The 137,631-nt window shown below is 44.4% G+C and overlaps 1 protein-coding gene across 5 annotated transcripts; it reads right to left on the bottom strand.

Moving 5' to 3' along the window:
* Nucleotides 1-19,106: 19,106 nt before the first annotated feature.
* LOC138681517 (galectin-8-like) lies at nt 19,107-128,362 on the bottom strand. Of its 5 annotated transcripts, none has more exons than XM_069769087.1 (10): nt 128,064-128,192; nt 82,277-82,335; nt 67,900-67,988; nt 63,827-64,037; nt 63,117-63,236; nt 59,406-59,462; nt 59,301-59,324; nt 42,430-42,518; nt 26,430-26,595; nt 19,107-21,890 (listed from the first exon to the last, which is right to left on the bottom strand). In XM_069769087.1, the coding sequence occupies exons 1-10, from the start codon at nt 128,176-128,178 to the stop codon at nt 21,741-21,743; spliced, it is 1,080 nt and encodes a 359-aa protein (XP_069625188.1). In that variant the 5' UTR covers nt 128,179-128,192; the 3' UTR covers nt 19,107-21,740. The 5 variants fall into 5 exon arrangements, with proteins under 5 accessions (XP_069625188.1, XP_069625190.1, XP_069625192.1 ...); XM_069769089.1 differs by lacking the exon at nt 128,064-128,192 and adding an exon at nt 91,094-91,142; XM_069769091.1 differs by lacking the exon at nt 128,064-128,192 and adding an exon at nt 128,355-128,362 and having other exon boundaries at nt 19,108-21,890.
* Between the last annotated feature and the right edge of the window lie 9,269 nt (nt 128,363-137,631).

Genomic DNA, 137,631 nt, shown 5'->3' with positions numbered 1-137,631 from the left:
TGGTTGATCTTGATTCTAGGATTACTTGCATAAAAGAAAGGAAATTACAGGTTGGCAACGCTGTCATATCTGGAATTTGGAATCTCCAATCACGATGTAAAATGTGATTAATTTCAGTGGCCTTATCAATCAAGCGTTATGATAGTTGGGTTTCCAGATGGGGGTCTAGCTCATTATAAAGTGTTCAGGGGCAACACATAGAAATCATCGGTCCTATCTCACTCCCTGCTGAGAACTCAGCCAAATATATTATACAATTATTAACATTAAAGGGGGTATTCCCTTCTTTTACATTTATGGCATAGTCACAGGATACAGCATATATGTATAGTGCGTGAAGGTTCCACCAATGAGACCTGCATCTGTCTCAAGAACGAGGCCCCTTCATTCATTGCTTTCTGTGGAGAGCAGTTTGCAATCTCCATACAAATAAACGGGACCTCCTTCCGCCCCTCCATTGACAGCAGCGGGTAACGGAGCCCCATTCTGAAGACAGAAACAGGTCTCATTGCTAGGATCTGCATCTACTATACATTGATAGGATATCCTGTGAATATGCCATAAATGTACAAGATGACTTCAATAACTTGGGATCTCATCTACAATGTAACACACAATACTGTGCTGGGACACATGTCAATAACTGGAAGATCGAAATTCTAATAATGACATTTTAACTGGTAAATCAGTGCATCTACAACCCCAGGCAAAAATAATGGACTCACCGGCCTTGGAAGATGTTCATTCAGTTGTTTAATTTTGTAGAAAAAAGCAGATCACAGACATGGCACAAAACTAAAGTCATTTCAAATGGCAACTTTCTGGCTATAATAAACACGAAAAGAAATCAAGAACAAAAAAATGTGGTAGTCAGTAATGGTTACTTTTTTTTTAGAACAAGCATAGGGGAAAAATTATGGAATCACTCAATTATGTGGGAAAAAATTATGGAATCATGAAAAACAAAAAAACACTCCATCATATCACTAGTATTTTGTTGCACCACCTCTGGCTTTCATTACAGCTTGCAGTCTCTGAGGCATGGACTTAATGAGTGTCAAACAGTACTCTTCATCAATCTGGCTCCAACTTTCTCTGATTGCTGTTGCCAGATCAGCTTTGCAGGTTGGAGCCTTGTCATGGACCATTTTCTTCAACTTCCACCAAAGATTTTCAAGTGGATTGAAATCCGGACTATTTGAAGGCCATGACATTGACCTTATGTGTCTTTTTTATGTAATTTTGCTCTATGGCAGGATGCATTATCATCTTGAAAAATTATTTCATCATCCCCAAACATCCTTTCAATTGATGGGATAAGAAAAAAATCCAAAATATCAACATAAACTTGTGCATTTATTGAAGATGTAATGAGAGCCATCTCCCCAGTGCCTTTACCTGACATGCAGCCCCATATCATCAATGACTGTGGAAATTTGCATGTTCTCTTCAGGCAGTCATCTTTATAAATCTCATTGGAACAGAACCAAATAAAAGTTCCAGCATCATCACTTTGCCCCATGCAGATTTGCGATTCATCACGGATTATGACTTTCATCCAGTCATCCACAGTCCACGATTGCTTTTCCTTAGCACATTGTAACCTTGTTTTTTTCCTGTTTAGGTGTTAATGATGGCTTTCGTTTAGATTTTCTGTATGTAAATCCCATTTCCTTTAAGCGGTTTCTTACAGTTCGGTCACAGACGGTGACTCCAGTTTCCACCCAGTTCCCACCAGTTTTGGAGACATATTGCTTTAAGTTTCCGGGCTTGACGCTTTGATGTCTTCCTTGGTCTACCAGTATGTTTGCCTTTAACAACCTTCCCATGTTGTTTGTATTTGGTCCGGATTTTAGAAACAGCTGACTGTGAACAACCAACATCTTTTACGATACGATACGATACGATACACTTTATTGATCCCGTGGGAAATTATGGTATCACAGCAGCACAACTTAAATCATAAAAATCATAAAGGAATTACATAGTTGACATGACAGTTTGTTGACAGAAGAACATTATACATTATACATTAGAATAGGACATACACAACGAGTGAACTGAAATGTAGAGAAATAAGTAGACATTCACCTTGGTGGTTTAACCCTAATGTTATTATTATACATTCCCATGGCAGTTGGCACAAACGATTTCCTATATTTTTCCTTCTTACACCTCAGAAGTATTAGCCGGTTACTGAAGGTGCTCTTCTGTCTCATGAATAGCTCATATAATGGATGTGCATTATTGTTCATAATTGCCATACACTTTTTCAGAGTTCTTCTCTCCACTACCTCCCCAAAAGAGTCCAGATTACAGCCCACAGCAGAACTTGCCTTCTTGATAATCTTATTCAGCTTATTAGCATCAGAGGCCCGCACACTACTACCCCAGCACGTTTTGCAACATTGCGTGATGATTTACCCTCTTTTAAGAGTTTGATAATCCTCTTCTTTGTTTCAATTGACATCTCTCATGTTGGAGCCATGATTCATGTCAGTCCACTTGGTGCAACAGCTCTCCAAGGAGTGATCACTCCTTTTTAGATGCAGAATAACGAGCAGATCTAATTTGATGCAGGTGTTAGTTTTGGGAATTGAAATTTAGAGGGTGATTCCATAATTGTTTCCCACATAATTGAGTCCATAATTTTTTCCCTCTGCTTGTTCTAAAAAAGTAATCATTACTGACTACAACATTTTTGTTATTGATTTCTTTTAGTGTTTATTAAAGCCAGAAAGTTGTCATTTGAAATGACTGTAGTTTTGTGCCATGTCTGTGATCTGCTTTGTTTCTACAAAATTAAACAACTGAATGAACATCCTCCAAGGTCATTGATTCCATAATTTTTGCCAGGGGTTGTACTTGTCGAAAAAGTCAAGTAGTGGGTCCTGTATTATAGATCATGCACTAATAATCTTCTCTAGACATACTAAGTCATGTACACTTCACATTTATTGAGAGGGAGGAGGCATGCAAAGGTCCTGGACCTCATGACAGATATCTATTGGCTTTTATTTGTGTCATTAGATAATGCAGGTTCTCCAAGGTCCTTCCACAGTCGTCACAGACTATCTGCAGGATGTATAGTACTGAAGTGCAAAGTCCTATTTCTGGCAATTACTGTATGTGACTTGTACACTGTACTTTTCACCAGTTTTCCCCTCTGCAGACTCGGTCCACAGTCTTTGATCCAGTGAGTAGACACTAGCTGTTATTATGTCTTCCATACAGTGATATAGATTCCTACTCTTCTCTATCACTTGATACAATAGCAACAGCATGGAAGTGGTTATACACGAGTACTGAGCTGTGTGGCTGTGACTGCACAACTGGAGTGAGCTAAAATAGTTTATTGCAGCCTCAGCTTCATCTGCCTAGTCTCTCTGTGTGTGAAGTGCTCCTTTCTACATCCTCCTAATAATGATAAACACATGATTTGTTCACCTAAGTGGTATTTAAAGGGAACCTATTACCCCGAAAATCGCGGGTGAGGTAATCCCACCGGCATCAGGGGCTTATCTGCAGCATTCTGTAATGCTGTAGATAAGCCCCCGATGTTACCTGAAAAAGGAGAAAAAGACGTTAGATTATACTCACCCAGGGGCGGTCCCACTGCTGGTCAGGTCGGATGGGCGTCTCCGGTCTGCTGCGGCGCCTCCTATCTTCTTTCCGTGACGTCCTCTTCTGATCTTCAGCCACGGCTCCGGCGCAGGCGTACTTTGCTCTGCCCTCTTGAGGGCAGAGGATAGTACTGCAGTGCGCAGGCGCCGGAAACGTCAGAGGCCCGGCGCCTGCGCACTGCAGTACTTTGTCTGCCCTCAAGAGGGCAGAGCAAAGTACGCCTGCGCCGAAGCCGTGGCTGAAGATCAGAAGAGGACGTCATGGAAAGAAGATAGGAGGCGCCGCAGCAGACCGGAGACGCCCATCCGACCTGACCAGCAGCGGGACCGACCCTGGGTGAGTATAATATAACGCCTTTTTCTCCTTTTTCAGGTAACATCGGGGGCTTATCTACAGCATTACAGAATGCTGCAGATAAGCCCCTGATGCCGGTGGGATTACCTCACCCGCAATTTTCGGGGTGACAGGTTCCCTTTAAGGAAAAAAAATTGAAGTGACTAATAACTGAATATTAAAACATAAGGTTTATTGATTTACAGAGAAAAAAAACATTTAAAATATAAGTACTGGAGAAATAGAGGCAGAATTAAAGTCCACAATAAATAAATAAATGGCAGTAAATTATGCAGTGACTTCCAAAAATGTTTTTTTTTTACAATTAATTTAAAGCAAATACTACCTAGAATAGTGCTAATGTTTATGTAAAAATGAACCAAAAATTGATTTAACCCCTTTCTGACGTCGGAGGGCTTAGTATGTCCGACGTCAGAAGTCCAGCTTTGAGGTGGGCTCCAGCTGTGAGCCCTCCTCAAACAGCTGACATGTGCCCGCAATAGGCGCAGGCGGAATCGAGATCCAACCGCGCCTATTAACTAGTTAAATACCGCTGACAAACTCTGACAGCGGCATTTAACAAGCGCTTCTGGCCATCAGGCTGGAAATATGCGCACTGCTGACCCCCGTTACGTGATCGGGGGTCAGCAGTGCGTGGGCATGACAACCGGAGGTCTCATTGAGATCTCTATGGTTATTGATGCCAAATTGCTATGAGCGCCACCCTGTGGTCGGCGCTCATATCAATGCTGTAATTCTACTACATAGGGGCGATCTGAGCATCGCCTCTATGTAGCAGAGGCGTTCGAGTTGTGGCAGCTTCTAGCCCCAATAGAAGCTATTGAAGCATGCCAGAAGTGAAAAAAAAAGGGTTTAAAAATATGAAAAAAAAAAAACCATAAAGGTTTAAATCACCCCCCTTTCGCCCCATTCAAAATAAAACAATAAAAGTGAAATTAAACATACACATATTTGGTATTGCCGTGTTCAGAATCGCCCGATCTATCAATAAAAAAATAATTAACCTGATCACTGAACGGCATAGTGAGAAAACATCGAAACGCCAGAATTACATTTTTTTGGTTCGCCGCAACATTGCATTAAAATGCAATAACGGGCGATCAAAAGAACATATCTGCACCAAAATGGTATCAATAAAAACGTCAGCTCGGCACACAAAAAATAAGCCCTCACCCAACCTGAGATCACGAAAAAGGGAGACGCTTCGGGTATGGAGCCATTTGTGTTTTTAACAAACTTTCGATCTTTTTTTCATTACTTAAATAAAAAAGAACTTACACATGTTTGGTGTCTATGAACTCGTAATGACCTGGAGAATCATAACAGCATGTCAGTTTTAGCATTTGGTGAACATGGTAAAAAAAAAATAAAAAAAAAAATGTGGGATTGCACTTTTTTTTGCAATTTCACGGCACTTGGATTTTTTTTTCCGTTTTCCAGTACACGATATGATAAAACCAATGGTGTTTTAACCAACTCATCCTGAAAAAAAACAAGCTCTCATATGGCCATTTTGACAAAAAAATAAAAAAACGTATGGCTCTTGGAAGAAGGGGAGCAAAAAATGAAAATATAAAACCAAAATTCCTCTGGTTATTCCACTGATGGTAGAAACTTCACAGTAGACCTCAAGCTGCTTGGATTGTGCGCCTCCCCACTCTTCCTCCAGACTCTGGGACCTTGATTTCCAAATTAAATGCAAAATTTACATTCCTATGAAAACAACACCATGGACCACTGAGCAACAGTGGTTATTTTTCTCCTTGGCCCAGGTAAGAGGCTTCTGGAGTTGTCTATTGGTCATGAGTGGCTTGACACAAGGAATGCGACACTTGCAGCCCATATCCTTGATATGTCTGTGTGTGGTGACTCTTGAAGCAATGACTCCAGCAAAGGCTGTGGTTATTCCAGTTTCTTGTGCACCTTTATGTACCACACTTTTTCTTCCACTCAACTTTCTATTAATATGCTTGGATACAGCACTCTCTAAACAGACAGTTTCTTTAGCAATGACCTTTTGTGGCTTATTCTCCTTGTGGAGTGTGTCAATGACATCTGTCAAGTCAGCAGTCTTCTACATGGCTGTGGAGCCTACTGAAACAGACTAAGGGACCTTTTTGAAACACTTAGGAAGCCTTTGTAGATATTTTTTGTTAATTATTCTAATTGACTGAGATAATGACTTTTGGATTTTCATTGATTGTAAGTAGTGTCAGCGATTGACAGTGGCATTTAACAGGTTAACAGCCGCAGGTGGATCGCAATTCCACCCGCGGCTGTTAGGGGTACATGTCAGCTGTTCAAAACAGCTGACTTGTCGGTAAAGATGTGGGCTCAGCGCCAGAGCTTACATCAAAAGAAGAGACACGACATGCACAGTACATATATGGCGCATGTCGTGAAGGGGTTCATAAAAATATCTGATAATTTTTATATTAATAGTATATTATGTTGATAAACCTGGGGAATTGTACTGCACAATTTGGGCTCATTTATCGGTTGTTTAGGGTTAACATTAGTTCAGGGGTGCATAAGTTACTTACTTGATATAATTGGGCAAGGTTCATGCCCTTAGGGGGTCAAAATTTAAAGTCAGGTAAATATACCAATTTCGACAATTTTTTGCTTCTCCACAAAGTTATTTGCAGAGGTTGAAATAGGGGTAAATTCAATGTCGTGTCCCTTGTCTCAATTAGTCGACCACAAAAGACCTTCAAACTGCCACGGCTACAGCTATAGGAGATGAATAATAGGTGAAATCGAAATTTTCCCCTGTATATCAGTCAGTAAGGGTCTTATAAGAACTAAGTGGAGCTGCTTCCTGTACCACTGTCGGATTATTAGACTAACTTCCAATTCATCACGCAGAATATTGTCTTTGTGGATAGAATCATAGAATGTTAGAGTTGGAGGGGACCTCCAGGGTCATCGTGTCCAACCCCCTGCTCAATGCAGGATTCACTAATCCATCTCAGACAGGTGTGTGTCCAGCCTCTGTTTGAAGACTTCCATTGAAGGAGAACTCACCACCTCTCGTGGTAGCCTGGTCCACTCATTGATCACCCTCGCTCTCAATACGTTTTTTCTAATATCTAATCTGTATGTTCTCCCTTTCGATTTCATTCCATTGCATCTCGATTTTTCAGGTGCCAATGAAAATAAGGATGATCCCTCTACACTGTGACATCCCTTCAGGTAGTTTTAGACAGCTACTAAGTCTCCTCTTCTTTTTTGCAAGATAAACATTCCCAGATCCTTTAACCGTTCCTTGTAGGTCATACTTTGCAGTTCGCTTGCCATCTTGGTAGCTTTTTATACTGGATCCAGTTTTTCAATGTCTTTTTTTTTAAATGTGATGCCCAGAACTGGACACTGTATTCCATATGAGGAAAAAAACACACAGAAAGGGTGGAAACAAGCCTCACCGTGTAATGTGTAGATGGTTGCTCCCAAATAATATAGCATGCATTATGGGGTGCTCTTCCCCGTTCACCTCTTGAGATAAGGCAGCTCACAGCCTGACATCCGACTGGACCACAAACTCCTTGGAGAAATTGGGTGCTATCAGCATCGGCTGTTAGTACAGAGAAAGCTTCAGTTCCTGGAAGTCCGTCTCAGCTTCTGAAGATCACTTAGCCATAGCTGACTTTGTCCCTTTAAGGAGGTTTGTCATAGAGGCAGCTACCATGGCAAAGTTTGGGATTAACTGGCGGTAATAGCCCACAATGCCCAGGAAAGTCCTCACCTGCTTCTTTGAGAGGGGTTGTGGCCAGCCATGGATCGCCTCAACTTTGTTTATCTGGGGCTTTATTTCGCCTCTGCCTACAAGAAGTATCTTGCTCCTCCATTCCCATGGCACACTTCTTAGGGTTTATGAAAACCCTGGCTTCCATAGACCATCAAAGATCGCCTGGACCTTGCTCAGATGGCCTCCCCAATCCTAGCTGAAGATCATAATATTGTCCAGGTAGGTCACTACGTGCTTTTTGTAGGGAGCTAGGATGCAGTCTATGGCTCTCTGGAATGTTGCTGGTGCTCCTTGTAACCAGAATGGCATCCTTATGTATTGGAAGCATCCATCTGGTGTTGAAAATGCAGTCTTCTTTTTGGCGCTTTAGGACATGGGAATTTGCCAATACCCTTTTGTGAGGTCAAGGGTAGTAATGTATCGAGCTGGCCCTAGCCTCTCAATTAATTCATCAACCCGGGGCATCGGGTAGGCATCGGTCTTAGAAATCACCATTCCCTATCTGATTTTGGCACTAGGACTATTGAACTGGACCAGCCACTCTTGGATTTCTCGATGACTCCCAGGCTCAGCATCCGCTTCACCTCCTTGGAGATCACCTCTCGGCATGCTTCGGGAATCTGGCAGGGCTTCAAGTTGAGCTGGACGTGAGGCTCTTTCAGGGCGTCATGCTCTATGACCTTTGTACAACCTGGAAGTTGAGAACAGGTCTCTGCTACGCTGTAGCAAATCCTGGCACTGCTGCTTCTGCAATTGAGACAAGGTGTCTGCCACCTTAACCTCCTCTGCACCAACATCAGACTTGGTCAGCAAACAAGGAGCTTCCATGGGTTCTCTGTCCTGCCACGGTTTGATCAGGTTCACGTGGTACACCTGGTAGGGCTTCCGCTTCCCTGGTTGGTGGACTTTGTAGTTGACCTTACCAACTTTCTCACCTACCCTGCCACTTGGCCATGAATTTGGACTCCATCGTGGCCACCAGTGATCCTCTCAGTTGCACTGTCCTACCCTGGCAGACCTATTATACACCGTGGACTGGGCTTTCTGAGCCTTGAGGAGGTGCTCCTTTACAATGGGCATCACGTTGGCAATCCTCTCGCATCTGGGTGACATCTCTACCACACTTCTATAGGGGGTGGTTTCAGCCTCCCAGGATTCCTTTGCCACATCCAGGAGCCCTTGAGGGTGTCCATAGAGCAGTTCAAATGGGGAGAAGCCAGTGGAAGATTGGTGAACTTCCCAGATGGAGAACAACAGGTAAGAAAGCAGACAGTCTCAGTCTCGGCCGTCCTTCTCCACTGCTTTCTTTAGCATAGACGTCAAGGTTTGCAGGGTCTTGCACAACTGCGGCATGATCTTTGACATGAAGGGGGTCCCTTGGTCCATCAGTATCTCCTTCGGCAGCCCAGTTGGGGAGACAATATGGATCAGCTCCTTAGAGATACACTTGGCAGAGGCATTTCTTAATGGTACCATTTCTGGGTACCGGGTAGCATAATCCAGGACCACCAATATATATATTGATGTCCTCTTGCAGATTTTACCAGGGGTCCCACCAGGTCCATCGCTATACGCTCGAATGGCACCTCGATGATGGGCAACGGCACCAGAGGACTGTGGAAGTGGGCTACTGGGGAGGTCAGCTGGCACGAGGGGCAGGAACGACAATAGATCACAATTTCTCTGTAACACACAGGCCAAAAAAACTGCAGAATGTGCTCCTGGGTCTTATCTGCCCCCAGGTGACCACCCAATACATGGGAATGAGCCATGTCTAACACCCTGCATCTATAGAGCCCTGGTACCAATAGCTGCTCTATTACCTCACCTTTTGGCTTGGTTACCCTATAAAGCAGATCTCCAATCACAGCAAAATGAGGGAACCAACTGTTGGCCCCTGAGGCACCCCATTTAACAGTTACATTGTCAAATGCCCCTTCATAAGTTAGGTCCCTGAGTTGTGCGGTTCCAAAGCTTCCCCCGGACACCTCCAGCTCAGGGACATTGGCCTCAGTGGATAATGCCTCATCCTCATCAACAAGTACACAAAATGGAAACCTGTCATCCGCAGCCTGCGATGGTTTCTTCTGGAGCAACCTGGCTGTCATCCGGGCAACCAGACGTCCTCCCTTTTCCCCACAAGTCTCAAAATAGCACAAAGTCCCACCCTATTATAATAGGGTGCAATAGGTAATTGACCACGCCGATCTCATGGGACTCGCTGCCATTTGTTTATGACCACTTGGGCCACAGGGTAATCCTTCACGTCATCACGGATACAGTGGACACCTACCCTCTTTCCAGGAATTAGCCAATGGGCAATGGTGGCCCTCACTAGGCTTACCATACTTCCTGAGTCCAGCAGACCATTTACTTGCACCTCGTTTACTGACACGGGGCATTCCTGCGGCCCCTCTCCCCTTTGGGAAATGGCACTGCAGGCCGGATATGCAAAGTACGAGCAGCGCCGTCCTGTGCTGCAGTCCATTGGCTCAGTGGTTATGGGACAAGGGGCGGCTATGTGGCCAGGGGTATGACACCTCCAACAAACTACACTATGGGAAGGGACCTTGAACACTAACTCTGCTGCTCTTGGCTGCCCCCCAGGTGTGGCTCTAGCTACCCTCTTTTGGGTGTCAGCCCTGCTTTGGGAACCCCAGTATGGGGATGATCTACCCCCTTACTTCCCCAAGGACCTCTCGACCCCCTGGTACCTCTACACCAAGCTCACTAGGTCATCGGCATTACGAGGATCTCCTTGGGCAACCCAGGATTGTATTAACATGTCCATGACAACCTTCTCCACCATCTGTGCTGGGGAGGATTCAGGTTGCAACCATTTTTGGACCAGGTGTAGGAGATCAAACATTTGGGACCGGTGAGGTTTGTCACTGCAATACGCCCACTTATGCACCCATTGCGCCCTGACAGTCAAATTTACTCCTAAACATGCCAAGATCTCAGCCTTTAACTTGGCGTATTCTTTTGCGTTTTGCAACGCCAAGTCATAATACACCTTCTGCGATTCACCTGTCAAATATATATATGGCGCCAGAACCTTGGCCCACTTCTCCAGAGGTAATTTCTCCCGCTCCGTCACCCTTTCAAATATCGCCAGGAACGCCTCGACTTCATCCTGTAGGGTCATCTTTTGCAACGCTCTTTTTACCGTCTTACTTATGTAAAACTTATCAGCCGGACTTTGGGTGGGGGCGCTCGTCCTGCCCTGGATGACGTTTGCCAGAAGCTGCATCTGCTGACATTGCTCCTGCTGGCTCTGCAATAACAGCCTTTTGGTCTCTTGCTGTTACTACTGCACCTGGACCATGTGTTTTAGCAGGTCCTCCATGTTGTCAGATTTCCCTCCTGCAGCCGCATTCACCCAGGACATGCGGTATCGGCAGTCACACTGCCTCTTGGGATTCGTGCCCATGCTTCTAGCACCAATTGTAGGGATCTGTACTCACTCGGCTGCAGTTGAGGTAGGCACTGGAAGTGGTATTGCTGAAATGTCCAAGCAAGTTTATTGAAAGTGTATAAATTCCTCTGGATAGCAAAACAAACATACAGCCTTTTCCAGAACAAAGTGAAAACAAACAGAAAATAAACAGTCCATATAGCACTACTGTTCCGCCCGCTCAGGTCATTGCCTTTTAGGAACACACACTGGAGGTCTCCACACCTCCCGCCATAGACACTGAATGAGACATCTGGCCTCCATTTTATTAGCCAAACCACTCCGCTGGGGTTGGGATATGTGAGCGGTCATTCCCACCCATCTCTTATGACTGCTAAAACCCGGCCCTGGAATGGCGAATTATCTATCTCAGCACTATACGCGCTGGAGCATGCTTCCGAGCTCACATCACCGCAGCTAATAACCATGATGACACATATCTCCCCTTAAGGACTCGTCCGGCAGCAATCTTACATACCCTCTCCCTCTGCCCAAAGTCGGGGGGCTTGGCACCTTCTGCCAACAAACAGTGGACTGTCGACAGAGAGTCAGCATTGCCATGCAGTTTCCCTGGCCTATGCTCCACATGAAAGTTAAAATCCTGAAGTCCTAGGAACCACCGGGTCACTCGGGCATTGTTCCCTTTTTTCTCCCTCATCCACTTCAGTGGTGCATGGTCTGACACCATTCTAAACTTCCTGCCCAAGAGGTAGTATCGTAGAGTGTCTAAAGCCCACATGATGGCTAAACATTCCTTCCCCACTAAGGAGTAATTTTTTTCGCAGTATGACAACTTTCGGCTGAGATACAGGTGCATCTCACAAAATTAGAATATCAAAAATGTAATTTATTTCAGTTCTTCAATACAAAAAGTGAAACTCATATTACATAGAGTCATTACAACAGAGTGATCTATTTCAAGTGTTTATTTCTGTTAATGCTGATGATTATATCTACAGCCAGTAAAAGTCATTATCTCCATAAATTAGAATAATTTATAACACCAGCTTGAAAAAATATGGACTGTTTATTTTCTGTTTGTTTTCACTTTGTGACGGAAAAGGCTGTTTGCTTGTTTTGCTATCCAGAGGAGTATATGCAGTTTCAAAAAACTTGCTTGGACATTTCAGCAATACCGCTTCCTATGCCTACCTCAACCGCAACCAAGTACAGATCCCTACAATATGTAATTTTGCACTCTCCTTAAGTGTAAAGAATGACAGTGTATTCTCAAGTGTGAAATTACAACAGTAAAAACCATGCTACAAGTGTTTCTGCATTTTTACCATGGCATGTTTATACGGTTATTGATGGTACAGTGGGTTAATATTGTTTATCTGAAGATAAATGCAAAAAAAATGGAGGGCACCATCAACAATAAGTCCAATGTGAGAGAGGAATCAATCCTAGAGCATGTGAAAAACTAGCACAATTAAGTAGGAAGAAAGAACATGCTGTATCGGAGATCACCAAGAAAATATATAATAAATGCTTTATTCAAATGTACACGAAACCAATTTTTAAAAACAATTAAAACCAAAAGATACCCACAAGAAGTGGGTTCTGCCCCATGGACCCACAAGATGATATAACAGTCATATGTAAAATATTCAAATAAACACTAGTCAAAAACAGATGTATTTTTCAATTGTTTTGGCACCTGGGGAGTGTCAAATATTAAGCATCTATATATATAATTGTCTAAGGGTCACTTCCGTCTGTCTGTCACGGTTATTCATTCACTGATTGGTCTCGGCAGCTGCCTGTCATGGCTGCCGCGACCAATCAGCGACGGGCACAGTCCGATTAGTCCCTCCCCTACTCCCCTGCACTCACTGCCCGGCACCCGCTCCATAATCCCCTCCAGTTACGTCTCACACATGGTTAATGCGACAAGGACCTGCTGTGACGTCACGGTCATGTGACCGCGACGTCATCACAGGTCCTGCTCATACCAGCCCTGGGACCGGAAGCTGCCGCTTGCAATGGAGCGGTCCCGGGAGCGTCGCGAGGAACGGGAAAGGCGGCGGATGGTGAGTATAGCAGGACTTCAACGGGCCTTCAGAAGGTGAGTATGTGTTTGTTTTTTTTAAGTTTCTATACTACGTGGCTCTGTGCTGTATACTCCGTTGCTGGGCAATATACTACGTGGCTGGGCAATATACTACGTGACTGGGCAATATACTTTGTGGCTGGGTAATATACTACGTGGCTGGGCAATATACTACGTGGCTCTGTGCTGTATACTCCGTCGCTGGGCAATATACTACGTGACTGGGCAATATACTACGTGGCTGGGCAATATACTACGTGATTGGGCAATATACTACGTGACTGGGCAATATACTACGTCGCTGCGCAATATACTATGTGGGCTGTGCAATATACTACGTGACTGGGCAATATACTACGTGGCTCTGCTATATACTACGTGGCTGGGCAATATACTACGTGGGCAGTGCAATATACTACGTGGCTCTGCTATATACTATGTGGCTGGGCAATATACTACGTGGCTGGGCAATATACTACGTGGACATGCATATTCTAGAATACCCGATGAGTTAGAATCGGGCCACCATCTAGTCTACTATATAATTGTCTATGGGTCACTTCCATCTGTCTGTCTGTCTGTCACGGATATTCATTGGTCGCGGCCTCTGTCGGTCATGGAAATCCAAGTCGCTGATTGGTCGCGGCAAAACAGCCACGACCAATCAGCGACGGGCACAGTCTGAAACAAAATGGCAGCTCCTTACTCCCCGCAGTCAGTGCCCGGCGCCCGCATACTTACCTCCAGTCACCGCTCACGCAGGGTTAATGCCGCGGGTAACGCACTTCGTAACCGCTGCTATTAACCCTGTGTGTCCCCAACTTTTTACTATTGATGCTGCCTATGCGGCATCAATAGTAAAAAAAAATGTAATGTTAAAAATAATAAAAAACCTGCTATTCTCACCCTCCGTAGTCCGCCGAGCCGCTCGCGCTGGCCGCCATCTCCGGCGATGCATTGCGAAATTACCCAGAAGACTTAGTGGTCTCGCGAGACCGCTAAGTCATCTGGGTAATTTTGCAATGCATCCTGGGAATGGAAGATGGCGGCAGCCGTGCGCGTATTGCCGGAGCTTCGCTGGATCCCAGGAGTGAGTATATAACTATTTTTTATTTTAATTATTTTTTTTAACAGGGATATGGTGCCCACACTGCTGTATACTACGTGGGCTGTGTTAGATACCGCGTGGCTGCTATATAGGCAGTGTTATATACTATGTGGGCTGTGTGATATACTCCGTGGGCTGTGCTATATACTGCGTGGGCTGTGCTATATATTACGTGGCCACTGTTATATACTGCGTGGGCAGTGTTATATACTACGTGGCTGCTATATACTGCGTGGGCAGTGTTATATACTACGTGGCTGCTATATACTGCGTGGGCTGTGCTATATATTACGTGGTCAGTGTTATATACTGCGTAGCCTGTGTTATATACGCCGTCGCCTGTGTTATATACTGCGTGGCTGCTATATACTGTGTGGGCTGTGCTATATAGTACGTGGCTGTGTTATATACTGCGTGGCCACTGTTATATATTGCGTGGCCTGTATTAACGCATCGAGTATTCTACAATATGTATGTATATAGCAGCCACATAGTATATAGCACAGGCCACATAGTATTTGTCTGCTATATACTACATGGCTCCTATATACTACGTGGTCTGTGCTATATACTATGTGGCTGCTATATAAAAACATAAATACATATTCTAGAATACCCAATGCGTTAGAATCGGGCCACCATCTAGTGAAGTTATAAGGCTGTTTATAGAGACAAACCCTCATCCTATTGATATATTTTCAAGTAGGATTACCAGGCACGGCTCAAACAAGGTGCATCAATTTCTAAAAGAGTCCCAAATATAGGGGCTGCATTCCCAATCAAAATATCATGGAATTGGTGCCTATTAGCAAAAGTTTATCATATAACCAAATGTATCACTATATAGCAGTTTATAAATAGCAAATAACCAATAAATAAAGAGGACACACAAATATTATTGCCAAGCCTGCCTTCACAGTGGAAATGGATGCAGGCGATACCTATTGAGCACGACCAATTCAGATGCCAGTAGAAATAGCAAGGGTCCGTACGGCAGCAGAGCCCGCTGTACCTGCCTTCACAGTGAAAGTGAATGCAGGCAAAACCTATTGAGCATGACCAAATCAAATGCCAGTGAAAATAACAAGGGTCCATAGGGCAGCAGAGCCCAACGCGTGTCGCCACACATGGTAGCTTCATCAGGGGCTTGAAAATATATCAATAGGGTGAGGGTTTGTCTCTATAAACAGCCTTAAAACTTCATGCTTAATATCTGACACTCCCCACCAGGTGCCAAAACTGAAAATTGAAAAATTCATCTGTTTTTGACCAGTGTTTATTTGAATATTTTACATATGACTGTCATATCGTCTTGTGGGTCCATGGGGCAGAACACACTTCTTGTGGGTATCTTTTGGTTTTAAAGGATTTAAAAAAAATTTTCTTGTACATTTGAATAAAGCATTTATTATATATTTTCTTGGTGATCTCCGATACAGCATGTTCTTTCTTCCTACTTAATTATTAATAGTGTTTACCTGCAATAACTGTGCAAATAAAAATGACAATTGCTGGCAATGCAGACACAATATTTTGATTATACAGCATGCTGCTACCAGTATCATTCGGCCAATTACTGTGCTACAATAAATGATAATGGAGCGACAAATTTGATACAATATATAAAATATGGATTTGTTCGCTATGGCTTAGACCTAGAATAAACAGGATGTGTAGCCAATAAGCAGAAAAGTGCATTTCCTAATTCTAGATTCTGAGATAATGATGATTATACAGTTATGATTTCACAAATACCAAAATGTGCTTATGAATATTTACATTTGTATCGCCCACACAAAAAAAATGGAAATATGGCAAATAAAAGTACAAATTTTGATCAGATTTTTGTGTAATTGGAATTACGGTATTCCAGCAAACATAAGAGATAACATATAATTAATCATTGGTAAGTACAAAATTATAAAAAGGTTCATACATTAAAATCAAGAAAATACATAAAAAGATAAACTTGTTATACAAGGAATCAAAGAAACATCAGAGCAATTATGTACAATTACAGTGAAACCGCTTCTATGAACTCTTCACTCATGAATGGATTCATGTCAATTTATACAGCACAAGTACAAGAATAGTTGTCATCTGTTAACAATGTAGTAAGTATGTAGATTCTCATTAGCAGGGTCATATTACACTGGGCATATTGGGCAACATACTGTGGGAGTGTTAGAAGTTCCCAGTTCAAATTTGGACTTAGAACATGACAGCACAGATAGGGCAAATATTGAAAATGCGGTCATTGGATGACTTGGGCCAAGTTCCCACTGTGAGTTTTGGCGAGTTTTTGAAGATGTAGACTTTCTGAACCTATTAGGTTACTTGCATTTTTCATTGCGGTTTTGTGTGCATTTCTTTTAAACGTGTTTTTATCTAGTTTTTGACCCTGTGTATTTTGTCTGTTTGGTATGTCATGCTTTACATAAAGCTGCTTTGTTTTTTTTATACTGTTTTTTTGCTTTGACAAAACTTTATTTATATAACTAGGTGCAGATTACATGCGTTTTTTATGAGCTTCCACTGCGAAAACGTTGTAAAAATGCATGTGCATTTTTTTTTTTGCTTCCGCGTGTTATGTCTATGGGGAAACTCGGCACAGAACACTCTGCGTAGGTACCTGCAAGAGAAACGCTGTGGATTTGAATAAACGCACCGCAACTCAGTCGACGCAGCATTAAAAAGAAGCACAGTGGGCATGATATTTCTATAAATCCCATCCACTGTGCTGAAACTGTAAGACGCTGCCTTTTTGATGTGGCAAAAACATGCAATGTCAAAAACCACACCAAAAGCTCATCAGGGGAACATAGCCTTAAAAAGGTTTTTCTTACTTAAATGCATGTAGTTGGGGCTAAAAATTATTTTCGAAACTGTTTCCTTAAAAAATTTGCACTATTGTTCTTCTATAGTCGCTGTACTACTGTCTATTGCTGGCTGCTGAGTGAGTTATCTTTATTTTCACAGATGTGTTGGGGACATGATTTTGTGGCACTATTATACAGGCATGACCGCTTCTCCTCCTGCTCTTACTGCGGTTTTCCTCACCGACTGCACAGCTCTCCAGGCCTTACAATGGCTGATGGTGGAGGAGAAGGTGACCAGACCAGTCCATCAGTCTCCTCCAATTGAAAAAGACCTCACATGAAAAAACGGCTTTTCTCTTGGAGGAGACTTGTGGACAACTAACCAGAGCAGGAGGAGAACCTGTCATACCTATACAATAGTAAGTGCCACAAAATCATGTCGCCAACACATCTGTGATAATAAAGAGAACGTCCGCAGCCAGGAATAGACAGTATAAGGCCGGCGTCACACACAACGTATAAAAATACGGTCCGTTTTTGATGGCCGAGATAAGCAGAAAATTTCCTGAACAGTGATCCGTATTCAATACGAGGATGCGATTTTTTTTCTCCAAAAATTATCCGTGTGTCATCCGTACGCGAGATCCTCTCGCCGCAAAATGGACTTATAAATTTTTATTTACATATATTTATATTTCATACAGCGCTAGATAGCAGAAAAGCCGGTAATTCAATTGCTGGCTTTTGCTATCGCCTTATCAAACCCGACAGGATATGAGACATGGTTTACATAGAGTAAATCATTTCATATCCCTTATTTTTTTACATATTCCTCACTAGTAATGTTAGAAGTGTCTGTGTGCTAAATCTGGGGGCTCTAGCTGTTAAAATAAAGGGTTAAATCATGGAAAAAACAGGCGTGGGCTCCCGCGCAATTTTCTCTGCCAGAGTGGTAAAGCCAGTGACTGAGGGCAGATATTAATAGCCTGGAGAGGGACCATGGTTATTGGCCCCCCCTAAAAACATCTGCCCCCAGCCGCCCCAGAAAAGGCACATCTGTAAGATGCGCCTATTCTGGCACTTGGCCACTCTCTTCCCACTCCCGTGCAGGGGTGGGATATGGGGTAATAAAGGGTTAATTACCCCATTCATTCCCCACTTTTTACAGGCAGGAGCACAGCTGCATTAGCAGAGCTTCTGCTTGTGAAATTATTTAACCCCTTCTGATGGATTTACATCGTGGGACTTGACTAACGCCGGAGAGGTATGGGATATTGTTGTTTTTTATTTTAACTTTGTTTCAGGTAACAAGGGTCTTCAATTAGATTGAGCGTTTAATAAACTATTACAACACCCTGTGTCTTTATTTCATTAAAATACTTTTTTCCTAGTGTGTGTGTGTGTGTGTGTGTGTGTGTGTGTGTGTGTGTGTGTGTGTGTGTGTTTTTAACCCTTTATGAACATAGGATTAATAATGGATAGGTGTCTTATTGACACTTCATTATTAACCTGGCTTAATGTCACCTTACAATAGCAAGGTGATATTAACTCCTTATTACCCCATATCCCACCGCTACAGGGGAATGGGAAGAGAGTGGCCAAGTGCCAGAATAGCCACATCTTACAGATGTGCCTTTTCTGGGGTGGCTGGGGGCAGATGTTTTTAGCCAGGGGAGGGGGCAATAACCATGGTCCCTCTCTAGACTATTAATATCTGCCCTCAGTCACTGACTTTCCCACTCTGCGTGAAAAAATGCGGGGGAGCCCATGCCAGTTTTTTTCCGTGATTTAACCCTTTATTTTACAGCTAGATACCACAAATTTTGCACACAGACACTTCTAACATTAGTAGTGCGGAATATGTATAAATAAATAAAGGATATGAAATGATTTACTGTATGTAAACCATGTCTCATATCCTGTCGGGCTTGGGAAGGAGATAGGAAAAGCCGGCAATTGGATTACCGGCTTTTCTGCGCAATATAAATATAAATAAATATCTAGCGCAATATAAATATTAGCGAAATATATATATATATATATATATATATGTGTGTCTCACTGATATATATAGTATATATATATACCTATACTATGTGGATACATTAATTTTATTTGTTCTATTCTGACCTGTCAGTGTGATTTTACTGTACACCGCATTGAATTGCCGGCCTTTCTATAGGACACCGGTGCGTATTTCTCGCAAGTCGCACTGATGGTCCGTGTGGAATCCAATTTTTTTCTCGCACCCATAGACTTGCATTGGCGATTCCCGGCCGAGATACGCTGACAATCGCAGCATGCTGCGATTTCACTCAGATCCTAAAAACGGCCGAGAAAACAAAGGATAATAGGAGCTGCCCCATAGATTAACATTGGGCCGCGTGCTATGCGATTTTTTATCGCATTGCACTCGTCCGTATTACGGTCTAGTGTGACTCCGGCCTAATACAGCGACTACAGGAGACAAAACCCAATCACAAAGATCAATTTTAGCCCCAACTGCATGAAATTAATCAAGAAAAAAAAATGACCCCAAAGGTGGAGAACCCCTTTTATAGGGAAGCGGCCAGGTCCCAAGTCACCACCAATGCATTATATAGGGTGACTACTGTATGCTATTAAAGAGTAACTAACCTGTTATTGTTTTATAATTTTGTCCATCCTGGTAAGCTATTACATTTTATTAGGGAATATGTCTTCACTCCTATAAATAAAAATGTATGTAGATGACTTCCAAACTCCTGTTTTTCCCCAGTTTATTTTCCTGCCTTTAGCTGCACTGATATCAGAACATACTGGTTTGGAGTACAGCTGATGGCAGTGAACGGGTCATCTCAGCTCCTGAGTCTCATTATCAGAGTAGGACACAATGCCGACTCATCACTGCCATTAGCTGTACTCCAACTGAGTATACTCTGATATCAATGCAGCTAAAGGCAGGAAAATAGATTGGGGAAAAGCAGTGGATTGGAAGCAACTTAAGTGCAATTTTGTACAGGAATGAACACAATTTCGCTAATAAAGTGATTTTTTTTAATGAAAGTTTAGTTACTCTTTAAGGTGCTTTATGGTGCACACAATGATTGGTATCTTTTGAAAATTAGCTTAGCAGACCCAATTAAGACAGGACTAATTCAGCGGACATCTTTTGCCACGCAATGGCCCTACCTCGGATCTTTTAATCACACATCCCTTGCTGTAATTGATATCTTCTATACCATCCCAGTCATGGAAAAATCACCGACATGTTGCGCCTATATGTAAGATTTCCAGTAGTCCTACCATGCCAGGAACTGCACGGAGAATGTCAAAACCCGAGGCAGGACTAGTCTGGGGGAAGCTACGGCCCGCTGGACTAGTCCTGCCTCATTTGCAGGGTAATTTGCATACAGTAGTCATCATTTATAATGAAATAGTGGTGATTGTGATATGATAGGTTACTTATAACCATCAGATGTGCAGTAATTATCTGGTAAAGCCATGACGGTCAGTTTGACTCATATGACTGAAAATTATGCAGCATGTGTAATCAGTGCTACTTCCTTTATGTGGCATTACTGAGCACTATTTTATACAGGTTTTACATTTTATATTATAGGAACGCAAAACAGCAACGATAAAATACTGTGCCCAAGCTGAATACACTTACTGAGGTTAGTACAAACAGATGACTCTTTTGGTTGATCCCCTGAGAAAAGCTTATTTTGGAAGTTTACACTATATCTGTGGATTATGGAAGTGCTCTTTCCAACGCAGTGCAAGGAAAATGAAGTATCGAATGGACCTAATTATAATGAAATGGTTCCTATATTTTTTTGCAGCCAAGATCTGCAGGAACTCCACATGTCAGAACACAGCATAAACGTCCTATAATCTGATGGAACTTTCATCTGATGAAATGCAATCTTTAATTTAAAGCACTTTATATATAATAGTATTATATAATAGCATTTCTCAATACTTGAGATTTTTAAAGAATAGCAGTATAAAGTAATGCATTTCTCCTTGTGGAGAGCGCCAAGTCGGCATAACGAGATTTAAAGGCCATGCAATGCTCCTTTGGGAATATGCAAATATTCATATTAGAGAGGAAGGACTAGCGTCACATATTCGGGCTAGGAATCCTAAAAGTCAATATCGACCCTTTAACGAAGCTTGCCATATAACTTAGTATGAAAAGTCAAACCAGACACTTCATTTTCAGACATATGTTTCGGGGCATTTGCCCCTCATCAGTGCAAAGCCGGAGGTCCAATTTGGTTAGCTGAGAGGCCTCTGATAGGGAGGTCTAAGAGGGAACATTTTTCCTTGTGGAAAGTGCCATGTCAGCGAAAGAAGACTTGCAGGTCATGTTCCCCCGTGAATTTAAATGTGCTAATAGCCTCTATAGAGGACAAGAACTAGAAAGGAAGCTAATACAGTCGTATTAGGGCTAAGGTATGTCCATTGAAAATCATCAGTAGCTATTTCAACAATTTTAATATAATGCCTCTACATAATTCACAGGATCAAACCAAAATCTCTATGTTCTGACAATAGTATTACTCATTGGTCGCCAGATATCATGTCTCTGTCTACCAGACCCTGACATCATGAAGCTCAATGTCTCCATTAATGCAAATCTTGTTAATCTTGGCCAAGTCTTTAAATCGGTGCTTATACTCCAGAATATGCTGTCCATTAATAGCAACCTTATATTGGTGAGCTTCACAGTAGATCAGGAGCTGCAGAGAGAAAAAAATATTAGTGCGATTAAAACATATATGATGTATACGTGTTTATGACAGTACCAATGTATTTGTAGGCATGTACAATGCACATAATGCCTTTTATAGACTACTATACAGAAATTCAGACACTGTTACTGGGCCTGCAGGGAGAAGTGGCCTAGAGCGCAAATGCTGCTCATTAAACAGTTTCCTGCACTCACCACCAGGGGGAGCCAAGTGCATAAGATTTTTTTCTATATTTACAGCCACAAATCTATAAGTAGTTAACTCCCTGCAGTCCTGTTCTCAGCCGAGAGGGGAATACATCTGTATTATGCCTAGGCAATGTTTTGTACACTGAATAGTCTACAAGCCAGGAGGATAGTTGCAGACAATGTTTCAGTTTTGATAAAACGAATCAGCACAGGATATTTAATTCCAAAGCCCCCGTCCCTCTCTAACCTTTGAGGAGGAGGGCTCTAGTGGTTTTCAGTCTTTGGATGTGAAGCAGAATATTGTCCTGTTCGCTGGTAACAGACTTGTGTCATGGATCTGAATCACAAAGCTTAGGGCAACACTCCAGAATTTTGGTTTTAATTGCACCGCTGGAGTTGTGCTTTAAATATACTTCCCATGCTCCCGGTCTCATACTCACCTGCCGCCGCCTTCATACTTTTCCAGCGTCGCTCCCATCAGTCTCCGGAGCAAAGTGACCTGCGACAGCTCCAGTGTTTCATGGAGTGGTGCGGAGGTCACTTTGTAATACAAGTCTAGGAGAGCCTCGCACTGGCCTCGTCCCGGCTCGCATAGACTTGCATTGAGAGGTTGTGGTGTAACTTCTGACTTCCGGCCACAAGATGGCGCCGTGGGACCGAAGCGGCGTCAGTAAAAGGTGAAGCCGCGGGAACGTGAGTATAAGAACGGGGGAAGGGCGCTTACATTTAAAGTGCCACTCCAGCACTGTAAAAAAAAAATCTAGAGTGGTGCTTTAATATCACCAAGTTCTATTTCTGTAAAATCTAACTTCTGGAGTTGTAATCTTCCTGGTTACCATGAATTTACATAACATGGGTTTTGACACCTGTAAGACCATCGATTGGGGAACACAAGACCGTACGTTATAGCTGACTGTCACTAGTAGACACAGGGATAGTGTGACGCTATTGCCGGCGTCCCTGCATGGTTCCCATTCCACCTCCATGCAGGGACGTTGGCATACTCACTGTTCTGGCCCCGCGGTGTGGTCCCCGACTGCTGGCATGTCTTCTGCTTGTGCATGCCGCCCTTCCTGGCGGCGCGCCTAGTGCGCACGCTTGGTTTCCCCTTCTTAAAGGGGCAGTGCGCACATAGTAAAATGCCCACAGCCAATAGCTGTGAGGCTTTCAGTATCTGGGAGGAATCTTGTATAAAAGACTCACTCACCTTTAGGGAGTCGCCAAAGCAACAATATTCATTAGTGTGTATTCTCCTACTAGTGAGATCTGAAGTCACCTGGTCGCAGTGGGGCCAATGTCCTGAACCCACATCCCTGGTCCCAGATAGCCAGTGTCCTTAACCCAAAACCCTGGTCCTTGTGCGGCCAGTGCCTGAAACCTCGTCCTCGGTCGGTGTGTACCCGTCCACTAAAACTAGTCTCTGAATCAGCCCAGTCTGAATGTAGCTCGAATCCACGTCACTAACCATTCTGTAGAGGAGCCAGAACTTATTAGTCTGAACAGAGCCCCAATCCTTAAACAGTGTCAGCGAACCTGCCCCTAAGGTCAGCCTAGGAGTGGTATCTGGTGGCTACCTGCAGCCTGTCTCCACTATCAGGAGCTCCAGTGAACAGCAGGTAGCCACTTCCATATGCCCCCTTCCCCAGCTCTGTGACACAGTAGGTCCACAAATTAAATCTGTCACCAGATTTTTGCTATCCCATTTGAGAAGCATGATGCAGGGGCAGAGACCCTGATTCCAGCGATGTATCACTTCCTGGGCTACTTGCTGATTTTTTTTTTTTTTTTTTTTTTTTATAAAATCACTGTTTAACGTGCTGCAGATCAACCAGTTCTCCCAATGCTAAGCTCTGTTTAACCCTGTCCACACCACTAATTGGCAGCTTTCTATGTACACATTGTATAGGCAGAACGCTGACAATGAGCGATGGGGACAAGGATGAACTACATGGAAGCAGGATTACTAGTCCTCTGGTGACAATCTCCTGCTGATAAAACTGTGATTGTATCAAAACTATAGCAAGTAGCCTAGTAAGTGACACATCACTGGAATCATAGTCTATGCCCCTACATCATACCGCTCTCAGATTGGTTGGCAAAAACATGGTGACAGATTCCCTTTCAGGGACTGGTAGAGACCTGAAATGTGTAAGATTGAAAGAGTTTTTAACTTTCACCTTTTTTCATCATGAAAGATTTAAAGTTATTATTTAATTTTCATTTTTTGTGTGGCTGCAGGATCTTTTTTTGCAGTAATATGGATTACTGATGTTAAAGAAGAACTAACTCCTGACCAACCAGAGAGGATACAATTAATAGCTAACAGGATTCATCTGCATGAAGTACATGTGGATGAGACAAGACAAGCATGAAATCACCAACAGCAGATCCTACCGGGTCAGACACAATAGCAAGATCTACAGAGGCAGTATGTGCTAGAACTGCAGAAAACAGAGAAAGCAGCTGGCACCAGATCTTCTGATGGTTACAGCCTAGTCAGACACCAATGCCATGGACTGATAAGCAAAGCTGGTGTTATGCCAAAGCACATTCACATGGGGAATGTACAAACCAGGGAGACAAATACCTGAACCTGACTGGTCTTGGGACTGTCCCTGCCTGACCGCGGAGGTTGGCACCCTAAGGTAACGCAATGGCGCTCCCTCTCGACAATGACTTATCCTGAGTGTCCTTAGCAGCTCCTAGGATTGCTAAAGTAGCAGTTCCCTAAGGAGAAAATTAATCACACACAAAACTTCTGTAACCAACACAAACTACAGCACAGTGCATGAATCCAACAAAGTCTATCACCAGCAGGAAACACCAGTGGGGGAAGGTATTTAAAGCTGCACCCGAAAGGTGATAGGACAGACCAACAGAGTAAATGAAGAACACCTGTTACTGAAAACTGACAGAAACAAAGATAACAAAACTAAAACATCCCCAGAAAATTTGTATCTGCTTTGGCTCAGCGGAAAGAGATGCCGACCCCGGAACACAGAATGAAGAGTTTGAATCCAGACACATGACAGATGGCCACCAGAGCTGATTTGTGGGTCCTCTGCCACCCAACCACGCCTGTGAACCCGGGGGCTAAATTAGTGTAGCCAAGTGATATGAAGCATCTACATATGGATTATGTCTCACGACTGTTGAATATCTACTCCCATCTTGCGACCTAGACTGGTTTCAAAGCCAGGGCTGCTTGATTTTTACTCAAAAATGGAAAATGATATTTACTTACATAGAAAATTCCACTTGAAGCGGTTTCTAACAGGGTCACCCCTTCAATATTTTGGGGAAAGGTAGGGTGGGGGTGGGGAGTGGGTATTGCAGGGGACAAAATTTAGGAGAGTTAGTTGACCATAAAGCTAAGGGGCAACAGCACAATCAGCCGAGTTGTGCCAGCCTTTCCTCTGGATTAGGGCCATATAACCGTGAGGTTACAATTCACTATTCTACCTCCTTCTGTGGGTTAAAAGGGTTATGATACATAGAAAGGTAGAGTCGGAAGGGACCTCCAGGGTCCTCATGTCCATCCCCGTGCTCAATGCAGGATTCACTAAACCATCTCAGGCAGATGTCTGTCTCCAGCCTCTGTTTGAAGACTTCCATTAAATGAGAACTCACCACCTCTCATGGCAGCCTGTTCCACTCATTGATCACCCTCACTGTCACTTCAGCACTATATTCCCAACCTAAAAGGGAGGACCACGAAAAAAAAGGAAAAAATATGTACCTGCTAGAGGGGTAAAGCTGGTGGAAGGAGCAGACACTTAAGAATGTTGTCACAAGTTCCTATCTTCAGGAGCACACCGCTATCCTGCCTCCCAGCTTTCTGCTTGCTGGCAGCGGGGCACTCTTGAGAATGGACACTTTGAGCTGGCCGCATGGCTGACCACTGGTTAGGGCTGTGCGCTCCCGTATGCTGCAAGCAGAGGCAGCTCTGCCTCTGCACCATGGGAGAAGCACATGAACACAGAGGCTGTCTTGCAAGTGCGCGCTCCATGCCTAGAAGGCTAGCCACCTGTGACATGGCCGATAACCATAGTAGTGAGCAGTAGACTACTTAATCAAAAAGCCCTTTGCTCTTGGCAATGGAATGGATTTTTTTTATAAGAGATAAATTGCAGTCTCTTGTTTTTACAAGGACTTTAAAATTGTACCCATTTATTAAAATGAAACAACCCCTATATTTAGTGTCTGACTCTTAGTGGCAGCTAGCTATAACCCAAGATAGTGTGTCCCCCCCAATGGCATGGATGAGAAGCAACTTTGCATAATATAGGAGGTATATTATTAAAACACCTCATTCCATATTATAAAAACCTCAACCAACCTCAAAATACATTTCTGGAAAGAAGGGGAAATCACTCAGTAACCGTTCTTCTGTTCCCCAACAATCACACAAGTATGTGTTCCTCACAAACACCTTCTCTTTCATGCGTGGATTCAAGTGCAAGGCAATGATCTGGGAGCTGCTGGGCTTAAGATCAATAGAAAATCTGTTGCCAAAAGAAAAAAAGAAACATGAAAAAAGGTAACAAAACAGGTAACATTTCAATACATCAAAAATAAAATGCAAAAAAAAATGCTAGAAAATCACATAGGTTATCAATGAGGACATTGGGAAACAATTACAGTACTAAAACTTTGTGGCATTGCAGAAGAAGGCCATCCTATAAGAATCTGTTGGAGGGCTCCACATTGCAGGAAACAACTAACCCGATTTTAAAGGTAAAGTTCAGTTCACGCATGTGTATAAACTGATGTACCCCATGACTGATACCACTGATGACCAATAATCCCCACTGACCTGAAGGGAAAGAAATAACACGTGTACATTAGCCACAATGGTGGGACCCTGACACTTTTGTTTTGCTGCACTGTCCCATGATCCATCATTGTTTTTCTTTTTCAAGTGTGCAGAAAAACACAGTTGACCACAATTTTGTGCACTTCTGAAAAGATGGACACAGTAAAACAAACGCCAGACGGAGTCCAGAGTAACTCTGCTGCCTCATTATAGTGAATGGATCCCTCTGGGGTTTTATCTGAATCACATCATTTAGAGACTTAGATGTAAATTCCAATGTAAGTGCTCAGGGTAGACAGCAGGATAAATGTGATCCACAATTTTATGTAAAATGTTCCAAATAAAAGCTTCAACTAAATCCACCAAAACAACTCCTCAAGTCCCCACTCAGGTCTGTCATCTCTTAATGGAAATATAGAGGTTTTCCAAGTTATTGGTAACACAAAGGCTCTGCGAAATGACTCCTAACTCCCCAAAAGAAATCAAATTCTGTGCCCCTAAATCCAAATGCCCCCCTCCCTTCTGAGTCCCCAAATGGGCCTAAGTCATACTTAGTGTCCACATATTTGTCAGTACTGTAATAATGAGAGGCTGTTTGGAGTGTGTCTCCAGAAACACGAGCTGGGCACAAAGTACGGGAAGTACAATGTCTGGGCACTACAATGCACTTGGCACTACTATGTACTGGGCAGAATGGCAGATCTGCAAATTTCAAAATCTTCACTACACCTGTAGGGGCTCTGTATATGGAGTCCACAAACTATTCTAGGAAAATCTGTGCTTTGGGAGGCAAATAGCGCTCCTTCCCTTCCGATTCTTACCACTCTTGCCTTCCCAGTGTAATTAAAAATTTGAGGTTTCAGTAATTTTGTGGAAAAAAATCAATTTTTACTTTTCACATCCCAATTTTTTTTTAAATGCTCTGAACCACTTTTGGGTCAATATGCTCACCACGCCCTTTTGTTGAATTACTTGAGGGGTGTAGTTTCCAAAATGGGTCACTTGTGCGGTTGCTACTATTTTCACACATTTGGGGCTCAGCAAATGCGACATGGAGTCCACAATCTATTCCAGCAAAAATTGTGCTCCAAAATTCAATTAACGATCCTTCCTTTCCAAGCCCTGCCATGTGCCCATGTGTCAGTAGTTTCTGACCACATCTGGAGTATCGCCGTGCTCAGGAGAAATTGCACAACAATTTGTAAGGTCCATTTTCTCCTGCTACCCTTGCAAAAAAATTAAAAAATTGGGACAAAAGCAACATACTTGTGGAAAATAACCAATGTTTAATTTGTTTCCACTGTTTAAACTCCCATGAAGCACCTAAAGGGTTAAAAAACCTCTCAAATGTAGTTTTGAATGCCTTGAAGGGTGCAGTCAGTTTTGGGTGTTGCCCCCTAAAAGTCACTTCAAATCTAAAGTAACATAGTAACATAGTTAGTAAGGCCGAAAAAAGACATTTGTCCATCCAGTTCAGCCTATATTCCATCATAATAAATCCCCAGATCTACGTCCTTCTACAGAACCTAATAATTGTATGATACAATATTTTTCTGTTCCAGGAAGACATCCAGGCCTCTCTTGAACCCCTCGACTGAGTTCGCCATCACCACCTCCTCAGGCAAGCAATTCCAGATTCTCACTGCCCTAACAGTGGTCCCTATTAAAATAGGTGTTGTACATTTTGTTGGAAAAAAATGAAAAATTGCTGCTAAACTTTTATTCCTCCTACATTTCTAAAAAAAATGTTTGAAAAATTATGCTTATGTAAAGTAGACATGTGGCAAATGTTATATTCTTAGCGGTATGACTATCTGTTTTAACCCCATTTACCCCCTCACCAAGACTGTTTTCACCTTCATGATCAGGCTAAATCTTACAATTCTCACTAGTGTCACTTTATAAGGTAATAACTTTGGAGTGCTTCAACTGATCCAACTAATTCTGAGACTGTTTTTTCTTGTCATATTGTACTTCATGATAGTGGTACAATTTGTTCGATATGACTTGCGTTTATTTGTGAAGAAAATCGGAAATTTGCAAAATTTTCAAATTTTTACCAATTTTCAAACTATTATTTTCTATGCCCTTAAACTTGAGAAATACAGGTGCTTTTCACAAAACTAGAATATCATCAAAAAGTTAATTTATTTCAGTTCTTCAATACAAAAAGTGAAACTCATATTATATAGTCATTACAGAGTTCTATGATAATGTGTGCAAAACTGTAAAGCGCTGCGGAATATGTTAGCGCTATATAAAAATAAAGATTATTATTATTATTATTATTAAGCGTTTATTTATGTTACTGCTGATTATTATGGCTTACAGCCAATGAAAACCCAAAAGTCATTATCTCAGTAAATTAGAATACTTTATAACATCAACTTGAAAAATGATTTTAAAATCTGAAATGATGGCCTACTGAAATGTATGTTAAGTAAATGCACTCAATACTTGGTCGGGGCTCCTTTTGCATCAATTACTGCATAAAAAAACACCATAAGAGGAAAAACCTCCACTATTCTAGACAAAAAAAACACCAGTACACAGGCAGAGATGCTTACCTGTCCAAGGCCTCCAACAATTGCACTAGCCAAGGTGCAGCGGACCCAAGTTAAGATGGCAATATACTTTGCATTTCTGTGTGAACACGCCACATACAGACTATATGTTTGCACAGGTGCACCAAGTGGCCAATTCCTAATTGTAGGGTGGCTGCCTTATCGGTATTATTGCACCTGTGTATCTGCCATCTTAACTTGGGTCCGCTGCACCTTGGCTAGTGCAGTTGTTGGAGGCCTTGGACAGGTAAGCATCTCTGCCTGTGTACTGGTGTTTTTTTTGTCTAGAATAGTGGAGGTTTTTCCTCTTATGGTGTTTTTTTAGAATAGGACTGCCAATATGTAAGGACCCTTGACACGGGTTGGCAGCTTAAATATTGTGGCCATAATATCGACCAATACCTTGCATACATTGTTATGTTTTTGGTGCACTGTATATTTTTCCAGGGTGCGGCTGGGCCCTAGATGGTTCTGTATACTGTGGCTTCTGTTCACACAGGATGCATTATGGTTAGCCCGCTATATGGCGTCATTAATAGGCTTTGAGCCATATACTTTGCATTTCTGTGTGAACACAACAGATACAGACTATTTGTTTGCACAGGTGCACCAAGTGGTCAATTCCTGATTGTAGGGTGGCTGCCTTATCGGTATTATTGCACCTGTGTATTTGCCATCTTAACTTGGGTCCGATGCACCTTGGCTAGTGCAATTGTTGGAGGTCTTGGACAGGTAAGCATCTCTGCCTGTGTACTGGCGTTTTTTTTTATCAATTACTGCATCAATGCGCCGTGGCATGGAGGCGATCAGCCTGTGGTACTGCTGAGGTGTTATGGAAGCCCAGGTTGCTTTCATAGCAGCCTACAGGTTGTCTGAATTGTTGGGTCTGGTGTCTCATCTTTCTCTTGACAATACCGCATAGCTTGTCTATGGGGTTACAGTCAGGCGAGTTTGCTGGCCAATTAAGCACAGTGATACTGCTGTTTTTAAACCAAGTATTGGTACTTTTGACAGTGTGGACAGGTGCTAAGTCCTGCTGGAGAATGACGTTTCCATCTCCAAAAGGCTTGTCGACAGAGGGAAACAAGAAGTGCTCCACAATTTCCTGGTAGACGGCTGCGCTGACTTTGGTCTTGATAAAACACAGTGGACCTACACCAGCAGATGACATGGCTCCCTAAACCATCACTGATTGTGGTAACTGCACATTAGACCTTGGAAATTAAGGTCCCAGAGTCTGGGGGAAGAGTGAAGAGGCACACAATCCAAGCTGCTTGAGATCTAGTGTGAAGTTTCCACAATCAGTGATGATGTGGAAGAATTTCACTGTGGTGAACTTGCCTCTGCACAAAGCGACTTTCTCACGGTGCTAACAGGGATCTCACCGAGGTCACCGCAGTTCAGCCCGGCTGGGAATGGAGCCTCAGTGAAGTCAACGTTGGTCAATGAGGCTATGCTCACAGGATTTCATTCACCAGGGGTTCTCAGCCTGGAGGGTCGCATCTTGGCACCGTCCAGGTTGAAAACTATTTCTCCCCCAGACATGGATTACGACGTGGGACAGAACGACAGAGAGGTGAGGGATATTGTTGTTTTTTATTTTTGGTTTATTACAGGAGAACAAGGGTTTCGGTGGAATTAGGTGAGATCGTAAGTATGGTTTAATTGAGATTATTAAAGGAGTCGTGTCATTTTTTCAATTAAAGGACTTTATTCTGGGTGTCTGTGTTTTCTTACAATGTAACTATTGGGTTAGTAATGGGGGCATCTTATTGACGCCTCTCCATTACTAACCTCGAGGCTTGATGTCTCCAGACAATACAAAAATAACATCAACCCCCCTACTATCGACCCACTTGCCACTGCTACAGGGCAAGTGGGAAGAGTGAGGATAAGTGCCAAAATTGGCGCATCTTAAAGATGCGCCTTTTCTGGGGAGGCTGAGAGATGATGTTTTTAGCCTGGGGGGGCCAGTATCCATGGCCCCTTGCTAGGCTATTAATATCACCCCAAGTCGTTTTTTTGGGGGGGGGGGTCCCCATTTTAATAGCCAGTAAAGGCTAAGTATACAGTTGTGAGCTGATATTAATGGACTGGGAAGCTCCATGGGTATTACCCCCTTCCCAGGCTATAAACATATGCCCCCAGCCGTTGGCTTTCCCTCTGCTGGTTACGAAAATTGCGCAGGAGCCCACGCCATTTTTTTCCAAAAAATAATGTTTTATTAACCCCTTCCCGACCCATGACGCCACGTAGGCGTCATGAAAGTCGGTGCCAATCCGACCCATGACGCCTATGTGGCGTCATGGAAAGATCGCGTCCCTGCAGATCCGGTGAAAGGGTTAACTCCCATTTCACCCGATCTGCAGGGACAGGGGGAGTGGTAGTTTAGCCCAGGGGGGGTGGCTTCACCCCCTCGTGGCTACGATCGCTCTGATTGGCTGTTGAAAGTGAAACTGCCAATCAGAGCGATTTGTAATATTTCACCTATTATAACGGGTGAAATATTACAATCCAGCCATGGCCGATGCTGAAATATCATCGGCCATGGCTGGAAATACTAATGTGCCCCCACCCCACCCCACCGATCTCCCCCCCAACCCCCCGATCTGGCCGGTACACTGCTCCCGCTCCCCTCCATCCAGTGCTCCGCTCCCCCCCGTGCTCTTGTCTGCCCCCCCCGTGCTCCAATCACCCCCCCGTGCTCCAATCACCCCCCCTGCATTCCGATCCACCCCTCCGTGCTCCGTTCCACCCCCCCCCGTGCTCCGTTCCAGCCCCCCCGTGCTCCGTTCCACGCCCCCCGTGCTCCGTTCCACGCCTGCCGCGCTCCGATTCCCCCCCCGTGCTCCGATCCCCCCCCGTGGTCCCCCCCCCACCCCATCATACTTACCGATCCTGCCGGGGTCCCGTCCGTCTTCTCCCTGGGCGCCGCCATCTTCCAAAATGGCGGGCGCATGCGCAGTGCGCCCGCCGAATCTGCCTGCCGGCAGATTAGTTCCAAAGTGCATTTTGATCACTGAGATATAATCTATAATGATCAAAATAAAAAAAATAATAAATGACCCCCTCCCCTTTGTCACCCCCATAGGTAGGGACAATAAAAAAATAAAGAAATTTTTTTTTCCACTAATGTTAGAATAGGGTTAGGGGTAGGGTTAGGGGTAGGGCTAGGGTTAGGGTTAGGGTTAGGGGTAGGGTTAGGGGTAGGGTTAGGGTTAGGGGTAGGGCTAGGGTTAGGGCTAGGGGTAGGGTTAGGGGTAGGGTTAGGGGTAGGGTTAGGGTTAGGGTTTCGGTATGTGCACACGTATTCTGGTCCTCTGCGGATTTTTCGGCTGCGGATTTGATAAATCCGCAGTGCTAAACCGCTGCAGATTTATGGCGGATTTACCGCGTTTTTTTCTGCGCATTTCACTGCGGTTTTACAATTGCGATTTTCTATTTGAGCAGTTGTAAAACCGCTGCGGAATCCGCACAAAGAAGTGACATGCAGCGGAATGTAAACCGCTGCGTTTCCGTGCAGTTTTTCCGCAGCATGTGTACAGCGATTTTTGTTTCCCATAGGTCTACATTGAACTGTAAACTCATGGGAAACTGCTGCGGATCCGCAGCGTTTTCCACAGTGTGCACATACCTTTAGAATTAGGCCATGTGCACACGGTGCGGATTTGGCTGCGGATTGGCCGCTGCGGATTCGCAGCAGTATTCCATCAGGTTTACAGTACCATGTAAACATATTAAAAACCAAATCCGCTGTGCCCATGGTGCAGAAAATACCGCGCGGAAACGCTGCGTTGTATTTTCCGCAGCATGTCAATTCTTTGTGCGGATTCCGCGGCGTTTTACACCTGTTCCTCAATAGGAATCCGCAGGTGAAATCCGCACAAAAAACACTGGAAATCCGCGGAAAATCCGCAGTTAAAACGCAGTGCCTTTTACCCGCGGATTTTTCAAAAATGGTGCGGAAATATCTCACACGAATCCGCAACGTGGGCACATAGCCTTAGGGTTAGGGTTGGAATTAGGGTTGTGGTTAGGGTTATGGCTACAGTTGGGATTAGGGTTAGGGGTGTGTTGGGGTTAGTGTTGGAGGTAGAATTGAGGGGTTACCACTGTTTAGGCACATCAGGGGTCTCCAAACGCAACATGGCGCCACCTTTGATTCCAGCCAATCTCGTATTCAAAAAGTCAAATGGTGCTCCCTCACTTCCGAGCCCTGACGTGTGCCCAAACAGTGGTTTACCCCCACATATGGGGTATCAGTGTACTCAGGATAAACTGCGCAACAATTACTGGGGTCCAATTTCTCCTGCTACCCTTGTGAATCTAAAAAAATGCTTGCTAAAACATCATTTTTGAGGAAAGAAAAATGATTTTTTATTTTCACGGCTCTGCGTTGTAAACGTTTGTGAAGCACTTGGGGGTTCAAAGTGCTCACCACATATCTAGATAAGTTCCTTGGGGGGTCTAGTTTCTAAAATGTGGTCACTTGTGGGGGGTTTCTACTGTTTAGGCACACCAGGGGCTCTGCAAACGCAGTGTGACGCCCGCAGACCATTCCATCAAAGTCTGCATTTCAAAAGTCACTACTTCCCTTCTGAGCCCCGACGTGTGCCCAAACAGTGGTTTACCTCCACACATGGGGTATCAGCGTAGTCAGGAGAAACTGGACAACAACTATTGGGGTCCAATTTCTCCTGTTACCCTTGGGAAAATAAAAAATTCTGGGCTAAATAATTATTTTTGAGGAAAGAAAACGTATTTATTATTTTCACGGCTCTGCATTATAAACTTCTATGAAGCACTTGGGGGTTCAAAGTGCTCACCACACATCTAGATAATTTCCTTTCGGGGTCTAGTTTCCAAAATGGGGTCACTTGTGGGGGGTTTCTACTGTTTAGGCACATCAGGGGCTCTGCAAACGCAACGTGACGCCCGCAGAGCATTCCATCAAAGTCTGCATTTCAAAAAGTCACTACTTCACTTCCGAGCCCCAACGTGTGCCCAAACAGTGGTTTACCCCCACATATGGGGTATCACCGTACTCCGGAGAAACTGGACAACAAATATTGGGGTCAAATTTCTCCTGATACCATTGGGAAAATTAAAAAATTTTGGGCTAAATAATTATTTTTGAGGAAAGAAAACGTATTTATTATTTTCACGGCTCTGCATTATAAACTTCTATGAAGCACTTGGGGGTTCAAAGTGCTCACCACACATCTAGATAAGTTCCTTTCGGGGTCTAGTTTCCAAAATGGGGTCACTTGTGGGGGGTTTCTACTGTTTAGGCACATCAGGGGCTCTGCAAACGCAACGTGACGCCCGCAGAGCATTCCATCAAAGTCTGCATTTCAAAAAGTCACTACTTCACTTCCGAGCCCCAACGTGTGCCCAAACTTTGGTTTACCCCCATATATGGGGTATCACCGTACTCCGGAGAAACTGGACAACAAATATTGGGGTCAAATTTCTCCTGTTACCATTGGGAAAATTAAAAAATTTTGGGCTAAATAATTATTTTTGAGGAAAGAAAACGTATTTATTATTTTCACGGCTCTGCATTATAAACTTCTATGAAGCACTTGGGGGTTCAAAGTGCTCACCACACATCTAGATAAGTTCCTTTCGGGGTCTAGTTTCCAAAATTGGGTCACTTGTGGGGGGTTTCTTCTGTTAAGCCACATCAGGGGCTCTGCAAACGCAACGTGACGCCCACAGAGCATTCCATCAAAGTCTGCATTTCAAAACGTCACTACTTCACTTCCGAGCTTCGGCATGTGCCCAAACAGTGGTTTACCTTCACATATGGGGTATCAGCGTACTCAGGAGAAACTGGACAACAACTATTGGGGTCCAATTTCTCCTGTAACCCTTGGGAAAATAAAAAATTCTGGGCTAAATAATTATTTTTGAGGAAAGAAAACGTATTTATTATTTTCACGGCTATGCATTATAAACTTCTATGAAGCACTTGGGGGTTCAAAGTGCTCACCACACATCTAGATAAGTTCCTTTGGGGGTCTAGTTTCCAAAATGGGGTCACTTGTGGGGGGTTTCTACTGTTAAGCCACATCAGGGGCTCTGCAAACGCAACGTGACGCCCACAGAGCATTCCATCAAAGTCTGCATTTCAAAACGTCACTACTTCACTTCCGAGCCTCGGCATGTGCCCAAACAGTGATTTACCCCCACATATGGGGTATCAGCGTACTCAGGAGAAACTGGACAACAACTTTTGGGGTCAAATTTCTCCTGTTACCCTTGGGAAAATAAAAAATTGCAGGCTAAAAGATCATTTTTGAGAAAATAATTTTTTTTTTTTATTTTCATGGCTCTGCGTTATAAACTTCTGTGAAGCACTTGGGGGTTCAAAGTCCTCACCACACATCTAGATTAGTTCCTTTGGGGGTCTAGTTTCCAAAATGGGGTCATTTCTGGGGGATCTCCAATGTTTAGGCACACAGGGGCTCTCCAAACGTGACATGGTGTCCGCTAATGATTGGAGCTAATTTTCCATTTAAAAAGCCAAATGGCGTGCCATCCCTTCCGAGCCCTGCCGTGCGCCCAAACAGTGGTTTACCCCCACATATGGGGTATCAGCGTACTCAGGACAAACTGGACAACAATATTTGGGGTCCAATTTCTCCTATTATCCTTGGCAAAATAGGAAATTCCAGGCTAAAAAATCATTTTTGAGGAAAGAAAAATTATTTTTTATTTTCATGGCTCTGCGTTATAAACTTCTGTGAAGCACCTGGGGGTTTAAAGTGCTCAATATGCATCTAGATAAGTTCCTTGGGGGGTCTAGTTTCCAAAATGGGGTCACTTGTGGGGGAGCTCCAATGTTTAGGCACACAGGGGCTCTCCAAACGCGACATGGTGTCCGCTAACAATTGGAGCTAATTTTCCATTCAAAAAGTCAAATGGCGCGCCTTCCCTTCCGAGCCCTGCCGAGTGCCCAAACAGTGGTTTACCCCCACATATGAGGTATCGGCGTACTCGGGAGAAATTGCCCAACAAATTTTATGATCCATTTTATCCTACTGCCCATGTGAAAATGAAAAAATTGAGGCGAAAAGAATTTTTTTGTGAAAAAAAAGTACTTTTTCATTTTTACAGATCAATTTGTGAAGCACCTGAGGGTTTAAAGTGCTCACTAGGCATCTAAATAAGTTCCTTGGGGGGTCTAGTTTCCAAAATGGGGTCACTTGTGGGGGAGCGCCAATGTTTAGGTACACAGGAGTTATCCAAACGCGACATGGTGTCCGCTAACGATGGAAATAATTTTTCATTCAAAAAGTCAAATGGCGCTCCTTCCCTTCCGAGCCTTACCATGTGCCCAAACAGTGGTTTACCCCCACATGTGAGGTATTGGTGTACTCAGGAGAAATTGCCCAACACATTTTAGGATCCATTTTATCCTGTTGCCCATGTGAAAATGAAAAAATTGAGGCTAAAAGAATTTTTTTGTGAAAAAAAAGTACTTTTTCATTTTTACGGATCAATTTGTGAAGCACCTGGGGGTTCAAAGTGCTCACTATGCATCTAGATAAGTTCCTTGGGGCGTCTAGTTTCCAAAATGGGGTCACTTGTGGGGGAGCTCCAATTTTTAGGCACACGGGTGCTCTCCAAACGTGACATGGTGTCCGCTAAAGAGTGGAGCCAATTTTTGATTCAAAAAGTCAAATGGCGCTCCTTCCCTTCCAAGCCCTGCCGTGCGCCCAAACAGTGGTTTACCCCCACATATGAGGTATCAGCGTACTCAGGACAAATTGGACAACAACTTTCATGGTTCAGTTTCTCCTTTTACCATTGGGAAAATAAAAAAATTGTTGCTAAAAGATAATTTTTGTGACTAAAAAGTTAAATGTTCATTTTTTCTTCCATGTTGCTTCTGCTGCTGTGAAGCACCTGAAGGGTTAATAAACTTCTTGAATGTGGTTTTGAGTACCTTGAGGGGTGCCGTTTTTAGAATGGTGTCACTTTTGGGTATTTTCAGCCATATAGACCCCTCAAACTGACTTCAAATGTGAGGTGGTCCCTAAAAAAAATGGTTTTGTAAATTTCGTTGTAAAAATGACAAATCACTGGTCAAATTTTAACCCTTATAACTTCCTAACAAAAAAAAATTTTGTTTCCAAAATTGTGCTGATGTAAAGTAAACATGTGGGAAATGTTATTTATTAACTATTTTGTGTCACATATCTCTCTGGTTTAACAGAATAAAAATTCAAAATGTGAAAATTGCGAAATTTTCAAAATTTTCGCCAAATTTCCGTTTTTATCACAAATAAACGCAGAATTTATTGACCTAAATTTACCACTAACATGAAGCCCAATATGTCACGAAAAACAATCTCAGAACCGCTAGGATCCGTTGAAGCGTTCCTGAGTTATTACCTCATAAAGGGACACTGGTCAGAATTGCAAAAAACGGCAAGGTCTTTAAGGTCAAAATAGGCTGGGTCATGAAGGGGTTAAATACATATACAGTAAGCTGCACATACACTGTGCTAATTGTATTTGTCACAGACATCTATATAACTATTCTATATGTATTTACTATATGTAATCCATCTCTTCTATCCTGTCGGCTCCTGCAGTGATTTTACACTACTGCGGCTGCTGAATTGCTGGCTTTTCTTCTATCTATCTATCTATCTATCTATCTATCTATCTATCTATCTATCTATCTATCTATCTATCTAATATAAATACACACAGTACAGACCAAAAGTTTGGACACATCTTCTCATTTAAAGATTTTTCTGTATTTTCATGACTATGAAAATTGTACATTCACACTGAAGGCATCAAAACTATGAATTAACACATGTGGAATTATATACATAACAAAAAAAGTGTGAAACAACTGAAAATATGTCTTATATTCTAGGTTCTTCAAAGTAGCCACCTTTTGCTTTGATGACTGCTTTGCACACTCTTGGCATTCTCTTGATGAGCTTCAAGAGGTAGTCACCGGGAATGGTCTTCCAACTTCTTGAAGGAGTTCCCAGAGATGCTTAGCTCTTGTTGGCCCTTTTGCCTTCACTCTGCGGTCCAGCTCACCCCATACCATCTTGATTGGGTTCAGGTCTGGTGACTGTGGAGGCCAGGTCTGGCGTAGCACCCCATCACTCTCCTTCTTGGTCAAATAGCCCTTACACAGCCTGGAGATGTGTTTTGGGTATTGTCCTGTTGAAAAATAAATGATGGTCCAACTAAATGCAAACCGGATGGAATAGCATGCCGCTGCAAGATGTGGTGGTAGCCATGCTGGTTCAGTATGCCTTCAATTTTGAATAAATCCCCAACAGTGTCACCAGCAAAGCACCCCCACACAATCACACCTCCTCCTCCTCCATGCTTCACGGTGGGAACCAGGCATGTAGAGTTCATTCTTTCACCTTTTCTGCGTCGCACAAAGACACGGTGGTTGGAACCAAAGATCTCAAATTTGGACTCATCAGACCAAAGCACAGATTTCCACTGGTCTAATGTCCATTCCTTGTGTTCTTTAGCCCAAACAAGTCTCTTCTGCTTGTTGCCTGTCCTTAGCAGTGGTTTCCTAGCAGCTTTTTTACCATGAAGGCCTGCTGCACAAAGTCTCCTCTTAAGGGCTCATTTCCACTTGCGAGTAAAACGGACGAGTGCAATCCGATAAAAAATCGGATTGCACTCGGACCAATGTTATTCAATAGGTGTCTTTTCATTTGCGATTTTTTTCTCAGCCGAAATCGGACTAAGAAAAAAAATCGCAGCATGCTGCGATTTGCTGCGAGTCTCGGACGAGACTCGCCAATGCAAGTCAATGGGTGCGAGAAAAAAAACGCACAGCACTCGCACCATGCGAGTGCTGTCCGTTTTTTACGCACTGGTGTCCTTTGAAAAGGCAGCAATTCAGCGCAGTGTACAGTAAAATCACACTGACAGGTTAGAATAGAGTAGATATAAACACACAGAATAGGTATATATACATATATATATGTCAGGGAGACACCTATATATATATATATATATATATTTATATTTAATGCAGCGCTAGATAGCTTTAAAGCCGGTAATTCAATTACCGGCTTTTGCTATCTCCTTCCTAAACCCGACATGATATGAGACCTGGTTTACATATAGTAAACCATCTCATATCACCATTGTTTTTGCATATTCCACACTACTAATGTCAGTAGTGTGTCTATGCAAAATTTGGCCGTTCTAGCTAGTAAATTAAAGGGTTAAATGGCGGAAAAAATTGGCGTCGGCTCCCGCGCAATTTTCTCCGCCAGAGTAGTAAAGCCAGTGACTGAGGGCAGATATTAATAGCCTGGAGAGGGTCCATGGTTATTGGCCCCCCCCCTGGCTAAAAACACCTGCCCCCAGCCACCCCAGAAAAGGCACATCTGGAAGATGCGCCTATTCTGGCACTTGGCCACTCTCTTCCCATTCCCGTGTAGCGGTGGGATATGGGGTAATGAAGGGTTAATGTCACCTTGCTATTGTAAGGTGACATTAAGCCAGATTAATAATGGAGAGGCGTCAATTATGACACCTATCCATTATTAATCCAATACTAGTAAAGGGTTAAAAAAAACACACACACATTATTAAAAATTAATTTAATGAAAAAATCACAAAGGTTGTTGTATTAATTTATTCTACTCTCAATCCACTCACTGAAGACCCTCGATCTGTAAAGAAAAAAAAAAGCCAGGGAGCTTTCTAGGAAAGTTCCCACGATCTAGGAACAGCCAGCAGAGGGCGCCTCACCGCAAATGCAGGTAAATATAGGTCATTGACCTACTTTACCTACATTCTCCCGGGTTTTGCAGACATGAGCGTTGCATTAGCAAAGCTCGTGGCTGCAAAATATTTTAACCCCTTCAGATGGATTTACATCGTTGGACGTGACAGATCTGCAGTAGGTAAGGATATTGTTGGTTTATAATTTTTTATTTATTTATAGATCGAGGGTCTTCAGTGAGTGGATTGAGAGTAGAATAAATTAATACAACAACCTTTGTGATTTTTTCATTAAATTAATTTAATAATGTGTGTGTGTTTTTTTTTAACCCTTTACTAGTATTGGATTAATAATGGATAGGTGTCATAATTGACGCCTCTCCATTATTAATCTGGCTTAATGTCACCTTACAATAGCAAGGTGACATTAACCCTTCATTACCCCATATCCCACCGCTACACGGGAATGGGAAGAGAGTGGCCAAGTGCCAGAATAGGCGCATCTTCCAGATGTGCCTTTTCTGGGGTGGCTGGGGGCAAATGTTTTTAGCCAGGGGGGGGCCAATAACCGTGGACCCTCTCCAGGCTATTAATATCTGCCCTCAGTCACCGGCTTTACTACTCTGGCGGAGAAAATTGCCAATTTTTTCCGCCATTTAACCCCTTAATTTACTAGCTAGAACGGCCAAATTTTGCATAGACACACTACTGACGTTAGTAGTGTGGATTATGCAAAAAAAATGGTGATATGAGATGGTTTACTGTATGTAAACCAGGTCTCATATCATGTCGGGTTTTAGGAAGGAGATAGCAAAAGCCGGCAATTGAATTACCTGCTTTAAAGCTATCTAGCGCTGCATTAAATATAAATATATATATATAGGTGTCTCCCTGACATATATATATGTATATATACCTATTCTGTGTGTTTATATCTTCTCTAATCTAAGCTGTCAGTGTGATTTAACTGTACACTGCGCTGAATTGCCAGCTTTTCAAAGGAGACCCATGCGTAAAAATCGGACAGCAATACGGATGTCATACGGATGTTGCGATAAAAAAATCACATCACACTCGCATGACACTCGCATCACACTCGCATGACACTCGCAGACGTCACATCCGTTTTTTCGGTCCGTAATTCGGACCGGTTTTTTTCACACAAGTGGAAATGAGCCCTAACAGTTGTTGTAGAGATGTGTCTGCTGCTAGAACTCTGCATTGACCTGGTCTCTAACCTGAGCTGCTGTTATCCTGCGATTTCTGAGGCTGGTGACTCGGATAAACTTATCCTCAGAAGCAGAGGTGATTCTTGGTGTTCCTTTCCTGGGGCGGTCCTCATGTTTGCCAGTTTCTTTGTAGCGCTTGATGGTTTTTGCCACTGCACTTGGAGACACTTTCAAAGTTTTCCCAATTTTTCGGACTGACTGACCTTCATTTCTTAAAATAATGGTGGCCACTCGTTTTTCTTTACTTAGCTGCTTTTTTCTTGCCATAAAACAAATTCTAACAGTCTATTCAGTAGGACTATCAGCTGTATATCCACCAGACTTCTGCACAACACAACTGATGGTCCCAACCCCATTTATAAGGCAAGAAATCCCACTTACTAAACCTGACAGGGCACACCTGTGAAGTGAAAACTAATTCCTGTGACTACCTCTTGAAGCTCATCAAGAGAATGCCAAGAGTGTGCAAAGCAGTCATCAAAGCAAGAGGTGGCTACTTTGAAGAACCTAGAATATAAGACACAATTTCAGTTATTTTATACTTTTTTGTTAAGTATATAATTCTACATGTGTTAATTCATAGTTTTGATGCCTTCAGTGTGAATGTACAATTTTCATAGTCATGAAAATATAGAAAAATCTTTAAATGAGAAGGTGTGTCCAAACTTTTGGTCTGTAGTGTGTGTGTGTGTGTGTGTGTGTGTGTGTGTGTGTGTGTGTGTGTGTGTGTATGTGTGTCACTGACATCTATATATCTATGTATTCTATTTGTATATATCTATTCTATCATGTCAGTGTGATTTTACTGTACCCGGCATATGAACTGCTGGCTTTTCAAATGCGATCGGTGTGTAAAAATTGGACAGCACTCGCACAATCATAGAATAACATTGGTCCGAATTCAATCTGATTTTTCTATCGGATTGCATTTGTCAGATTTTATCGCAAGTGGGAATGAGCCTTAAACCAGATAATAAGCAGATTATTCACCTTTGAGCATTTTTCTTTATTTCACCCTTCACAAGCACAGTTCTTCCTGGGCCGAAAGTGTCAGGAAGGTTTCCAGTGTAAGGAATTTGCTAAAAAACAAAACAAAAAAAAAACTTTTAATGTAACATACTGCAATACACATTTGCATGCAACGCTCATCACAATACTCCCATAAAGAGAATATGTAATCTGAGAAAAACCTATTGTTTTAATCCCTCTCGCAGCAGATTATTTATTTGTTTGTTTAGTTTTTCCTCCCTTTCTGCCAAGAGCCAAAACTTTCTTATGTTGCATTGTCAAGTTTTAGTTTTGAATGTCACTATTCATAAATGTACTGAAAAACAGGACAAAAATGCAGTGACATAGGGGAAAAATGGAATTCCTTCATTGCTATTTGGATATTGTTTTTACAGCATTTATTGTACAGTAAAAATATCACATTTGTATATTTTGCTGATGAAAAAAAATGTACAACATTTTTGAAGGAAAAAAATTGTTTTGTGTCCTCGTTTTGTGAGATATGTAACTTTTTTCTTTTTCCATGGAGGATGGTACATGAGGCCTTGTATATTGCATGGCAAGCAGATATTTTTATTGATGGTATTTTTGGGTGCATAAGATGTTTTCTGTCTTATATTTTTTGGCTGAGGTGTGGTGGTCTTAGAATGATAATAACGGCATTTTGATTTTTTTGCTTTACGTCCATTTACTATATGGATTACATAATTGTATATTTTGATAGATTATACTTTTTTACTTCTATGGATGTGACAATACCAAATATTTTTAACTTTCTTACTATCTTTATATTTAATGGGGGGATAAGAAAGTAAAGTGATTTAATTTTTATTTTTTTACAACTTGCTTTTAGTGATGAGCGAATATACTCGTTACTCGAGCACGCTCGGGGGTCCTCCGAGTATTTTTTTAGTGCTCTGAAATTTAGTTTTTCTTGCCACAGCTGAATGATTTACATCTGTTAGCCAGCATAAGTACATGTGGGGGTTGCCTGGTTGCTAGGGAATCCCCACATGTAATCAAGCTGGCTAACAGATGTAAATCATTCAGCTGCGGCAAGAAAAATTAAATCTCCGAGCACTAACAAATACTCAGAGGACCCCCGAGCATGCTCATCACTACTTGCTTTATATACTGCAATGCAGCCTGGGTTGCACGTATTAAATACTGCTGTCAGAGATTGATAAACTCACAGACGAGACATTGGGCAAAATCCTCAAAAACATCACAGTCTAATTTGTTTTTACTCATTTCTTTGATTTGGTTCTATTAACCCCTTCCCGACCTTTGACGCCACGTAGGCGTCATGAAAGTCGGTGCCAATCCGACCCATGACACCTATGTGGCGTCATGGAAAGATCGCGTCCCTGCAGATCGGGTGAAAGGGTTAACTCCCATTTCACCCGATCTGCAGGGACATGGGGAGTGGTAGTTTAGCCCAGGGGGGGTGGCTTCACCCCCCCGTGGCTACGATCGCTCTGATTGGCTGTTGAAAGTGAAACTGCCAATCAGAGCGATTTGTAATATTTCACCTATTATAACTGGTGAAATATTACAATCCAGCCATGGCCGATGCTGCAATATCATCGGCCATGGCTGGAAACACTAATGTGCCCCCACCCCACCCCACCGATCGCCCCCCCAGCCCTCCGATCTGTCCGGTACACAGCTCCGGCTCCCCTCCGTCCTGTGCTCCGCTCCCCCCGTGCTCTTGTCCGCTCCCCCCGTGCTCCAATCACCCCCCCCCCGTGCTCCAATCACCCCCCCTGCACTCTGATCCACCCCCCCGTGCTCCGTTCCACCCCCCTGTGCTCCGTTCCACCCCCCGTGCTCCGTTCCACCCCTCCCGCGCTCCGATCCACCCCCCCATGCTCCGATCCCCCCCCCCCGTGCTGCCCCCCCCACCCCATCATACTTACCGATCCTGCCGGGGTCTGTCCGTCTTCTCCCTGGGCGCCGCCATCTTCCAAAATGGCGGGCGCATGCGCAGTGCGCCCGCCGAATCTGCCGGCCGGCAGATTCGTTCCAAAGTGCATTTTGATCACTGAGATAGATTATATCTCAGTGATCAAAATAAAAATAATAATAAATGACCCCCCCCCCCCTTGTCACCTCCATAGGTAGGGACAATAAAAAAATAAAGAATTTTTTTCCCCACTAATGTTAGAATAGGGTTAGGGTTAGGGGTAGGGTTAGGGGTAGGGTTAGGGCTAGGGTTAGGGCTAGGGTTAGGGTTAGGGCTAGGGTTAGGGCTAGGGTTAGGGCTAGGGTTAGGGCTAGGGTTAGGGTTAGGGTTTCGGTATGTGCACACGTATTCTGGTCCTCTGCGGATTTTTCCGCTGCGGATTTGATAAATCCGCAGTGCTAAACCGCTGCGGATTTATGGCGGATTTACCGCGTTTTTTCTGCGCATTTCACTGCGGTTTTACAACTGCGATTTTCTATTGGAGCAGTTGTAAAACCGCTGCGGAATCCGCACAAAGAAGAGAGATGCTGCAGAATGTAAACCGCTGCGTTTCCATGCAGTTTTTCTGCAGCATGTGTACAGCGATTTTTGTTTCCCATAGGTTTACATTGAACTGTAAACTCATGGGAAACTGCTGCGGATCCGCAGCGTTTTCCGCAGCGTGTGCACATACCTTTAGAATTAGGCACACGGTGCGGATTTGGCTGCGGATCCGCAGCGGATTGGCCGCTGCGGATTCGCAGCAGTGTTCCATCAGGTTTACAGTACCATGTAAACCTATGGAAAACCAAATCCGCTGTGCCCATGGTGCGGAAAATACCACGCGGAAACGCTGCGTTGTATTTTCCGCAGCATGTCAATTCTTTGTGCGGATTCCGCAGCGTTTTACACCTGTTCCTCAATAGGAATCCGCAGGTGAAATCCGCACAAAAAACACTGGAAATCCGCGGAAAATCCGCAGTTAAAACGCAGTGCCTTTTACCTGCGGATTTTTCAAAAATGATGCTGAAAAATCTCACACGATTCCGCAACGTGGGCACATAGCCGTAGGGTTAGGGTTGGAATTAGGGTTGTGGTTAGGGTTGTGATTAGGGTTATGGCTACAGTTGGGATTAGGGTTAGGGGTGTGTTGGGGTTAGTGTTGGAGGTAGAATTGAGGGGTTACCACTGTTTAGGCACATCAGGGGTCTCCAAACGCAACATGGCGCCACCATTGATTCCAGCCAATCTCGTATTCAAAAGGTCAAATGGTGCTCCCTCAATTCTGAGCCCCGACGTGTGCCCAAACAGTGGTTTACCTCCACACATGGGGTATCAGCGTACTCAGGAGAAACTGGACAACAACTTTTGGGGTCCAATTTCTCCTGTAACCCTTGGGAAAATAAAAAATTCTGGGCTAAATAATTATTTTTGAGGAAAGAAAACGTATTTATTATTTTCACGGCTCTGCATTATAAACTTCTATGAAGCACTTGGGGGTTCAAAGTGCTCACCACACATCTAGATAAGTTCCTTTCGGGGTCTAGTTTCCAAAATGGGGTCACTTGTGGTTTTTTTTTACTGTTTAGCCACATCAGGGGCTCTGCAAACGCACGCCCACAGAGCATTCCATCAAAGTCTGCATTTCAAAACGTCACTACTTCACTTCCGAGCCCTGGCATGTGCCCAAACAGTGGTTTACCCCCACATATGGGGTATCAGCATACTCAGGAGAAACTGGACAACAACTTTTGGGGTCAAATTTCTCCTGTTACCCTTGGGAAAATAAAAAATTGCAGGCTAAAAGATAATTTTTGAGAAAAAAATTTTTTTTTTTTTTTTTTTCATGGCTCTGCGTTATAAACTTCTGTGAAGCACTTGGGGGTTCAAAGTCCTCACCACACATCTAGATTAGTTCCTTTGGGGGTCTAGTTTCCAAAATGGGGTCATTTCTGGGGGATCTCTAATGTTTAGGCACACGGGGGCTCTCCAAACGTGACATGGTGTCCGCTAATGATTGGAGCTAATTTTTCATTTAAAAAGCCAAATGGCGTGCCTTCCCTTCCGAGCCCTGCCGTGCGCCCAAACAGTGGTTTACCCCCACATATGGGGTATCAGCGTACTCAGGACAAACTGGACAACAACATTTGGGGTCCAATTTCTCCTATTACCCTTGGCAAAATAGGAAATTCCAGGCTAAATATCATTTTTGAGGAAAGAAAAATTATTTTTTATTTTCATGGCTCTGCGTTATAAACTTCTGTGAAGCACCTGGGGGTTTAAAGTGCTCAATATGCATCTAGATAAGTTCCTTGGGGGGTCTAGTTTCCAAAATGGGGTCACTTGTGGGGGAGCTCCAATGTTTAGGCACACAGGGGCTCTCCAAACGCGACATGGTGTCCGCTAAAAATTGGAGCTAATTTTCCATTCAAAAAGTCAAATGGCGCGCCTTCCCTTCCGAGCCCTGCCGAGTGCCCAAACAGTGGTTTACCCCCACATATGAGGTATTGGCGTACTCGGGAGAAATTGCCCAACAAATTTTAGGATCCATTTTATCCTATTGCCCATGGTACAATGAAAAAATTGAGGCGAAAAGAATTTTTTGTGAAAAAAAAGTACTTTTTCATTTTTACAGATCAATTTGTGAAGCACCTGAGGGTTTAAAGTGCTCACTAGGCATCTAGATAAGTTCCTTTGGGGGGTCTAGTTTCCAAAATGGGGTCACTTGTGGGGGAGCGCCAATGTTTAGGCACACAGGGGCTCTCCAAACGCGACATGGTGTCCGCTAACAATGGAGATAATTTTTCATTCAAAAAGTCAAATGGCGCTCCTTCCCTTCCGAGCCTTACCATGTGCCCAAACAGTGGTTTACCCCCACATGTGAGGTATTGGTGTACTCAGGAGAAATTGCCCAACAAATCTTAGGATCCATTTTATCCTGTTGCCCATGTGAAAATGAAAAAATTGAGGCTAAAATAATTTTTTTGGGAAAAAAAAGTACTTTTTCATTTTTACGGATCAATTTGTGAAGCACCTGGGGGTTCAAAGTGCTCACTATGCATCTAGATAAGTTCCTTGGGGAGTCTAGTTTCCAAAATGGGGTCACTTGTGGGGGAGCTCCAATTTTTAGGCACACGGGGGCTCTCCAAACGTGACATGGTGTCCGCTAAAGAGTGGAGCCAATTTTTCATTCAAAAAGTCAAATGGCGCTCCTTCCCTTCTAAGCCGTGCGCCCAAACAGTGGTTTACCCCCACATATGAGGTATCAACGTACTCAGGACAAATTGGACAACAACTTTCGTGGTTCAGTTTCTCTTTTTACCATTGGGAAAATAAAAAAATTGTTGCTAAAAGATAATTTTTGTGACTAAAAAGTTAAATGTTCATTTTTTCCTTCCATGTTGCTTCTGCTGCTGTGAAGCACCTGAAGGGTTAATAAACTTCTTGAATGTGGTTTTGAGTACCTTGAGGGGTGCAGTTTTTAGAATGGTGTCACTTTTGGGTATTTTCAGCCATATAGACCCCTCAAACTGACTTCAAATGTGAGGTGGTCCCTAAAAAAAATGGTTTTGTAAATTTCGTTGTAAAAATGAGAAATTGCTGGTCAAATTTTAACCCTTATAACTTCCTAGCAAAAAAAAATTTTGTTTCCAAAATTGTGCTGATGTAAAGTATACATGTGGGAAATGTTATTTATTAACTATTTTGTGTCACATAACTCTCTGGTTTAACAGAATAAAAATTCAAAATGTGAAAATTGTAAAATTTTCAAAATTTTCGCCAAATTTCCGTTTTTATCACAAATAAACGCAGAATTTATTTACCTAAATTTACCACTAACATGAAGCCCAATATGTCACGAAAAAACAATCTCAGAACCGCTAGTATCCGTTGAAGCGTTCCTGAGTTATTACCTCATAAAGGGACACTGGTCAGAATTGCAAAAAACGGCAAGGTCTTTAAGGTCAAAATAGGCTGGGTCATGAAGGGGTTAAAGGGAACCTGTCACCCCGAAAATCGCGGGTGAGGTAAGCCCACCGGCATCAGGGGCTTATCTACAGCATTCTGTAATGCTGTAGATAAGCCCCTGATGTTACCTGAAAGAGGAGAAAAAGACGTTATATTATACTCACCCAGGGGCGGTCCCGCTGCTGGTCAGGTCAGATGGGCGTCTCCGGTCCGCTGCGGCGCCTCCCATCTTCATTACAAGACGTCATCTTCTGATCTTCAGCCACGGCTCCGGCGCAGGCGTACTTTGCTCTGCCCTGTTGAGGGCAGAGGATAGTACTGCAGTGCGCAGGCGCCGGAAAGGTCAGAGGCCAGGCGCCTGCGCACTGCAGTACTATCCTCTGATGACAGGATAGGATTCTGTCTAAAACAGAACGACAAGGTTTTAGACGTCTCAATAGGTTGTGTTATTATTGTGGCGACGCTTCCCATGTCATTTCTGTCTGCCCTAAGCGGACAAAGAGGATCGCCAGTTCATTTACCATCAGTACTGTACAACCTAAATTTCTGTTATCTGTGTCCTTGATCTGCTCATTGTCTGCTCATTACAGAATGCTGTAGATAAGCCCCTGATGCCGGTGGGCTTACCTCACCCGCGATTTTCGGGGTGACAGGTTCCCTTTAAAGGACCTATGTAAAAATCTGATGTCGTTTTAAGGTAAAATTTAAGCAGAAATATGGAAAATTCTGGTGTCATAGTTCCCCCTGCTTTTGCTCCCTTCACAATCAACTTTGTCCAGGTTAAACTCTCTAAATTTCTATACAAAACATATAGCCACGTGTCCAACAGATAGTAGGAGTCTTAAATTAGATCTAGCAGATGGTTTGAAAGCGGCAAGAGTTTTTTTAATTTAAAATATGTATTTCACACAAAATCCTGATTTAAACAAAAGGTAATATTCGGATTACACATTTTCTTAAAAAAAAAAAAATACCGAAGTCTTGCAAGATTTACACTGCCTCAAGGGATTATACTACGCTCATACTTCCTGTTCTATACATAAGACTTTTCAGCAGTCTCATTGTCGTCACAGACAGGATTGCAATGAAACACTATACACTGTAAATAACAAAGGATTCACCACTTACAATAAGTGATATCACAACTGATTAGAACCTATTGCTGCTTTTGTGCATGTGTCCCACAGGAATTAGGAAGTTTAACCCCTTAATGACCGCCAATACGCCTTTTAACTGACCTGACATATAAGAGAATAGCCTCCCAATACAGGTAACAATCCAGCATCTGTCGGCTGTGCACTATAGCTGACAAACTTTCTGCATCAGCCACGATAAGTGTTTGCACCGTCCAAATCTGTTTAACCCATTAAATGCTGCTGTAAATAGTGACTACATCATTATATATGGTTAACAGAGTGTGGGGGCTTCCTCTTTATCCCAATTGGTGCACTTAGATCATGATTGTGTGGTCCTGATGTTTCCGTGGCAATTCATGACCAAATAGCGGCCTTAGAGTCTGACGGCTGTAGTAATCTGTTCAGAAGTTAGAGGCATTTAGATGGTAAAAAGACACATTTTCATTTCTGTCATACCACTTTGCATTAATTCCTGTAAAGCACCTGAAGGGTTAATAAACTACCTGACAACAGTTTTCGATATGTCAGGGGGTGCTGTTTTTCAAATGGTATCACATTTGGGGGTTTCCCAACATATGAGACCCCTAAAGTCACTTCAAACATGGATAAGTCCCTAAAAAAGTAAATTTTGTAAATTTCCTTGAAAAAATGAAAAATTGCTGCTACATTTTTAAACCTCCTAAAATGCTAAAAAAATAAAATAACATTTTACAAATGATGTTGATGTAAAGCCGACATGTGGGAAATGTTATTTATTAATGGTTTGCTGTGGTATAACCATCTGGATTAAAGGGATAATCATTAACATTTTGAAAATTGCTAATTTTTTTACATTTTTCTCAAATTTTTGATATTTTATATAAATAAACACAAAACATATTGACCTAAATTAACCATTATCATAAAGTATAATGTGTCACGAAAAAACAATCTCAAAATCACTGGGATTTGCTGAAGCGTTGCAGAGTTATTACCACATAAAGTGACACTGGTCAGATTTAAAAAAAATTGGCTCAGTCACTAAGGGGTTAAATTAAGCCTAGTAACAAATGTGAAAATTGTAATTTTGTTTTTTATTTTTGATTAAAAAAAAAAATCTAAAAAAAATGTATACAGAATTTACATACAATTTACTATACAGACGTTTTTACTTACTCTAAGGATCACTGCAGAAAAATTGAAATACTGTATATACTAGTGTATAAGCCGAGTTTTTAAGCACTTTTTTTGTGCTGAAAATGCCCCCCTCGGATTATACATGAGTCATTATCCCAGAAAGACGGACGTGGAGGGGCATCAGCGGGTCACAGAAGCAGGAGTCGGCGGCTGCTGCTAAAGCTGTGCCCACTCCTAAAGAGAAATGAATATGCACTGCACTGGCAATGAATATTCATTTTTCTTATAGCGCGCAAAGTTACAGAAGCAGTCGCCGGATTCCAGCAGTGGCCGGGATCTAACAGGTGCCTGCTCATTAAGGTAATGAATATTTACCTCTCTCCACTCACAGAGACGTGGAGTGAATATTCATTACCTTAATGAGTGGGGACACGTGATCGCTCGGCACCAGAACGAGATGCAGCGAGGGCACGGAGGGAAGGTAAGTAGGATGTTTTTTTTTTTTATAGGAACCATGCACACAAGGACAGGGATGAGGAGCCATGCATACAAGGATAGGGGATAAGGAGCCATGCATACAAGGATAGGGGATAAGGAGCCATGCATACAAGGATGGGGATAAGGAGACATGCAGACAAGGATGGGAATAAGGAGCCATGCAGACACGGATAGGAATAAGGAGACATGCAGACAAGAAAGGGGATAAGGAGCCATGCACACAAGGATGGGGATAAGGAGACATGCATACAAGGATGGAGATAAGGAGACATGCAGACAAGAAAGGGGATAAGGAGCCATGCACACAAGGATGGGAATAAGGAGCCATGCACACAAGGATGGGAATAAGGAGCCATGCAGACAAGGATGGGGATAAGGATCCATGAAGACAAGGATGGGGATAAGGAGCCATGCAGACAAGGATGGGGATAAGGAGCCATGCACACAAGGATGGGGATAAGGATCCATGCAGACAAGGATGGGGATAAGGATCCATGCAGACAAGGATGGGGATAAGGATCCATGCGGACAAGGATGGGGATAAGGATCCATGCATACAAGGATGGGGATAAGGATCCATGCAGACAAGGATGGGAATAAGGAGCTATGCAGACAAGGATGGGAGTAAGGATCCATGCAGACAATGATGGGAATAAAGAGCCATGCACACAAGGATGGGAATAAGGAGCCATGCACACAAGGATGGGGATAAGGATCCATGAAGACAAGGATGGGGATAAGGAGCCATGCAGACAAGGATGGGGATAAGGAGCCATGCACACAATGATGGGGATAAGGATCCATGCAGACAAGGATGGGGATAAGGATCCATGCAGACAAGGATGGGGATAAGGATCCATGCGGACAAGGATGGGGATAAGGATCCATGCATACAAGGATGGGGATAAGGATCCATGCAGACAAGGATGGGAATAAGGAGCTATGCAGACAAGGATGGGAGTAAGGATCCATGCAGACAATGATGGGAATAAGGAGCCATGCAGACAAGGATGGGAGTAATGAGCCATGCACACAAGGATGGGTGTTGTGAATTCTGTTTTTGGGCTTTTTGGGTGGTTGTAGATTGTGTGTGGTTGTGGGTGGTTGTAGATGGTAATGCAGTTGTCCCTGGGCTGCAGTCTTGGACAGGTGTATCTGCTAATTGCAATTCTGACTGGGCTATTTAGCTTTGCAGGACTCTTTAGTCCATGCCAGTTGTCAATGTTTCTTTGGAAGTGTTGGATCTCTGCCTGGCCTCTCCTGCTTAGCTGCCAATTCAGCAAAGATAAGTGTCTGTTTCTTTTTCTTAGGCACACATGCTGTGTGCTTATTTTCAGTGCTGATCTTTTGTTTCTATTTGTCCAGCTTAGACTGTGTCAGTTGTTTTTCTCAGTCTGGTTGGATTCTCTGGAGTTGCAGATATACTCTCCACATCTTTAGTTAGGTGGTGGAGTTTTGTATTTTCTGCTGTGGATATTTTTGTAGTATTTTTATGCTGACCGCTTAGTATCCTGTCCTGTCCTTTTCTATTTAGCTAGAAGTGGCCTCCTTTGCTAAAGCCTGTTTTCTGCCTGCGTGTGTCTTTTCCTCTCCTACTCACAGTCATTTTTTGCGGGGGGCTGCCTATCCTTTGGGGGTCTACTCTGAGGCAAGATAGTTTTCCTATTTCCATCTTTAGGGGTATTTAGTCCTCCGGCTGTGCCTAGGTTTTGTTAGGCACATCCCACGGCTACTTCTAGTTGCGCTGATAAGATCAGGGTTTGCGGTCAGTATAGTTACCACCTACTCCAGTGAAGGTTTTCATGCTGCTCCAAGGCCACCTAATCATAACAGTACAACTGGCCAACAATGAGTTAAATGCATCTCAGAAGAAGGGAGGAAAGGTCTTGAGCCATTTTTTTTTCTTCAGTCTATTTTGTCTTCTCCCTCTTTATTTCTGGGTGGCTGAGGAGCCTTGTGCTAGCATGAAAGTTCAGGAATTAGCTTCTCGTGTAGACCAGCTTGCTGCTAGGGTTCAGGGTATTTCTGATTATATTGTTCAGACTCCTGCTTTAGAACCGAAGACTCCTACTCCTGATTTGTTTTTTGGTGACAGGTCCAAATTTTTGAGTTTTAAAAACAACTGTAAACTGTTTTTTGCATTGAAACCTCGATCCTCCGGTGATTCCATTCAGCAGGTTAAAATCATCATCTCCCTGCTGCGTGGTGATCCACAGGATTGGGCATTTTCCCTGGAATCTGGGGATCCGGCTTTGCTTAATGTAGACTCCTTCTTTCAGGCATTAGGATTATTGTATGATGAACCTAATTCGGTGGATCAAGCTGAGAAGACCTTGTTGGCCCTGTCTCAGGGGCAAGAGGCGGCTGAATTGTATTGTCAGAAATTCAGAAAATGGTCTGTGTTGACTAAATGGAATAATGATGCTTTGGCGGCAATTTTCAGAAAGGGTCTTTCTGAATCCATTAAAGATGTTATCTGAGTGATTCTATGTCTCTGGCCATTCAGATTGACTGGCGCTTGCGGGAGCGCAGAACTGTGCGCGCTATGGCGTTATCCTCAGAGCAAATTCCTGAGCCTATGCAGTGTGATAGGATTCTGTCTAAAACAGAACGACAAGGTTTTAGACGTCTCAATAGGTTGTGTTATTATTGTGGCGACGCTTCCCATGTCATTTCTGTCTGCCCTAAGCGGACAAAGAGGATCGCCAGTTCATTTACCATCAGTACTGTACAACCTAAATTTCTGTTATCTGTGTCCTTGATCTGCTCATTGTCATCATTTTCTGTCATAGCGTTTGTGGATTCAGGCGCCGCCTTGAACTTAATGGACTTTGACTTTGCTAGGCGTTGTGGTTTTCCCTTGCAGCCTTTGCAGAACCCTATTCCTTTAAGGGGCATTGATGCTACACCCTTGGCTAAAAATAAGCCCCAGTTTTGGACACAGGTGACCATGCGCATGGCGCCAGCCCATCAGGAAGATTGTCGATTTCTGGTGTTGCATAATTTGCATGATGCTATCGTGCTGGGTTTTCCGTGGTTACAGGTACATAATCCTGTTTTGGATTGGAAGTCCATGTCTGTGACTAGTTGGGGTTGTCAGGGGGTTCATGATGATGTTCCTCTGATGTCTATCGCCCCTTCTTCCTCTTCTGAAATTCCGGAGTTTTTGTCTGATTTTCAGGATGTATTCGATGAGCCCAAGTCCAGTTTCCTCCCACTGCACAGTGACTGCGATTGTGCTATTGACTTGATTCCAGGCTGTAAGTTTCCTAAGGGCCGACTTTTCAACCTGTCTGTACCTGAACATACCGCCATGCGGAGCTATATTAAGGAGTCTTTGGAGAAAGGGCATATTCGTCCATCTTCTTCACCGTTGGGAGCGGGGTTCTTTTTTGTTGCTAAAAAAGATGGTTCCTTAAGACCCTGTATTGATTATCGCCTCTTGAATAAGAGCACGGTCAAGTTTCAATACCCTTTACTTTCTGATTTGTTTGCTAGGATTAAGGGAGCTAGTTGGTTTACGAAGATTGACCTTCGGGGGGCTTATAATCTTGTTCGTATAAAGCAGGGTGATGAATGGAAAACTGCGTTTAACACGCCCGAAGGCCATTTTGAATACCTTGTGATGCCATTCGGACTCTCTAATGCTCCATCTGTTTTTCAGTCCTTCATGCATGATATCTTCCGGAATTATCTTGATAAATTCTTGATTGTATATTTGGACGATATTTTGATTTTTTCTGATGATTGGGAGTCTCATGTGCAGCAGGTCAGGTTGGTATTTCAGATCCTTCGTGACAATGCCTTGTTTGTGAAAGGGTCTAAGTGTCTTTTTGGGGTGCAGAAGGTTTCCTTTTTGGGCTTTATTTTTTCTCCCTCGTCTATAGAGATGGATCCGGTTAAGGTTCAGGCCATTCATGATTGGATTCAGCCCACATCCGTGAAGAGCCTTCAGAAATTTTTGGGTTTTGCTAATTTTTTATTGCCGTTTCATTGCTAATTTTTCCAGCGTGGTTAAACCCTTGACTGATTTGACGAAGAAGGGCGCTGATGTGGCGAATTGGTCCCCTGCGGCTGTCTCTGCCTTTCAGGAACTTAAACATCGTTTTACTTCTGCTCCAGTGTTGCACCATCCGGATGTTTCTCTTCCGTTTCAGGTTGAGGTTGACGCTTCTGAGATTGGGGCAGGGGCCGTTTTGTCTCAGTCGGATCCTGTTGGTTCCTTAATGAAACCGTGTGCCTTCTTTTCCCGTAAGTTTTCGCCTGCTGAACGCAATTATGATGTCGGCAATCGGGAGTTGTTGGCTATGAAGTGGGCGTTTGAGGAGTGGCGACATTGGCTTGAGGGAGCTAAGCACCGTATTGTGGTCTTGACCGATCATAAGAATCTGATTTACCTCGAGTCTGCCAAACGGCTGAATCCTAGACAGGCTCGATGGTCCTTGTTTTTTTCTCGTTTTGATTTCGTGGTCTCGTACCTTCCGGGTTCTAAGAATATTAAGGCTGATGCCCTCTCTAGGAGTTTTTTGCCTGATTCTCCTGAGGTCTTGGAACCGGTCGGTATTCTGAAAGAAGGGGTGGTCCTTTCTGCCATTTCTCCTGATTTACGACGGGTTCTTCAGGAATTTCAGGCTGACAAACCTGACCGTTGTCCTGTGGGGAAACTGTTTGTTCCTGACAGATTGACTAGTAGAGTGATTTCTGAGGTTCACTGTTTCGTGTTGGCTGGTCATCCTGGCATTTTTGGTACCAGAAACTTGGTTGGTAGGTCCTTTTGGTGGCCTTCTTTGTCGCGTGATGTGCGTTCTTTTGTGCAGTCCTGTGGGACTTGTGCGCGGGCCAAGCCTTGTTGCTCCTGTGCTAGTGGGTTGCTTTTGTTATTGCCGGTCCCTGAGAGGCCCTGGACGCATATTTCTATGGATTTTATTTCCGATCTTCCTGTTTCCCAGAGGATGTCGGTTATCTGGGTTGTTTGTGACCGATTCTCTAAGATGGTTCATTTGGTGCCTTTGCCTAAATTGCCTTCTTCTTCAGATTTGGTTCCGTTGTTTTTTCAGCATGTGGTCCGTTTGCATGGTATTCCGGAGAATATTGTGTCCGACAGAGGTTCCCATTTTGGTTCTAGGTTTTGGCGGGCCTTTTGTGCCAAGCTGGGCATTGATTTGTCTTTTTCTTCTGCATTTCATCCTCAGACAAACGGCCAGACCGAGCGAACTAATCAGACTTTGGAGACTTATTTGAGATGCTTTGTGTCTGCTGATCAGGATGATTGGGTGGCTTTTTTGCCATTGGCCGAGTTTACCCTTAATAATCGGGCTAGTTCAGCTACTTTAGTTTCGCCTTTCTTTTGTAATTTTGGTTTTCATCCTCGTTTTTCTTCTGGGCAGGTTGAGCCTTCTGACTGTCCTGGTGAGGATTCTGTGGTTGACAGGTTGCAGCAGATTTGGGCTCATGTGGTGGACAATTTGGTGTTGTCTCAGGAGGAGGCTCAACGTTTTGCTAACCGTCGTCGGTGTGTTGGTTCCCGGCTTCGGGTTGGGGATCTGGTTTGGTTGTCTTCCCGTCATGTTCCTATGAAGATTTCTTCTCCTAAGTTTAAGCCTCGGTTTATTGGTCCTTATAGGATTTCTGAGATTATTAATCCGGTGTCTTTTCGTCTGGCGCTTCCGGCCTCTTTTGCTATCCATAATGTCTTCCATAGATCTTTATTGCGGAAATATGTGGAGCCCGTTGTTCCCTCTGTTGATCCTCCGGCCCCTGTGTTGGTTAATGGGGAGTTGGAATATGTTGTTGAGAAGATTTTGGATTCCCGTTTTTCGAGGCGGAAGCTTCAGTAGCTTGTCAAATGGAAGGGTTATGGCCAGGAGGATAATTCTTGGGTTTTTGCCTCTAATGTCCATGCCGCTGATTTGGTTCGTACCTTTCATCTGGCTCATCCTGATCCGCCTGGGGGCTCTGGTGAGGGTTCGGTGACCCCTCCTCAAGGACGGGGTACTGTTGTGAATTCTGCTTTTGAGCTCCCTCCGGTGGTTGTAGATGGTAATGCAGTTGTCCCTGGGCTGCAGTGTTGGACAGGTGTATCTGCTAATTGCAATTCTGACTGGGCTATTTAGCTTTGCAGGACTCTTTAGTCCATGCCAGTTGTCAATGTTTCTTTGGAAGTGTTGGATCTCTGCCTGGCCTCTCCTGCTTAGCTGCCAATTCAGCAAAGATAAGTGTCTGTTTCTTTTTCTTAGGCACACATGCTGTGTGCTTATTTTCAGTGCTGATCTTTTGTTTCTATTTGTCCAGCTTAGACTGTGTCAGTTGTTTTTCTCAGTCTGGTTGGATTCTCTGGAGTTGCAGATATACTCTCCACATCTTTAGTTAGGTGGTGGAGTTTTGTATTTTCTGCTGTGGATATTTTTGTAGTATTTTTATGCTGACCGCTTAGTATCCTGTCCTGTCCTTTTTTATTTAGCTAGAAGTGGCCTCCTTTGCTAAAGCCTGTTTTCTGCCTGCTTGTGTCTTTTCCTCTCCTACTCACAGTCATTATTTGTGGGGGGCTGCCTATCCTTTGGGGTTCTACTCTGAGGCAAGATAGTTTTACTATTTCCATCTTTAGGGGTATTTAGTCCTCCGGCTGTGTCGAGGTGTCTAGGTTTTGTTAGGCACACTCCACGGCTACTTCTAGTTGCGCTGATAAGATCAGTATTTGCGGTCAGTATAGTTACCACCTACTCCAGTGAAGGTTTTCATGCTGCTCCAAGGCCACCTAATCATAACAGATGGGGATAAGGATCCATGAAGACAAGGATGGGGATAAGGAGCCATGCAGACAAGGATGGGGATAAGGAGCCATGCACACAATGATGGGGATAAGGATCCATGCAGACAAGGATGGGGATAAGGATCCATGCAGACAAGGATGGGGATAAGGATCCATGCAGACAAGGATGGGAATAAGGAGCCATGCAGACAAGGATGGGAGTAAGGAGCCATGCAGACAAGGATGGGAGTAAGGAGCCATGCAGACAAGGGTGGGGATAAGGAGCCATGATTACAAGGATAGGGGATAAGGTGCCAAGCAGACAAGAATAGGGGATAAGGAGCCATGCATACAAGGATAGAGGATAAGGCGCCATGCATACAAGGATGTGTTATAAGGAGCCATGCATACAAGGATAGAGGATAAGGAACCATGCCTACAAGGATAGGGGATAAGGAGCCATGCACACAAGGATCGGAATAAGGAGCCATGCATACAAGGATGAGAATAAGGAGCCATGCAGACAAGGGTGGGGATAAGGAGCCATGATTACAAGGATATGGGATAAGGTGCCATGCAGACAAGAACAGGGAATAAGGAGCCATGCATACAAGGATGGGTTATAAGGAGCCATGCATACAAGGATGGGTTATAAGGAGCCATGCATACAAGGATGGGTTATAAGGAGCCATGCATACAAGGATGGGTTATAAGGAGCCATGCATACAAGGATGGGTTATAAGGAGCCATGCATACAAGGATGGGTTATAAGGAGCCATGCATACAAGGATGGGTTATAAGGAGCCATGCATACAAGGATGGGGATAAGGAGCCATGCATACAAGGATAGGGGATAAGGAGCCATGCACAGAAGGATGGGTTGGTTGTAAGGAGCCATGCATACAAGTATAGGGGATAAGGAGCCAAGCATACAAGGACAGGGATGGGGAGCCATGCATACCAGGACAGGACGGGGGAGCCATGCATACCAGAATAGGGATGAGGAAACAATGCATACCCGGCTTATACTTGAGTCAGTACGTTTTCCCAGTTTTTCATGGCAAAATTAGGTTCCTCGGCTTATACTTGGGTTGGCTTATACACAACTATATACGGTACCTTAATGGGCAGTTTGTTGATTATTTATTAAAAGTGTTTTTCTCGGATTGGAAAAAATAACTAGTGAAAACCAAAAAAGAATAGCCAAATGTCTCTCTAAAAATGGCTTCTCAGGGTGCTTATACATGTATAAAGGTTTCCTTGTATGTATCTGATCCCTCCTAAAAAGGGCTCCTCAGGGAGCCTCCTCAGGTTGCTCATACATGTATGAGGGGTTCCTCATATTTATCAGATCCACGTAAAATTCCAACACATATTAAACTATCCATGCCCCAGAGTATTTTTTTCAGTGAAATGGAAAAATAGAGTAAAGAATACTTACAACAGCCATGCTCCCCTGTGATGCCTGGTAGTAAAAAGCAAAAAGAATAAGTTTACCCACAGAACAATTCATAATATTACTTATTTTACGTTACGACAAAAATACCTGAGTGGAACTCATCGAAGAAAGTGCAAGAGATGTTGGTTGTGAACCTGGGGGCGTCTATAATGAAGATGAAATAGACAAGATTAACCTAAAGTATGAGACGCTGGGGAATTCTAACAAGAAAACATCACTCAGGCACGTTATAGTGTAATATACCCTGCATCTGCTGAAGAACCTCTTTTATTAAATATAAAGGTAGCACCACATGTCAGGCAATTAGTGGATGTTACAGTAATTACGATTGGTACATCCTATGTGTTGGATGTTGCAGTTGCATTTGGCCATAATGTCAAGCAACATGTAGGAAAGGCTAAGTGCAACACGAAGGGATAAGGGAAAGGGAACCAAACACTAGGGAAGGGGAGAGTGGAGACTCCTAGACAGATCTAATGTCACCCTGTCTGTCCTATCATCCCTATATCGGCTACTCACCTATCGCTGAGCAGGATATCTAATCCCTGGCAATAAGCCCTGCATCGGGAAGAACACAATTAGCACTAGTCAATCCCCACTACCACTAAAGACAGATGGGATTGTTATGATAAGGTAATTCAGTACCACAATGGACATAGAAGTCAGAGCACATACAGTGACCTGACAATAACCCAAAAACATAGAACGAGCTCTGAGACGTGGGAACTCTGCTGACCGCAATCCCTAATCCTCTCCAACCACACTAGAGGCAGCCGTGGATTGCGCCTAACGCTCCCTATGCAACTCGGCACAGCCTGAGAAACTAGCTAGCCTGAAGATAGAAAATAAGCCTACCTTGCCTCAGAGAAATACCCCAAAGGAAAAGGCAGCCCCCACATATAATGACTGTGAGTTAAGATGAAAAGACAAACGTAGAGATGAAATAGATTTAGCAAAGTGAGGCCCGACTTTCTGAACAGAGCGAGGATAGGAAAGGTAACTTTGCGGTCAACACAAAACCCTACAAAAAACCACGCAAAGGGGGCAAAAAGACCCTCCGTACCGAACTAACGGCACGGAGGTACACCCTCTGCGTCCCAGAGCTTCCAGCAAGCAAGAAAAAAACAAATAAGCAAGCTGGACAGAAAAAACAGCAAACAAAATAGCAAAAGCGGAACTTAGCTATGCAGAGCAGCAGGCCACAGGAACGATCCAGGAGGAAACAGGTCCAATACTAGAACATTGACTGGAGGCCAGGATCAAAGCACTAGGTGGAGTTAAATAGAGCAGCACCTAACGACTTCACCACATCACCTGAGGAAGGAAACTCAGAAGCCGCAGTACCACTCTCCTCCACCAACGGAAGCTCACAGAGAGAATCAGCCGAAGTACCACTTGTAACCACAGGAGGGAGCTCTGCCACAGAATTCACAACATGGGATATGCAAACAAGGAGGAACACTTAGCTTGAGTAGACTTAGAGAGAAACACAGACGTCCTCCAGCAACACCAAGGAGGAAGATAGCCAACTGCAAACAGCCGAGACCTTCTGCAGTCAGATGCAGAGCGACGGTCTGCATTATCTGACACACCTGTGACACATGTATACGACAGGCCTCATGTTGCAGTTAATTAAAGATTTGACTGGATACAGTAAACTATGGCTAGTACAGAAACAGGTGGATCTGACCATATGTTGGCACAGATTACAAGTTCCTCGAAGTCGATATGAAACTTTTACTGTAAGCCTGGTCCTAAGAGTTTTATTCAAATAAAATGTTGGGGAGTCTAAAATTTCAATGGTAAGTGATTTTCTCTTTACAAAGTTAACACCTTAAAAGGGGTTATCCTGTCTAAAACTACAAGTCTGCAGTCACTATGTGTTGTTATTGAGAAATGGCTCTGTCTAAAGAGGGCTCAATAGATCCTGGTGGCAGAAAAGGAGGTGATCATCTATATATTAACCGTACCACCTGATGTCATATTGGAATGGGTTAACGGAAGAATACAGAGGACAGTCCTCCCACCGGGCCAGGTAAAAGTGAGCCAACAAGATTGAGAATTTCACAATCTCTGTAAAAATCTGTAAAAAAAATTTGATCATTAAAAGAAAAGTAATTAATAGTCCTTGGGAATTTTAGTACTCAGGTATTATACTCCCCTACCTGGTGATCCACTCCGATCTGCATCGCTGGTCTTGCTCCGGTGCCTCCTCTTCTTGCGATGTCGTCTTCCTTCTGTGCTTCATGTGGATGACGTGTCCTACATCATCCACACAGTGTTCCCGCTTCATGGCAGCCACACTTCTTTCTGCCCTGCTGAGGGCTGGCGCACTGCAGTACTTTGCTCTGCCCTCGGAATCAACAATGAGCATTGGGGAGCATTGTGTGGCAGGCGTACAGTGGCTAGCGAATGTATTCAACCCCTTGGATTTTTATCTATTTTGTTACATTACAACCTGTGTTTACATATTTTTCTAATCCGATTTGTGTATGATGCATCCGCACTGATCATCAATCTGTGGTGAGAGTTGAAGATTTCAGTTCACCAGAGGAAACCAGCTAACTTGAAGGAGCTGCAGCAGTTTTGCCTTGATAAATGGGCAAAACACCCGGTGGCAAGATTTAGAAAGCTCATAGAGACTTATTCAAAGTGACTTACAGCTGTAATTGCCACAAAAGGAGGTTCTACAAAGTACTGACTTCAGGGAGGTGAATAGTTATGCACACTGAAGTCATCAGTTATCTTGCCCTATTTGTTGTTTGCTTGACAATAATAAGAAAACCAAGTGTTCACGGTTGTAGGCATGTTCTTTACATGAACTGATGCAATCCCTCAAAAAAACTAGTGAAATTCCAGGTTGTGAGGTAGCAAAACATGAAAAATGCCAAAGGGATGAATAATTTTGCAAACCACTGTAGGATGTGTCATCCACACGAAGCACAGAAGGACGGTATTGCAAGAAGAGAGGAGGCATCGGGCCAAGTCCAGCAACGCCCATCAGATCGGTCAGCCCTGTAGGTGAGAATAATAAAAGGTCTTTTTTTGCACGACAGGGCGAATTGTAGTCATATATACAGGATTATAGAATGTTGTCACATGGGGCTGAAAGGTGCTGGCTGTAGGTTATAGTGAAAAAAACTGGTGACAGGTTCCCTTTAACATTGCTGTGGGTAAAAACTCGCAATGGGTGGAAAGGCGTAGGCTACGTGTTGCATTTGAAAATGTTGACGAGGATGAAGTAAAATGAGATTTTTTATACACTAGTATCAACGCTGGATGACCTATATTCTACCATTTCTCAGCATCTCTTGGATAAACAACAGTTCTAATCACTGATCTTTCTCTGGATTAGTAATGAGTGCAAGTTGCACATTTTTTCTGCTACTTATCTGGTGGCAAATCCACTGGTTACATGCAGATTCTGCCGTGGATTTCACTCTATAGAGGTAAAAGTCACTGAGAAAAAAAGGGTTTAACATCTACAAGCAGTGGGTGACAATTTTAAAACCTTGTCCAGCTGTCCTGTATTATTATTTGCTGTGAACTTTAAGGCTATGTGCACACGTTGCGGATTTGGCTGCGAATCCGCGGAGGATTTGGCCCTGCGGATCTGCTGAAGTTTTACATGCGTTATACGGTACCATGTAAACCTATGGAAAACCAAATCCGCTGTGCATATGCTGCGGAAAATTGTTAAAAAGTGTTACTATTGCTGTTGCTGACGCTTACAAGGGAAATGCAGTACTGTACAGTATTTTCAGGGGTAAGGAGCTCACAGAATTATGAAAGACTTACTGTGTGATTGGCAAATCCAACTGTATTAATTTCAACCATTCCACTTATGCTGAGAGTATCAATTTTGTCAAGACTGACTCTGTGTTTGTAAATCAGTAAGTGCTTTCTGTTTGCAGCCACCTAAAATACACAAAAGACAAACTACAAATAAAATGTGATTAATATACGGCAAAACTTTCAAAAGGAATTGTCCTATTATTATATCTCTTACTGACTTTAAAAAAGTTGTCCAGATATGTGACGACAGTCTGCAGTCACTCTATGTGACTGCAAACTTGTGAAACCTCATGGTGCGCGTTGTGAGAATTCTCCGGTGCCGGCGGTGAGACCGAGCGATCATGTGACCACAAGTATGCAATATGCATACATCCGGCCACATTCTGACTAGACGTGTGCGGCCACGTTCCATTCCCTTGTATTAAGCGAGGACGCGCACGTCTAGTTGAGATGTGGACAGAAGTATGCATATAGCATATCTGCGGTCACATGATCGCTCGGTCTCAATGTCGTCACGTGGGAATTCACAAGTCTCCTCTACAGTTGGACCATACCTGATTTGGCAGTCCCCTAGTATCAGTATGTCCTATGTTTTGAAGGGTTTAAATATAATTCCTTAATATTAACATGTGAAGAGATTACTCACTACTTTCAACTTACAAAAGTATAACATTATCCACAGACTGATTAAACAATACAAAATTAAAACTTACCTGGAATTTATTAGGTAACACAAAAAATACAACTTCAAATCGCTGGCCCTTCTGGAAAGGCATCTGATATGATTTTTCTTCCCAGCCCCATTTTTCATTGAGTAGAGTGTTGCAGACTATGACACCTGAACCTTTATATCGAGGATTGAAATGGAAAGCCACATCAGAACGGGGTTTAACACTGCTCCCACACTGGAAGTCTATCTGAAACCTATGGAAAAAAAAAAATATTTTTAGGTGCTCATCATTGAAGTATTAACTCTTCAATGTTCATGCCTGAAAGGGCATTTCACTTTCATCCCTGTACTTTATAGCAGCCATAACTTTTTTATTTTTTTCCACGGAACAAGACGCTACGAGGGAGCAGAGGAAGGTAAGTGTAATGGTTTGGGTTTTTTATCGTTTTTCTGATGGGGCCATTTATACCAGGATGGGGGTGGAGGTCAATCATACTAAGACACGGATGGGGCCATGTATACCAGGACGGGGATGGGAGCCAATCCTACCCGGATAGGGATGGGAGCCAATCCTACCCAGGTAAGGATGGGGCCATGTATACCAGGACAGGGATGGGAGCCAATCCTATCCGGATAAGGATGGGGCCCTGCATACCAGGATGGGGATGAGGCCATCATACCAGGATAAGGATGGAGCTATGCATACCAGGACGGATATGGGGACCGTGCTTACCAGGATAGGGATGAAGGGGACCATTCATACCAGGATGGGGATGAGGAGGTCATGCACACTAATACCAGGATGGGGGTCATGCATGCCAGGATAGGGATGAGGGTGCCATGCAAACCAGGATGGCGATGAGGGGGCCATGTACACCAGGATGGGGATGATAGGAGTTATGCAAACCAGGATAAGGATGAGGGGGCCCATGCACACCAGGATGGGGATGAGGGGGCCATGCATACCAGGATGGGGGGTCATGCATGCCAGGATAGGGATGATGGGGCCATGCACACCAGGATGGGGATAAGGGGACCATATATACCAGTTTAGGGGATATTAAGTACAGAATTGACCACATTTTTTGCTTCAATTTTTTTTTCTAATTTCCTCCTCTAAAATCTAGGTGCGTCTTATGGTCCGGTACGTCTTATAGTCCAAAAAATATGGTAAGCTCGGTAAATTTAATACAACTGGATGGTTTACACTACTGGCTCATCTGGCCTGAAATACATTAACTTTGTTGGAGAATTTGTAAAATATGTAATTTGAAAAGAAATGCATACATTTACAAATACAGTACAGACCAAAAGTTTGGCACACCTTCTCATTTAAAGATTGTTCTGTATTTTCATGACTATGAAAATTGTACATTCACACTGAAGGCATCAAAATTATGAATTAACAAATGTGGAATTATATACTTAACAAAAAAGTGTGAAACAACTGAAATTATGTCTTATGTTCTAGGTTCTTCAAAGTAGCCACCTTTTGTTTTGATGACTGCTTTGCACACTCTTGGCATTCTCTTGATGAGCTTCAAGAGGTAGTCACCGGGAATGGTTTTCACTTCACAGGTGTGCCCTGTCAGGTTTAATAAGTGGGATTTCTTGCCTTATAAATGGGGTTGGGACCATCAGTTGTGTTGTGCAGAAGTCTGGTGGATACACAGCTGATAGTCCTACTGAATAGACTGTTAGAATTTGTTTTATGGCAAGAAAAAAGCAGCTAAGTAAAGAAAAACGAGTGGCCATCATTACTTTAAGAAATGAAGGTCAGTCAGTCCAAAAAATTGGGAAAACTTTGAAAGTGTCCCCAAGTGCAGTGGCAAAAACCATCATGCGCTATAAAGAAACTGGCTCACATGAGGACCACCCCAGGAAAGGAAGACCAAGAGTCACCTCTGATTCTGAGGATAAGTTTATCCGAGTCATCAGCCTCAGAAATCGCAGGTTAGCAGCAGCTCAGATTAGAGATCAGGTCAATGCCACACAGAGTTCTAGCAGCAGACACATCTCTACAACAACTGTTAAGAGGAGACTTTGTGCAGCAGGCCTTCATGGTAAAATAGCTGCTAGGAAACCACTGCTAAGGACAGGCAACGAGCAGAAGAGACTTGTTTGGGCCAAAGAACACAAGGAATGGACATTAGACCAGTGGAAATCTTTGCTTTGGTCTGATGAGTCCAAATTTGAGATCTTTGGTTCCAATCACCGTGTCTTTGTGCGACGCAGAAAAGGTGAATGAATGGACTCTACATGCCTGGTTCCCACCGTGAAGCATGGAGGAGGAGGTGTGATGGTGTGGAGGTGCTTTGCTGGTGACACTCTTGGGGATTTTTTCAAAATTGAAGGCATACTGAATCAGCATGGCTACCACAGCATCTTGCTGTGGCATGCTATTTCATCCGGTTTAGGTTTAGTTGGACCATCATTTATTTTTCAACAGGACAATGACCCCAAACACACTTCCACGCTGCGCAAGGGCTATTTGACCAAGAAGGAGAGTGATGGGGGGCTACGCCAGATGACCTGGCCTCCACAGTCAGCAGACCTGAACCCAATCGAGATGGTTTGGGGTGAGCTGGACCGCAGAGTGAAGGCAAAAGGGCCAACAAGTGCTAAGTATCTCTGGGAACTCCTTCAAGATTGTTGGAAAACCATTCCTGGTGACTATCTCTTGAAGCTCATCAAGAAAATGCCAAGAGTGTGCAAAGCAGTCATCAATGCAAAAGGTGGCTACTTTGAAGAACCTAGAATATGACATATTTTCAGTTGTTTCACACTTTTTTGTTAAGCATATAATTCCACATGTGTTATTTAATAGTTTTGATGCCTTCAGTGTGAATGTACAATTTTCATAGTCATGAAAATACAGAAAAATCTTTAAATGAGAAGGTGTGTCCAAACTTTTGGTCTGTACTGTATATGCAGCGCCCCAGAGTCCTGGTTGTTGCAGTAATGTCGCTCTGCCACTAAGGGGAGTGATGTTATGTCTGATTGCACTAAAGGAGTTCACCTGACGAGGTATCACAGTCACACATTACACTTCACACACCGGCCACCAGGGGGAGCAAAAGGCACTATGCATTAGGCCACTCCTCACACTGGTAAAACTGGGGGTTGGACATATTTTCAGTTGTTTCACACTTTTTTGTTAAGCATATAATTCCACATGTGTTATTTAATAGTTTTGATGCCTTCAGTGTGAATGTACAATTTTCATAGTCATGAAAATACAGAAAAATCTTTAAATGAGAAGGTGTGTCCAAACTTTTGGTCTGTACTGTATATGCAGCACCCCAGAGTCCTGGTCGTTGCAGTAATGTCGCTCTGCCACTAAGGGGAGTGATGTTATGTCTGATTGCACTAAAGGAGTTCACCTGACGAGGTATCACAGTCACACATTACACTTCACACACCGGCCACCAGGGGGAGCAAAAGGCACTATGTATTAGGCCACTCCTCACACTGGTAAAACTGGGGGTTGGATAGGAAGTTAGGAGAGAACGCAGCCTGGGAAAGCTCCAGGGAGAACCTGTCAGGGGTGGGTTCCTGGCAGGTACCTAGCAGAAAGGACAGAACGTACGGAGCCGTGCCTGCACTACCTTGCGGCGGCATCCTAAGGAAGAACACGAAGCGAAGGATATTGTGGAAAAGTGAGAAACGAAATCGCAGCACAAGGAGATATCCAGTAGGAGTCGTGCCACGAGAATGGCAACATCCTACTGAGGCGCGTAGCCGGTGGCCGGAACGCCGAGGAAGTAACAGACTCCAAGCATTACTTCAAACAGCGGCAGGACAGTTGATTTTAGGTTGGCTGTCTACGTTACATCACCTAAGCAGACATAGGGGGCAAAGTTGGAGAGGGGCGTCTCTAGGGTCCCAGAATAGCCAAAGATCTCAAATTTGGTCCACGAAAATTCACCTATCGGGCGTTTATGTGGTGATGCCATTAATGTATTTTGAATGCAAATTTCATATACGCTTTTATATCTATACAGACAGTATTCTTCAGATTGAGGGATCTTTCATGACGATTTATAATGCAATAGCAATCGGTGAGAACATTAATTGAATTTTCAAATGAAAAGATAAAATGAGCTCTACAAATACCTGTCTGCATTGTGAGCAACTACCCCATAGACCACTACCATGGTTCCTGGTTCCAAATTTGAAAATATTGTGCCAACATATGGGACGATCTGTAAAAAATATTATACATTATTAAATAAAAACGTTACGGTCAAACTTCTTTTCTTTGCTACTTTACAGTGTAATATTTATAGGAGTGTTATTTCAATGAAAATGTAATAGATATCTGTTGCGCAAAAACATTAAAAAATGTTTTTAGAGATGTAACATAGTGCAATCAGTGGGAGTCTTAGCCATAGAGTGAGAATGGCCAGCAACAGTTACATAGCACATGGACCTCTCACTGCTATGGTCCAAGATGCGTCTACAAGGAAATTAAGAAAATAAGGAGTTGTATATGCAGACTATACAGACTAAATTTTCTCTTTTTTTGTAACAAAATGCCACAGATAGACCACAAATGTTGCATATCAGAAAACATTATATATATAATTCATGCAGTAGTTTTATTGTTCTTATTGGAATGAGCAAATTGTAGATTCAGAGTGAAGACACCAAAACCACGATGGAACACAAATGGAGACAAAATTAAGGAAACCAGGGGGCGTGGCCTAGGCAGCAATGGTGTAGGTCGTGCTGCCTGAGAGCTCTGAGGAGGCATCCTCTAAATCGGCCAACATCGGCTTCAAAGCACTAATTTTTACAAATTGGACACTGGATCCTTCTTCTACAAGACCCACAGATCATTTAGAGACCTAAATTGCCAATTTTGGGGTCTCCTGTCATAGGCTGCGGGCAAGAACTTATCAGGCCGCATGGTCTGGGCCTAGCCACAGGCCTCAAACAGTATCTGCCCCCATGTCTGTCTATTTGCCCTCATAGCTGGGCTCTCAGTTTTCTGGGCTTGTCACTGCCTCCTCCACAACTGTGGGTAACTATATGTGATCCCCTGCAGGGGTCTGTATGCTGCTGTGGCAGTGAACTGTCCAGAAGCAAGTCCGGAGCCGCCATCACATCTGTCCCTGAAGCCGCTGGGACCCTGAGGAGGTAAGCGTAGGAACGCGCTTCCCCCTCCGTCCCCAACACCTTAAGCCTCAGTCCCGCAAGAGCTGTGGACTGAGTGAAGCCTCAGAACCCATCCCCGCACTTTTCCCTCGCTGCCGCTGGATACCGGAGGCGGGGGACGCAGGCGCGCTCTCCCCCCCCCTCCCTCCGCCGGTGACTGGGGACATCAAGCGACGTGCGGGAAGCCTTCCAGCCCGCACTAGATCCAAGCGCGGTGAAGAGGCTGAAGTGCCCCGCCGCCGCCGCCGAAGGAAGAACTGCATCAGCTGACGGCTCGCGGGAGAGTGCGCGCGCCGGGACGCCAGCCAGACATCGCAGAGGACCCGGCTGGGTGCCGGCATCAGCCGCAACCTCCGCACCGGAGGTAAGGAGTCCCGGGCCCAGCACTCGGCAGGCTTTCCCCTGCAAAGCTGCAGCTGCAGCTTGCGGAACCACAATCCAGCACCGCACTTGCGGCTGGAACCCAGATCTCCCCCACGCTCTTCTGCTCCCCGCTGTGCACACCATATAAGCGGGCAGAGGTGTAAAGTCCCGGGCCCAGCACTCGGCAGATTTAACTCTTGCACGCCTGCAGCACCGTGCCTGAAGCGGCTGTGCACAGAAAGGGGACGCACAGACTTCCCAGAACACCGCCTCGGTCCTGCTGGTCAGACCGGAGGCGCCGGAGGTAAGAGGTCCCGGGACCAGCATTCGGATTAACACCCAATATCTACGTAGCTGCCACACCAGAGCCGATTAACCCCGGCACTTCCACACTATATACTCCTAATCTCTGTGCTTGAGGGCCGGGCACTTTATCCTGCAGGGGTTAGCAAAGCTCTGGAGGACTGGGTCTCTGTGAATCCTGATAGCACAGCCATAGGCGGGAGTAACGTACATACCCCCCCCAGGGGGTTTCAGTATCCCGGCCATAAACCATATGGGTCCTGAGATCTGCAGAGCCCCACTGACACCCTGAGAACATAGAACTCTTAAGCAGCAGAAAACAGCGGGCTGCAGAGTTGTAACTGGGGCTGACCACACCAAACATTATAACAATAGCTTTCGGGCCGCACTACTACCCCCTACACGCAACTCATCCAGCAACTAAGTGAAGTGAGTTAGGAGATAAAACTATTGACGGGGCGCATGCGCAGAGCACGGCAATGACAGACATGTGGTGCTGAGCTCTGCTACCCGACGGACCCCATTAAACCCTTTCCAGCGACCGGAGCACAGCAAAAATTCCCCCCCTACCCGGGGACAGCATACCTTTAAGAGCAAAGCAATCTGTAATGCCGAAAAAGGGAAGCGCGGTACAGCCGACGGGCCGCACTATTTCAGACCTCCTCATGAGCGGCACCTCTTCCAAAATGGCTGCAGCAGCTAATTCGCCACCTGCCTCTACAATCCAAGGAAACGGGAGCTCAGAGCGGGATGACATCTCCCCACACTCCGAAGCAATGATTTCAACAGCTGCCCTCACGAGGTCCCTGCAAGAAACCTTTAGAGAAGAACTCACCACCGCTATGCAGGGTATATCATCCCAGTTACAAGATCTAGCGCAGCGCACAAACAACTTAGAGGAAAAGATGGATGTCGTCTCAGATGCGCTAGAAGAGGATCAGGAAACTCTCAAACTGCATACTGACCGCATTACTGAGCTAGAACTGAGGTGTGAGGACTATGAGAACAGATCCAGAAGGAGCAACATACGAATTAGAGGACTCCCTGAACATGTTGTTGCCCTTAAAGATACAGCAACAGCCCTATTTACGGCCCTCTTACCTGACCTGGACCCGACTCTACTCCATATTACAAGAATACACAGAGCTCTGGGCAGGCCACGATCTAATGATATGCCTAGAGATGTAATACTAAAGATGCACTACGAAGAAACTCGTGATCAGATCTTGCTGGCGGCTAGAAACCATCCTATTTTACCCGGCCTACCAGACTCAGTGCACATTTATGCGGATATTGCACCCACCACACTGGCCAGGAGAAGGGCCCTTAGGTCAATTACGACCTCACTACAAGAGGCCCAGGTCAAATACAGATGGGGCTTTCCATTTGCCCTTATATTCACATTCAAATCCCAACTCTACACCTGCCGGTCCCTAGAGGAAGGAACTCAGGCATTAATTAAAGCTGGTATCTCACTATCTTCGGAGACTCCCTCGCTCCCGCAGAGAAAACCCAGGCCTGTAAGAGAGTGGAGAAACCATCCCAAAACAAGAAGCCAGAACACTCAGATTACTTGACTTGCATGGTCTAGGGTTTGACATTTCCAAAATGTCTTGTGTAACTTTGGGTTATGCTGTGGGGCCAGTTATTGGTTTTGCCCTGCTTTGAAGCTAGGTCATCTACCTAGCAGTTAACGCTCGGTCTATTTACAGTTGAAATATCTACTATTACATTATGTAGTACCCTTCTCCCCCTTCCGCATTACCCCCCCCCCTTTTTTTTCTTTTTTTTTTTTCTCTCTCTCTCTCTCTCCTCTTTCTCACCTTACTTTCTTCCCTCCCTCTTCTTCCTTTCCCCCACATTACAAAGTCAACTTTATTGGATTCATGGGTTGGGGTTCTCGGGGTTGCAACATGCTGCCCAACCTCGGCGAGTCTTGGTGTCCTTCTTAATATGGGATCCCAGATCGCCGCATCTTGTGGGCTCAACGCCCTTTGGAAAATTTATGTCATGTTTTGTGTCAACGTCTTCCCCCTGTCTGTCTCTTTCCTCTTGTTTCCACATAGAGTCTATTGCTGTGAAGATAGATTTGTAGGTCGGAGTCGGATGGAGGACGATGGGCAGCCTCTTAGTAGCAGTGCCCACTTAATTAAGCATGTGTAGAGTACTTTCCCATAATGTGAGGGGCTTCAACTCGCCTCTAAAACGTAAGAAGGCCTTCCTCGATTATCGGAAACACAACCCGGATGTGATCTGCATTCAGGAAACCCACTTTTCAAATTCCTCCCACCCCAAATTCCTAGATACACATTACTCGAAATTCTTTCTCTCAACCTGGGACCGCAAAACGAGGGGCGTGGCTATTCTAATTAATAACAACCTTCCATTCCAACCCACTAACACGTATTCAGATCCTGAGGGCAGATTCATTATTCTGATGGGGACCTTGCAGGGTCTAAATATATGCATTGTCAATAGCTACCTACCAACTGCCACTCAGACTCGGGTCATACGTCTAATCTTATCAAAATTAGCTTCACTCTCATATCATCACCTCATATGGTGTGGCGACTTCAATCTCACTTTGAGCCTGTCACTTGACAGTAGCTCACTGAATCGAGTTGACATATCAAAAACAGACAGGAAAAAAATTCTACAAATGATGAAAGTAAATTGTTTGGCAGATATCTGGCGAGAGCTAAACGGCCCTCAGAGAGGATACACATATTTCTCCCCTGCACAAAAGTCCTATTCTAGAATTGACTTACATCTCACCTCTTCCAAAACACTCCCCTCGGTTCTATACTCCAGACATATAGTATCGTCTTGGTCTGATCATGATGCCGTACTTTCTGCATTTAACTTTAACATTACCACTTCTAGGCTGTTTAGGTGGAGACTGAATGAGTCCCTACTAACAGACCCAGCGGTCTTATCTACAGTAAAGGACGAGCTGAACCTATACTTCCAAACCAACAATACTGCAGACGTGTCCCCGGGAAATGTGTGGATGGCACACAAAAAATTTATAACAGGGACCCTGATCAAAATCGCCTCTAATAGAAAAAAGCAAAGGACCGAATTGCAACTGCAATTAGAAAACAAACTCTCAAAATTAGAACAGGCAAATCAAAACCTCCCTTCACTTTATCTAATCAAGAAAATTCGGGATATTAAATTACAACTCAATACCATTTTAACAAATAGATCAGAAAAGGCCCTGACATGGACTAAATCTACTTTTCACAAATATGCTAACAAACCAAGCAGCATGTTGGCCCGTAAACTTAGGAGTAGAGAGCTCCTGAATAATATTCCCTCCATTAAAGATCCTACAGGCCATATTACTGCCCACCCAGATGTAATATATAAAACGTTTCAGCAATATTATCAAAACCTATACTCCCTCTCGCAGCCCCCTTCCCCGACTCGTATTCAGAGCTTCCTCAAGGATCTAATACTACCTAAAGTCCCAGACCCAGACACAGCTTTCCTCCAAGCGCCAATCAACTCTGACGAAATAAAAGCAACGATTAAAAATTTGAAAAAAAACAAGGCTCCTGGGCCTGATGGGCTCACAGCACAGTACTACAAAAAATTTGACAGCTTACTCATACCTCACATACAGAGCTTTTCTAATGCTCTACTAAACGGAACTCAAATGCCTCCTGAATTTTATATTGCCCACGTAACTGTAATTCCAAAACCGAAAAAAGATCACCTTTACCCCAAGAACTATAGGCCTATTTCATTGCTAAACATAGATTTAAAAATTTTTACATCCATAATCACGGCCAGAATCAATAAAATACTGCCCATCTTGGTCCATCGAGATCAGGTAGGGTTCATCCCCAAGAGACAGGGCCCTGACAATATTAGGAGGAACCTTAATCTAATACATTCAGCTAACCACTCCAAGCAATCCTTACTCCTATTAGCACTCGATATAGAGAAGGCCTTTGACTCGGTATCATGGTCATACTTATTCGAAGTCCTCACTAAGTTTGGCTTCCCGAGAGGTATAACCTCTTGCCTTAAACTGCTATATGATCGCCCCTCGGCCTATCTGAAATTACCTTCAAACCAGCCCACCCCTATTAACATACAACGTGGTACCAGGCAGGGATGCCCGCTTTCTCCGGCCTTATTCGCACTAGCCATGGAACCCCTAGCGCAAGCTATCAGAGCCAACCCTAACATTAATGGACCTATAATTAGAGACGATCAATACAAGGCTAGCCTTTTTGCAGATGACCTCCTATTATCCATAGTCAATCCCGCTATTACACTCCCAAACCTCTTTGTCGCTCTCAATGAGTTTGAACTGGTTTCTGGTCTAAAAATTAACGTTGACAAATCTGAAGCCCTATTTATTAACACCCCCAGGGACATACAAGACAACATAACAACACAATTTAAATTTACCAGAAATGAGCAGTACTTAACCTATCTCGGCATCAATCTAACCCCCCATAGGTCGACTTTATTTAAATGGAACTATGCCCCCTTAATTAAAAATCTCAAATCGGATCTTGCCAGATGGTCATCTATGCCCTTATCCTGGTTAGGTAGGCTACACGCCATTAAGATGGTTTCCTTACCACGATTTCTGTATGTTTTCCGATCTTTACCCATCCCTGTCCCTGCAAAAACGTTACTAGATATCCATAGCACGTTCTCAAAATTTTTATGGCAGGGAAAAAGACCTAGGATAAGACTTAAAACCATGTTTATTAGTAGAAGACGAGGAGGTATGTCTCTGCCCAACTTCACTCTATACCATAGAGCGGCCCAATTAGCCCAACTAATAAGTGCTAATGCAGACAACCATAACGCACCCAGATGGGTGAACCTTGAATCTCACTTTTTGACCCCATTCACCCTACCAGGCCTCATGTGGTCGTTGCAGAGACTTCCAAAAGGGATCCATCTGACGGCTCCATTCACAGCACACTCCCTGATGTTGTGGAGGAAGGAAAGATTTAAACACTCCTTGCAATCCAAAACTTCCTTAATGACGCATATTTTTCATAATCCAGCTTTTCCACCAGGGTTGGAGCCCCGCCCTTTCCATTGGTGGGTGTCTAGAGGTCTAATTACCCTTAAACATCTTACTTCGCCATTTAATATCTTACTCACTAAGCAAGAGTTCACCCAAAAGTACTCCCCACCTAACTCTGAAATATTGCGTATCATCCAAATTTTCCATTTTGCTGAACAAATCTTGGGATATGGTGTCACCCACCGCCCATCGGGTTACGAGCAAATATGTTTAAATGACCCACTGGGCAGGGGAGCTATCTCTTTAATATACTCAAGCCTAAACGCAGTATCAGAGGATGTAAAACTCACATATATGATACAATGGGAAAAAGACCTTAATAAGATAATGTCTCCATTGGAGTGGCAAAAGTGCTGCTGCACCCTCTCTAAGGGAAGTCTTCAAACCTCTTTAGTTGAAACATCCATCAAGCTCCTACATAGGACATATTTAGTCCCGAGTAAATTACATACCATCTACCCAAATTTATCAGATCGGTGTTTTAGGGGGTGTGGAGCTCTGGGAGATCTAAAGCATATATGGTGGGACTGTCCGATTGTTTCTACACTCTGGTCAAAGACCAAATCTATTGTAGAGGAGCTATATGGTGGAACGATTCAGTTAGACGCAACGGTGTTCCTGCTGGGAGCTAGATACCCGGGCTTCTCCAACAAACTCCATAATCTAGTCAATCAATTGTTCCTCGCCGCTAAACTACACATTGCAACAAAGTGGAAAACAGCTACCCTATCTCTTTCCTCAGTAATTGACAAGATGAACGATATCATGTTATGTGAACGAATACAAGCTACAAGAGAAGACTCATGGGAACTGTACTACCAAATATGGAGACCGTGGATTGAAAGGAGCTCTAGCAGTAATCTCGACCAAACCTTAACACTATCTCTATGAGGCCAATCTGGTGTTACATTGCCTTCCTTTGACCGGCTCCTTATACCTGACCATTGATAGTACTATAACACAGTAGTAGATCTCTTACTACCCTCCCCCCCCCCCCCCTTGTCTTTTTCATCCACCTGTCTTTGTCTCCGTGTTTAACTGTTTTGTTTAATAACCACCAAGGTTAATTTAGAATTTGATATTATTCATATATGCTCCCCTGCGTGGGATTCTGTTGTGAAACTTTCTTGGGTTTTTCTTTGAAAAATAAAAACTTGTTGAAACTAAAATTAAGGAAACCAGAACATGTGTTAAACCTTAGATTCCTCAAGTTACCCCTCTTTTATGCCAATGACAGCATTATACCAACTTGTGATTCTGTCAAGCAGCTTCATCAGGTAGACACATGGAATGGCTTTCCAGCAGTCTTGAAGGAGTTCCCACCTGAGCACTTGTTGGCTGTTTTGCGTTCTCACTCTGCTTCCAACCCACCCAAACTATCTCAACAGAGTTGAGGTCAGGTGAATGTGGAGGTCATGTCATCTGACCCAGCACTCTACCCCTCTCCCTTCTTATTCACATGGCCCTTATGCAGTTTGGAAGTGTGTTTTGGGTTATTGTCCTATTGCAATACAAATCATGATCACACCAACTGCAAACCAGAAAGCATAGCATATCAACGGAAAATGCCGTCTCAGCCATGATGGATAAGTCTGCCTTGAAACTGGAATAAATCAACAACAGTGTCACCAGTAAAGCACCATCACACCTCCTCCATGCTCCACACCACACATATAAAAAGCATCAGCTAAAGTCTTCTGCCAAACACATGGTGGTTGGCACCAAAAATCTTTTATTTTGACTTTTCTGACCACAGTACAGAGTTCCCCTGAAAATATGTTCATTCCTTGAATTGCTCGACCGAAATAAGTCTCTCTTTCTTGTTTAGTCTGTAATAATTACTTCCTTTCAGCAATTTGATCATGAAGCCCAGCTTCTCGGAGTCTCCTCTAGACAATTCATGTCTACTACTTCAGTTAAGAGGGCTGTTATCTGAGGTGCTGTCATTTTTCCTTTTATGAGGCTGGAAATGCTAATGAACTTATCCTCTGCTGCAGAGCTCATTCTTGGTGTTCCATTCCTGGGAAGCCAGTTTCATCATTGTAAATTATGGTTTTCATGACTGCACTTCAGCATAACTTCAAGGTCCTAGCAATTTTTCAAACGGACTGACTTCCAGGGCTGATATATAGCATTCTATAATGGGGTATATCTGACCTGAAAGAGAAGAAAAATAACTGTTATTATACTTATCTGCGGGGCGGGTGGTTCAAGCGGTGTCGATGTTCTTGATCCGGCGCTTACCACTGTCTTACGGTCGCTGTACACCTTCTTGCTTTGTGTGGATGACATGTCCCCTCACCATTCACACACTCTCGTCAGCATCACACACCTGTGCAGGCATACTTCTCTGTCCTGTTGAGGGCAGTGCAAAGCACTGCAGTGCGTAGGCGCCGGGAAAGGTCAAAGAGCCCTGGCGCATGACCATTGCAGTACTTTGCTATGTCTTCAAAAGAGCAAAGAAGTATGCCTGTGCAGGAGCGCGATGTCGAGGAGATTGAATGGATGACATAGGGACTCATCATCCACATGAAGCAAGAAGGAGGACGGCGATCGTAAGAATATGGGAGGTGCAGGACCAAGAAGAGCTACATACCTTGTACTGGACCGCCACGCAGGTGAGTATAATAAAAGTTATTTTTCTTCTCTTGCAGGTCGGGTTGGGGGCTTATATACAGCATTATAGAATGCCGTGTATCAGCCCTGAAAGGTGATGGCCGTATCTCATATTGGCCAAACCTGGTGACAAGTTCGCTTTAAAGCAATGATTGACTGCTGTTTGTGGTTACCTAGTTGACTGTTCTTGCTATATTCTAGCTTAGAACTGTTTTGGAATAGAGCTCAGCATTCTTACTTTGCAGCATTTTTTCCACACTTTCCTAAAACTTCTGCACTTTACAAAATATTATTTTCCAGGTCAATACAGTGATTGCAAACTAGTCTACTTTTTTATACAGATCAGAAATTTGAGAAAAAGTGCTTTCAGTCACCATTTTCATAGAACTGTAACTTCTATTATTTTTCTGTCAGTGGCGCTATGAGTTCTTGTTTTTATTTTGCAAATGTCAGGGATATGCCAAGAATGAAAAACTGCCAATACCTTTTGATTTTCTCTTTTTGACATTTACTGTAGAGTGAATACATTTTTTTGTTTTGATAGATTGGGCTTACAGATGCGGCTTACAGATGCGGCAACACCAAATATGTTTATTTATTGCTCCATAATTGTTAGTACCTTTAGGGAACTAGAATGTGCAATAACTTGTTCTATTACTGCAGTAATATCCTCTGTGTGGAGAATTATTACACAAGTGATTATTTTGACCGTATCATTATTTTTATGCAGATTTTCCAGTTCCCAGCTGTATAAGCTTGAATGCTTATAGGATGAAGCAGATCAGGTGATGTGTATGTGTGTAATGAGGGAGGATGAGGCCTAAGGATAGGAATACCCTTTATCCAGGTGTGCAGAATTATTAGGCAAAATGGGCTAAAAAAAGAGATTTAATTGACTGTGTAAAGTCAAAAATGGTTACAAGTCTTGCTATAGGGATGCAACATTCATGAAATTAGTAAGCTATTGGGGCTTGATCACAGAACCAACAAAAGTTTGTTGCAGATAGTCATCAGGGCCACAAAAACGTGTGGAGAAAAAAAAAGGTGCACATTATCTGCCAAAGACTCAAGAAGAATTAAACGTGAATCGACCCATTATCCTCCGATGCTGCCATATTCCAGAATTGCAACCTCCCTGTAGTGTGCAAATATACAAGGTTTTCAGTGCTCCAAGGTATGGAAGGTTGAAACCAGACCAAACCCTATGAGAACTTGTGGGCCCTTAACAGTAATGACTGTTACTGAAAAGAAGGGTGGTCATATTGGTCACTGATATTCTTTAAAATGTCAGGTTTGTATTTTTGTACATTTTGAGTGGTTAGGTTATCCATCACCACTGAGTTCGCCATCACCACCTCCTCAGGCAAGCAATTCCAGATTCTCACTGCCCTAACAGTAAAGAATCCTCTTCTATGTTGGTGGAAAAACCTTCTCTCCTCCAGACGCAAAGAATGCCCCCTTGTGCCCGTCACCTTCCTTGGTATAAACAGATCCTCAGCGAGATATTTGTATTGTCCCCTTATATACTTATACATGGTTATTAGATCGCCCCTCAGTCGTCTTTTTTCTAGACTAAATAATCCTAATTTCGCTAATCTATCTGGGTATTGTAGTTCTCCCATCCCCTTTATTAATGTTGTTGCCCTCCTTTGTACTCTCTCTAGTTCCATTATATCCTTCCTGAGCACCGGTGCCCAAAACTGGACACAGTACTCCATGTGCGGTCTAACTAGGGATTTGTACAGAGGCAGTATAATGCTCTCATCATGTGTATCCAGACCTCTTTTAATGCACCCCATGATCCTGTTTGCCTTGGCAGCTGCTGCCTGGCACTGGCTGCTCCAGGTAAGTTTATCATTAACTAGGATCCCCAAGTCCTTCTCCCTGTCAGATTTACCCAGTGGTTTCCCGTTCAGTGTGTAATGGTGATATTGATTCCTTCTTCCCATGTGTATAACCTTACATTTATCATTGTTAAACCTCATCTGCCACCTTTCAGCCCAAGTTTCCAACTTATCCAGATCCATCTGTAGCAGAATACTATCTTCTCTTGTATTAACTGCTTTACATAGTTTTGTATCATCTGCAAATATCGATATTTTACTGTGTAAACCTTCTACCAGATCATTAATGAATATGTTGAAGAGAACAGGTCCCAATACCGACCCCTGCGGTACCCCACTGGTCACAGCGACCCAGTTAGAGACTATACCATTTATAACCACCCTCTGCTTTCTATCACTAAGCCAGTTACTAACCCATTTACACACATTTTCCCCCGGACCAAACATTCTCATTTTGTGTACCAACCTCTTGTGCGGCACGGTATCAAACGCTTTGGAAAAATCGAGATATACCATGTCCAATGACTCACCGTGGTCCAGCCTATAGCTTACCTCTTCATAAAAACTGATTAGATTGGTTTGACAGGAGCAATTTCTCATAAACCCATGCTGATATGGAGTTAAACAGTTATTCTCATTGAGATAATCCAGAATAACATCCCTCAGAAACCCTTCAAATATTTTACCAACAATAGAGGTTAGACTTACTGGCCTATAATTTCCAGGTTCACTTTTAGAGCCCTTTTTGAATATTGGCACCACATTTGCTATGCGCCAGTCCTGCGGAACAGACCCCGTCGCTATAGAGTCCCTAAAAATAAGAAATAATGGTTTATCTATTACATTACTTAGTTCTCTTAGTACTCGTGGGTGTATGCCATCCGGACCCGGAGATTTATCTATTTTAATCATATTTAGCCGGTTTCGCACCTCTTCTTGGGTTAGATTGGTGACCCTTAATATAGGGTTTTCATTGTTTCTTGGGATTTCACCTAGCATTTAATTTTCCACCGTGAATACCGTGGAGAAGAAGGTGTTTAATATGTTAGCTTTTTCCTCGTCATCTACAACCATTCTTTCCTCACTATTTTTTAAGGGGCCTACATTTTCAGTTTTTATTCTTTTACTATTGATATAGTTGAAGAACAGTTTGGGATTAGTTTTACTCTCCTTAGCAATGTGCTTCTCTGTTTCCTTTTTGGCAGCTTTAATTAGTTTTTTAGATAAAGTATTTTTCTCCCTATAGTTTTTTAGAGCTTCAATGGTGCCATCCTGCTTTAGTAGTGCAAATGCTTTCTTTTTACTGTTAATTGCCTGTCTTACTTCTTTGTTTAGCCACATTGGGTTTTTCCTATTTCTAGTCCTTTCATTCCCACAAGGTATAAACCGCTTACACTGCCTATTTAGGATGTTCTTAAACATTTCCCATTTATTATCTGTATTCTTATTTCTGAGGATATTGTCCCAGTCTACCAGATTAAGGGCATCTCTAAGCTGGTCAAACTTTGCCTTCCTAAAGTTCAGTGTTTTTGTGACTCCCTGACAAGTACTGTATCAACATGGGCTGAAAGACCACTCTGCCAGGAAAAAGCCATAACTCCAAAAGAAACATGAAAAAGCCAGATTAATGTTTGCAAATGCACACAGGATCAATACCTTAATTTTTGGAGACATGTCCTGTGGTCTGATGAAACTAAAATTTAACTTTTTGGGCATAGTGACCATCGTTACGTTTGAAGCAAAAAGGGAGAAGCTTGGAAGCCTAAGAACACCATCCCAACAGTGAAACATGAGGGTGGCAGCATCATGTTGTGAGGTTGTTTTGCTGCAGGAGGGACTGGTGCACTTCACAAAATAGATGCATCATGAGAAAAAAAGATTATGTGGCAACACTGAAGCAACATCTCAAGACATCAGCCAGTAAATTAAAGCTTGGGCGGAAATGGGTCTTCCAAATGGACAATGACCCAAAGCATACTGCCAATGTGGTAAAGTGGCTTAAGGATAACAAAGTCAATGTTTTGGAGCGGCCATCACAAAGCCTTGATCTCAATACTATTGAAAATGTATGGGCAAAGCTGAAAAGGCAGGGGCGAGCAAGGCGACCTACAAACCTGGATCAGTTACACCAGTTTTGTCAGGAGGAATGGGCCTAAATTCTGACCAACTATTGTGAGAAGCTTGTGGAAGGATATCCCAAATGTTTGACCCAAGTCATTCAGTTTAAGGGCAATGGTACCAAATACTAATGAAATGTATGCAAACTTTTGACTTTGCAGTAAGTAATAAAAATGCCTTAAAACATTCTATCACTGCTCGCTCAGTCCTGATCACGCTACCCCCTGCTGCAGCTGGCATCCAGTGATGTAACGTCAACTTCCGGACACTGGTAGTTGACCTTGCATCACCACGGCATGACCCAGTCTCACGCACTTCCCTGATTGACTGGGCTGTGGGTGGTGTTTCACTACATGTCACAGCCCAGTGCTGGATACTGTGCTGTGAGGTGCGGTGAAACACTGCCCACAGCCCAGTCAATCAGGGGGAATTGTGGGAGTCTGCGTGAGACTAGGTCACGCCTCAGTGATGTAAGGTCAACTACCAGAATCTGCAAGTTGACATGACATCACCGGATTTCAGCGGCGGCTGCAGCAGGGACTAAGCGAGCAGCGATAGCACTGGTCAGAGGCAAATGTGTCAACATAAGGTATTTGCAAAATGACTTATCTGAAAGGTTTAATTCGATGTGCGCATTATACATTGTAGTGTACCACCTCTTTAAGTCTGGGCACTTTTGTAACACGTACCTACAGATTAGCCCTATTACTGCAGGTAAATAGCCCTATACAGCGTGATAGATTCCATTTAAGCCCTATGTGGGTAACAAATGAAAGGGTCAACCCCAACCATATATGCCAAGTGATTATATATTTCCTATGCGGCAGTCAGTTCAGAGGAACTGGATATGGTTAAATACCACTTCCCTAGCAATAAAAACTGATCACTAAGGTTTTTGAAAGCAAGACACAAGATGATCAGCCTCCTAAAGTTCAGAAAGGATTATTACAATGACATTTCCCCTTAAACGTAGCAGGGATGGCTACATAACAGATGTGCATGTGTGGTATTAAAAGCTGTTATTTACCGGATCAAAGATGGCTTGATGAAGTCTATTACCAGACATGTCTTCCTTATTAATACGAACTAAAAAAGGGGAAAAAATAACAATATATTTGAAATAATATAACATATTTTAACAATTAATCACCAATTCTTTTTCATTCCTTCCCCATCTCTTGGGTAAGGGTTAGCAATTAAAGAAGTACTCCTGCCATAAAAGTTTGTATCCTCTTAAAGGGAACCTGTCACCCCCAAAATCGAAGGTGAGCTAAGCCCATCAGCATCAGGGGCTTATCTACAGCATTCTGTAATGCTGTAGATAAGCCCCTGATGTATTCTGAAAGATGAGAAAAAGAGGTTAGATTATACTCACCCAGGGGCGGTCCCGGTCCGATGGGTGTCACGGTCCGGTCCGGGGCCTCCCATCTTCTTACGATGACGTCCTCTTCTTGTATTTATGCTGCGGCTCCGGCGTACTTTGTGCTGCAGTGCGCAGGCGCTGGGCCTCTCTGACCTTTCCCGGTGCCGCAGCGTGAAGACAAGAAGAGGACGTCATCGCAAGCAGATGGGAGGCCCCACACTGGACCGCAACACCCATTGGACCGGAGCGCAGCGGGACCGCCCCTGGGTGAGTATAATTTAATCTCTTTTTCTCATCTTTCAGGATACATCTGGACCTTATCTACAGCATTCCAGAATGCTGTAGATAAGCCCCTGATGCTGGTGGGCTTAGCTCATCTTTGATTTTGGGGGTGACAGGTTCCCTTTAATATATTGCAGTCATCATATTATACAGCACTGTGCACTTACAATTACTCATTTTCTACACAGTTAATTATACCCTTTTCTCTGCTCTATCTAGAAGTCTTTTGTCCCTGCATTTATCATTCCCCTCTTCAACTTCTGACCCAGCTGCCCCGCTCCTCCCCTGCCAAGGACTTATGCAGTGACTCATGAGTCATGCAGGGAAAATTTGCTTACTGTTTCTACATAGCGCTTAGAAAGATTCAGTCAGTTATTAAACACATGATGTCATAGACCTAATGGAAAAGAGAAGAATTAACTGGGTACAAGGGCAAAATGAGTAGTTGTTAAAGGGAACCTGTCACTCCCAAAATCGCGGGTGAGGTAAGCCCACCGGCATCAGGGGCTTTTCTACAGCATTCATGTATGCTGTAGATAAGCCCCCGATGTATCCTGAAAGATGAGAAAAAGACGTTCGATTATACTCACCCAGGGGCGGTCCCGCTCTTGGTCCGCTCCAGCGCCTCTCATCTTCATCAGATGAGGTCCTATTCTGGTCTTCACGCTGTGGCTCTGGCACAGGCGTACTTTGTCTCTCCTGTTGAGGGCAGAGCAAAGTACTGCAGTACGCAGGCGCCGGGAAAGGTCAGAGAGGCCCAGCACCTGCGCACTGCAGTACTTTGCTCTGCCCTCAACAGGGAGATAAAGTACACCTGCGCAAGAGCCGCAGCGTGAAGACAAGAAGAAGACGTCATCTGATGAAGATGGGAGGTGCCGGACCCGGACCAACAGCGGGACCGCCCCTGAGTGAGTATAATATAACCTGTTTTTCTCATCTTTCAGGATACATCAGGGGCTTATCTACAGCATTCCAGAATGCTGTAGATAAGCCCCTGATGCCGGTGTGCTTACCTCACCCGCAATTTTGGGGGTGACAGGTTCCCTTTAAGTACACAGAGCTACATAATATGATGATTGCAATACCATGCAACAGGCATTGAGGAGAATTATAGGGGTATTTGGGACTAATTTTTTTTTATTTACTATGGGCCTAAGAACTAATCTGAACTGGCAGAGCACTCCCCTCGCCGATGTCTGCCAGCTCAGAGTGGTCACAGACTGCTCCTGTCGGCGATTCTGCGACTTCTGCTGACATCTTTGCTCTATCAACAAGACGTGACTGCCAATGTCATGCTGACTGATAGCCGGCTCCACGCTGCCTAACTGTGGGGAGCCGGCTGTCAATCAGCATGATGCCAGGAGTCATGCCCCATTGATAAAGCCGCCTCGAAGAAGAAGAGCTGGTCTGTTGATGTAAAGCAGCAGAATTGATGGCAGGAGTGGTCCATGCCTGCACTGAGCCAGCATGGGTAGAACAGGCAGATAGTTAGCAACAACCTGCCTGTTAGTTATTAGGCCCATACTAAAATAATAAAATAGTCCAAGAAAACCCTTTTAAGGCGGTTTACCAGCTGCTACTGCTAATACATGTTACGATACGGCTTATTGTAATGTGTTCTTATCAGTAGCAGATAATCAAAACCATACAATTTACTTATATTTATAAATCGTACTATTCACCTTAATCACCAGCTCCCCTCACACACAATATGCTGGACTAAACAACCCCCCCCAAAGTATGATAGATCCAATAGCCCCCCCACACATAGTATAATGGACCCCACAGCCTGCCACACACAGCATGATGGCACAGTTTCTCCCAAATGCTGCCTGACCAAATATATATATATATATATATATATAATATAAAAATAAAGCTATTCACCTAACCCTGTCCCCCGATTCACTGTTTCGTTCTATGCAATGTGGAGACAGAGGTTCTGCACAGCAGGTGCAATGTAGTGACGTCATCGTGCCTGACGCAGCCTACATTTTGTCCCGGTCTGCTTTGTGGGAAGGTTCATGGGAAATTCACAGAATAATGAAGTGTCAATCTTCCCACAGATGTCAATTCAGTTGGATTCAAATCTGGGACCTCAAGGTTTCCCCATTCTTTACTGTGTGTACTTTGTACATATATACAGGTGCTTCTCACAAAATTAAGAGTATCATCAAAACGTTAATTTCAGTTCTTCAATACAAAAAATGAAACTCATATATTATACTAGATGGTGGCCCGATTGTAACGCATCGGGTATTCTAGAATATGCATGTCCACGTAGTATATTGCCCAGCCACGTAGTATATTGCCCAGCCACGTAGTATATTGCCCAGCCACGTAGTATATTGCCCAGTTATGTAGTATATTGCCCAGTCACGTAGTATATTGCCCAGTCACGTAGTATATTGCCCAGCCACGTAGTATATTGCCCAGCAACGTAGTATATTGCCCAGCCACGTAGTATATTGCCCAGTCACGTAGTATATTGCCCAGCCACGTAGTATATTGCCCAGCCACGTAGTATGTAGTATATTGACCAGCCACGTAGTATATTGCCCAGTCAGGTAGTATATTGCCCAGCCACGTTGCCCAGTCACGTAGTATATTGCAGAGCCCACGTAGAATATAGCACAGCCCATGTAGTATATTGCACAACCCATGTAGTATATTGCACAGCCCATGTAGTATATTGCACAGCCCACGTAGTATATTGCCCAGCCCACGTAGTATATTGCCCAGCCCACGTAGTATATTGACCAGTCACGTAGTATATTGCACAGCCCACGTAGAATATAGCACAGCCCATGTAGTATTTTGCACAGCCCATGTAGTATTTTGCACAGCCCACGTAGTATATAGCAATGTGGGCATCATATCCCTGTTAAAAAAAGAATAAAAATAAGAAATAGTTATATACTCACCTTCCGGAGTCCCTGGATCCAAGCGAAGCGGTTACCGACGCTCCTCGCGCGCTCCGGTATCAAGAGTGCATTGCGGTCTCGCGAGATGACGTAGCGGTCTCGCGAGACCGCTACGTCATCATCTTGCGAGATCGCACATGGACCGGTTACCGAAGCGTCGCGAGCAGGAAAGGCTCTTTTTACTATTGATGCCGCATAGGCAGCATCAATAGTAAAATGTTGGTCACACAGGATTAATAGCAGCGTTAACCGAGGGCGCTACACCGCGGCATAGCGCGGTCGGTTAGCGCTGCCATTAACACTGTGTGAGCGCTGACTGGAGGAGAGTATGGAGGGGGCACTGACTGCTGGGAGGAAGGAGCGGACATGTTGCCGCCGGACTGTGCCCGTCGCTGATTGGTCGTGGCTGTTTTGCCGTGACCAATCAGAGACTTGGATTTCCATGACAGACAGAGGAAGCGACAGATGAACATCTGTGACAGACAGAAGGACAGACAGACAGAAAGACGGAAGTGACCCTTAGACAATTATATAGTAGATAGTCATTACAGAGTCGATCGATTTCAAATGTTTATTTCTGAGGTGAACTTGACAGCGTGAGAAAATGTTCAGAAACTTTCCCACGCTACAGAGTTCATGTCCGGTCAGGTGGGGAGGCTGCGCAGGCAACTTTTCATTCATTACACAGTGGTTTACAGCCCGGCTGGTAGCATTAGCGCCGCTCCCGGTTGTAAACTATTTAACCCCTTGAGATGGACTGCAGCGTGGGACTTGATTGTACAGCGGACAGGTATGGGATATTGGTGCTTTTTTTTTTTTTTTTTTTACAGAGAACGAGGGCTTCGCTTGGATTGAGAGTGTAATAAAGATGTTAAACCTGTGTGTTTAATTATTTCATTAAAAGACTTTATTCTTAATGTGTGTGTGTATTTTTAACCCTTTCAGACTATTGGATTAATAAAGGATAGGTGTCTTATTGACAGCTCTCCATTTTATAACCGGGCTTAATATCACCTTACAATAGCAGGGTGACATTAACCCTTTACTACCCCATATGCCACCGCTACTGGGCATTGGGAAGAGAGAGGCCAAGTGCCGGAATAGGCACCTTTTCTGGGGTGGCTGGGGGCAGATTTTTTTAGCCGGGGGGGGGTGGGGGTCAATAACCATGGTCCCTCTCTAGGCTATTAATATCTGCTCTCAGTCACTGTCTTTCCCTCTCTGGCGGAGAAAATTGAGCGGGAGTCCATGCCAGTTTTTTCCGTGAATTAATCCTTTAATTTAACACCTACAGCTCCAAAATTTTACACACACACTCTACAAACATTATTATTGAGGGACATATAAAAATATAACGGATATGCAATGGTTTACTGCATGTAAACCATGTCTCATATCCTGTCGGGTTCGGTAATTATTTTACAGAACCCGACAATTGAATACGGATGTCACACGGATGCTTACATGTGAGAAAATCGCATTCTCGCACTGCACACGGATGACATACGGATCACTGTTCAGGGAACATTTATTAGATTCTCGCCCGTATAAAAAGGACTGATTTTTTATATGTTGTGTGTGACTCCAGCCTTAGATGCACAACTGCTCCAAGGGTGCTTCACTTTGCTCTTTTATTCTGGGAGGGCTTGCAATGGGATTCGGACGTATGTTATTATGGGGTCATAAACCATAATGGTGCCGGCAGAGGCGTTACCTGCGCTGAAACGTGCCTCATTCGATGTATGATGCATACCACAGCACACGGATGACATACGGATCACTGTTCAGGGAACATTTATTAGATTCTCGCCCGTATAAAAAGGACTGATTTTTTATATGTTGTGTGTGACTCCAGCCTTAGATGCACAACTGCTCCAAGGGTGCTTCACTTTGCTCTTTTATTCTGGGAGGGCTTGCAATGGGATTCGGACGTATGTTATTATGGGGTCATAAACCATAATGGTGCCGGCAGAGGCGTTACCTGCGCTGAAACGTGCCTCATTCGATGTATGATGCATACCACAGCACACGTTCGCTCTGCTGGCATCATTATAGTCTATGGCTCCGTCGGCGCATACGTCCGAATCCCGTTTTCCCGGGGGGGTGGGGGGTTCGGATGCAAGCCCCAATTGGACCCACAAACGTGGAGAAAAGCGCAATGTGAAAGAACTCTAAGGGTGCATTCACACATCCATGTGACTGTGTTTATCAGACAAAACACATATCCGCTGAGTATGTCATATTCTGATCCTCAACATCTTTTTGGATACATGATTTTCACGGTTGTGTGAATGGATCTGTGAGAATCTCTGGGTCCACGTGCTGTCATGAAAAAAAACAAACGAACAAACAAATAGTACTCAGACATTTCACATGGATGCGTGAATACACCCTTAGGTTTTGGTCACATGTCCAGTAATCATATGTTTGAAGCAAAAAAACTGCATCAGTTACAAACTGATCGAAAACTTATGCATGAAAAAAACTGAACCATTCACAATGAAGTCAATGATTTCATAAATTCACATTGAAGTCAATGATTTAATAAACGGATCCAGTAGCAATCAGTTTTTTCAGTCAGACAGATTAATTGATTGATGCTGGATCCGTTTGATAAATCACTGAAGTCAATGTGCAAGAATCAGTTACTATAAAGTGCAGCAGTTTTTCATCAGTTTGAAACAGATTTAGTTTTTTTGGTTACTGGTTTCATTTCAATAGACCAGAGGATAAACACCAAACATGGTGGTCACAAAAAAGGTACCGTATATACTCGAGTATAAGCCGACCCGAGTATAAGCCGACCCCCCTAATTTTGCCACAAAAAACTGGGAAAACTTATTGACTCGAGTATAAGCCTAGGGTAGGAAATGCAGCAGCTACTGGTAAATTTCAAAAATAAAAATAGATGCTCTATACCGTTCATTATTGCCCCATAAGATGCTCCATATAAAGCTGTGCCATATATAATGCTCCATACTGTTCATTATTGCCCCATAGATGTGCCATAGAAAGCTCTGCCATATAGTGCTCTGCACCGTTCAGTACTGCCCCATAGCTGCCATATAGTGCTGTGTGCCGTTCAGTACTGCCCCATAGCTGCCATATAGTGCTGTGTGCCGTTCAGTACTGCCCCATAGCTGCCATATAGTGCTGTGTGCCGTTCAGTACTGCCCCATAGCTGCCATATAGTGCTGTGTGCCATTCAGTACTGCCCCATAGCTGCCATATAGTGCTGTGTGCCATTCAGTACTGCCCCATAGCTGCCATATAGTGCTGTGTGCCGTTCAGTACTGCCCCATAGCTGCCATATAGTGCTGTGTGCCGTTCAGTACTGCCCCATAGCTGCCATATAGTGCTGTGTGCCGTTCAGTACTGCCCCATAGCTGCCATATACTGCTGTGTGCTGTTCAGTACTGCCCCATAGCTGTGCCATAGAAAGCTCTGCCATTGCTGCTGCTGCAATAAAAAAAAAAAATGCCATACTCACCTCTCTTGCTTGCAGCTCCCAGCGTCTCGTCCCGGCGTCTCTGCGCACTGACTGATCAGGCAGAGGGCGCCGCGCACACTATATGCGTCATCGCGCCCTCTGTCCTGAACAGTCAGAGAGGAGAGACGCCAGGAAGATGGAGCGGCGCCCGGCGGCTGGAACGCGGACAGGTGAATATTACATACTTACCTAGTCCCAGCGATCATGACGCTCCCTCTGCCTGTCACAGCTGTCTTCGGTGCCGCAGCCTCTTTCTCTATCAGCGGTCACCGGCACCGCTGATTAGAGAAATGAATACGCGGCTCCACCCCTATGGGAGGTGGAACCGCCTATTCATTTTTCTAATGAGCGGTCCCACGTGACTGCTGAAGAGGGGAAGAAGCTGCAGCACAGAAGACCGTGGGACGGCAGAGGGAGCGTCAGGATCACTGGAAGCAGGCAAGTATGCCTCAGCGCCCTCACCCCCTCACCCGCCGACCCCACCGCTACCGTGACTCGAGTATAAGCCGAGAGGGGCACTTTCAGCCCAAAATTTTGGGCTGAAAATCTCGGCTTATACTCGAGTATATACGGTAAGTAAAGGAAGTAAAAAACCTTCATTAGCAAACATCTGGTTATATGGAGACACTGTATACATATTATTTTTATAGTTGATTTTTATCTCTTGATGTTTAACTAGGGAAAAGGGTCAATTTTAATAACTTTTTTTTTTTTTACTAAACACTATGATTTTTCTCTTGTACTATATACTGAAATACTTCAATATTGTAGTATATAGTGAAAACCAGTCTCATATGAAGCCCAGCCTGTGGGTCAGCTTCACAGGCACACCAAGATGATGGGATTGGAATCTTCAGGAGGTCCGTGGCAACCTATCAGGGTCTATAATGTCACAGTGGATGTGCAAACCGGAACCGTGTGACGTAAATGCCGTTGGTAAAAATCGTCAGCAGCATTTAAAGGGAACGTGTCATGTCTCAAAACGCTATTAATCTGCACTTATAGGATTTAGCTGCAGGTCAATAGCGCTATAAAGCTGCGGCCGCCGCACTGATATCCTAGCTACCAGGAGGAAACTTTATTGCTCCCGGCAGCCTCTCCCGGATGTGTGTATGGCCCCGTGTATAACCACGCGAAAATAAGATGTCTGAATGAGCTCTAACAGCGATTGGGGACATGACAAGTTCTCTTTATGAGGTTGAACTGCAGCGATCCAGCTAGTGAGTCCATTTTGCCACAACAATTTTTCATCCAGGTGGTGGTCGATTTCTACAAACCATGTGCCTTCTGGTTTTTTTTACGTACGCTAAATTAATAATAAAAAAGTCCCAAAAGGGGAATTCCCATCCGTCTCCTAGCAACTGGTCAGTAATGTCACGGTGTTACCAACGTCCGCCGGCAGCCACAGTGTGAACAGCAGCCTGTAGAATCATTCCCGCCAGCGCCCGAGTTTCTGAATGAATTAATGCAAAAACTTTTGGCAGCAGTACCATTATTTTCACGTGTCTTTTGGCCAAAAATAAAAATAGGGACCACCCCTCCCCCATCCCTAAAAAACAAACCCTATGTTTGTAGCCTGCTGTGGTGGCTGGTAACCTTAGCAACTAGCTGCAAATAAGATAAAAAAGATGAGAATAACTCTTTACAATAGAACCTTCTGTGAGGGGCGTCACAGAAAAGTGCGGTCGCCCCTCATTAAGTAGTGCTACATATAAGGAGCAATGTCACATCCACAGACAACTCTCCAGGACCATCAGACACACACGTCACATGACAAATACTGACCCCAGTCTTCACCGTGTCGGTCGGAGCTTCCTTGTCCAGCTGCAGTCACTAGAGGGAGGATCGTGCACCGCCTACTGAACACACTCTGCCCAGCATCTATTTGCTCTGCACTATAGAATTATTTTTTTTCCTATGGTTCATAGAAACTACTGGCTGCTGTCCTCTGTTCTGAAGAAACTCGTCTCCACTTCCGAGGACGGAATATCAGTAAGTGGCCATTGTTCTGAAGACCAATTACAAGTCTTTGAATAGGACGAGCGCCGAAAAAATGGCGGCTAGGAAGCGGACACAGGGTGTTACAGTCTTGCGATAAAAACTAAAACTGACAAGTCCACGGCCTGTCTGTGGTCACGTTATTGTTTGGGGAATCGAAATGTAATCTATGGACTTCACGGGAACTTTTGTGGGGTACGGCATCGTGTGGCTATTACACACACTGGAGTCCGTAGCTCTTTTAGTAATATCAGAGGTGTAGCTAGAGCTTTTGCCGCCCGGGGCTGCTCCCGAGTTTGGCGCCCCCCGTACAATACACACAAAGTTTACCAAAAATAGTTTTCCTGTTTTGTAGAACTTAAACTGGGCCTAATGGTGTCACCCCCACATGCCAAACCTGTGACTTTTAATTAATTAATATCAGAGAGAACAAATGACCGCCATACACAACACTATCCACTATACCAAGACCAATAATATCACATACAGGAAGAAACACCACCACACCATGACCAGACCACATAGTGACCGAATAATACTATATACAAGGGACAAACACCGCCTCACCATGACCAGATCACATATTACCACCACTTGGTGACCAGATAGCACATACAAGGGACAAATACCACAACACCATTTCCAGACCACATATTACCACCACATAGTGACTGAATACTACAATACTGATCAGTAATAAAGGGAAAAAAAAACACAATACTATCACCATAAGTGCCAGTATTCACAGGAGATCTGTACTTTGTATGCAGTGTCTGTGTAGAGGTAATACAGAGATCGCTGGTGGTATTATACACAGGAGCTCTGTATATAATGTATAGGTAATACAGTGATCACTGGTGACATTGTACACAGGACCGCTGTATATAGTATATTGTTATGGCTGGCAATCAGGCAACACAGCGTGCAGTAATCAGCGCACATACAGAGATCTGGCAATAACCCAAAACAATAGAACGAGCTCTGAGACGTGGAATCTCTGTAGACTGCAGTACCTGATCTATCCTCACACAACTGGAAGCAGCAGTGGATTGCGCCTATCAACTACCTATGCAACTCGGCACTGCCTGAGGAGCTGACTAGCCTGAAGATAGAAATACAAGCCTGACTTACCTCAGAGAAATACCCCAAAGGAATAGGCAGCCCCCACATATAATGACTGTTAGCAAGATGAAAAGACAAACGTAGGAATGAAATAGATTCAGCAAAGTGAGGCCCGATATTCTAGACAGAGCGAGGATAGCAAAGAGAACTATGCAGTCTACAAAAAACCCTAAAACGAAAACCACGCAAAGGGGCAAAAAGACCCACCGTGCCGAACTAACAGCACGGCGGTGCACCCCTTTGCTTCTCAGAGCTTCCAGCAAAAGATAATAACAAGCTGGACAGAAAAAACAGAAAACAAACTAGAAGCACTTATCTAGCAGAGCAGCAGGCCCAAGGAAAGATGCAGTAGCTCAGATCCAACACTGGAACATTGACAAGGAGCAAGGAAGACAGACTCAGGTGGAGCTAAATAGCAAGGCAGCCAACGAGCTCACCAAAACACCTGAGGGAGGAAGCCCAGAGACTGCAATACCACTTGTGACCACAGAAGTGAACTCAGCCACAGAATTCACAACAGTACCCCCCCCTTGAGGAGGGGTCACCGAACCCTCACCAGAACCCCCAGGCCGACCAGGATGAGCCACATGAAAGGCACGAACAAGATCTGGGGCATGGACATCAGAGGCAAAAACCCAGGAATTATCTTCCTGAGCATAACCCTTCCATTTGACCAGATACTGGAGTTTCCGTCTAGAGACACGAGAATCCAAAATCTTCTCCATAATATACTCCAATTCCCCCTCCACCAAAACAGGGGCAGGAGGCTCCACAGATGGAACCATAGGTGCCACGTATCTCCTCAACAACGACCTATGGAATACATTATGTATGGAAAAGGAGTCTGGGAGGGTCAGACGAAAAGACACCGGATTGAGAATCTCAGAAATCCTATACGGACCAATAAAACGAGGTTTAAATTTAGGAGAGGAAACCTTCATAGGTATATGACGAGAAGATAACCAAACCAGATCCCCAACACGAAGTCGGGGTCCCACACGGCGTCTGCGATTAGCGAAAAGCTGAGCCTTCTCCTGGGACAAGGTCAAATTGTCCACTACCTGAGTCCAGATCTGCTGCAACCTGTCCACCACATAATCCACACCAGGACAGTCCGAAGACTCAACCTGTCCTGAAGAGAAACGAGGATGGAACCCAGAATTGCAGAAAAATGGAGAGACCAAGGTAGCCGAGCTGGCCCGATTATTAAGGGCGAACTCAGCCAACGGCAAAAATGACACCCAATCATCCTGGTCAGCGGAAACAAAACATCTCAGATATGTTTCCAAGGTCTGATTGGTTCGTTCGGTCTGGCCATTAGTCTGAGGATGGAAGGCCGAGGAAAAAGATAGGTCAATGCCCATCCTACCACAAAAGGCTCGCCAGAACCTCGAGACAAACTGGGAACCTCTGTCAGAAACAATATTCTCAGGAATGCCATGTAAACGAACCACATGCTGGAAGAACAAAGGCACCAAATCAGAGGAGGAAGGCAATTTAACCAAGGGCACCAGATGGACCATTTTAGAAAAGCGATCACAGACCACCCAAATGACAGACATCTTTTGAGAAACGGGAAGGTCAGAAATGAAATCCATCGAAATATGTGTCCAAGGCCTCTTCGGGACCGGCAAGGGCAAAAGCAACCCACTGGCACGTGAACAGCAGGGCTTAGCCCTAGCACAAATTCCACAGGACTGCACAAAAGCACGCACATCCCGTGACAGAGATGGCCACCAGAAGGATCTAGCAACCAACTCCCTGGTACCAAAGATTCCTGGATGACCGGCCAGCACCGAACAATGAAGTTCAGAGATAACTTTACTAGTCCACCTATCAGGGACGAACAGTTTCTCGGCCGGACAACGATCAGGTTTATTAGCCTGAAATTTCTGCAACACTCTCCGCAAATCAGGGGAGATGGCAGACACAATGACTCCTTCCTTGAGGATACTCGCCGGCTCAGATAACCCCGGAGAGTCGGGCACAAAACTCCTAGACAGAGCATCCGCCTTCACATTTTTAGAGCCCGGAAGGTATGAAATCACAAAATCAAAACGAGCAAAAAATAACGACCAACGGGCCTGTCTAGGATTCAAGCGCTTGGCAGACTCAAGATAAGTAAGGTTCTTATGATCAGTCAAAACCACCACGCGATGCTTAGCACCCTCAAGCCAATGACGCCACTCCTCGAATGCCCACTTCATGGCCAGCAACTCTCGGTTGCCCACATCATAATTACGCTCAGCAGCAGAAAATTTCCTGGAAAAGAAAGCACATGGTTTGAACACTGAGCAACCAGAACCTCTCTGTGACAAAACCGCCCCTGCACCAATCTCAGAAGCATCAACCTCGACCTGGAACGGAAGAGAAACATCAGGTTGACACAACACAGGGGCACAGCAAAAACGACGCTTCAACTCCTGAAAAGCTTCCACGGCAGCAGAAGACCAATTAACCAAATCAGCACCCTTCTTGGTCAAATCGGTCAATGGTCTGGCAATGCTAGAAAAATTACAGATGAAGCGACGATAAAAATTAGCAAAGCCCAGGAATTTCTGCAAACTTTTTAGAGATGTCGGCTGAGTCCAATCCTGGATGGCCTGAACCTTAACCGGATCCATCTCGATAGTAGAAGGGGAAAAGATGAACCCCAAAAATGAAACTTTCTGCACACCGAAGAGACACTTTGATCCCTTCACGAACAAGGAATTAGCACGCAGTACCTGGAAAACCATTCTGACTTGCTTCACATGAGACTCCCAATCATCTGAGAAGATCAAAATGTCATCCAAGTAAACAATCAAGAATTTATCCAGATACTCACGGAAAATGTCATGCATAAAAGACTGAAAAACAGATGGAGCATTGGCAAGTCCGAACGGCATCACCAGATACTCAAAATGACCCTCGGGCGTATTAAATGCCGTTTTCCATTCATCTCCCTGCCTGATTCTCACCAGATTATACGCACCACGAAGATCAATCTTAGTAAACCAACTAGCCCCCTTAATCCGAGCAAACAAGTCAGAAATCAATGGCAAGGGATACTGAAACTTAACAGTGATCTTATTAAGAAGGCGGTAATCAATACACGGTCTTAGCGAACCATCCTTCTTGGCTACAAAAAAGAACCCTGCTCCCAATGGTGACGACGATGGGCGAATATGTCCCTTCTCCAGGGACTCCTTCACATAACTGCGCATAGCGGTGTGTTCAGGTACGGACAAATTAAATAAACGACCCTTAGGGAATTTACTACCAGGAATCAAATCGATAGCACAATCACAATTCCTATGCGGAGGAAGGGCATCAGACTTGGACTCTTCAAATACATCCTGAAAGTCCGACAAGAACTCTGGGATGTCAGAAGGAATGGATGACGAAATAGACAAAAATGGAACATCACCATGTACTCCCTGACAACCCCAGCTGGTTACCGACATAGAGTTCCAATCCAATACTGGATTATGGGTTTGTAGCCATGGCAACCCCAACACGACCACATCATGCAAATTATGCAGTACCAAAAAGCGAATAACTTCCTGATGTGCAGGAGCCATGCACATGGTCAGCTGGGCCCAGTACTGAGGCTTATTCTTGGCCAGAGGTGTAGCATCAATTCCTCTCAACGGAATAGGACACCGCAAAGGCTCCAAGAAAAATCCACAACGTTTAGCATAATCCAAATCCATCAGATTCAGGGCAGCGCCTGAATCCACAAACGCCATGACAGAATATGATGACAAAGAGCACATTAAGGTAATGGACAAAAGGAATTTGGACTGTACAGTACCAATAACGGCAGAGCTATCGAACCGCCTAGTGCGTTTAGGACAATTAGAAATAGCATGAGTAGAATCACCACAATAGAAACACAGTCTGTTCAGACGTCTGTGTTCGTGCCGTTCTACTTTAGTCATAGTCCTGTCGCACTGCATAGGCTCAGGCTTACTCTCAGACAATACCGCCAGATGGTGCACAGATTTACGCTCGCGCAAGCGACGACCGATCTGAATGGCCAAGGACATAGACTCATTCAAACCAGCAGGCATAGGAAATCCCACCATTACATCCTTAAGAGCTTCAGAGAGACCCTTTCTGAACAAAGCCGCTAGTGCAGATTCATTCCACAGAGTGAGTACTGACCATTTTCTAAATTTCTGACAATATACTTCTACATCATCCTGACCCTGGCATAAAGCCAGCAGATTTTTCTCAGCTTGATCCACTGAATTAGGCTCATCGTAAAGCAATCCCAGCGCCTGGAAAAATGCATCAACATTACTCAATGCAGAATCTCCTGGTGCAAGAGAAAACGCCCAGTCCTGTGGGTCGCCGCGCAAAAAAGAAATAATAATCAAAACCTGTTGAATAGGATTACCAGAAGAATGAGGTTTCAAGGCCAAAAATAGCTTACAATTATTTCTGAAGCTCAGGAACTTAGTTCTGTCACCAAAAAACAAATCAGGAATCGGAATTCTTGGTTCTAGCATCGATTTCTGATCAATAGTATCTTGAATCTTTTGTACATTTACAACGAGATTATCCATTGAGGAGCACAGAGCCTGAATATCCATGTCCACAGCTGTGTCCTGAAGCACTCTAATGTCTAGGGGAAAAAAAAGACTGAAGACAGAGCTAAGAAAAAAAAATGATGTCAGGATTTCTTTTTTCCCTCTATTGGAAATCATTGAATGGCTCCTTGTACTGTTATGGCTGGCAATCAGGCAACACAGCGTGCAGTAATCAGCGCACATACAGAGATCTGGCAATAACCCAAAACAATAGAACGAGCTCTGAGACGTGGAATCTCTGTAGACTGCAGTACCTGATCTATCCTCACACAACTGGAAGCAGCAGTGGATTGCGCCTATCAACTACCTATGCAACTCGGCACTGCCTGAGGAGCTGACTAGCCTGAAGATAGAAATACAAGCCTGACTTACCTCAGAGAAATACCCCAAAGGAATAGGCAGCCCCCACATATAATGACTGTTAGCAAGATGAAAAGACAAACGTAGGAATGAAATAGATTCAGCAAAGTGAGGCCCGATATTCTAGACAGAGCGAGGATAGCAAAGAGAACTATGCAGTCTACAAAAAACCCTAAAACGAAAACCACGCAAAGGGGCAAAAAGACCCACCGTGCCGAACTAACAGCACGGCGGTGCACCCCTTTGCTTCTCAGAGCTTCCAGCAAAAGATAATAACAAGCTGGACAGAAAAAACAGAAAACAAACTAGAAGCACTTATCTAGCAGAGCAGCAGGCCCAAGGAAAGATGCAGTAGCTCAGATCCAACACTGGAACATTGACAAGGAGCAAGGAAGACAGACTCAGGTGGAGCTAAATAGCAAGGCAGCCAACGAGCTCACCAAAACACCTGAGGGAGGAAGCCCAGAGACTGCAATACCACTTGTGACCACAGAAGTGAACTCAGCCACAGAATTCACAACAGTATATAGTGTATAGTGTCAGTGTATAGGTAACACTGACTCACCAGTGACGTCTCTAGATGAAGTCCTTCATTCATCTTTCATCCAGCACAGACCGCCATCATTTCTCCCAGCCAGCACTCGTTTCTGCAGGAAATAACACAGTTATCTTGAGCTCCGCTTGCAGAACACATTACTTAATTTTTAACAACTTCTACATTACACCACATGAAGAAAAAAAGGCGACATAGTGTCACTCTACACAGTAACAGGACCGCCCCCCATTTAAAACAGTATACTCAAAAAATAAAATAAATACATCACTGCAGTAATAACATCCCTTAATTAGCCCCTATGGTAATAATATTCCCCACCCTGGCCCCGTTTATCTCATTCCTGGCTCCAGCCATATGTTCTCGCATCCTGCCCTCATGAGTATCCATTCTACACCATATGATCTCCCCATCCTGCCCCATCTGTTTCCATCGTATCCATCTCGCCCCATGATCCAATCCTGCCCCATGTCTTTAATTCTGCCCCGTGTCTCCAATCATGCCCCGTATCTACATTCTGCCCATGCCTCCAGTCCTGCCCCCAGTGTGTCCAGCAATCTGCCCCAGTGTGTCCAGCATATTACTCCTAGTGTGTCCAGCATATTACCCCCAGTGTGTCCAGCATATTACCCCCAGTGTGTCCAGCAACCTGCCCCAGTATGTAAAGCAACCTGCCCCAGTATGTCCAGCATATTGCCCCAGTGTCCAGCAATCTGCCCCAGTGTGTCCAGCATTGCCCCCAGACAGTGTGTCCAGCAATCTGCCCCAGTGTGTCCAGCATATTACCCCCAGTGTGTCCAGCAATCTGCCCCAGTATGTCCAGCAATCTGCCCCAGTATGTCCAGCAATCTGCCGCAGTATGTCCAATTGTCCAGCATTGCCCAGAGTGTGTCCAGCAATCTGCCCCAGTGTCCAGCATTGCCCCAGTGTGTCCAGCATTGCCCCCAGTGTGTTCAGCAATCTGCCCCAGTGTGTCCAGAATATTACCCCCAGTGTGTCCAGCATATTACCCCCAGTGTTTCCAGCAACCTGCCCCAGTATGTCCAGCATATTGCCCCAGTGTCCAGCAATCTGTCCCAGTTTGTCCAGCATTGCCCCCAGACAGTGTGTCCAGCAATCTGCCCCAGTGTGTCCAGCAAGCTGCCCCAGTGTGTCCAGCATATTACCCCCAGGTTGTCCAGCAATCTGCCCCAGTGTGTCCAGCATATTACCTCCAGTGTGTCCAGCATATTACCCCCAGGTTGTCCAGCAATCTGCCCCAGTGTGTCCAGCATATTACCCCCAGTGTGTCCAGCAATCTGCCCCAGTATGTCCAGCAATCTGCCCCAGTGTGTCCAGCATTGCCCCAGTGTGTCCAGCATTGCCCCCAGTGTGTCCAGCATTGCCCCCAGTGTGTCCAGCATTGCCTCCAGTGTGTCCAGCATTGCCCCCAGTGTGTCCAGAAATCTGCCCCATGGTCTCCAGCATTGCCCCAGTGTGTCCAGCGATCTGCCCCAGTGCCCAGCATTGCCCCAGTGTGTCCAGCAATCTGCCCCAGGGTCTACAGCATTGCCCCAGTGTGTCCAGCATTGCCCCCAGTGTGTCCAGCAATCTGCCCCAGTGTCCAGCATTGCCCCAGTGTGTCCAGCAATCTGCCCCAGTGTGTCCAGAATATTACCCCCAGTGTGTCCAGCATATTACCCCCAGTGTTTCCAGCAACCTGCCCCAGTATGTCCAGCATATTGCCCCAGTGTCCAGCAATCTGTCCCAGTTTGTCCAGCATTGCCCCCAGACAGTGTGTCCAGCAATCTGCCCCAGTGTGTCCAGCAAGCTGCCCCAGTGTGTCCAGCATATTACCCCCAGGTTGTCCAGCAATCTGCCCCAGTGTGTCCAGCATATTACCTCCAGTGTGTCCAGCATATTACCCCCAGGTTGTCCAGCAATCTGCCCCAGTGTGTCCAGCATTGCCCCCAGTGTGTCCAGAAATCTGCCCCAGGGTCTCCAGCATTGCCCCAGTGTGTCCAGCGATCTGCCCCAGTGTCCAGCATTGCCCCAGTGTGTCCAGCAATCTGCCCCAGGGTCTACAGCATTGCCCCAGTGTGTCCAGCATTGCCCCCAGTGTGTCCAGCAATCTGCCCCAGTGTCCAGCATTGCCCCAGTGTGTCCAGCAATCTGCCCCAGTGTGTCCAGAATATTACCCCCAGTGTGTCCAGCATATTACCCCCAGTGTTTCCAGCAACCTGCCCCAGTATGTCCAGCATATTGCCCCAGTGTCCAGCAATCTGTCCCAGTTTGTCCAGCATTGCCCCCAGACAGTGTGTCCAGCAATCTGCCCCAGTATGTCCAGCAATCTGCCGCAGTATGTCCAATTGTCCAGCATTGCCCAGAGTGTGTCCAGCAATCTGCCCCAGTGTCCAGCATTGCCCCAGTGTGTCCAGCATTGCCCCCAGTGTGTTCAGCAATCTGCCCCAGTGTGTCCAGAATATTACCCCCAGTGTGTCCAGCATATTACCCCCAGTGTTTCCAGCAACCTGCCCCAGTATGTCCAGCATATTGCCCCAGTGTCCAGCAATCTGTCCCAGTTTGTCCAGCATTGCCCCCAGACAGTGTGTCCAGCAATCTGCCCCAGTGTGTCCAGCAAGCTGCCCCAGTGTGTCCAGCATATTACCCCCAGGTTGTCCAGCAATCTGCCCCAGTGTGTCCAGCATATTACCTCCAGTGTGTCCAGCATATTACCCCCAGGTTGTCCAGCAATCTGCCCCAGTGTGTCCAGCATATTACCCCCAGTGTGTCCAGCAATCTGCCCCAGTATGTCCAGCAATCTGCCCCAGTGTGTCCAGCATTGCCCCAGTGTGTCCAGCATTGCCCCCAGTGTGTCCAGCATTGCCCCCAGTGTGTCCAGCATTGCCTCCAGTGTGTCCAGCATTGCCCCCAGTGTGTCCAGAAATCTGCCCCAGGGTCTCCAGCATTGCCCCAGTGTGTCCAGCAATCTGCCCCAGGGTCTACAGCATTGCCCCAGTGTGTCCAGCATTGCCCCCAGTGTGTCCAGCAATCTGCCCCAGTGTCCAGCATTGCCCCAGTGTGTCCAGCAATCTGCCCCAGTGTGTCCAGAATATTACCCCCAGTGTGTCCAGCATATTACCCCCAGTGTTTCCAGCAACCTGCCCCAGTATGTCCAGCATATTGCCCCAGTGTCCAGCAATCTGTCCCAGTTTGTCCAGCATTGCCCCCAGACAGTGTGTCCAGCAATCTGCCCCAGTGTGTCCAGCAAGCTGCCCCAGTGTGTCCAGCATATTACCCCCAGGTTGTCCAGCAATCTGCCCCAGTGTGTCCAGCATATTACCTCCAGTGTGTCCAGCATATTACCCCCAGGTTGTCCAGCAATCTGCCCCAGTGTGTCCAGCATATTACCCCCAGTGTGTCCAGCAATCTGCCCCAGTATGTCCAGCAATCTGCCCCAGTGTGTCCAGCATTGCCCCAGTGTGTCCAGCATTGCCCCCAGTGTGTCCAGCATTGCCCCCAGTGTGTCCAGCATTGCCCCCAGTGTGTCCAGCATTGCCTCCAGTGTGTCCAGCATTGCCCCCAGTGTGTCCAGAAATCTGCCCCAGGGTCTCCAGCATTGCCCCAGTGTGTCCAGCGATCTGCCCCAGTGTCCAGCATTGCCCCAGTGTGTCCAGCAATCTGCCCCAGGGTCTACAGCATTGCCCCAGTGTGTCCAGCATTGCCCCCAGTGTGTCCAGCAATCTGCCCCAGTGTCCAGCATTGCCCCAGTGTGTCCAGCAATCTGCCCCAGTGTGCCCAGCAATCTGCCCCAGGGTCTCCAGCATTGCCCCAGTGTGTCCAGCATTGCCCCCAGTGTGTCCAGCATTGCCCCCAGTGTGTCCAGCATTGCCCCAGTGTGTCCAGCAATCTGCCCCAGTGTCCAGCATTGCCCCAGCGTGTCCAGCAATCTGCCCCAGAGTCCAGCATTGCCCCAGCGTGTCCAGCAATCTGCCCCAGTGTCCAGCATTGCCCCAGTGTCCAGAAATCTGCCCCAGGGTCTCCAGCATTGCCCCAGTCTGTCCAGAAATCTGCCCCAGTCTGTCCAGAAATCTGCCCCAGTCTGTCCAGAAATCTGCCCCAGTCTGTCCAGATATCTGCCCCAGTCTGTCCAGAAATCTGCCCCAGGGTCTCCAGCATTGCCCCCAGACAGAGTCAGACAAAGAAAAAAAAAAAAGTAAAATCCTCACCTCTCCCGTTCCCAGCGCAGGTCCGGTGCAGTCAACGTCTCTCTGGGTATGCAACGCTCAGGACAGAGGCTGAGCGCGCAGTGATGACGTCATCGCACCCTCTGCCCTGAGACGTCGCAGAGTCAGAGGGCGCTGAAGACGCTGCAGCTACCGTGCAGCCGCAGGAACCAGGAAAGGTGAGTATTAGCGCTGGCACGGGGGGGGGGGCGCCCGAAGATTTAAAGGGCACACATCTTTCTTTTTTTTTTCCCTCCTCCTGCAGCGCCGGCCGCGGCCCGGTGACCCGCCCCCTGCAGTGTGCCGCCCGGGGCGGCCCGCCCCCCCCCCCACACCCCCCTTCCTACGCCACTGAATGAAGTGATTAAACGGAGTCAGCATAGGTTTGTAATAAGTCGTGTCAGACTAACTTAATTTCCTTCTATGACAGAATCACTGACTGGGTGGATCAGGGAAGTGCTGTAGATATAGTATATCTTGACTTCAGCAAAGCATTTGACAAAGTATCTCACACAATCCTTATTGAAAAAATGACTAAGTATGGAATGGGAAAGGCAACTGTTAGGTGGATTCATAACTGGCTTAGTGATCGGACCCACAGAGTGGTCTTAATAACTGTACATCCAGTTGGAAGAATGTCTCAAGTGGGGTACTACAGGGTTCTGTCCTGGGTCCTGTATTGTTCAACATCTTTATCAATGATTTCGATGAAGGAATTGAGGGTAAACTGATTAAATTTGCTGATGACACAAAGCTAGGAGGGATAGCTAATACTAGTGAAGAAAGAGAGGATTCAAAAATATATAAATAAACTTGAGCAGTGGGCAGCAACTAACCAAATGCTTTTTAAAGGGAATGTGTCACCTCTTTTTTTCAATTTGAGATAAAAATATGGTTCATTTGGCCATGAGCTCTGCATTACAGCAGTACCTTTCATATCCCCCGATTCCCCACTTTTGCTGAGAAAATACCTTTGTAATCTCTCCGTTTTTATATGGAAATTTCCCCGATCTGGTCTGATGGGCGGGGCCTATTTGCCGTTTATTCCCACCTCCTGCCTTTCTCTACGCTCTTCTTTCCTGCGTTGGCGTTGTTTTCCTGCGCCTGCACATTGAAGTGGCCTCTCGCACATGCGCACTATGTTTTGCCCAACAGTAGGCAAAGCATAAAAATCATTATTGTGCATGCGCCATTTTACATTACGTTCTTGTCCCGAAGTCTTGCCATGCAAGGGGGCATAGAACGTAATGGAAAGTGTGGGTGCATGCGCAATAGTGATTTTATGCTTTGTCCACATTTGGGCAAAGCATACTGCGCAGGAGCTAGAGGCCACTGCAGTGACTATGTGACTCAGGGCTCTAGTGCTGGCATTGGGAGTTGGTGATCATGTGCTGTGGCGTAAATTGAACAGCATGGGCCCCAAAGCAAAAGCTCTAATGGGGCCCCCAATTATTGCAAGTCTGTAATAGCATTGATCTTTTTCTAAAGGCCAAAGGGACTTCTTGGGCCCCCTAGGCTCCAGGGCGCGAGTGAAATTGCAACTCACGGACCAACTGTAGTTACACCACTAATCATGTTACTGCAAGTATGAGATTTACATACATGCGGTCACGTGCCAACTAAACGTGCAGAGCTTCAGTCAATACAAGTGAAATTAGCAAAGCCGAGTACAATAAGTTGGAATGTGTCCGGCAGCGGAAAATCCTCACAGTGTGCGATATGACAATTCAGAAGTCTGAAGTTACATTGACTTTACCTTCAGCCCCTTTAACGATCAATATGGTGGTATTATCAATATTGTATATGCTAGTAATATTTGGTTATGGTTTGTTGGTATTTGTTTGTAATATTGCAGTGTTACTATGTTGATATTATAATTGTTTAACTTCCTATATAGCAATATTAATGGTATTATTAGAAATATTGGTCGTGTAGGAAATTTTGATTTCCTCCAGGCAGGGTAACATTAGTAATATATCCCCAACTGGTGCTTGGGCATGGTGATACCATGGGCCTGTATGATTTCAAATGCCAGGGCTGAATTTCAGTCCCAGTCCGTCCCTGGATCTGGTCATGCTATGGCGGTATTTGTCCCTTGAATATGGTATTATTGTTCATTTTAACCCCTTTCTGACCTCGGACGGGATAGTACGTCCGAGGTCAGATCCCCCTCTTTGATGCAGGGCTCCGGCGGTGAGCCTGCATCAAAGCTGGGACATGTCAGCTGTTTTGAACAGCTGACATGTGCCCGCAATAGCGGCGGGTGAAATCGCGATTCACCCGCCGCTATTAACTAGTTAAATGCCGCTGTCAAACGCTGACGGCGGCATTTAACCGGCGCTTCCGGTCATGCGGCCGGAAATGAGCGCATTGCTGACCCCCGTCACATGATCGGGGGTCAGCGATGCTTCTGTATAGTAACCATAGAGGTCCTTGAGACCTCTATGGTTACTGATCCCGGCTAGCTGTGAGCGCCACCCTGTGCGCTCATAGCACACCTGCATTTCTGCTGCATAGCAGCGATCTAATGATCGCTGCTATGTAGCAGAGGCGATCAAGTGGTGCCAGCTTCTAGCCACCTATGGAGGCTATTGAAGCATGGCAAAAGTAAAAAAAATGTGAAAAAAAAATATAAAAGTTTAAATCACCCCCCTTTCGCCCCATTCAAAATAAATAAAAAATCAATAAAAAAAAAAATCAAACCTACACAGATTTGGTATCGCCGCGTTCAGAATCGCCCGGTCTATTAATAAAAAAAAAAAGCATTAACCTGATTGCTAAACAGCGTAGCGAGAAGAAAAAAATTGAAACGCCAGAATTACGTTTTTTTGGTCGCCGCGACATTGCATTAAAATGCAATAATGGGCGATCAAAAGAACGTATCTGCACCAAAATGTTATATTTAAAAACGCCAGCTTGGCACGCAAAAAATAAGCCATCAACCGACCCCAGATCATGAAAAATGGAGATGCTACGGGTATCGGAAAATGGCGCAATTGTTTTTTTTTTTGTTTTTTTTTGTTTAGCAAAGTATGGATTTTTTTCACCACTTAGATAAAAAATAACCTAGTCATGTTAGATGTCTATGAACTCGTAATGACCTGGAGAATCATAATGGCAGGTCAGTTTTAGCATTTATTGAAACTAGCAAAAAAGCCAAACAAAAAACCAGTGTGGGATTGCACTTTTTTTGCAGTTTCACTGCACTTGGAATTTTTTTCCCGTTTTCTAGTACCCGACATGCTAAAACCAATGATGTCATTCAAAAGTACAACTTGTTTAAGCCCTCACATGACCATATTGATGGAAAAATAAAAAAGTTATGGCTCTGGGAAGGAGAGGAGTGAAATACGAAAACGGAAAAACGGAAAATCCCATGGTCATGAAGGGGTTAAAAAATGTACTGTATATGACGCATTCCCTTAAGAAACATGAATAAAAATATACCTAAAAAGAATACATGATATTTTAACAAATGTTTAATAGGTTAGAGTAGGGTGGGGTGCTGCCAAAAGAGTCTACCTTGCCTGGTGGTGGCTTAAAAAATCTTTTAGCGAAAACAAGTTGCTGGCTATGTATGCTATATGGTGTTTGATGGGAACTGTTAGGCCGGCTTCACACTTGTGAGTTTTACGGACGTAAGAGCGCAGAAACTACGTCCGTAAAACTCGCAAAAAATACGGCACAATTATTCTCTATGCCTCTGCTCCTATCTGCCGTATTTTACTGATCAGTATTATACGGCTTTCTACGGCCGTACAAAATCGCAGCATGCTGCGTTTGTCACCATACTGCGCAAGAAACACGCCAATGAAAGTCTATGGAAGCGTGAAAAATACGGATTACACACAGACAAGCAGTGTGACTTGCGAGAAATACGCAGCGCTGTTAGAGAGAAAAGCCGGCAATTCAGTGCGGTGTACAGTAAAATCACACTGACAGCTTCCAGTAGAATAGGTAGAATAAATGTGTACACATAGAATAGGTATATATATATATGTCAGTAGACACATATATGTATATATATTAATATTTATTCCAGCGCTATACAGCTTGAAAGCCGGTAATTCAATTACCGGCTTTTTCTTTCTCCTTCCTAAAACCCGACATGATTTGAGACATGGTTTACATACAGTAAACCATGTCTTCTCTCCATTTTTTTTGCAGATTCCACACTACTAATGTCAGTAGAGTGTATCTGCAAAATTTGGCCGTTCTAGCTCTTAAAATAAAGGGTTAAATGGCGGAAAAAATTGGCGTGGGCTCCCGCGCAATTTTCTCCGCCAGAGTAGTAAAGCCAGTGACTGAGGGCAGATATTAATAGCCTGGAGAGGGTCCACGGTTATTGGCCCCCCCCCTGGCTAAAAATATCTGCCCCCAGCCACCCCAGAAAAGGCACAGCTGTAAGATGCGCCTATTCTGGCACTTGGCCACTCTCTTCCCATTCCCGTGTAGCGGTGGGATATGGGGTAATGAAGTAACCCTTCATTGTAAGGTGACATTAAGCCTAATTAATAATGGAGAGGCGTCAATTATGACACCTATCCATTATTAATCCAATTGTAGTAAAGGGTTAAATAAAACACAAACACATTATTTAAAATTATTTTAATGAAATAAAAACAATGGTTGTTGGAGTATTTTATTCTACGCCCAATCCAGTCACTGAAGACCCTCATTCTGTGAAAGAAATAACATAATAAACCAACAATATACTTACCCTCCGCAGATCTGTAACGTCCAACGATGTAAATCCTTCTGAAGGGGTTAAAACATTTTGCAGCAAGGAGCTTTGCTAATGCAGGCTGCTCCTCGCTGCAAAACCCCGGGGAATGAGTCTAAATATAGATCAATGAGCTATATTTAGCTTTATTTGCGGTGAGGCGCCCTCTGCTGGATGTTCATAGATCGTGGGAACTTTCCTAGAAAAAACTCGCCATGCGCAAAACTCGCCATGCGCAAAACTTGCTGCACACAACTTGCTACACTAACCTGTCACATGCAACTCGACACACAAAAAGTTGCTACACGCATGTTGCCACACAAAACTCATCTCACAAAAGTCGCTACATGCATGTCGCCACACGCAACTCAACACACACAACTTGACAAACGAAACTCGCCCTAAAACACACACAAGTCTGGTATTATCCTTCAAATATAAAAATCTGATTAATAAGCAGACAAACTACAACAAATGTACCATGACCACAAAAACCTCTCTGAAATGTTGCTGTCAGAAACAATAGCTATAGTTAGCCCATGAAGCAAAGAGGATGGAGAATACACCCACTCAATACATCATATAAGCAAAGGAGAAAAAAGAGCTATACTGGGTGTGTAATATAAAAGTCCAAAATTTATTGAAAACCATTACATAATATATATAAAGGAACATACGTGCATATACAAAGACAATACACCAGGGTGAACAGAATCCACCTAAGAGCCCAAATGCCCAGATGCCTAACCGCCTATTCATTAAGTGCAGAGTGCCACAATACAGGCAAATGTGCCCACCAACAGAGCGCCCTATATAGGCATGGCCCCCAGTGGGGCAGTAATCATAATCTAGAAGGTGGGAGGACACTTACCAGAGGCAGGGGATGGAGGATCCTAGACCGGGTGTGTGAAGACGCCCCCCGACGCGCGTTTCCCGTCCCTATAAGACCGCTTTATCAAGGGAGTGCCTATCGTCTGCCTGCAGGACCTTTTAAAGGTCAAAGGGTAGATCACGTGCTGCGTATGGGCCAATCAAAGTGGTCATACGGCGGCGCATGCGCACCGCAGATGCCAGGTCCTGGCAGTGCAACGAAGCGTCACGCGCTACTGCGCACGTGCGGGGAGCGAAGAAAATCCCCAGGCGTGCGAGCAGGGCAAGTGACGCGACGCCGCATACCAAGAATCCCGGGCCGCGGCACGCATGCGCACAACCACTGAATCGCCAATGGGTAATCTGAACGATGCTGCATTAGATGCCTGATATCGGTTGTGGTAACTGGAAGTGCACAGCTTATTTACAACATGGGGGGGACACATAGAGGCACAAAGAAGTATAATAACAATGACGACATAAAAGCAGGGAGAAAATAATTAATTCATAGTGCAACAGTCCGATTTCGGTCACATAGGACAATCCCTTCTCCGCAGGTTTATGTGGACGTCCTCTATAGTATCCTCCAAGGTGGCAACTTCAGCTATGCATGATGCAGCAAAACGACATCCAGCGCCTTAATACGATGTAATGAAGGCCCATACACTTATTGGTCCCGCTGCAGGGTGATAGGCATAATAATGAGAAAATAAAATTAGTGTCAAGTTAAAAAGAACTAAAATCAAAAGCACCCGACTTAAAACAGTGGGTACCTGGTAGGAACAGATAATTCGGACAAGATGTATAAAGACATATCGCATTCAGGACCCCACAAATGAGGAAAAGGATAATGATTCATTTAGACCCCTCGGGGTCAGGGTATCAAGTGTGGTGATCCACTTCGCTTCGACCTGTGCCAGCACTCTTTTGTAATCCCCCCCTCTAATACCAAGGTGGATAGCATCTATCCCCCTTACTTTAAATTATGATGGATCGCTATTGTGGAATTGTCGAAAATGACGGGGGACAGTTTTAAGAAGGGTCACGTCGGTCGCCGTCCCGCACATGCTCACGTACCCTTATTCTGAGCTCCCTTGACGTAAGTCCTACGTATATTTTGGAGCACCCACATGTAGCATAATAGATCACATTCATGCTATTGCAGGAGATCCGATGTCTGATCTCAAAAGTTTTATTTCCATCAGAGCTACAGAACGTAGAGCAGCGCAGGACATTTGCGCAGGCAAGACAGCGACCGCATGGTATGGATCCCGGTGTCGGACCCCTGGAGCCAAAAGGGTGCTTCACTGTTATGGCTGGCAATCAGGCAACACAGCGTGCAGTAATCAGCGCACATACAGAGATCTGGCAATAACCAAAAACAATAGGACGAGCTCTGAGACGTGGAATCTCTGTAGACTGCAGTACCTGATCTATCCTCACACAACTATAAGCAGCAGTGGATTGCGCCTATAACTACCTATGCAACTCGGCACTGCCTGAGGAGCTGACTAGCCTGAAGATAGAAATACAAGCCTGACTTACCTCAGAGAAATACCCCAAAGGAATAGGCAGCCCCCCACATATAATGACTGTTAGCAAGATGAAAAGACAAACGTAGGAATGAAATAGATTCAGCAAAGTGAGGCCCGATATTCTAGACAGAGCGAGGATAGCAAAGAGAACTATGCAGTCTACAAAAAACCCTAAAACGAAAACCACGCAAAGGGGCAAAAAGACCCACCGTGCCGAACTAACAGCACGGCGGTGCACCCCTTTGCTTCTCAGAGCTTCCAGCAAAAGTTAATAGCAAGCTGGACAGAAAAAACAGAAAACAAACTAGAAGCACTTATCTAGCAGAGCAGCAGGCCCAAGGAAAGATGCAGTAGCTCAGATCCAACACTGGAACATTGACAAGGAGCAAGGAAGACAGACTCAGGTGGAGCTAAATAGCAAGGCAGCCAACGAGCTCACCAAAACACCTGAGGGAGGAAGCCCAGAGACTGCAATACCACTTGTGACCACAGAAGTGAACTCAGCCACAGAATTCACAACAGTACCCCCCCCTTGAGGAGGGGTCACCGAACCCTCACCAGAACCCCCAGGCCGACCAGGATGAGCCACATGAAAGGCACGAACAAGATCTGGGGCATGGACATCAGAGGCAAAAACCCAGGAATTATCTTCCTGAGCATAACCCTTCCATTTGACCAGATACTGGAGTTTCCGTCTAGAGACACGAGAATCCAAAATCTTCTCCACAATATACTCCAATTCCCCCTCCACCAAAACAGGGGCAGGAGGCTCCACAGATGGAACCATAGGTGCCACGTATCTCCTCAACAACGACCTATGGAATACATTATGTATGGAAAAGGAGTCTGGGAGGGTCAGACGAAAAGACACCGGATTGAGAATCTCAGAAATCCTATACGGACCAATAAAACGAGGTTTAAATTTAGGAGAGGAAACCTTCATAGGAATATGACGAGAAGATAACCAAACCAGATCCCCAACACGAAGTCGGGGTCCCACACGGCGTCTGCGATTAGCGAAAAGCTGAGCCTTCTCCTGGGACAAGGTCAAATTGTCCACTACCTGAGTCCAGATCTGCTGCAACCTGTCCACCACAGAATCCACACCAGGACAGTCCGAAGACTCAACCTGTCCTGAAGAGAAACGAGGATGGAACCCAGAATTGCAGAAAAATGGAGAGACCAAGGTAGCCGAGCTGGCCCGATTATTAAGGGCGAACTCAGCCAACGGCAAAAATGACACCCAATCATCCTGGTCAGCGGAAACAAAACATCTCAGATATGTTTCCAAGGTCTGATTGGTTCGTTCGGTCTGGCCATTAGTCTGAGGATGGAAGGCCGAGGAAAAAGATAGGTCAATGCCCATCCTACCACAAAAGGCTCGCCAGAACCTCGAGACAAACTGGGAACCTCTGTCAGAAACAATATTCTCAGGAATGCCATGTAAACGAACCACATGCTGAAAGAACAAAGGCACCAAATCAGAGGAGGAAGGCAATTTAACCAAGGGCACCAGATGGACCATTTTAGAAAAGCGATCACAGACCACCCAAATGACCGACATTTTTTGAGAAACGGGAAGGTCAGAAATGAAATCCATCGAAATATGTGTCCAAGGCCACTTCGGGACCGGCAAGGGCAAAAGCAACCCACTGGCACGTGAACAGCAGGGCTTAGCCCTAGCACAAATTCCACAGGACTGCACAAAAGCACGCACATCCCGTGACAGAGATGGCCACCAGAAGGATCTAGCAACCAACTCCCTGGTACCAAAGATTCCTGGATGACCGGCCAGCACCGAACAATGAAGTTCAGAGATAACTTTACTAGTCCACCTATCAGGGACGAACAGTTTCTCGGCCGGACAACGATCAGGTTTATTAGCCTGAAATTTCTGCAACACTGTCCGCAAATCAGGGGAGATGGCAGACACAATGACTCCTTCCTTGAGGATACTCGCCGGCTCAGATAACCCCGGAGAATCGGGCACAAAACTCCTAGACAGAGCATCCGCCTTCACATTTTTAGAGCCCGGAAGGTATGAAATCACAAAATCAAAACGAGCAAAAAATAACGACCAACGGGCCTGTCTAGGATTCAAGCGCTTGGCAGACTCAAGATAAGTAAGGTTCTTATGATCAGTCAAAACCACCACGCGATGCTTAGCACCCTCAAGCCAATGACGCCACTCCTCGAATGCCCACTTCATGGCCAGCAACTCTCGGTTGCCCACATCATAATTACGCTCAGCAGCAGAAAATTTCCTGGAAAAGAAAGCACATGGTTTGAACACTGAGCAACCAGAACCTCTCTGTGACAAAACCGCCCCTGCACCAATCTCAGAAGCATCAACCTCGACCTGGATGGAAGAGAAACATCAGGTTGACACAACACAGGGGCACAGCAAAAACGACGCTTCAACTCCTGAAAAGCTTCCACGGCAGCAGAAGACCAATTAACCAAATCAGCACCCTTCTTGGTCAAATCGGTCAATGGTCTGGCAATGCTAGAAAAATTACAGATGAAGCGACGATAAAAATTAGCAAAGCCCAGGAATTTCTGCAGACTTTTCAGAGATGTCGGCTGAGTCCAATCCTGGATGGCCTGAACCTTAACCGGATCCATCTCGATAGTAGAAGGGGAAAAGATGAACCCCAAAAATGAAACTTTCTGCACACCGAAGAGACACTTTGATCCCTTCACGAACAAGGAATTAGCACGCAGTACCTGGAAAACCATTCTGACTTGCTTCACATGAGACTCCCAATCATCTGAGAAGATCAAAATGTCATCCAAGTAAACAATCAAGAATTTATCCAGATACTCACGGAAAATGTCATGCATAAAAGACTGAAAAACAGATGGAGCATTGGCAAGTCCGAACGGCATCACCAGATACTCAAAATGACCCTCGGGCGTATTAAATGCCGTTTTCCATTCATCTCCCTGCCTGATTCTCACCAGATTATACGCACCACGAAGATCAATCTTAGTAAACCAACTAGCCCCCTTAATCCGAGCAAACAAGTCAGATATCAATGGCAAGGGATACTGAAACTTAACAGTGATCTTATTAAGAAGGCGGTAATCAATACACGGTCTTAGCGAACCATCCTTCTTGGCTACAAAAAAGAACCCTGCTCCCAATGGTGACGACGATGGGCGAATATGTCCCTTCTCCAGGGACTCCTTCACATAACTGCGCATAGCGGTGTGTTCAGGTACGGACAAATTAAATAAACGACCCTTAGGGAATTTACTACCAGGAATCAAATCGATAGCACAATCACAATTCCTATGCGGAGGTAGGGCATCAGACTTGGACTCTTCAAATACATCCTGAAAGTCCGACAAGAACTCTGGGATGTCAGAAGGAATGGATGACGAAATAGACAAAAATGGAACATCACCATGTACTCCCTGACAACCCCAGCTGGTTACCGACATAGAGTTCCAATCCAATACTGGATTATGGGTTTGTAGCCATGGCAACCCCAACACGACCACATCATGCAAATTATGCAGTACCAGAAAGCGAATAACTTCCTGATGTGCAGGAGCCATGCACATGGTCAGCTGGGCCCAGTACTGAGGCTTATTCTTGGCCAAAGGTGTAGCATCAATTCCTCTCAACGGAATAGGACACCGCAAAGGCTCCAAGAAAAATCCACAACGTTTAGCATAATCCAAATCCATCAGATTCAGGGCAGCGCCTGAATCCACAAACGCCATGACAGAATATGATGACAAAGAGCACATTAAGGTAATGGACAAAAGGAATTTGGACTGTACAGTACCAATAACGGCAGAGCTATCGAACCGCCTAGTGCGTTTAGGACAATTAGAAATAGCATGAGTAGAATCACCACAATAGAAACACAGTCTGTTCAGACGTCTGTGTTCGTGCCGTTCTACTTTAGTCATAGTCCTGTCGCACTGCATAGGCTCAGGCTTACTCTCAGACAATACCGCCAGATGGTGCACAGATTTACGCTCGCGCAAGCGACGACCGATCTGAATGGCCAAGGACATAGACTCATTCAAACCAGCAGGCATAGGAAATCCCACCATTACATCCTTAAGAGCTTCAGAGAGACCCTTTCTGAACAAAGCCGCTAGTGCAGATTCATTCCACAGAGTGAGTACTGACCATTTCCTAAATTTCTGACAATATACTTCCACATCATCCTGACCCTGGCATAAAGCCAGCAGATTTTTCTCAGCTTGATCCACTGAATTAGGCTCATCGTAAAGCAATCCCAGCGCCTGGAAAAATGCATCAACATTACTCAATGCAGAATCTCCTGGTGCAAGAGAAAACGCCCAGTCCTGTGGGTCGCCGCGCAAAAAAGAAATAATAATCAAAACCTGTTGAATAGGATTACCAGAAGAATGAGGTTTCAAGGCCAAAAATAGCTTACAATTATTTCTGAAGCTCAGGAACTTAGTTCTGTCACCAAAAAACAAATCAGGAATCGGAATTCTTGGTTCTAGCATCGATTTCTGATCAATAGTATCTTGAATCTTTTGTACATTTACAACGAGATTATCCATTGAGGAGCACAGAGCCTGAATATCCATGTCCACAGCTGTGTCCTGAAGCACTCTAATGTCTAGGGGAAAAAAAAAGACTGAAGACAGAGCTAAGAAAAAAAAATGATGTCAGGATTTTTTTTTTCCCTCTATTGGAAATCATTGGATTGGCTCCTTGTACTGTTATGGCTGGCAATCAGGCAACACAGCGTGCAGTAATCAGCGCACATACAGAGATCTGGCAATAACCAAAAACAATAGGACGAGCTCTGAGACGTGGAATCTCTGTAGACTGCAGTACCTGATCTATCCTCACACAACTATAAGCAGCAGTGGATTGCGCCTATAACTACCTATGCAACTCGGCACTGCCTGAGGAGCTGACTAGCCTGAAGATAGAAATACAAGCCTGACTTACCTCAGAGAAATACACCAAAGGAATAGGCAGCCCCCCACATATAATGACTGTTAGCAAGATGAAAAGACAAACGTAGGAATGAAATAGATTCAGCAAAGTGAGGCCCGATATTCTAGACAGAGCGAGGATAGCAAAGAGAACTATGCAGTCTACAAAAAACCCTAAAACGAAAACCACGCAAAGGGGCAAAAAGACCCACCGTGCCGAACTAACAGCACGGCGGTGCACCCCTTTGCTTCTCAGAGCTTCCAGCAAAAGTTAATAGCAAGCTGGACAGAAAAAACAGAAAACAAACTAGAAGCACTTATCTAGCAGAGCAGCAGGCCCAAGGAAAGATGCAGTAGCTCAGATCCAACACTGGAACATTGACAAGGAGCAAGGAAGACAGACTCAGGTGGAGCTAAATAGCAAGGCAGCCAACGAGCTCACCAAAACACCTGAGGGAGGAAGCCCAGAGACTGCAATACCACTTGTGACCACAGAAGTGAACTCAGCCACAGAATTCACAACACTTCACGGTAGGTACATAGTGGCTGCTAACCAGGAGGTCCTTGAGATTTTTGGACCTTCTTGCAGTCATAAGGGGATAGTCACCTAATCCAGTTCCCAGGGAGGGCTCGGTGCGCAAAATAGACCAGTGTTTCGAAAGGATCTGCCGCATATCCTCCCATTCGTGATTGAAGGTTGATATGAACCGGATGGGTCCATTACTAGTAGTATTCGGTCGAGCTCTGGCACCCCGAAGGAGATCGACGCGTGGAGTCGCCCGCGCCCTGCGATAACCATGCTTGATGCACCGGTTCGAGTAGCCACGTGCCGCAAATCTGGATTTGAGATCCGAGGCCTGTGCCTCGAATTTGGCATCCGACGAACAGATCCGCCTCATCCGGAGGAACTGTCCGACCGGGACGGCCCTGATGGTAGATGCAATGTGAGCTGAGGACGCGTGAATCAAGGAATTCACAGATGTCGGTTTACGGTATACATCTGTTTGAATAGACCTGTTTGTATCCACTTCAAAACTGACATCCAAGAAGTTGACCTTCTTGACGTCATAACTATAGGTCAGAAATATGTTAAAAGAATTCCGATTCAGCGTCTCCATGAATTCCCCGAGCTGCTGCACCGTCCCGTCCCACAAAAAGAAAATATCATCAATATATCTGTGCCAGCACAGCACATGGGAGGCGGCCGGCGGGCCCTCGTCCCCAAAAATCAATCTCTCCCAGAAACCCAGGAAGAGATTTGCGTACGAGGGCGCACAGGCCGCGCCCATGGCTGTGCCGCGCCTCTGTAGGGTGCTCCAAAATATACGTAGGACTTACGTCAAGGGAGCTCAGAATAAGGGTACGTGAGCATGTGCGGGACATTTGCGCGGCCAAGACGGCGACCGACGTGACCCTTCTTAAAACTGTCCCCCGTCATTTTCGACAATTCCACAATAGCGATCCAGCATCATTTAAAGTAAGGGGGATAGATGCTATCCACCTTGGTATTAGAGGGGGGGATTACAAAAGAGTGCTGGCACAGGTCGAAGCGAAGTGGATCACCACACTTGATACCCTGACCCCGAGGGGTCTAAATGAATCATTATCCTTTTCCTCATTTGTGGGGTCCTGAATGCGATATGTCTTTATACATCTTGTCCGAATTATCTGTTCCTACCAGGTACCCACTGTTTTAAGTCGGGTGCTTTTGATTTTAGTTCTTTTTAACTTGACACTAATTTTATTTTCTCATTATTATGCCTATCACCCTGCAGCGGGACCAATAAGTGTATGGGCCTTCATTACATCGTATTAAGGTGCTGGATGTCGTTTTGCTGCATCATGCATAGCTGAAGTTGCCACCTTGGAGGATACTATAGAGGACGTCCACATAAACCTGCGGAGAAGGGATTGTCCTATGTGACCGAAATTGGACTGTTGCACTATGTATTAATTATTTTCTCCCTGCTGTTGTCGTCATTGTTATTATACTTCTTTGTGCCTCTATGTGTCCCCCCTATGTTGTAAATAAGCTGTGCACTTCCAGTTACCACAACCGATATCAGGCATCTAATGCAGCATCGTTCAGATTACCCATTGGCGATTCAGTGGTTCTGCGAATGCGTGCCGCGGCCCGGGATTCTTGGTATGCGGCGTCGCGTCACTTGCCCTGCTCGCACGCCTGGGGATTTTCTTCGCTCCCCGCGCGTGCGCAGTAGCACGCGACGCTTCGTTGCACTGCCAGGACCTGGCATCTGCGGTGTGCATGCGCCGCCATATAACCACTTTGATTGGCCCATACGCAGCACGTGATCTACCCTTTGACCTTTAAAAGGTCCTGCAGGCAGACGATAGGCACTCCCTTGATAAAGCGGTCTTATAGGGACGGGAAACGCGCGTCGGGGGGCGTCTTCACGCACCCGGTCTAGGATCCTCCATCCCCTGCCTCTGGTAAGTGTCCTCCCACCTACTAGATTATGATTACTGCCCCACTGGGGGCCATGCCTATATAGGGCGCTCTGTTGGTGGGCACATTTGCCTGTATTGTGGCACTCTGCACTTTATGAATAGGCGGTTAGGCATCTGGGCATTTGGGCTCTTATGTGGATTCTGTTCACCCTGGTGTATTGTCTTTGTATATGCACGTATGTTCCTTTATATATATTATGTAATGGTTTTCAATAAATTTTGGACTTTTATATTACACACCCAGTATAGCTCTTTTTTCTCCTTTGCTTATAACAAATGTACCATATAGGAAATACGGCAGCTGTCAGTCACATGACCTGTCTATTATGTGTATGTGTGAGCTAATATATACTGCCAGGGGGAGGGCTTCCTGTTGGCTGGGGATTTATCAGGCTGCCAATTTAGCTTACAAATACTGAGGTAAAAATACTGAGCAAATAACGTGTGAACGAGGTCTAATACAGGAGGAGATGACACACAGGTATATACTATATACAGGGGAGATGACACACAGATATATACTATATACAGGAGAGATGACACACAGCCATATACTATATAGAGGAGGAGATGACATACAGGTACATATATATACAGGAGGAGATGACATATAGGTATATACTATATACAGGAGGAGATGACACACAGGTATATACCATATACAGGAGCAGATGACCTACAGGTATATACTATATACAGGAGGAGATGACATACAGGTATATGCTATATATAGAAGATGACATGCAGGTATATACTATATACAGGAGGAGATGACACACAGATATATACTATATACAGGGGAGATGACACACAGGTATATACTATATACAGGAGGAGATGACACAGGTATATACTATATATAGAAGGAGATGACATTCAGGTATATACTATATATAGGGGAGATGACACACAGCAGCTATATACTATATACAGGGGAGATGACATACAGGTATATACTATGTACAGGAGATGACATACAGATGTATACTATATATAAGGGAGATGACAAACATGTTTATACTGAGGTGATGAGGTGAAAATGAGAGGTGTGAGGTGAAAATGAAAAGGTGTGAGTGCAAAATGAGAGGAGTGAGGAAAAATAGTGGAGTGATCAGAAAATGACAGATGTGAGGTTGAAATGACAAGTGTTAGGGGGGAATGAGAGGAGTGAGGGAGAAAATGAGAGGTGTGAGGGAGAAAATGAGAGATGTGAGGGGGAAAATGAAAGATGTGATTGGGAAAATGAGAGGCGTGATGGGAAAATAAGAGAAGTGAGGTGCTATAACTAACCACAGATATTTACTATGCCCAGGCAACGCCGGGCTCTTCAGCTAGTATATATATATAAAAAAAATATCAAAGTAAAAAATGGCCGCTATAGATGGCAGACCATTCGGAATACTGAATAGAAAGCAAGAGACCAAATACTTGGAAAACAAATATATATTATATTATAAACCAAAATAATCAAAAAGGCAAATATTGTATAGACAAAGATATGTCTTTATTAAATAGACTGGTAAAAAAGTAGCACTACAAAAGTGTGCTTGTGCTTGGAGACTCACTAGATAAGTGCTACCAAATAACATACACATAAAAGAGAATATTTTAATACATGTAGCACAATAACGAATGGACACAAAAGGAGGCAAAAAAATATATAAAAAGTAGACCAATTAATCACTAGGACAACCTGGCGTGTTGGTATATAGAGACACATATACAGTCATGGCCAAAAGTTTTGAGAATGAGACAAATATTAATTTTTCCAAAGTCTACTGCTTCATTTTTTCTAATGGCAATTTGCATATACTCCTGAATGTCAGAGTGATCAGCTTAACAGCAATTACTGTACTTGCAAAGTCAATATTTGCCCAGAAAATGAACTTTAACCCCCAAAACACATTTCAACATCATTGCAGTCCTGCCTTAAAAGGAACAGCTAACATCGTTTTAGTGATTGATCCATTAACACAGGTGTGGGTGTTGATGAGGACAGGGCTGGCGATCAATCAGTCATGATTAAGTAAGAATGACATCACTGGACACTTTAAAAGGAGGCTGGTGCTTGGTATCATTGTTTCTCTTCAGTTAACCATGGTTATCTCTAAAGAAACACGTGCAGCCATCATTGCACTGCACAAAAATGGCATAACAGGGAAGAGTATCGCAGCTACAAATATTGCACCTCAGTCAACAATCTATCGCATCATCAAGAACTTCAAGGAGAGAGCTTCCATTGTTGTCAAAAAGGCTCCAGGGCGCCCAAGAAAGACCAGCAAGCGCCAGGACCGTATCTTAAAACTGTTTCAGCTGCGGGATCGGACTACCAGCAGTGCCGAGCTTGCTCAGGAATGGCAGCAGGCTGGTGTGAGTGCTTCTGCACGCACTGTGAGGCGGAGACTCTTTGAGCAAGGCCTGGTTTCAAGGAGGGCAGCAAAGAAGCCACTTCTCTCCAGAAAAAACATCAGGGACCGACTGATATTCTGCAAAAGGTACAGGGAGTGGACTGCTGAGGACTGGGGCAAAGTCATTTTCTCTGATGAATCCCCTTTTCGATTGTTTGGGACATCTGGAAAACAGCTTATTCGGAGAAGAAGAGGTGAGCGCTCCCACCAGTCTTGTCTCATGCCAACTGTAAAGCATCCTGAAACCATTCATGTGTGGGGTTGCTTCTCAGCCAAGGGAATCGGCTCACTCACAGTCTTGCCTAAAAACACAGCCATGAATAAAGAATGGTACCAGAATGTCCTCCAAGAGCAACTTCTCCCAATCGTCCAAGAGCAGTTTGGCACCCAACAATGCCTTTTCCAGCATGATGGAGCACCTTGCCATAAAGCAAAGGTGATAACTAAATGGCTCATGGAACAAAACATAGAGATTTTGGGTCCATGGCCTGGAAACTCCCCAGATCTTAATCCCATTGAGAACTTGGGGTCAATCATCAAGAGACGGGTGGACAAACAAAAACCAACAAATTCTGGCAAAATGCAAGCATTGATTATGCAAGAATGGACTGCTATCAGTCAGGATTTGGTCCAGAAGTTGATTGAGAGCATGCCAGGGAGAATTGCAGAGGTCTTGAAGAAGAAGGGTCAACACTGCAAATATTGACTTGCTGCATTAACTCATTCTAACTGTCAATATAACTTATTGGTACTCATAATATGATTGCAATTATATTTCTGTATGTGATATAAACATCAGACAAACACTAATAAAAACCAGAGGGCAGCAGATCATGTGAAAATATAATTTTGGTGTCATTCTCAAAACTTCTGGCCATGACTGTATATGTATAGACTCAAATAAACAGCCTAATATGTGATGGAAAACAACTATATACTGTAAAATCTATATAAATGTGTAAAAAAATGTGTGAACACAATATAAAATATTTTAAATGTACATACGTGATTATGTGAAAAAACGTAATATAAAAAGTGTATATATATATATATATATATATATATATATATAAAAAATATAAAAAAATAAATAAATATATAAAGTGTATATACACTAATATATATATATATATATATATATATATATATATATATATATATATATATATGTGTGTATGAAAAACCACAGAAGGTGCCTAAGTGCAAAACAATAAAACTATGTGTACATATGTGCCGCAAAACTCCTATGTGTTAGTAGTATTCACATAGGTTCCATACTACTTGGCTTCGTTTATATGGGTTAAATACTATGTGCTCACAGCACAAATAAAAACCACCAGGCTCCAGGACAATTTATATATACAATTAGGGCCAGAAATATTTGGACAGTGACACAATTTTCGCGAGTTGGGCTCTGCATGCCACCACATTGGATTTGAAATGAAACCTCTACAACAGAATTCAAGTGCAGATTGTAACGTTTAATTTGAAGGGTTGAACAAAAATATCTGATAGAAAACGTAGGAATTGTACACATTTCTTTACAAACACTCCACATTTTAGGAGGTCAAAAGTAATTGGACAAATAAACATAACCCAAAGAAAATATTTTTATTTTCAATATTTTGTTGCAAATCCTTTGGAGGCAATCACTGCCTTAAGTCTGGAACCCATGGACATCACCAAACGCTGGGTTTCCTCCTTCTTAATGCTTTGCCAGGCCTTTACAGCCGCAGCCTTCAGGTCTTGCTTGTTTGTGGGTCTTTCCGTCTTAAGTCTGGATTTGAGCAAGTGAAATGCATGCTCAATTGGGTTTAGATCTGGAGATTGACTTGGCCATTGCAGAATGTTCCACTTTTTGGCACTCATGAACTCCTGGGTAGCTTTGGCTGTATGCTTGGGGTCATTGTCCATCTGTACTATGAAGCGCCGTCCAATCAACTTTGCAGCATTTGGCTGAATCTGGGCTGAAAGTATATCCCGGTACACTTCAGAATTCATCCGGCTACTCTTGTCTGCTCTTATGTCATCAATAAACACAAGTGACCCAGTGCCATTGAAAGCCATGCATGCTCATGCCATCACGTTGCCTCCAAAATGTTTTACAGAGGATGTGGTGTGCCTTGGATCATCTGCCGTTCCCTTTCTTCTCCAAACTTTTTTCTTCCCATCATTCTGGTACAGGTTGATCTTTGTCTCATCTGTCCATAGAATACTTTTCCAGAACTGAGCTGGCTTCTTGAGGTGTTTTTCTGCAAATTTAACTCTGGCCTGTCTATTTTTGGTATTGATGAATGGTTTGCATCTAGATGTGAACCCTTTGTATTTACTGTCATGGAGTCTTCTCTTTACTGTTGACTTAGAGACAGATACACCTACTTCACTGAGAGTGTTCTGGACTTCAGTTGATGTTGTGAACGGGTTCTTCTTCACCAAATTAAGTATGCGGCGATCATCCACCACTGTTATCATCCGTGGACGCCCAGGCCTTTTTGAGTTCCCAAGCTCACCAGTCAATTCCTTTTTTCTCAGAATGTACCCAACTGTTGATTTTGCTACTCCAAGCATGTCTGCTATCTCTCTGATGGATTTTTTCTTTTTTTTCAGCCTCAGGATGTTCTGCTTCACCTCAATTGAGAGTTCCTTTGACCGCATGTTGTCTGCTCACAGCAACAGCTTCCAAATGCAAAACCACACACCTGGAATCCACCCCTGACCTTTTAACTACTTCATTGATTACAGGTTAACGAGGGAGACGCCTTCAGAGTTAATTGCAGCCCTTAGAGTCCATTGTCCAATTACTTTTGGTCCCTTGAAAAAGAGGACGCTATGCATTACAGAGCTATGATTCCTAAACCCTTTCTCCGATTTGGATGTGGAAACTATCATATTGCAGCTGGGAGTGTGCACTTTCAGCCCATATTATATATATAATTGTATTTCTGAACATGTTTTTGTAAACAGCTAAAATAACAAAACTTGTGTCACTGTCCAAATATTTCTGGCCCTAACTGTATATATACCAATCACTATATCGCTATATCAGTGGTCACTACCTTCAGTGGTCCGTTCCTCCAAGCACAGCGCACCCCGACGCGCGTTTCGGATATACTCCTTCGTCAGGGGGTGGTGTGCGGGAGGAACCGGAGGGTATATATATATATATATACAGGCAATGAACGCCGATGAACGGAACCGACGCTCAATGGCGTATGCGCCGCCAGGAGGACCCGGAAGTGTGTAGCGCCTGCGTTACATGACCCGGCAGCAAAAGGTCGCTGCCAAGGTAACCAAGACGCAGGATACACACATCCCGGGACGCAGGCTGCACACGCGCACAGCGGCGGTCCACGGACATGGACGAACAGATGAAGAAAAAAGGTATCAAACAGGACGGTGGGGGAAAAAGACGGTAGGGGGAAACAACTGAGACTATTGTATAAATAAAAATGTAGATTATGTCATATAAATCACCTGTGCCCATCATACATGAAGGCACGTATGTTGATCATGTACCCAATATTGTGAAAATAACATAATTAGCAGGGATACACGAGAAAAGAAAAATGCACCCAATATTACACATAACATCATAATAATTACAAAATAATTATAATAATAAGCCAAATCAAGAATGTCCAGGTAAAAAGATATCCATTCCGATTGAGTCCAATGCTGATGCACCAGAAGGCCCAGGATGAGCACCGTCACAGCAGCCCCGAACACAACTTATCCATGAAAAAAGAACAATATATCAGAACACTAAAAGAAAAAAGATGATAAGAAATAATGCAATAATGGTAGGAAAAATAGAATAAATAATAATAATAATGAAAAAATAAAAAAATAAAATAAAAAATAAATAAAAAATAAATAAAAATATAATAAAATAAAAATAATAATAAATAGTAGACATATAATTAAAACCTGCATAAAAATGTGTGTGCCAAAGATGGAAAGATATATCAAAATATGAAGATATAATTATAAAAAATTAGATTAAAATATATAGAAGAATATGCATATCTATACATACATAAATTGTATATGAAGAATAAAAACATACTATATATATATACGCACATATGAGACTGATATACCAATACACACCAAGTGCACACACACAAGATAAAAAAGGGGTACAATACGATAATTAACACCGGTTACATAGAGTTCACAGAAATGAAGCAAAATTAAAATTCTCATTCAATCCTAACGGGGAAACAGTTTTGAGGGTCCATATCCACTTGGATTCTAATCTAGCCAAGGGTATGCTAATCTTCCCGCCCCTCAAAGTTGGTTTGATAGCATCAATGCCCATGATACGTAATAGGGAGGCATCAGAATTATGGTGCAATTTAAAATGTTTGGGGAGAGTTTTTAAAACTGATAAATCATTGATTTCCTTAGCAGCACTAATACCTAAAACATGTTCACGGACTCTGACTTTTAATTGTCGGGTTGTCAGACCCACATAAATTAGGGCACAGGGGCAGGTGGCATAATATATCACCGCCCTGGTGGTACATGTTATGGAGGACATGATTTTAAAAGTATTCAGACCGTCTGAGCTACTAAATTCAGAGGCTTTGTTAACATTCGGACAGGCCACGCACTTCCCACAGGGACGGCAACCAACGGATAATTTTAAAAAGTTCTAGTTTCGTCCACATAATGGCTCTTGACTAGTTTGTCTCCCAAATTCATAGATCTTCTGAATGTAAGGGTACCGTCACACAGTGGCATTTTGATCGCTACGACGGCACGATTTGTGACGTTCCAGCGATATATCCGTGACGTTCCAGCGATCTCGCTGTGTCTGACAGGCTCCTGCGATCAGGGACCCCGCTGAGAATCGTACGTCGTAGCAGATCGTTTGAAACTTTCTTTCGTCGTCTAGTGTCCCGCTGTGGCGGCATGATCGCATGGTGTAACAATGGTGTGCACGATATTGTATACGATGTGCGCATAGTAACCAGCGGCTTCTACATCGCACATACGTCATGAAATTATCGCTCCAGCGTCGTACATTGCAAAGTGTGACAGCAGTTTACGACGCTGGAGCGATATTGTTACGATGCTGGAGCGTCACGGATCGTGCCGTCGTAGCGATCAAAATGCCACTGTGTGACGGTACCCTTAGACTAGGTTTGTTCCCAATATATTGGGAGATAACAGGATCGGCCAAAAGGATGGGCCATGATTTCTCCAGGCATTGTCTCATCAGGTCCGCCTGTCCATTAAACTGTGTAATATATCTGACCAATTTATTTGATGTAGTTGGTCTTGTAGAGTACAATGCTTGGTGCCTAGTAGTATTCCTAGCACGATTATATGCCCTTTTAATGGAACGATGGCTGTAACCTCGGTCTAAAAATCTCAATTTGAGGTCCGCCGCTTGTTTCTCGAAGTCATTATCCGTGGAGCAAATTCTGCAAAGTCGCAAGAATTGACCGATTGGTATGGATCGGATCATGGCAGGTGGATGCGAAGATGAGGCGTGTAGGAACGAATTGACCGCTGTATCTTTGCGGTACAAATCCGTTTGTAAACAATCATCCATTCCCCTGAACACCCTAACGTCCAAAAATTCAATTTGGTCCCTACTGGCATGGTGGATTAGCCGAATATTGTAGGTATTCTGATTCAATGATAGCATGAATTCATTCAAAGCCTCCACGGATCCCTGCCAGATCAAAAAAATGTCAATGTACCGTGCCCAAAAAAGGACACGGTCCATTGTCGGCAGACGATCTGACAGGAATAGGTCCCTCTCCCACAGCACCAGGAAGAGATTAGCATATGCAGGTGTTATGGAGAGACTATATGGCATATGAAGATATACTGAAATCAAACTTATATGGACGCTTTGCTGAATATATATATTAGTTTCATGTAGCTTTAAGGTTTTCTGATTCACTGTCATAAGACTAAATTCTGTTGATCACTCTGTACCAGGATGTACCAGGATACACCTAGTATCCAGATGGACTTTAAGAAAGGCTGTGTAAATCCCCTACCCTTATCTAGAGTAAATGTATCTGCATGAAGGTGAATCGATCGCCAATAAACCAAAGATAAGTAGAATACGTGCATAGACAGATGTCAGCTTGACCCAAAGGCGCCATTAGGGCGATAACGGTACAGACATAGATTAAAAGTAATAATTATTAGAATAATGGTAATATAGTAATAAAGATAATAACGCGTAACATGTAAGATCAGAGAGATTTGTGATAATTAAGTTGGAAAGACAACCCAATGATGTAATGTGCTTTACTCCTATAAAAGGAGGTAATCTGCGGATGAATAAACTAGGCGAGAAGCATTTGAGACATGATCCACTGTCTTCTGTGATTCTTTCCTCCGTGCACGTACTTTCTCTCCTAGAGAACCAATTTGACCACAGACAATTAAGACGGGTCCCACCCTAGTGTGACAGAATTAACAGCTGGCGCGAAGGAAGCACCCATTGCTGTCCCCTGGAGCTGTAGGTAGAGGGACCCCTTAAAAAGAAAAAAATTATGTGACAATGCAAAAGATAAAAGTTGTTCCGCAAAGGCACTCATAGTTGTAGAGGCTGTAGATGAATTCAGAAAAAAACGGGCCTGGTGACGTGACTGACACGGCATACACATATATGTGACAATTGATTCAAAGGATTGTGGCATTGCTATACCCCTCCGCAGTAAGATCAACTGTACTAACCAAAGTTGATCATTAACTATATTACTGCCCATTGCAGCTGAAGTACCAAAGCTCAGCCCTAGTTGTCTTGGTTACAAAACCAGTGAAGGGAAGGGTAACGCATTAACTATTGCATTACTAGTCATAGTTATCTCATGTCTTGCCCTCACTGTGTACAAACACTCATACTCAGTATCTCGCAAGAGGGTTGGCGCATTATCAAAGTACTAGACACACCCGTCCGCAGATTCAACACTGGTTATACTGCCTTTTCTGCTGAATTTCCTGAATTTAAAGTGTTTAGATTGAACATTCACGCTAAGATATCTGTTCCTAGTCCAGAAGGTGCACTACTACACCACATTGAGTCTAATAGGTTGTACTACCCTACACATATAACACCCTTCAGGTGTGCTCACAATTACGGTAGTCCAGAGGTGTATGAAGTTTTGGCAAAACAGGAAGTACGGTGGTTAGAAATTAAATTGTAATATGGGTACCAACGAGTCTAAACTCAGTCAGTTCTCTGCACAAGAGATAGTGGCAGAACGAGAAGGCAAACAGTATGTTAAAAATGTAAAGCTCCTCCTGAAACTTACGGAATCTACAACCCGAGGGGGAAGGCTTGATGAGACAGAATGGAAAAGTATGTTGTCTAGCAAGAAAGGACTCTTAAGAGATAATAATGTTTTAAGAGATGCTGAAGCATGGTATAGAACGGCAAAAGAGATTAAAAGACAAATGTGGGTTGAGGAATGTAATTCTGCCACTGGTGAATATCTTTACCAACCACCTCCCGATAAAATGGCTCTGGTAGCCACATCCACGCCACATAGACCACCCCCATACTCTCCAGAGGGATGGACATGTGCAGTCTGCCAAAATCAGAATCCAGATTGGAGGGACACTTGTGCTGTGTGCGGAGCACCACGCCCACACAAGTCTACTTCCCTATATCCAGTCCTTAATGCTGATGGCACGCCCCATGTCCCGGCAGCCATCTTACCTCAGGCCACACCTACACCTGCACCTACACCTACTGCCATTTTAAGAAAGGGCACACGTCACCGACCAGCCATCTTAGCTCCGGTAGCATCTGGCATATTCACACATGGGGATGAGGATGAAGACAAAGATACAGAAGAAGGGGTTAAGGAGGAAAAAGTAGAAACAGTCCGCCCTCCAACCACATCCTCACAGCAAGAAACAGACACAAGCAGTGAAGCAAACCCAAGAGACAGTGCAACCGCAGCGGCTCTTTACACACCAAAAATATCTATACCTTACTACGAAGATGACAGCCCAGACAGGATAGAGTCTATAAGGGTGTCAGACCGTCCCCGTACTAGACGTGCAGCTCCCTTCCGTGACAGCTTAATCGGTACCAGACGTAACACCCGCTACGTGAGCTGGAAACCCCAGGAAGCGGCTACCCTAGTAAACAGTCTACCAGACCCGGAAGGGCACCCTATGCCTTTCTTTAGGAAGATGAGTCAGATACACAAGACACATGCTGCCTCATGGATAGACTTGATTGGGCTAGCAGAAATTAAAGCAGGTGACTCCTTCTGGCCCGTCATGGAACCGGCCTTGAGGCCCATAAGTGGCCTACCTGAATATTATCAGTCATTAGAATCGGGGCAGGACTTCCTCGATCAACTCCGGATCTGGGCTAAGGACCGCTGGCAGACCAAGTCACCTCCCTACAGGACACCATGCAGGAAAAGGGGGAGTCTGTGGAAAAATTTTACCACAGACTAAATCAAATGTTTACTGATCTAGGATTTGATCTACATGACAAAGCCCATCATCAGATATGGGTGCAGGCCTTTGTGTAGGGCCTCCGAGAGCCAATACGCAAGCAAGTGCAGGCTACAAGGCCAGAGTACAGAAGACTAGACTCAGAAGTGCTCCACACGGTAGCAAAAGGAGTAGAGCTGAATCAACCACTCAGACCCCGTACCACTCTTCTGTTCTCTCAAGACCCTTCAGACCCAACAAAACCACACAGGCCTAGGGCTATCTGCTACAACTGTGGCAAAGCAGGACACCTTAAAAGGAACTGCATATCAGCTCCGCTCAAGAGGGGGCCATGGCAGCAACAACAGCCCACCCAGGGGCCACCTGGACCCAATCCACAATAGGACATTGGCAAGCCGGATCCACTGCACACACCACTCATACTCTTTCACTCCACAAAACAGCCAAGTGGACCAACGCCTACCATCCAGTTAGAGGTTGAGGATAAACCCCTTAATTTCCTGGTGGATACCGGTGCAGCCAGAAGTGTAATCAGGAACATTGACTTACCCGATCCGGACTGTCTCACGGATGAAGTAGTGCCATGTGTAGGGGTAGATGGTAACACGAGGTACACCCCAATGACCAGACCCCTCCACATTGGCCTACAGCCAACACAAAGCATGCTGTCCCAACTAGTAGTCTCGTCCACCTGCCCAGTCAATCTACTAGGATCAGACCTGCTATCAAAACTCCAAGCCAGTATCCTGTTTCACGAGGATGGAACCGTCACTCTTACAACCCCACTCTCACCGGAGCAGTCCGCAGAAGTGTACGGCCTCTTCTCCTTACAGGACACACCTGTGAATCTCGTGGACATCGAACTGCTGGCACTGATCCCAGACTCATTGTGGGCGCGCGGACCGGAAGACATTGGCAGGCTCAAAGTTCAGCCTGTAAAAGTGGAACTGAAACCAGGAGCTCTGTTGCCACGGAAACCGCAATACCCACTCTCCATGTCACAATCTGCTGCCATTGCACAACAACTTCAAATCTACCTGGAAAATGGAGCAATCATCCCTACCAAGTCACCATGCAACACCCCTTTGTTTCCAGTAAAGAAGAAAACACCTAAAGGACAGCCCACAAAGTTCCGCATGGTACATGACCTGCGTGCTGTCAATGAGGCCACCGTGTTGGACACACCCATCGTGCCCAACCCACACACACTGTTGTCATCAATCCCACCTACCGCTCCATGGTTCACAGTGATTGACTTGGCCAATGCCTTCTTCAGAGTACCTCTACATCCTGACAGTCAGTACCTGATTGCTTTCACACACAACGGTCGGCAATATGCTTGGACTGTGATGCCACAAGGGGCACAAAATAGCCCTTCCATGTTCACCCAAGCCATGACAACAGTCCTGGAACCCTGGAGGATGACACACCCGACTACAATCCTACTGCAGTATGTGGATAACCTACTCCTCTGTGCTGACACCCTATCAGATGCACAGACGGAGTCCATCTCCTTGCTACAGTTCCTGGCCACCAACGGATGCAAGGCATCTAAAGACAATCTACAGTTCTGCAAGGAAAAAGTTGTGTTCCTGGGACACTGCATCTCTCACCAGACCAAGCACCTGACTGAAGACAGGAAAACAGCTGTCCAGAGCATACCTTTGCGAGCCAAGCCCCCACAGCTGCAGTCCTTCCTTGGACTTGTATCCTACTGCCGCCCCTGGATCCTGGATGCCTCTCTCCACATGCAACCCCTGTATGACTGCCTCAAGGACACTCCTTTCACGCTGACCAAGGAAGCCATCGATGGGTTCTACATGCTAAAAACTGCTATCACATCCTCTCCTGCCCTGGGACTCCCTGACTACGCCAAATTGTTCTGCCAATTCATCATGGAGAAGCAAGGACATGTAACTGGAGTCCTCACTCAGCTCCACGGAGGCAGGCAACGGCCTCTTGGGTACTACTCGGCTAGACTCGACCCAGTGGCCCATGGAGCCTCAACCTGCATGAGAGCCGTGTTTGCAACACATTTGCTACTGGACAAGACTTCTGACATCATTCTAGGCCATGAACTGAGGATAATGGTACCTCATGACATCACAGCCATCCTGGCCCAGACACAGCCAAAGCACCTGTCTGCTGCCCGCCATTTATGCCTACAATGCTCTCTTCTTCTTCCTGACAATGTCTCCATCTCCAGATGTGCTGTCCTGAACCCAGCTACTCTCCTACCTCTGCCAAGGGGGGAAGAACGATGGAAGAGGTAGTCGACTCTGAAATGGCTCAGCATGACTGTCTCGCTCTCATGAGACAGGAAACCTCTGGGTTTGACTCAGTCACGGATGTACCCTTGGAAGATTCTGACCTGACGCTCTTCGTGGATGGATCAAGGTATGCAGACCAAGAAGGCCGCTTTCACACTGGTATAGCGGTGGTCACTGAAGACACAGTGCTACTAGCACAACCATTGCCTCCATCCGTCTCTGCGCAGGAGGCAGAGCTGAGAGCCCTGGCAGAAGCCTGCAAAATGTCTGCCCAACGCAAAGCTACAATCTACTCTGACTCACGGTACGCTTATGGCGTATGTCACGACTATGGACCAATCTGGAAGGCCAGAGACTTCATCACGGCGAATGGAACGCCTGTCAGACACCACAAAGCCATACAGGAACTGATGGAATCCCTACTGATGCCAGAAAGAGTTGCGGTGGTAAAAGTGAAGGCGCACACTGGAGGCACTTCAAAGGAAGCGGTGGGCAACAGACTGGCTGATGTCACAGCAAAAGAAGCAGCATTACTACCACTGGAAGCAGAAACATCCCACCTATAGTCTCTACTGGACTCAGAAGCAGAAGAAAAGAAGCAATCCTGGGAGAAGATGCTCTCTACACTCCAAAGACAAGCACCCAAGGAAGAAACGGACAAATGGACCCAAGATGGAGCTACACAGGATGAAAGACACCTGATGATGACCAAAGGAAAACCTTGTCTACCAAGAGTCCTCTACCCTATGGTGGCAAAATGGGCCCATGGCACCACTCACCAGTCCAAGATCAAGATGCACAATCTTGTCCTCCAGTACTACCATGCCCCAGGCTTCTCCACAGTAGCTGCCAACATCACCAAGGGATGTCTTGTCTGTGCCCGATGCAATCCAGGGAAAACAGAAAAGATACCCCAGAAATGCACACCCAAACCCCTCTATCCCTTCCAGCGCATACAAATAGATCACATCCAAATGCCGCACTCAGGGGGGTTCGAGTATGCCTTAGTGGTAATAGACATCTTCTCAGGGTGGCCAGAAGCCTTTCCAGTCAAAAACCAGTCAGCAAAGACCACTGCCAAAAAACTCCTCTCTGAGATAGTTTGCAGGTATGGGCTCCCAGAAACCATAGAAAGTGACCAAGGGCCTGCATTCACTGCTAACCTCACAAAAGAGATATGGGACGCACTCGGGACCAAGTTGGCTCTACACACTCCATACCACCCGCAGAGCAGTGGCAAAGTTGAGAGGTTAAATGGGACATTGAAGTGCAAAATGCTGAAAGCAGCACAAGAAACAGGGAAACCATGGCACGAGAGTCTTCCCCTTGCACTGTTTAGTGTCAGGCACACACCATCTGGTCCTACCAAACTTAGCCCATATGAGATCCTGTTTGGGAGTGCCCCCAGGTTAGGATTGTACTTCCCACAGCAGTTGTCTATGCAGTATGACACTCTGACTAAGTTTGTGATTGAATTAGCTAAACACCTGACTAAAATACATTCTCGAGTATTTTCATCCATACCAGATCCTGAGGACCTAGAAGGAACCCACCAGATCCAGCCCGGTGATTGGGTCCTGACAAAGAGGTTCAACAGACGCACCCTCGAGCCCATATACGACGGCCCGTACCAAGTCCTGTTGACCACTGCCACAGCAGTCAAGCTTGAAGGAAAGCCCACATGGATCCACGCTTCCCACTGCAAGAAGGTGCCGGATCCAGATCAAGAGGCCAGTGGCAGCTGCCACCCTTCATCCATCTGATACTTATACTTTACCTGACCCCAGCAGTAGCCAGTACTCAAGGGGCCATCTCCCTTGAAGAGGGGATAGTTACTTTTTGGTATAATGTCTCCACCCCCAGGGTTACTTATCAATTTGACTATTGCCTCCTAGTTGAATGCCCGGGTCCAATGGGACAGTTTGATATCTGGCTAGGCACTCAATTCATCTGTGTCACCGCAGCTGAAAGGGGGGAAGGGTCAAACTGTGAAGATTGGACACTTGTTGGGTGGCACACCGGAGAAGGAAATTGGGGATATCAACCAGCCCTAGCCCTGCAACGCACAGACAAATGGGGGGCCAGCTTAATCACCCGTATGTCTCTGACCAAAGCCCCGTTCAAAGGCAAGAGAGGGTATCTGGGTTCAATTCTCCCTATCCCTGCCACCCACTGTCCCAAGGAGGGATGCATAATTCTCTACCTCACTATTGACAATCCCTCAGAAAATGACCAAGGGTTATATGTACTAGGCTCGAGAACAAAGCTTGGTAGGGAAGGGGAAGGTGACAAAATGGGAAAATTTCGATTGAGAAACCTTGCCTCCAGGCCTATATCTGAAAATGTAGAGACCGATGACCCCATACCAGGAGCCAAATTCCTAGTAGATCTAACCTTTGAGGATAAGCTTGCTATAGAAACAGGATTCTCTGACTCCAATGTCTGGCTAGAGTGGGTAAGATACACTGTTACTAATGCAAATCGCTCCTCATGCATAGCTTGTACCACCGCCAGACCCCATTTAGGCACAGTACCATTCCCAATAGACCCACGGGTGGATGAGGAGGGATTCTTATGTGCCTTATCTCTGTACATGAATAACCAACCAGGTAACTCACATAAATGCCAAACTGTATCCCACTTATACCCTCCTTACCAAAGTAGTGAACCAACTGGCCATGGGATTACCCCCTATCCAGGGAATTACACCTGTTTTCAAAGAAAAGGTCCTGGACGACAGGTAGATAACTTACCACCTGAATACTGTAATAACCGAGTGATCCCGGTCCAGGAAGGCACTCCATACAATGATTCCTTGTTTGTAGGACAAATTTACCAATTGCCTGGTGTATATTGGCTATGTGGAGACATGAAAACCAGACCTAGACTTAATACCCCATGGAAAGGACAATGTGCCATGGTAAAAGCCCTTATGCCCTTTCATATATTTGATCTACCTGGCTGGGACCAAGTACTCCGAGAAGACCACCTGCCCCAAAAAGTAAAAAGGGAGCTACAAGGTTCTTTTGACCCCCACATCTACACAGACACTATTGGAGTCCCACAGGGAGTACCTAACGAGTTCAAAGCCAGAAATGAGGTAGCAGCTGGGTTCGAGTCAATAATCCCCATAATTGGGGTGAATAAGAATGTAAAATGGATAAATTATCTATACTATAATCAGCAGAGATTTGTTAATTTTACTAGAGATGCTATAAAAGGACTTATTGAGCAATTAGGTCCCACATCCATCATGGCCTTCCAGAACAGAATGGCCCTAGAAATGATCCTAGCAGAAAAAGGTGGAGTTTGCAAAATGATAGGTACTAGCTGTTGCACTTACATCCCCAACAACACTGCTCCGGACGGAAGCATAACCAGGGCACTTAAAGGCCTTACTGACCTATCAGAAGAATTAGCCCAAAATTCAGGGGTAAAGGATCAATGGGACACCTGGTTTGGGTGGTGGGATGGGTGGCAAAGAGCACTCACAAAGTTTGGAATAGCTATTCTATGTGTTTTGATTATATTAGCCTTAATTCTATGCTGCTTAGCTCTATGCCTTAAGAAAATGATGATGACAACCATGGAAACCACAGTGATGACCATGCATGCTGACTTTGAAGATCCCATAGACGAAAGATGCTGCTGTGAGACCATGAGAGGATTGCCATATCCACCTCCCCCAGAATACGTCTGCCTGAAGCACACCGATGAGGGAGAGACTAGGATCTGACTCCTCCTGTGCAAAGTCCGTTAGGAGGGGGTCCATCTACTGGAGATGGACCGTCTCGTTTATACGGTGAAGGTTAGTTAGTTAGATAGGCCCCAGATTAGGCGCAATGGAGCAGATCGATAGGCTCGACGAGATTAGGGTTTTTGATTCTGCATATCTCCAAAGGGGGGACTATTATGGAGAGACTATATGGCATATGAAGATATACTGAAATCAAACTTATATGGACGCTTTGCTGAATATATATATTAGATTCATGTAGCTTTAAGGTTTTCTGATTCACTGTCATAAGACTAAATTCTGTTGATCACTCTGTACCAGGATGTACCAGGATACACCTAGTATCCAGATGGACTTTAAGAAAGGCTGTGTAAATCCCCTACCCTTATCTAGAGTAAATGTATCTGCACGAAGGTGAATCGATCACCAATAAACCAAAGATAAGTAGAATACGTGCATAGACAGATGTCAGCTTGACCCAAAGGCGCCATTAGGGCGATAACGGTACAGACATAGATTAAAAGTAATAATTATTAGAATAATGGTAATATACTAATAAAGATAATAACGCATAACATGTAAGATCAGAGAGATTTGTGATAATTAAGTTGGAAAGACAACCCAATGATGTAATGTGCTTTACTCCTATAAAAGGAGGTAATCTGCGGATGAATAAACTAGGCGAGAAGCATTTGAGACATGATCCACTGTCTTCTGTGATTCTTTCCTCCGTGCACGTACTTTCTCTTCTAGAGAACCAATTTGACCACAGACAATTAAGACGGGTCCCACCCTAGTGTGACAGAATTAACACAGGCGCGAAGGAAGCACCCATTGCTGTCCCCTGGAGCTGTAGGTAGAGGAACCCCTTAAAAAGAAAAAAATTATGTGACAATGCAAAAGATAAAAGTTGTTCCGCAAAGGCACTCATAGTTGTAGAGGCTGTAGATGAATTCAGAAAAAAACGGGCCGCTCGCAACCCATCACCATGCCGAATGTTAGTATACAGGGATTCTATGTCACACGTCACTAATAAGGTATCCGCGCCAACATAGAGACCATCTACTTTCTTCAGAAAGTCATTTGTGTCCTTAATGTACGATGGTAAAACTTCCACCAACGGTTGTAATTCAGAGTCTATAAACTTATTTACGTTCTCCAGGTAGTTCCCACAACCGGAGATAATCGGTCTCCCAGGGGGAGATGTCTGATTCCTGTGAATCTTAGGCAGCAGATAAAGGGTGGGAATGGATGGTTCATGAATTTGTAAAATTGTAAATAGTTCCTTGCTAATCACTTCATCTTGTCTCGCTTTTTCAAGAATACTCAGTAAGGCTACTTTCACACTAGCGTTAACTGCAATACGTTCAAATGCGTCGTTTTGCCGAAAAAACGCATCCAGCAAAAGTGCTTGCAGGATGCGTTTTTTCCCCATAGACTTGTATTGGCGACGTATTGCGACGGATTGGCATACGTCGGTATACGTCGTACGACGGATGCGTCGAAATTAGGCGACACGTCGTCTGGAAAAACGTAGATTGTAACGTTTTTTGGCTCCGACAAAAAAACGTGTCGCGACGCATCCAGCGGCATGCGTCTTTGGCTACAATGAAAGTCTATGAGCGACGGATGCGTCGAGACACGTCGTACGACGCAATGCAGCGCTGCAATACATTTTTTTCAACTGAGCATGCTCAGAACCAGGATTTTTTAGCTAATTGGCCAGACATCCCCAAATCTATATAAACCTGGCCTGGGCCTTCAACCCCACATATGCCAAAAAGAAGACAGAGCAAGAAGAAGCCAGCAAGACTGCCATCAAGACCCCAGCCTGATATCAAGACCCCAGCCGGACATCAAGACCCCAGCCGGACATCAAGACCCCAGCCGGACATCAAGACCCCAGCCTGACATCAAGACCCCAGCCTGGCAGCAAGGACCTTCCAGACACACTCCAACAGTGTGAGTATTGCCATTTGTGTGTGTGTATGTGTGTGTGTGCGCATTTGTGTGTGTGTGTGCATTTGTGTATGACGTACTGACTACAGCAAGAGCTTAAAACCTGAATACAACCTGAGGCCTGCCGTCGTCCTGCAACAGCCAGTGCCCTGCTAGAGTCCAGATCCACCCTGAGGCCTGCCACTGTGAAGACATCAAGCTCCAGCCGGAGGACTGATGGCCGTGTGTGTGTGTGTTTGTATTTTTGTACTGCTGTGTGCTTTTGTATGTATGTGTTCACGTGCCTGCACCTTATTATGCCTTCGCCAATATTATGCCTGTTCATGTGTTATGCTTGTGTTATGACTCTGCTTGCAGGTATGTTTGTGTGCGTCTTGTTGGTTGCATGTGCATTTGTCAATGCCATATTGGTTAATGTACTTTTTTGAAGTATTTACTAAGTATAGTGGTTTGTGCAGCCTGTGTGAATTTTTTTTTTTTTTATCTGATCTATTATTGCAAAGTCTAGTGGTCTGCAGCTTGTGGTTAGAATGTGTGAGTTTTTTTTTTTTTTAAAAGTGTTGATTTTTTTACTGTTGAAACCATTCCCAGTTGATGTACTTGTATTTAAAATAAAGAGCATTTCTGCTCCATTGTGATTTAAAAAAAAAAAACGAAAAAAAAAAAATATTAATAAACTGTTTATTAAAAAATTGTCCGTAGTATAATTTCATAAAGGTAAATTTAAAACTGGTGTATGTACCAATGGTTACACATGCAACACAGAGTTGGTTGAGGGCTCATTTCTTTACTAAAGGTTATCCTTTGAAGGTTTTTTGGGGGAGGTTATTTAAAAAAAAAAAAAAAAAAGTGGTAAAAATATTTTTCCATGGTGTCTCACATTTTAAATTTTTTTTTTTTTTGGGACATGGAAATGAATGGTTTAACGTGCACCTGTTTTTGGGTTTTGGTGTTCACCTATTTCTCACATTTTAAAACAGGGTGTTTATTGTTAAACATTACCTAGTTCTGCGGTGGTCTAACTATAAATCCATTATACTTATTATATTACAGATACACTAGGGACCACAGCCACTGGCCGTAGCCACCAGGACCACAGCCACCGGCCGTAGCCACCAGGACCACAGCCACCGGCTGTAGCCACCAGGACCACATCCTCAAATTTTTCAAAGTAAGTTTTGAAGACCCCAAATCTGCTACTTCAATGTGTAGAGCAGATTGCAAGTGTCTTTTAACTTACAGACCCACCAGGACCACAGCCACCGGCCGTAGCCACCAGGACCACAGCCACCGACCGTAGCCACCAGGACCACATCCTCAAATTTTTCAAAGTAAGTTTTGAAGACCCCAAATCTGCTACTTGAATGTGTAGAGCAGATTGCAAGTGTCTTTTAACTTACAGACCCACCAGGACCACAGCCACCGGCCTTAACACCAGGAGCACAATGTCCTCTTCTGACAGCCCTCCTCCACAGCAACAGCTCGTATCGGTAAGTAAACAAATTATTATTTTTTTTTTAATTTACATCATTTTTATTCACTACATGCATTTATTATGTTTAAACAGGAATCAGAGTCCGATGAGGAGCTGTCAGAAGGGACCGAGACGGGTGGAGACATCCAAGTGGAGGAGGAACCAAGTGTAAGTAGTGGCGAAACACATGCTTCACACATCACACTGCACCACACACAAAACAGAATTTCATATATAACGTAACACAGAAAACATATACATACATTAAAGCTAATTTTTTTTATCCTTTATTTCAGTCTCCTGCTGCTGCTGCTGAACTTCCAGCACAGCGTGAAGGTTCTCCCAGGCGCTCCCAGAGTCGGCGGACTCGGCGCCGCGGTCGGCCATCAATGAGTTGATTTTTGGGGGGGCTTCGATTGGTAATTTTGTTTTTCAGTCTACTAATTTTTTTTTTTTTTTCTCACAGGCTTCACAGTGTGCTCCCGCCGAAGATTTTGATATAGAAATCGAAGCCCTAATCGAGGAGGTTCGCGAGCGGGAGCCGCTGTGGAACATGGCTGACCGCAGGCATGCTGATACCAGTGTCACCCGTCGGCTCTGGTTGGAAGTATGCCATAACATCTTTCCAAGGTGGGAGGACCTTCTTCCACAGCAGCAGAGCAAACTATGTAAGTATTC

The sequence above is a fragment of the Ranitomeya imitator genome, chromosome 5 (assembly GCF_032444005.1).
Source record: "Ranitomeya imitator isolate aRanImi1 chromosome 5, aRanImi1.pri, whole genome shotgun sequence".
Lineage (NCBI taxonomy): Eukaryota > Metazoa > Chordata > Amphibia > Anura > Dendrobatidae > Ranitomeya > Ranitomeya imitator.
Note: the sequence above shows the minus strand (reverse complement) of the source record. Positions and strands in the feature narration are given on the sequence as shown.

Coding starts and splice junctions, on each gene's coding strand:
- LOC138681517 (XM_069769087.1), bottom strand. CDS start 128,178: ATGCTTTGTGTTGGCTGTAGGCCAATGTGGAGGGGTCTGGTCATTGGG. Junction 59,325..59,405: donor CTTCGATGAGTTCCACTCAG/GTATTTTTGTCG, acceptor TTTTACTACCAG/GCATCACAGGGGAGCATGGC. Junction 21,891..26,429: donor TTCCAGAAATGTATTTTGAG/GTTGGTTGAGGT, acceptor TTCTCTCTGCAG/CTCCTGATCTACTGTGAAGC.